At 26.9% G+C, this 144179-nt stretch overlaps 19 protein-coding genes across 32 annotated transcripts in view; 14 read left to right on the forward strand and 5 right to left on the reverse strand.

The window, feature by feature from the left end:
* Positions 1-18931: 18931 nt before the first annotated feature.
* On the reverse strand, positions 18932-26085 carry Np (serine protease notopleural). Its single transcript, XM_089178961.1, is given in 11 exon segments — positions 18932-19512; positions 19597-19751; positions 19903-20174; positions 20250-20350; positions 20680-20756; positions 21347-21496; positions 21617-21682; positions 21685-21771; positions 23001-24321; positions 24685-25010; positions 26052-26085. Coding segments are annotated over 11 exon segments (2754 nt in total). The 3' UTR covers positions 18932-19347.
* Positions 26086-39667: 13582 nt separating this feature from the next.
* On the forward strand, positions 39668-44040 carry NPF (neuropeptide F). Of its 4 annotated transcripts, none has more exons than XM_089178741.1 (3): positions 39668-39774; positions 42677-42911; positions 43177-44040. In XM_089178741.1, exons 2-3 carry the CDS (start codon positions 42739-42741, stop codon positions 43421-43423), a joined length of 420 nt encoding a protein of 139 aa, XP_089034867.1. In that variant the 5' UTR covers positions 39668-39774; positions 42677-42738; the 3' UTR covers positions 43424-44040. The 4 variants fall into 4 exon arrangements, with proteins under 4 accessions (XP_089034867.1, XP_089034868.1, XP_015180569.1 ...); XM_089178742.1 differs by lacking the exon at positions 39668-39774 and adding an exon at positions 39788-39949; XM_015325083.2 differs by lacking the exon at positions 39668-39774 and adding an exon at positions 39789-40110.
* Positions 44005-53553, reverse strand: LOC107068554 (uncharacterized). Its single transcript, XM_089178740.1, has 3 exons — positions 53409-53553; positions 52705-52953; positions 44005-47878 (listed from the first exon to the last, which is right to left on the reverse strand). The coding sequence occupies exons 2-3, from the start codon at positions 52816-52818 to the stop codon at positions 44687-44689; spliced, it is 3306 nt and encodes a 1101-aa protein (XP_089034866.1). The 5' UTR covers positions 52819-52953; positions 53409-53553; the 3' UTR covers positions 44005-44686.
* LOC149030488 (uncharacterized) lies at positions 48336-52695 on the reverse strand (the record flags this gene model as incomplete). Its single annotated transcript, XM_089178793.1, has 1 exon — positions 48336-52695. A coding segment is annotated over one exon (3861 nt), but the record flags the coding sequence as incomplete, so codon positions are not given.
* A 2095-nt stretch (positions 53554-55648) lies between the features above and the next one.
* On the reverse strand, positions 55649-57519 carry LOC107068555 (peritrophin-48). The gene is made up of 2 exons (XM_015325074.2): positions 57513-57519; positions 55649-56955 (listed from the first exon to the last, which is right to left on the reverse strand). Exons 1-2 carry the CDS (start codon positions 57517-57519, stop codon positions 55649-55651), a joined length of 1314 nt encoding a protein of 437 aa, XP_015180560.2.
* A 2173-nt stretch (positions 57520-59692) lies between these two features.
* On the forward strand, positions 59693-76972 carry LOC107068633 (F-box/LRR-repeat protein fbxl-1). Of its 5 annotated transcripts, none has more exons than XM_089178864.1 (9): positions 59693-59955; positions 68238-68447; positions 69150-69217; positions 69315-69360; positions 69723-70184; positions 70401-70592; positions 70698-70799; positions 70902-71117; positions 72155-76972. In XM_089178864.1, exons 1-9 carry the CDS (start codon positions 59926-59928, stop codon positions 72260-72262), a joined length of 1434 nt encoding a protein of 477 aa, XP_089034990.1. In that variant the 5' UTR covers positions 59693-59925; the 3' UTR covers positions 72263-76972. The 5 variants fall into 5 exon arrangements, with proteins under 5 accessions (XP_089034990.1, XP_089034991.1, XP_015180752.1 ...); XM_015325266.2 differs by having other exon boundaries at positions 59696-59955; positions 69315-69444; XM_015325267.2 differs by lacking the exon at positions 59693-59955 and adding an exon at positions 67967-67996 and having other exon boundaries at positions 69315-69444.
* Positions 76973-77208: 236 nt separating this feature from the next.
* Positions 77209-83265, forward strand: l(2)37Cb (DEAH-box helicase 16 lethal (2) 37Cb). The gene is made up of 13 exons (XM_015325203.2): positions 77209-79578; positions 79655-79823; positions 79922-80163; positions 80229-80431; positions 80516-80811; positions 80885-81189; positions 81313-81470; positions 81550-81712; positions 81881-81991; positions 82069-82504; positions 82592-82697; positions 82778-82954; positions 83046-83265. Exons 1-13 carry the CDS (start codon positions 79416-79418, stop codon positions 83175-83177), a joined length of 2661 nt encoding a protein of 886 aa, XP_015180689.1. The 5' UTR covers positions 77209-79415; the 3' UTR covers positions 83178-83265.
* A 145-nt stretch (positions 83266-83410) lies between these two features.
* Positions 83411-92565, forward strand: LOC107068558 (uncharacterized). The gene is made up of 16 exons (XM_089178962.1): positions 83411-84349; positions 84772-85182; positions 85413-85617; positions 85695-85850; positions 85929-85975; positions 86944-87007; positions 87282-87646; positions 88175-88552; positions 88763-88877; positions 89533-89688; positions 89776-89824; positions 90759-90993; positions 91416-91757; positions 91927-92131; positions 92264-92419; positions 92512-92565. The coding sequence occupies exons 1-16, from the start codon at positions 83988-83990 to the stop codon at positions 92563-92565; spliced, it is 3300 nt and encodes a 1099-aa protein (XP_089035088.1). The 5' UTR covers positions 83411-83987.
* LOC149030489 (odorant receptor 94a-like) lies at positions 92469-95076 on the forward strand. Of its 2 annotated transcripts, XM_089178867.1 has the most exons (5): positions 92469-93812; positions 93888-94229; positions 94322-94526; positions 94721-94876; positions 94958-95076. In XM_089178867.1, exons 1-5 carry the CDS (start codon positions 93448-93450, stop codon positions 95012-95014), a joined length of 1125 nt encoding a protein of 374 aa, XP_089034993.1. In that variant the 5' UTR covers positions 92469-93447; the 3' UTR covers positions 95015-95076. The 2 variants fall into 2 exon arrangements, with proteins under 2 accessions (XP_089034993.1, XP_089034992.1); XM_089178866.1 differs by having other exon boundaries at positions 92469-94229.
* A 928-nt stretch (positions 95077-96004) lies between these two features.
* LOC107068557 (odorant receptor 94a) lies at positions 96005-98794 on the forward strand. The gene is made up of 5 exons (XM_089178868.1): positions 96005-96369; positions 96445-96786; positions 96879-97083; positions 97341-97496; positions 97580-98794. Exons 1-5 carry the CDS (start codon positions 96005-96007, stop codon positions 97634-97636), a joined length of 1125 nt encoding a protein of 374 aa, XP_089034994.1. The 3' UTR covers positions 97637-98794.
* LOC107068559 (uncharacterized) lies at positions 98791-100290 on the forward strand. Its single transcript, XM_089178963.1, has 3 exons — positions 98791-99155; positions 99510-99873; positions 99917-100290. Exons 1-3 carry the CDS (start codon positions 98791-98793, stop codon positions 100181-100183), a joined length of 996 nt encoding a protein of 331 aa, XP_089035089.1. The 3' UTR covers positions 100184-100290.
* A 5-nt stretch (positions 100291-100295) lies between these two features.
* On the forward strand, positions 100296-104274 carry LOC107068604 (odorant receptor Or1). The gene is made up of 6 exons (XM_089178869.1): positions 100296-100495; positions 100605-101895; positions 102796-103137; positions 103588-103792; positions 103897-104052; positions 104142-104274. Exons 2-6 carry the CDS (start codon positions 101534-101536, stop codon positions 104190-104192), a joined length of 1116 nt encoding a protein of 371 aa, XP_089034995.1. The 5' UTR covers positions 100296-100495; positions 100605-101533; the 3' UTR covers positions 104193-104274.
* Positions 104275-105492: 1218 nt separating this feature from the next.
* Positions 105493-119944, forward strand: Tm2 (tropomyosin 2). Its single transcript, XM_015325206.2, has 7 exons — positions 105493-105652; positions 111810-112112; positions 113277-113410; positions 114462-114650; positions 115422-115497; positions 115593-115725; positions 119317-119944. Exons 2-7 carry the CDS (start codon positions 111873-111875, stop codon positions 119397-119399), a joined length of 855 nt encoding a protein of 284 aa, XP_015180692.1. The 5' UTR covers positions 105493-105652; positions 111810-111872; the 3' UTR covers positions 119400-119944.
* Positions 119945-123926: 3982 nt separating this feature from the next.
* On the reverse strand, positions 123927-127556 carry ear (ENL/AF9-related super elongation complex transcription factor). The gene is made up of 4 exons (XM_015325237.2): positions 127177-127556; positions 126933-127076; positions 126564-126829; positions 123927-126466 (listed from the first exon to the last, which is right to left on the reverse strand). The coding sequence occupies exons 2-4, from the start codon at positions 127069-127071 to the stop codon at positions 124553-124555; spliced, it is 2319 nt and encodes a 772-aa protein (XP_015180723.1). The 5' UTR covers positions 127072-127076; positions 127177-127556; the 3' UTR covers positions 123927-124552.
* Positions 127557-127889: 333 nt separating this feature from the next.
* On the forward strand, positions 127890-129155 carry Blos1 (biogenesis of lysosome-related organelles complex 1 subunit 1). 3 transcript variants are annotated; one of them, XM_015325240.2, is made up of 5 exons: positions 127890-128045; positions 128206-128299; positions 128504-128576; positions 128639-128856; positions 128971-129155. In XM_015325240.2, exons 2-5 carry the CDS (start codon positions 128239-128241, stop codon positions 129003-129005), a joined length of 387 nt encoding a protein of 128 aa, XP_015180726.1. In that variant the 5' UTR covers positions 127890-128045; positions 128206-128238; the 3' UTR covers positions 129006-129155. The 3 variants fall into 3 exon arrangements, with proteins under 3 accessions (XP_015180726.1, XP_089034998.1, XP_015180727.1); XM_089178872.1 differs by having other exon boundaries at positions 127902-128045; positions 128213-128299; XM_015325241.2 differs by having other exon boundaries at positions 127913-128066.
* On the forward strand, positions 129023-133206 carry LOC107068611 (ribonucleoside-diphosphate reductase large subunit). 3 transcript variants are annotated; one of them, XM_089178870.1, is made up of 13 exons: positions 129023-129161; positions 129280-129370; positions 129463-129641; positions 129739-129827; positions 129962-130139; positions 130268-130631; positions 130715-131019; positions 131097-131259; positions 131335-131729; positions 131805-131992; positions 132088-132396; positions 132503-132691; positions 132771-133206. In XM_089178870.1, exons 3-13 carry the CDS (start codon positions 129605-129607, stop codon positions 133011-133013), a joined length of 2460 nt encoding a protein of 819 aa, XP_089034996.1. In that variant the 5' UTR covers positions 129023-129161; positions 129280-129370; positions 129463-129604; the 3' UTR covers positions 133014-133206. The 3 variants fall into 3 exon arrangements, with proteins under 3 accessions (XP_089034996.1, XP_089034997.1, XP_015180722.1); XM_089178871.1 differs by having other exon boundaries at positions 129480-129641; XM_015325236.2 differs by lacking the exons at positions 129023-129161; positions 129280-129370 and having other exon boundaries at positions 129400-129641.
* Positions 133207-133334: 128 nt separating this feature from the next.
* Spx (Spliceosomal protein on the X) lies at positions 133335-135062 on the forward strand. Its single transcript, XM_015325239.2, has 5 exons — positions 133335-133453; positions 133540-133615; positions 133694-133777; positions 133856-134130; positions 134216-135062. Exons 2-5 carry the CDS (start codon positions 133582-133584, stop codon positions 135059-135061), a joined length of 1239 nt encoding a protein of 412 aa, XP_015180725.1. The 5' UTR covers positions 133335-133453; positions 133540-133581; the 3' UTR covers position 135062.
* Positions 135063-135709: 647 nt separating this feature from the next.
* Positions 135710-136976, forward strand: LOC107068615 (uncharacterized). The gene is made up of 2 exons (XM_015325242.2): positions 135710-135934; positions 136405-136976. Exons 1-2 carry the CDS (start codon positions 135710-135712, stop codon positions 136759-136761), a joined length of 582 nt encoding a protein of 193 aa, XP_015180728.1. The 3' UTR covers positions 136762-136976.
* A 5437-nt stretch (positions 136977-142413) lies between these two features.
* The window catches only part of LOC107068560 (uncharacterized), a 10223-nt gene continuing 8457 nt past the window's right edge, over positions 142414-144179 (forward strand). The window contains exons 1-2 of one of the 2 annotated variants that reach the window (XR_016178679.1): positions 142414-143863; positions 144158-144179. The exon at positions 144158-144179 is cut by the window's right edge and continues 123 nt beyond it. Coding sequence is in view for 1 of the 2 variants with exons in the window: in XM_089178779.1 (XP_089034905.1) it covers positions 143779-143863; positions 144158-144179 (107 nt within the window). In the remaining variant the exon portion in view is untranslated. The remainder of the gene's footprint in view (positions 143864-144157) is intronic. The other variant, XM_089178779.1, reaches the window with a different exon arrangement.

Here is a 144179-nt window from a genome sequence, read left to right on the forward strand (position 1 = left end):
GGTAATATAGGATAGTATAAAATAATTATTTGCATAAATAAAATGAAAATTTGTATCATTATATAATTCTCTTTGTAGCATCGCACATTTGTGATCATTATTTTTAATGTATTTTCTTTATTTATAGGTTTCATGGAACAACTCATAATGTTGTTGTTCTCTCTTTTAATTATTATACTTTATTTTATGTAGATTGAAAATTATGTATATAAATGTATATAGATTGTATTTCTATAAATTGAAGTTATTTTAGGGTGTGTTAGTTTTAAGTAACATTGATGATTCTATTGAATTTCTTTTCAGATTACACTCCTTGTTTATCTTATTCTGTATTTTTTAGTATTGAAATTTTTCTCTGGTATCTTCGATAATAATTTTATGGATTTTTCGGATGGTACTCTTATGGAGGGGCCTAAGAGTTAGGTTCATTCCTTTGAATTATATTCGGATGTGAGCATCTTTAGGATGCACATCCCTCGTGGGTCTTCAGAAGCGGTTACCTCCTCGTGGTTAGACCTGGGCAATGGATATTACTTTCCATGTAATGTTTAACATATTTTTATATGTTTTACATTCCATAGCAAGTAAAATCCAGCTAAAGACCACTTTTTACTTACATTGCAAAGGGTACCATTTACGAATAAACAAATTTACTTCAGGGATGCGACCCTGCCAACGCGAGCCATGATTCTATCTTACTCCCCAGGATAGAATCATGTCTCTTTGATTTTGTATTACATTGTTTTCTTGTATTATAAAAACAAGCAAAATAAAATAACATTCTCTTAAGATGAATGTCCTAAATATTATAAAAATAGAAAAATAAGTATATCCATTGAAGTCTTAAATCTGAAACAGAAATGTTTATAAATTAAACATTTGATTAAAAAACATATTTGAAATCTTTTGTAAATCTGTGCTAATATTCAATGTTATTTTTAGTGTTTAAATGTGTGCCTTCAGAAATGCATTTATACATATATTATAAAAAGCAGGAGAAGAATCAAAAAGATGTGTTGTTAAATCCAACGAAGATCACCTGTAACAAGAAGAAAACTATATTAATCATACAATCAAGTGATACAGAATAGCCTAACATATAAATCGTCCAATTCGCAGATGCACTTCTCAATTAAATTCATTATTTGTTTCATTCAAATCTCTACTTAAAGTTGCAATAAAATTGAATTTAAACGCGTGATTTTACATTTAAAAAAAAAATAAAAGAAATTAAAATGTAAAAGTACAAATATTAGGTTACTAGAGAAAATAATATGGATTACTTATTATAATTAATACTTTTAAACTGCATTATATAGAAAAGAAAAAATTACAAATTTAATAAAATACGAACAAGTGAAAAATTTTAAAGACAAAAAAAAGTGAGATTACTTTAACATTCTAAAGATGATAATTAGGATTCAAAATGTAATAAAAAGGGAATTTAAATATTTTGACTAGAACTAACTAAACACATATGCATCTTTTTGACGATATAGACACGACTTTGGTGTCCCAAGGAGATGGAATGGTCCATCATCTCCAATTACAACTAGAAATTAATGACGAGCAAAAAATTAAAACAATAAAATATAAAATATGACTAGAGAGCCATTCTCTAAGGTTCGAACTTGCTGTTGAACCTTTGAAAATAACTGAATAGCCTGTAGTTGCCCTCTTGAGCCACAATTAAGTGGGGGCCTCTTCGGCATTAAGCCTCTTCTTTCTTCATTCCCTGAAAACTGCATTTGGACATTTCCTGCGTGCTAGCAAGATAAGATTTTTCAAACTACTTTTGCAAATAAACTTGTACTTTGTTATGATTCTAGTTCTCAATTATTAAAAAATGAATTTATATTTCCCGTATACTTTTCTAATTCGTGGACCATCAATGAACTAAAAGTTCATTGACTATAAACGAGAACATTTAATCGAATGTCCAAGCAGATAATATTTTCCCTCGATGACCTAATAACACTCCGCACTTTTAACGTCGAATAATAAAATCGAATTGAAATAAATAGTGCAATAAATGCAATGCATTTTTTTGTAATACTTTGTTATATTTAATTATATCAAATATTTCCAGCTGTAAGACGAAATCGCGATAGTGCGTAGTGCTAATCCTGAAATACTTAAAACTAAGTATCAAATGCATCAAAGAATTTGCGAATTTGATTCGACTCTATCTCATTCGAGATAGAATCGAAGTAGAAATGAATCTTTCAAATGGTTGCAAATACCTTTGAATCATGATACATAATAAAGATCACAGAATAGTTACAAAATAAATTAACAAATCAAACATAACATAGAATAAGATGATAAAATTTTGTAACAATTCTGTATAAACCAGGAGGCGGAATTTCCACTCCGGAGTGGAAGGAAGAAGTCTAATGCCTTTCCTGGATCCTACCTACTTAAAATTAAAGTTTTCACATTCATTCAAAGAAGTATGCTACCTGCCTGCCTATTATCCATATTTTTACCCCTTTTAAGAAAAAACATTCATACCCACCCACTCACTCCACGGTTCTCACACATACCACCAGGGTGCAAAAGCCTAAACTAGAGAGCATGCCCCGGGGCACCTCCGACACCCTAGCTCAACCACGTTTTCTAAACTTATATGCTAATGGGTATACGTACGTTTTGCTGTAATCGACTGCAAAGGCTAATGATTATTGCATAAATAACTAAAGTAAAAATACAAGTATACACTAGTATATATGCATACTAGTAATATACAAGTATATCAAAGTTTCCACAAATAAATGCAGTAACTCTACTATGCAAACGATTATCAAAAAAATTAGAAATATTTAATATAAATATAAGAATGAAGATAGATATGTAGAAGTAATACTTTAAGTATTTAATGATGTATTAAATGAATAAAAAATAACGCGAAACGATGTACAATACACACTACCTAATACGCACACACAGGTGTAAAGTACATCGTGCAATCACTAGCACAATAACAGCCGCCAAGAGGGGAAAAAACTAAAACTAAACCCACGCTAACTGTTTCTCACCCATACGTGTAACACCTGGGCACACGCATAGATGAGAACGCAGAAAGTATGGGGGGAGAAACGGGAGATTAGTATATTAGAAGCTGAAAATCCTGATCTAAAAAACATAATTAACATATATAAAAACATCAAAACATTTCAATAAAAATTCATCTAAACGGACTAGGACTCTACAAATGATTTGATAAATAATGAATTTTAATATTTTTTAATATATTTAGTTATTATATTTCAAAACCTCGGACGACTTCTTTCATTAAGTTGGCTGTTCTAATGAAAGAACTGGGCTTTGAGCCGCCACTTAACTGCCAAAGTCTATCCGTCGCGAATAAGTTTGTCTTCTTGCTCATTTATTTAAAATATCGAAGTATCGATTATTTATTAAATATCAATAGATTATTCTCGATTAGATAAACTATGTACGAAGCAATGCATGTAAGACATTTATTACATGCTTTCCAGGACGAAAACGAGTAAATTAATGCTCAATTTCATCACTACTGACCACGAACAAAACACGTAATAAAAAAGAGAGTGCATTTATTAATTGCATTATTAATTAAATGAATTTAACCGATGAGACAAGAAAACCTATCCTGAACTAATAATAAAACATACAATAAAATATACAATTTTCATGAGTAACTCCTACAAAGGAATTACTCATGTGCTCGTCAATAATTTATTCAAATAATTACAACCAGTAACTCGTGCCGATTTGGACCTTTCATCCTCGGCATGATTGAGCACTGGAGGGACTTTAAATAAAAACTCACGGTTTAAGAAGTTCTGCGATGGCTCCAAAACACTCCTACTTCGCAGCAAGTATTATAATCTGACTATGGAAGACGTTACTTGATTTGCCATTGAAGAAGATCCATCGAAGATCCACCAAAAATCCATCGAAGATCCATCGAAGAATTCATCCAACATCTTTGAAAGGAAGAGAAACCCTGGGTATATCTGTAAAATAAAATAGAACAAAACGATAAGTTGTCTAGAATATTATCCAAAATCATATAAAATAAAATCGAATAAAATGTAAATAAAAATAGATACTTACAATGCATTCCAATGGGATGCAGCTCTATTGCACCATGGCGATGCACCTCGCGTGAATCTAAAAACGCGGTATAAACAAAAATAAGAAACTATAGATGAGTTTCTTATCGCGAATCCGAAATTTTATTATACGACGAACAACACTGACTCTAATTCGCGTCTGATTTTACCTTATTACTCGCCCGATCACTGATGCTAAACTGCACTAATTCAAAGACTGCATTGCTCGCAGTCAAATGCAAGAACAAAAATTTCACTCCCGGTCACTTCACATGGGCCATTCGTGCACGATTGCAATCTGAAACTGAAATAAAAAACAATACTTTTAATATCATTACTATTACAGAAAATCATTAAAATTTTTAAGGAATTATTTAATAAAAAGAATATACTCACTTTAAATCTTTATTGATGAATGCACAATGGGTCTTCTATCCTTAGGATGACGATGACAATGCAGAAACAATGACTATACAACTGCATTACATGAAATTAATTCAATTAACACTAGATTTATAGATTGAGCAAATTTGATTCATTTCAAACTTTTTTTCTACATATATATATAAAATAGAAATATTAATATTTTTTAAATATATGTTAATTTTTAATGCTGTAATGAAATATACATAAATATTAATTCCTTTCCTCTACCTACTTTTTCATTTAAACAATGTTTGTAATTTTTTAAAAAATAGTGAATAAATCTAGTGTTAAACGAATTTCTAAATTAAATTAAAGAATAAAATGTGAATACCATTCCAACGGTGATCTGAAACACAAATAAAAATAAAAGTATATAAATCATTGTTATATAAAAATTAACATAATTATTGAAAAAATGTTTAATACAAAAATTGACTTACGTTTTTTTCTTCATTGATGAATGCACGATAGGTTTCCTACCCTTAGGATGACGATGAGCACACGTTTAAACTGAATAAAAGAAACTTGCGAGTATCTTAACCGAGCAAACGAAACTTTAACATGCGACGATCAACACTGAATTTACTTGTCGACTTTTTTATATTTTATTTTAACACGATGCAACACACGAGAACCTCATTGCCTACGCGCTCGATTGCAATGATTTTCTGAAACATAACAAGAAAAAGAACAATTAATATCATTATTGTAATAAAAATCAATTGAAATTATCATATAAATGTTTGATAGTAAAATATACTTACTTTTAGTCTTCGTTGATGACTGCAGGATGGGTATCCTACCCTTAGGATGACGATGTATAAAATAAAATTAAATAAAAAGTCTGAAAAGCTGAAACATACTAAAGACTATATTACAATATTTCCTGTAAATCATTTCTGAAGGCAGGGCACACATTAAAACCATTGAATATTTTTGATAAAATATTCAATGGCAAATAGAAAAAAATAATTTCATAATCAATAAGAATTGACATAATTAAAAGTAAAAGTTATTAAATATTTATGAAATTTATCAAAATATGCAACTATTTGCTTGCTAAATTACATACCAAGTATGTAATGCCAATAAAAATATTAATTAGAAATCTTTAAAGTTGTCTAAATAAAACAATAATTATATCAGCAAACTCAATAAAGAGTAAGATAAAATATAAACCAGTTTTTAAACCATTATGCAATGAAAAACTTTTTAAACTATTAAAATCAAAATGATAACGTTAGAAATAAAATTATTAAATAATTTAATACGCTTCATTTTCGTTGATGTTGTCTCGTTGAAGGATAGAAGACGAATATGAGCTACGTTACTACGTAACCTTGGTAGAGGAGATCTCGGTAGTGTCGAACGTTCGGCTATTATACCTATGTTATCGGCTGTCTACGTTTTGTCGTCGACTCGAGAAATTCCTGGAAAAATAAATACACATTTATAATAGCTTATATGCCGAGTGTATTGTTTTCTTATTCTTCCTCTCTCTCTCTCTCTCTTTCTCTCTCTCACTCTTTCTCTCTCTCACTCTTTCTCTCTCACTCTTCCTGTAGTATTTCTATATGCTTATATGCTTATATTTAAAAACAATAATGCTCACCTTGCCGTATATGGAGAAGATAAAAAAACTTGCCACAAGGTAAAAAATGTTAGTTAATTCGTGTTATAACTCCCCCATGCTCAGAAAGCTAGAAAAAAGTAAAATATGAAAAAACTCACGTATAAAAATTATGTATTTAATATGCATTTGATATATAACATTCGTTATATATCGTTTAATATATAACAGGAAGGTGTACATTAAAATATTAATTGAAACAATTACCTGAAATTAACGGGATAACAAAATCCGCTGCACCAAGTATACAGATCGCAGATTAAAAAATTCGAAAGATTCGCCATATTGCAGTGCATAAAGCAGGCGCATAAGACTGGCGCGAAAATCCTGCATGCGCGAAAATGATGCGCAGTAGATTTTCTTTCCACCTATAATAAAAACAAATTTCGAATGATTAAAAATACGATATAGAAGCATAAAAATTGTCAAAATATACTCAAAAAATCAAAATTGATCCTTATATCCTTTATATATTATAATAGAAAGGTGTAAACCTTACAAAATATCTATTAATTACCTGATCTTAACGGGACGATGACACTCCGATGTGTTCTCCACGAAAGACGCCATGAAACTGAAGAATTCGGACGAAAGCTTGGCCGTGATTGGCTAATTCATTTTTTTGAACAAGAAAAGGGTCATCACGGCTTCTTACACGGACAGAATCTGACCTTCCTCATGACCACGCTGGTCAAACTACATATGATAATTTATTTATTAAATAAATTAAAAATCATTTCTATTTTTCTAATAAATGTACACAATACTTATAAATATTCTAAAAATAATGAATAGAATAAAGACAATGTAGACATTAAGAGATCTTTGTCGTTTTGCATAAAAGAATACAATCGTATAGAAGAGAATTGTCGATAGAAAAATGTCTAATATGAAATGTAGCATATGAAAGAATAAATTCCCAAAATCTGTATCGATAAAGAATCCTTACAATTTAAATACTTTCAGAGATGCATAATTGTTTTAAAAATATTTACAATAACGTTTATACACGATTCACACAATGATTATTCCACATGATTTTCTATGCTATAAGATACTACATGCTCTTTATTCTATTCATTATTTTTAGAATAATTACAATTAAACGTGTACATTTAATTAACGTGTTAATTAACAAATTAACGTGTACATAAAAGAAACATAAATTTATAACATATCAAAATTATTTTCTATTTAATGTACGTTTAAACATATGAAATGTTTAAACCAATGTATATGCATAGAAACAATCTGAAATGTAATTAGAGTATATTAGAATGATTAAATAATTGTTAAATAAATAATATAAGTGCATACTGTTATTTAATAACTTATTACATATGATCTATGTACCTTTCTCTTCAAGATTCATCTTTTAACTGAGGCATTATCCTCTGTGAAAATGCTTTTATTCATTGTTGTTATGTTATTTTATAAATGTTACCCATTTATGCAACACAAAAATCATTCCAATTAAACAGAGATTCACATTATAACTCTCTAATTTTTACATTCTTATCACTTTTATGTAATTACTATTTTTATTAAATACACATGTAACTTGTAATCATTATAAAAATAATGAATAGAGTAAAAAAAATGCAAAATGTAAACATTATCTCATGGCATTCGAGAAAGCAATTATGTAGAAGAGAAACATTGTCAAAGAAATTTGTAAAACAATTGACAATCTATCACTTGCCATCCGTATAAAAATAAATCCCTATCATGAAGGCGAATTTTTACGGTATCTATAGAGGTTTTAAAAACTTTTGTACTGTTGGCAATCGAACGATTGTCAATTGTTTTACAAATTTCTTTGACAAAGTTTCTCTTCTATACGATTATTTTCTCTATTGCAATGAGATAATGTTTTTATTATGCATTCTTTTTTTATTCTATTCATTATTTTTATATTTACAAGTTAAAGTGTGTAAAGTATCAGTGAGAAAATTGTAAAATTAAGAGAGTTATAATCTAAATTTCTCTTTATTTTGAATGTTTTTGTGTTGCATAAATGGGCAACATTTGAAAAATAACCTAAACAACATTAAAAAAAAGTATTTCTTAGAAGAAAATGTCTCTGTCAAAAGGTGAGTCTCGAGAAAGAAGGTACATTGATCATATGTAATGAGTTTTTAGATAAAAATATGCACTTATATTAATTATTTAACAATTATTTTATCATTCTAAAACACTCTACTTTTATTACAGGACAATGTAAAACTAGATGTCATAATTGCATAAGAGCCCTAAAATAATTACAATAGAAAGCAAAAAATGATACAGTTGCATAGTTTTAATTTATAATAATCTTTATATTTGGGATATTATATTCATTTCCAACATCCATAACATTCAAACAGTCATATAGACAACATTGAATAAAAGCATTTTCATAGAGGTTAATTTCTCAGTCAAAAGGTGAATTTGGAAGAGAAAGGTATATAGATCATATGTAATGAGTTTTTCAATAAAAATAGACACTCTCATTCTTTAATTAACAATTATTTTATTATTCTAATATACTCTAACTACATTTCAGATTGTTTCTATGCATATACATTGGTTTAAACATTTCATAGGATTTAAGGTACATTAAATAGAAAATAATTTTGATATGTTATAAATAAATGTTTCTTTTTTCGATTACAAATTAAATTGTTACTTGTTACTTATGACTATTCTAAAAATAATAAATAACATAAAGAGAAAGTAGACTAAAGATAGTATGTTATCTCATAGAAATCATGTAGAATGATCTTCGTGTGAATCGTGTATAAACGTTATTGTAAATTTATTTAAAACAATTATGCATCTCTGAAAGTATTTCAATTGTGAGGATTCTTTATCGATACAGATTTTGGGAATTTATTCTTTCATATGCTACATTTCATATTAGACATTTTTCTATCGACAATTCTCTTCTATACGATTGTATTCTTTTATGCAAAACGACAAAGATCTCTTAATGTCTACATTGTCTTTATTCTATTCATTATTTTTAGAATATTTATAAGTATTGTGTACATTTATTAGAAAAATAGAAATGATTTTTAATTTATTTAATAAATAAATTATCATATGTAGTTTGACCAGCGTGGTCATGAGGAAGGTCAGATTCTGTCCGTGTAAGAAGCCGTGATGACCCTTTTCTTGTTCAAAAAAATGAATTAGCCAATCACGGCCAAGCTTTCGTCCGAATTCTTCAGTTTCATGGCGTCTTTCGTGGAGAACACATCGGAGTGTCATCGTCCCGTTAAGATCAGGTAATTAATAGATATTTTGTAAGGTTTACACCTTTCTATTATAATATATAAAGGATATAAGGATCAATTTTGATTTTTTGAGTATATTTTGACAATTTTTATGCTTCTATATCGTATTTTTAATCATTCGAAATTTGTTTTTATTATAGGTGGAAAGAAAATCTACTGCGCATCATTTTCGCGCATGCAGGATTTTCGCGCCAGTCTTATGCGCCTGCTTTATGCACTGCAATATGGCGAATCTTTTCGAATTTTTTAATCTGCGATCTGTATACTTGGTGCAGCGGATTTTGTTATCCCGTTAATTTCAGGTAATTGTTTCAATTAATATTTTAATGTACACCTTCCTGTTATATATTAAACGATATATAACGAATGTTATATATCAAATGCATATTAAATACATAATTTTTATACGTGAGTTTTTTCATATTTTACTTTTTTCTAGCTTTCTGAGCATGGGGGAGTTATAACACGAATTAACTAACATTTTTTACCTTGTGGCAAGTTTTTTTATCTTCTCCATATACGGCAAGGTGAGCATTATTGTTTTTAAATATAAGCATATAAGCATATAGAAATACTACAGGAAGAGTGAGAGAGAAAGAGTGAGAGAGAGAAAGAGTGAGAGAGAGAAAGAGAGAGAGAGAGAGAGGAAGAATAAGAAAACAATACACTCGGCATATAAGCTATTATAAATGTGTATTTATTTTTCCAGGAATTTCTCGAGTCGACGACAAAACGTAAACAGCCGATAACATAGGTATAATAGCCGAGCGTTCGACACTCCCGAGATCTCCTCTACCAAGGTTATGTAGTAACGTACCTCGTATTCGTCTTCTATTCTTCAACAAGACAACATCAACGAAAATAAAGCGTATTAAATTATTTAATAATTTTATTTCTAACGTTATCGTTTTGATTTTAATACTTTTTCATTGCATAGAATGGTATAAAAACTGGTTTATTTTTTATGTTGCTCTTTATTAAGTTTGCTGATACAATTATTGTTTTATTTAGACAACTTTAAAGATTTCTAATTAATATTTTTATTAACATTACATACTTGGTATGTAATTTAGCAAGCAAATAGTTGCATATTTTGATAAATTTCATAAATATTTAATAACTTTTACTTTTAATAATTTCAATTCTCATAGATTATTTCACTTTCTTTTTATAATGAACATTGATTTTTTTTTTTTATGATAACACATCTTTTAACGTGTCCTGCTTTGAGAAATAATTTTCAAGAAATATTTTGTACTATAATCTTTAGTATGTTTCAGGTTTTATATTTTTATTTTTTTTAATTCATCGTCATCCTAAGGGTAGGATACCCATCGTGCATTCATCATAGAAGATTAAAAGTAATTATATTTTTTAATAAACATTTCTTTAATAATTTTAATAATTTTTTTTTATTAAGACAATGATATTAATTGTACTTTTTCTTTTTCTGTTCCAGAATATAGTAGAGTCAGCGTTGATCGTCGTATATTAAAGTTTCATTTTTTCGGTAAAGGAACTCGCCACAGTTTCTTTTTTTCATTTTAAACATTTAATTCATCGTCATCCTAAGGGTAGGAGACCCATCGTGTATTCAACGATATAGATTCAAAGTGAGTATACTTTTATATTGAATAATTACAAAAAAATTTCAATGGTTTTCATTGATTGTAATGATATTAACAGTATTGTTTTTTATTTTTGTTTCAGATTGCAATCGTGCGCGAAGCAATACGGGAGTTTTTGAACGTTTTATGACAACACATCTTTTAATGTATCTTGCCTTCAGAAATGATTTACAGGAAATGTTGCATTATATTTTTTAGTATGTTTCAGCTTTTCAGATTTTTTATTTAATTTTATTTTTTACGTCGTCATCCTAAGGGTAGGATACCCATCCTGCAATCTTCAATGAAGACTACAAGTGAGTATATTTTCCTATCAAACATTTCTATGATAAATTTAATGGTTTCTTCATAAAGATGATGATATTAATTGTTATTTTTCTTTTTCTGTTCCAGAATATAGTAGAGTCAGTGTTGATCGTCGTATATTAAAGTTTCGTTTTTTCGGTAAAGAAACTTGACAGTTTGCAAAGCAATGGTAATGGTGGTATCATCAAACTGCGACCAAGGCAGTCTTTGAATTAGTTGTAGAATCAGTGATAGGGCGAGTAATAAGTTAAAATCAAACGCGAATTAGAGTCAGTGTTGTTCGTCGTATAATAAAATTTCGGTTTCGCGATAAGAAACTCATCTATAGTTTCTTATTTTCGTTTATACCGCGTTTTTAGATTCACGCGAGGTGCATCGCCATGGTGCAATAGAGCTGCATCCCATTGGAATGCATTGTAAGTATCTATTTTTATTTACATTTTATTCGATTTTATTTTATATGATTTTGGATAATATTCCAGATAACTTATTGTTTTGTTTTATTTTATTTTACAGATATAACCATGGATTCTCTTCCTTTCAAAGATGTTGGATGAATTCTTCGATGGATCTTCGATGGATTTTTGGTGGATCTTCTTCAATGGCAAATCGAGTATCGTCTTCTATCGTCTGACTACAATACTTGCTGCGAAGTAGGAGTGTTTTGGAGCCATCGCAGAACTTCTTAAACCGTGAGTTTTTATTTAAAGTCCCTCCAGTGCTCAATCATGCCGAGGATGAAAGGTCCTAATCGGCACGAGTTACTGGTTGTAATTATTTGAATAAATTATTGACGAGCACATGAGTAATTGCTTTTTAGGAGTTACTCATGAAAATTGTATATTTTATTGTATGTTTTATTATTAGTTTAGGATAGGTTTTCTTGTCTCATCGGTTAAATTCATTTAATTAATAATGCAATTAATAAATGCACTCTCTTTTTTATTACGTGTTTTGTTCGTGGTCAATAGTGATGAAATTGAGCATTAATTTACTCGTTTTCGTCCAGAAAAGTATGTAATAAATGTCTTACATGCATTGCTTCGTACATAGTTTATCTAATCGAGAATAATCTATTGATATTTAATAAATAATCGATACTTCGATATTTTAAATAAATGAGCAAGAAGACAAACTTATTCGCGACGGATAGACTTTGGCAGTTAAGTGGCGGCTCAAAGCCCAGTTCTTTCATTAGAACAGCCATTTAATGAAAAAGTCGTCCGAGGTTTGCAAAAAATATTCATCATTATCGTAGAGTCTTTTAATACATCCTTACCTCGAAACTATAATTGTTTCATATGGGGTAACTTTTTTTTTCATTCGCTTGTTTAAGTCATTATTCACCAAATGACTTGTAGAGTCCTTAGCCCGTTTAGATGAATTTTTATTAAAATCTTTTGATATATTTATATATGTGTTAATCATATTTTTTAGATCAGGATTTTCAGCTTCTAATATACTAATCTCCCGTTTCTCCCCCCATACTTTCTGCGTTCTCATCTATGCGTGTGCCCAGGCGTTACACGTATGGGTGAGAAACAGTTAGCGTGGGTTTAGTTGTAGTTTTTTCCCCTATTGGCGGCTGTTATTGTGCTAGTGATTGCACGATGTACTTTACACCTGTGTGTGCGTATTAGGTAGTGTGTATTGTACATCGTTTCGCGTTATTTTTTATTCATTTAATACATCATTAAATACTTAAAGTATTACTTCTACATATCTATCTTCATTCTTATATTTATATTAAATATTTCTAATTTTTTTGATAATCGTTTGCATAGTAGAGTTACTGCATTTATTTGTGGAAACTTTGATATACTTGTATATTACTAGTATGCATACATATATACTAGTGTATACTTGTATTTTTGCTTTAGTTATTTATGCAATAATCATTAGCCTTTGCAGTCGATTACAGCAAAACGTACGTATACCCATTAGCATATAAGTTTAGAAAACGTGGTTGAGCTAGGGTGTCGGAGGTGCCCCGGGGCATACTCTCTAGTTTAGGCTTTTGCACCCTGGTGGTATGTGTGAGAACCGTGGAGTGAGTGGGTGGGTATGAATGTTTTTTCTTAAAAGGGGTAAAAATATGGATAATAGGCAGGCAGGTAGCATACTTCTTTGAATGAATGTGAAAACTTTAATTTTAAGTAGGTATGATCCAGGAAAGGTATTAGACTTCTTACTTCCACTCCGGAGTGGAAATTCCGCCTCCTGGTTTATACAGAATTGTTACAAAATTTGATCATCTCATTCTATATTATGTTTGATTTGTTAATTTATTTTGTAACTATTCTGTGATCTTTATTATGTATCATGATTCAAAGGTATTTGCAACCATTTGCAAGATTCATTTCTACTTCGATTTTATCTCGAACGAGATAGAGTCGAATCAAATTCGCAAATTCTTTGATGCATTTGATACTTAGTTTTAAGTATTTCAGGATTAGCACTACGCACTATCGCGATTTCGTCTTACAGCTGGAAATATTTGATATAATTAAATATAACAAAGTATTACAAAAAAATGCATTGCATTTATTGCACTATTTATTTCAATTCGATTTTATTATTCGACGTTAAAAGTGCGAAGTGTTATTAGGTCATCGAGGGAAAATATTATCTGCTTGGACATTCGATTAAATGTTCTCGTTTATAGTCAATGAACTTTTAGTTCATTGATGGTCCACGAATTAGAAAAGTATACGGGAAATATAAATTCATTTTTTAATAATTGAGAACTAGAATCATAACAAAGTACAAGTTTATTTGCAAAATTAGTTTGAAAAATCTTATCTTGCTAGCACGCAGGAAATGTCCAAATGCAGTTTTCAGGGAATGAAGAAAGAAGAGGCTTAATGCCGAAGAGGCCCCCACTTAATTGTGGCTCAAGAGGGCAACTACAGGCTATTGAGTTATTTTCAAAGGTTCAACAGCAAGTTCGAACCTTAGAGAATGGCTCTCTAGTCATATTTTATATTTTATTGTTTTAATTTTTTGCTCGTCATTAATTTCTAGTTGTAATTGGAGATGATGGACCATTCCATCTCTTTGGGACACCAAATTTGTGTCCCAAAATCGTTAAAAAGATGCAGAAGTTTTTAGTTAATTAGAATCAAAAACATTAAAACTCCCTTATTATTAAATTTTGAAGCCTAAATAACTTTCAATAAATATTAAAGTAATTTCTCTTTTCTTGTTTTGTCTTTAAATTTTTTCACTGTTTTTTGTCGTATTTTATTAAACTTGTAATATCTTTTCTATAGAATAATACACTTTAAAAGTATTTTATAATAATTAATAGATATTTGTTTTTAGTAACTTGATATCTGTACTTTTCCTTTTTTTTATATATATTTTTTTATGTAAATTTAAAGTTACGCGTTTAAATTTACAATTATTGCATCGGTTAATAGAGATTTGAATGAAACAAATAATGAATTCAATTGAAAAATGCATCTATAAATTGGACGATTCATATGTTAGGCTATTCTGTATCACTTGATTTTATGATTAATATAGTTTTCTTCTTGTTACAGGTGATCATCGTTGGATTTAACAACAAATCTTTGAGATTTTCTTCTATCTCATTGTTTTAAATGACTACTTGTTAATATATATATAATGGCATTTCTGAAGGCACTTATTTATATACTTAATCAAAAATATAATTATCTAAATTCTATAACAAATATAAATTTAAATATTTTTAGATATGTGTACCAAAGAAAAAAATAGAATATTAAGAGTTTCATCAAGAATTTTGGTTTCTTATGGGGTGTAAGTAGAAGTATTAATTATTTATTTAAAAAATGTGTTGTCTTTACTTTTTTTTTAAATGTGAAATGTGTTTGTTTGAATTGACTGCGTGCAATGCAGTTCATTTTGAATTAGTTGTAGAATCAGTGATCGGGCGAGTATTAAATTAAAGTCAAACGCGAATTAGAATCAGTGTTGTTCGTCGTATGATAAAATTTCGGTTTCGCGATAAGAAACTCATCTATAGTTTCTTATTTTCGTTTATACCGCGTTTGTAGATTCACGCGAGGTGCATCGCCATGATGCAATAGAGCTGCATCCCATTGAAATGCATTGTAAGTATCCATTTTTATTTATATTTTATTCGATTTTATTTTATATGATTATGGATTATATTGCAGATATAACTTATCGTTTTCTTTTATTTTATATTATAGATATGACGACGAATGTTCATCCTTTTAAAAGATATGGAATGAATTCTTCGATGGATCTTCTGCAATAACAAATCGAGGAACTTTCCTATCAACATACTGCAATACTTGCCACGGAATATTCGTGTTTGGGAGTCATCGCAGAGCTTCTAATGCAAACTGTTCATATTTCATATATGCATTATTTTAATTCTAAAATGCCGCATATATGTGATGTAACAGTATGTAACAAGTGAGTACAAAAATGTATATTCACTGCGGTGTTCAATCATTATGAGGATTATAAGTTCTAATCGGCACAAGCTACTAGTATTAATTATTTAAATTAATTATTGTTGGGTATGTTCTATTCTACTTTTACTTTATATTCTATTATACTTGACTATACTCTATTATAATCGACTATACTCGACTATTCTCTATTATACTAGACTATACTCTATTATATACGACTATACTCGACTATACTCGACTATACTTGACTATGCTCTAATATACTCGGTAATAAAAGAAAAGCTAAAACGAGATACAACTTGACGCATTCATTTTATAATCAATATTCATGAGTCAACATCGTTTTCTCTACGAGTTATGGTCGAAAATCTCTTCTTGATCTTTTTTAATAAATAAGTTTTCACGGTTTAGTAGACATTTACATTCTGTTATTGGTCAAAACAACATCTCCAATTATAATCGTAAAAAAAGAAAACTGTCTCTAATACAAAAATATAAATTCTCATTCGAGAAGTTATTTTATTAGATTTGACAATAAATGAACGATTCATAATGGCAACAAGAGTGTTACGTATTTTCTCGTTAATACTTCATTTCGTTATAGGATAAAATGTTGGGCGTGTATACGACAGTTCAATTAGCAGTATGCTCACGTATTATGAGGAAAAATATAGAGAAAATACTATGACATGGAATAATAAGAAAACGATATAAAAGAGTAAATGTAATTTATTTACAAAATTATGAAAACAAACAAAAGGTTAAAATTAAAATTTATATCATTATGTACATTGTTTTATAAAAAAAATCCATAGGAATATTTCGAGCAACTCAATATTATATCTCGTAAAATAAAAAGGTTAAAAAAATAAACAAAATAGATAATCAACGCGTAGGTGGTAACACCATCAACAACAACAACAACAACATACCGGTTCTTCATTAAGTCCATGACTTCGGAAGTATATTTCTTTTTTATTTTTATTTTTATTTATTTTTTTTATCTCTCTTTCATAAAATACTATAACGAATAAAATACAAACTTCTCATTCACACGCATACACGCAATACGTAGGTAGTTTTACAACAGAACTTACTATTGCTGTGGGCGCTATTTCTATTGACAATTAAAATCATTTACCGTAAAGTTGTGCAAACAAAGCTGGCAACACCCACATTAAGAATTAAAAATGAAATATGAAGAAGTTAGGAACGGGGATTTATAAAGTCGAGGATATTCGATTAGGAGTAGCTTTGGAAAATAAAGGAAATAGAAATATGAACGAGGAAGAGGAAAATAAATTAGGGAAAGATAATAAACGTACTACGGAATGTATTTGCTTGCTTTCACTTTTTTTTTTAATCTTTTTTTTTCTTTCCTTATCCGTCTCGTCGTTTTTTAATAATTCGTATTCTGAATATAAACAAAAAGAACATATATAACGGAAAGGGGAAATATCTCGCAATAAAGTAAAATAACGTGAAAAAAGAAAGAAAGAGAGAGAGAGAGAGAGAGAGAGAGAGAGAGAGAGAGAAAGAAAAGGGAGAACGATAGAAATAAAATATAAAAAGTAAATAATAAAAAAATATCGCGAGGATGAGTCGCGCGATGTCGAACGAATTGAATATTTACAGAAATGACGACAGTTCGACTTTCTCGCGTTTAAATTGACACATCGATGTTAATAAATTATTTATTTATAACGCTCGCGTCTGTCACTTTTATATAAATTAAATTAAATAACGTTTTGATGATAAATCGCGGACGCACAAGAAATACAAATCGTTGATGCCCAGACATTTTTACTTTTTTATTCTCGTCGTCGTATTCAATATATCAAAACGCTTGTCTCGTTGCTACGATACGAGCCAATTATTTTCGCGTAAGTCGATAATTTTTCTATGATTAATATATTATAATATTTATATTATATAGTATATATGTATGTACAGGACAGATCTATTATTATTATTATTTTTATTATATTTATAACAACGAATTTATATTAAAACAAGTAAATAAAAAATAATTTCGGAGAGAAAGAGAGAAATAGAGAGAGATATATATATATAAAGATTGAGAGAGCAATAGTTATTGGTTCATCTCGTGCATATGTATGTATGCATATTCGAGTAACATTTGCTATGAAATTTAATCTCATATTTTTTGGAGTACAATAAATGCTCCAATAATATTTCCGTTATACTAATAATATCTTTTTGAAAAATATTCTATTTTATGTATTGATTGAAAAAAATGTTATTATAATGAAATAATATAATAGAGGTTTTAATGTATACTAAAGAATTACTGATAAAATTTGTTTAGTATAAACTTCGTCCATTTATGAATTACTTCATTCGCAATGAATCGTGATACGTGATTTATCGTTAATTTCTAAATAAACAATAATATTCTTATATGCCATAGTAGTAAAATAAATAACGATGAATTTGATTTAACGTTCGGACATATCATCCCCCGTGAGAATACAAATTTAATTATTAGCAGAGGAAACGTGTCTTTTTCATGTCATACGTTGGCGTTCATATAGAATATTTAATTGTATTCGTATAAAAAAATGATCGTAGGTCGCGCGTGAGTATACGACTATTTTTTATTCTTTTTTCTTTTTCTTTTGGAAATAATAAAATAAAAACAAGTAGAATCGCGTAATAAGGGAAGGAAAAAACGTGTTTACGAAGTTTTGACACGAGTAATATAAAAATATTCTATTCGAGAAGAATTATTGCATATAAATCGAGTTTAATGAAGCGCGTAACAATCAGTTCTACGTATGCAAATAAAACCATTATCGGGAGAATAACTTTTCCTCGGATATTTTAAGTATTATAAAATATGCTCGAGTGAATATCATTGCTCATCAATATCCAGATACGTTGCTAAATCATAGATTGATATCGAAGTTTAGATATGAAAAATCATTTTCGATTTATTATTTCGCTGTCACATAGCACTTTTCCATTCGATATTGCATTTAGCCCGAAGCGTGTTCGAGTTTATCACTATGTTAAATTTTTTTCCTTTTGTTTTTCAATCAAAGAAAAATAACAAATTTAAAAAAAATATATAAAGAATATCATCTAATTTTTCATCCATTTGTATTGCTGCAATTAAAAAAAAAAAAATAAGAAACAGGATAATTAGGCTCTTATCCTTTGGTCGATATTCGAATAAAGGTCGCGTTTTTGGGGAAAAACGGAGACGTCGAGATTCACTTTCGATTAGATGACGTGACACCACATATCGTAGAAATCATAACTTTCGTTGTAAAATAACACCGCTGTTGGTAGTACAGATAGTTCACTTATCAAACGTTCTTTAGCAATTTCGAAACATAAACGTCAGGTGGCATCCATACACGTTTCTCTTGATTATTTTCACTTTGCCGGGAAATTTGAAATCCTAGCTATACGAATTTTTCTTCTCCTCCTTTTTTTAGTTCTCCTGCGAGATCAATGTTCGTCCAGTTTGCACAGGTCATTCGTAGATTTTTCGCGTTCGCACTTTTTTCATTGATCGAATTAAAATTGTAAGATTTGATTGATCCATTCGCGGAATTCGGAAATACGCGTGTAGACACCAGGTTGATTTGGTACAGCACAACCTATTCCCCAACTTATAATTCCTGCTAATATCCATCTTTTATCCCGTGCCCTTTGAATTACCATCGGACCACCGCTATCACCCTAAAAACATATCAATTTGATATGTCATTTAATTAATTCCTTATAATATTTATTACTTAGTTGTATAGATCGTTCATATCTTACCTCACATGAATCAAAACCACCGTTTCTCCATCCAGCACAAATGAAGATATGTGGTATGTGTTCGATATAACCGGCATTTCTATACATAGATTCGCAAATTGTATTATTTATAACTGGTACAGCAACTTCTTGTAAGATCGATGGTAATGGCCCTTCTATAAATTTATCGTTTAAAATATACATTATACTAATATATACATTTACGTAATAATATACATTAGACATCAAAGTGAATATACAATTTATTAAAGTTTTCTCTTTTTTCTTTTTTTTATTGACAAGACAGAAAAAATAAATTTTTCATACCGTCGTAAAGTCTTCCCCATCCGGTAACATAAGCCGTACGACCAACGTAAGTTTCATCATCATCCGGTAGACAAATTGGCAAAATATTTGGCTTGAATGTCGAAAGTGGCTCGTAGAATCTCAAAAGTGCGAGATCGTATTCGAAAGTTCTTGGATCGAATTGTGGATGACTCGCAATGATTTGTACTCGTCTTTCTTGGAACCCATAGGGTTCTTCCTCGTTAGCTAGATCGTGTTCACCTATCCTCAATAATAAATCCGCTGGAGATACGCTGAAATTAAATCGAACAGATAAAAGACTAACTAGGAGTACTTATTAGTTAGATGAAAAAACGGTACGCACTCACTTTTCAACGCAGTGTGCTGCAGTAATAGCCCAATTCTCGTTTAACAAAGCAGCCCCACACTTGTGTAAATAAGTTGATGTCTTCCATTGACGTAACGAGATCTGTAAAACAAGCAATCTTTGAAATTCACGCTTTTCTAGATAACGATAGGGGTGTCTGTTGATTAAATTAGATTGTATGATGCGTTTGTCGTGATAGAAATGAACAAACAACGTCGAGATAAACATTTCCGAGAAATGAGATGAGCTGAAAGCTTTTCTATCTTCTAGTCGATCAACATTATCTTCTTTTATCGTCTATCTTATTTTTGTCTTTTTGTTTTCTCTTTCAAAATTAAACATAATGACAAAAAATTGTGAAATAAAGATGAGAACTTTGTATCTTTTTCTGTTTTGGTTTTATTTTTTAATTTTTTTTTCAATCCACCCACCTGCCAGGGCCATTTGCCAAACGTACTTCGATTGCCACCCACGATCCTCGACTCGGGAAATATTCTTCTTCCGCAAACTGCAAGCAGAAGTATCGTTGAGTTTATGGTTGTGAAGAAATTTGTCGTCGTCGTAATCGTCGTAGTCGTTGTCGTTGTCGTTGTCGTTGTCGTCGTTGTCGTTTGTACGAAAGCCATGTTGGAGAACAAGAACGTGCTTGAATTCATTCGACTGGATGAACCGGTAGAAGTCACGTGCTTCCTTTTATTTTTTCTCTCAACTCACTCTACGTTCTTTAAATGTGAACGAAACGTTTCATTGGCTACATAAGTATATATATATATTCCCCCTCCTTCATTCCTCTATATAAACATTTTCAATTTATATACTCAACGGATCGTTTCTCGTGAAAAAAATCTCTTCCCTGCTGAGAGCTCTCGTGTTTCTCGAGAAAATAAAGAAAAGTTTATAGGAAGTAAATAAGAGAGTAAGAAACAATCGGTGCATCCACTCGTGATATTCTTCTTAGTTATCTCTAATATTTTTTCACTTTTATCTAATTTTATAGCTTTGGTAGAAAGACTTTTAATTAATAATAATAAAATATCTTGCTCAATAACCATTGTTTATATCCGATAATAACATAATAACCGAAATAAACATAATAACCTTGTTTATAATCCGACATATTCAGAGTTTCTATCGTTATCGGTGTTTCCGTATCAACAGAAATAGTTGCCAGATTTGACAAAGTTGTTAGAACCGTTGACGTCTCCGTAACTTGTACCGTTGTTGTTGTAGTTTCGGTTGTTGATCTCACTAAATCATTTATAAAAAATTATTATTACTAAATTATCGGATATATTATATAATAAAGTATTCAATTGCAGTTAGAAAGAAGAATTTCTACATAAATAACGAAGATAATTTTGTTATTACCAGGTGTGGTAGATAATGTAGTGGACGATAAAGATTCCAATTTAATCGTAGTACTTTCCGGATTTCCGAGGATGTTTCAGCAGTCGTCGGTGGTGATTGGATCATTACCCAACCATCCGGCGTAGTTATTGGTGTCCATTCGTTCTCCGTTATTTCTGAAATAAAAGATTTCTCAATGTTAGAATAAAAAAAATCTATTAAAGTAAAAATATAGAATAGTAAATCCGCGGAAAGAAATAGATTCTATTGAGCTAACAATGACTTAGATTGGCTCTCAGACGGTTGGATAGGAATCGTGGAAGAAGAGACAGGATGGAAAGGAAAAGAGAGAAGAGAAATTACGGTGGATGGTTTAAACCGTTACGACGTCCCAGTCCGATGTACAGAGTTTTATCTTCTCTTACGATGCTGCTGGATGTACTAAAGAAGAGAGGAGCAGAGATAGATGAAGAGAAATGTCTCTTTAACCCATTTGCTAGATCGACCCTGTTCTTTCTTGATCTTGATCTTGATCTAGCTCAGTAAACTGGCCTTGAACCAGTCCAAATACAATAGCCAACCAGAAATAAAATTAATAATTTAAGGTTTGCAAATTCAACATAACGATTATAAACTTAATTACTTGTTCGTGATAAGAATAATACAATGTGTATCGTGTTCCTTGAGAAGAATATCTCATGAATCTCATAAGTCCGTATCCTTCGCGCGTTTCTTCTTCTAAAAATAGAATGATGTCTTAATCATTCTACTCAAGAAGTTTCACATCAATGCAAATGATACGTTACGTGATCGAAACTTGTAGATTTTTTTTTTGACGATTAATTCCGTACGAAAATTCAAATTCTATTATTTTCAAATCTTCTATGCTATACTTTAGATTGATAATATACTTGAAGTTATAAGAATAATTAAAAATACTTTGGAATATGGTGTTTCAATTAACAAACAATGAAGAATCACAATAGATCGTAAGTTTCCATTATACGAACGATTAAGAGAACATTATGAAAAGGAAGGAAACATGAGTGAGAATATGATAGATATCCCAAGCAATCAATCAAATTTTCTCGGATATCCACTATCCTGAATGCTGATTAATGCGAAAGGTATAATATAACGCCTCGTCGTGAATTTCTCTGGGAGAATAATTTTCTATTGACGACAAGAGAGTTTTAGTTACACAATAAGTGTACGTTCAGATAGGACGCATACGGAAATGTAAAATGTAATTTCATTACATAAGCCGATTTTCTACATTGGGTTTGTAATAATACTATCTAGATGTTATTAATATAACAATTTAAATTAGATAATTATTGTTATGCATCATGTGTATGTATAATTAATAATTTTTCATATATTCAGAATAATAATTTCAACCTACCGTCGTGTGTCTTGGTTGTCGATAAAACATCGGTCGCTTTAGTAGGTATCTCGTCGGAATGAGAAGACCACGTGACCAAACCAGATGATGGGGTAGTTTGTGGAACTTTTTCAAAAGTCTGGTTGATAGAAGATACCTTGTTGTTTGTTGTAGTAGTACTCTGAGTAGATACACTCGAAGAAGAGGAACTAATGAAGCTATCGACAGAGACGGAACTAGGTGTTGTGATCCTAATAGGCTTTGTCGTAGCCTTGGTTGGACTTTCAGTAGGTTTTGGCTTGCTAATATCCAAAGTTGAATTACTGGCTGAACTTTGATAAGTAGTCTTTTCTGTGGTAAAGAGTGTTTCTGATTTATCAGTAGTTATTATTGTATTGATTTTAGTAGGTTTCGTATTGATCACTGTTGTTACAACTGGCCTAGAAACCGTTGGTTTCGGTTTAATCGTGATCTTCTGATAAATCGGTTTCTCAGTTGTGATTGTAATCGGTTTTCGAGTTGTGAAATCTGTAGTTTCCGTCGCTGAAGTTACAAGCGTTTCTTCGGTTGAAGATAAAAGATTATTTTCAATTGTCGTGAACGTTGGTCTCACTTTATTAGATGTCGAATAAGTTGATGCTGTTGTTGTTGTCGTTGTCGTTGTCGTTGTACCATGACTGGAACCGATCGAAGAATTTGCTGGAATAGTCGTTGGTTTTTTAGTAGGTAGAGTTGGTTTTTTGGTAGACAAGGTAGGCCTTTTCGTGCTTGTGGTGAGGGGCCTTTTTGTGCTACCGGTAGATGGTCTTTTGGTAGATTGTTGAGTCACTGGCTTGACCGATGTTGTATTTCTTGGTGGAAATCTCGTAAAAGGTACTGTCTTTTGCGTTGTTGTAATAATAGTTTTCGACGTGGTAGTTTGTATCGGTCGTTGAGTACTCGTCGTTTGAGTACTCGTATGTAAAGGTTTTTTCGTCGTTGGTTTTGACGTACCAACGATTGGTCTTTTCGTTGCGACTGAAGTCGATATTTTGTAAGGAACTGTTGGCTTTTGAGTCGTGATACCGACTGATAATTTACTAGGAATTGTCGAAGTTGTAGACACATTTGACGAATACTTCGTATTTTCTGTTGAAATCTCAGTGACATTTTTAATTGGTGCACTTGTAGTGAATTTTTCGTACGAACCATTTTGAACTGTTTGGAAAGTCGATAAACGAATCGATTGAGTCGTCGTTTCTACAGTTTGTATAGTCGGTTTCTTCGTAACAATCTTTGTACTACTTATCTGTGGATCCGATGTACTTTTTGTATTTTGCGTAGCTTGAGTGATAGCAGTAGCCTGCGAAACAATGGAGATCGATTTAATTAAAGATTTTTAAATCTATCAGATCGTATATTATATTTATTTTTTCATTCGTATATTATATTTATTTTTATTCAGGAAATCCAAGATCTTTATAATTAGTCTCATTAGATTTTACCTTCCTTTTTAAACAACTTCCTCATTTTGATAATACAAAACCTGACAATTATAGTCTAGTTTTATGTCTTACCTTGAATAGTTTTAAAAGTGTAATTATCTTTTTTGCAAGTAGTAAATATAACTGAAATGTCTATTTATGATTTCAAATTCGAATCTGGTGAGTAAAAAGAATAGAATAAACTTTGTAAAATCATAGAAACGAAAAATGTACGAACTTACCACAGTGGTGAATGTACCAGATGGTTTGCTTTGATCATTAGGCTTTGGCCTTGGAAAATATGGGGGTATGTCATTGCTCTCGATGGGACTGTGAGTAGTGATGAACGGCCTTGACGCTGCTGGCGGTCCATCGTCGATGCTGTTGTCTTGAGGTCCAACGTCCGGCTCTTCGTCAATCTTGCAACAACTACCGAAATAGAAACGATCGATGCATGTACCAAGATGCGTGCCATTCGCCTTTGCACAAGTGAACGCAAACATGCAAATTCCGGTCTCGCCTGATCTACGCGACACGCATGGCAAATGTCGTATGTTTCTTCCAGTACCTAGAAGTAGAAAAAGAAATTAAAATAAAAATACGCAAACAAATTAGTCGATAATTAGAATAATCGTAAAGAAGCACATTGGTTAAAAATAAATTCACGCAAGTTTAGATGATCTTTTACAAATTGTAAATACTTTTTTTCAAACCACTTTTACGTGTAGAATAATTTTTATTTTGCAAGAGTTAAATTCATTTTTCAATCCAGAAGACTAGTTATATTATCTTTTCTTTTGGATTATTAGAAATATCTGTTGCACTATTTTTATTGTATTTCTTCTTCTAATTGTAGTGGAATTTCTTGCTCGATTATTAACCGATTATACATGGTAGTTTCCTGTTATTCATCATCTCTATTAAGATTATAATATGGAGCATCAATGGAATGCATTTAGAATCATCAATGGTAAAATTATGAACGACGGCAAGCATAAGATAGATGTTATACACGAATGAACTGTATTTCATGTTTAGAATATATAACGCGTTATGGGGGAACATGCACAGTTATAGGAGACACTTCAATGCAAAAAGAGAAAAGAAGGAAAAAGAAAAATCAATACGGAAGCATTTACAACCCAGATATCTAATCTTCATTCTAAAACGTGTTTTTAGTTGCACATTTGCTTTTTTATCCTTTATCCGCAGTTTAAATAAGACTATTAGTATGCGATCTTGACATACATTGATAACATTATAATTAACGTATTAGGGCAAGGTCAAGTGTATTAAATATTTCACTCGTTTAATTATCTATTTACGTCATTAAAGTATGCAGTAGAATTTTGGTAATGAAATTTTTTATTCGTAAATTGTTATTTTTGAATGTTTCGAAAAATTGAATTAAAAAATAAGAAAATACTTAATACAATTTTAACGACTGACGATAAAGGAAGCTCCATCTTTGAACGATCGATCGAATAAAACTTGTGAATGAAAAATCTTATTTTCTTCCCTCCGGGAGGAAAGCGTCAACTTTTCTCCCGCTGTGCTAAACGAAGTTGCCGCTTTCCGCCTACGTCGAGCAGAAAAAATGTATACTCACCATGGGCAGTAAACAAGAAAGCCTCAAAGCACATGTTTTTTGACCTCGACTTCGCCTCGGACAACAATTACATGTGCTCTGAGACATTTCTTACTTTACCGCCCTAGGTATGTAATATACTATTATAAAACAACAAAAAAATGATGATAAAGAATATATGTATCGTTGGTAGATAATCGAGCTTGACGAGTATTTCGTTTTATTATCGATCGATTCTTCACATCAACCAAGTTTCCATTCAATATGTTACATTCTAGCCTAACTTATAGATAGCAGACAATGTTATTTCGATGAAAGAGAAATAGGCTGTTATCGATGGACATTCGTTAGACGAGCATTAAATAATTATTATATCTGGGAACTCAATTATGTAATCATAGAAAATATAGCTAAATGTAGATGTTGAGATAAAAGATATTTGAGAATACGTACTAAAATAGGACAACCTTATCATCAAATTATACTCTTTGAACTATTTATTCCTTCGAGTGGTCGAATAATAAGAATAGAAAAAAAAAAAAAAGACAGAGAGTATATTTTTCATTGGAGATGTCAATAAATGTAAGCTTATCAATTATTTTTATCAGGTGAATTCATGGGTTTGACATTTTATTTTTTTTTAAATGTATTTTATCGAATAATAGAAAAAGATTGATGCCAATGATCGAAATTCTTTAAGCTTAAGAATATTGTAAATATTTTCATCGTAACGATTTTTTTTTGTTGTTTTTCTTTTTTTTTGGATATTAACGAACGATCGTAAGTAAATACTATACGTGAAATTAGAACGACACGAGTGAAAATAAAAAATTCATGGCGTTGTTGGTGCGTTACGTAGAACGACGATGACGACGACGAAGTAGCATGGATTATTATCGAAATAAGGAAGGAATGAATTGATGTCAGGCGAATGGAAGCATCTGGGTACCGTTAAATTTCGATGTATGAGCTAGTTACCCGAGTCACAAGTGGGTCATAGTCATAGCCCAATGTAACAACTCGTTTCCTTCCAAGGCACCTCGTAATCTTGGTCCCTCTCTCTTTTTCTCTCTTTCCCTCTTTCTTTTTATTTTCCTTTTTCTTTTTTCTTTTTCTCTTTTTATCCTTCTCATCTTACAAAGCCAAAGAAACCACTGAGCGCATTCCAAGGCATCTTCGAGGTATCCCAGACGATTAAATCGACATATCTCTGTAGGTTAACTTCTCCGAGAATAGATACCGTACATATTTACGTGAAAAATAATGTCAAATGTTTATCCCCCCCCCTCCCTCTCCCCCCCCCCCCAAAAATTATATATTTCGAATCTTTATTATATTTTTTATATATTTTTTAAAATAAAACATAATCGCGTAAACAATGTTGCTTGTCAAAAGAAATCTTCTGGTTTTTTTTTTTTCTTTTTTTGTAAGAACAATGATAATATCTTGAAAGGTGAGATTGAGATTAGATGAAATCTAATGATCGATATTAATCTTTTCATAAATATATTTTATTGTTGTTACATAATTTAATGAAAAATTAAATATTTATATAGGATAATTAATGATTGATTTAAATCTAATTCGTACGTTTTCGTTTACCAATGTCTGATTCATTCAACGAACAAAATTCTCAGACAATGATTTATCGTAATTCGAGGTGATGAAAAACGTGTACATCAAATTCATCGTTTTAAGAATAAATGAACTTTGAACAAGTTAATTTATCTAATTGAGATAATCTAAACGAGAAACAATACTTTTACATTAGGGTTTTTATGTATATCTCTTTCCTTTTGTCTTTCTTTCATTTTGATAAAGAATGTTCAGTGACGTACTACATTTATTTCTGTCAATGATAATTACACATTCAATGTTTGATTAGTCGATTCAAAAAAGTTGTTTTTTATTTTTTGTAATTTATATATATATATATATATATATATATATATATATATATATATATATATATATTTCAGCTTATTTAATTGATTTTATTTATTAAATATTATAATATCTTAGAAGTATATGGATTACACATAATGAGAAATTAGAAATTGATTATTTACTAAATGGTAACTAATCTTTTCGATAAATGTTCATACAAGATGAGGGATTTTCTTATTTTTTTTTTTTTTCTAAAAAGAAAGATATTGTATTTCTCATGAGTACTTTGTTTGCGAGCTTACGTCAATCTCTGCAGGATACTTCTAGAATTATTGCATTCTCAAGTATAGATTTTTTTGCCGAACAAGTAATAATGAAAACACGTCATTACTTTCCTTTTTTTTCCCTTCTTTGTAAAGAAATTATTTATCGGTAATATCTATCGATATGATGTTATCTTTTGAAACTATTAAGCAATGTGACGTGACATATTCGAAGATGCTAGAAATTGTGGATAAGAAATCTTTAGAAAATATATTTTTCGAATTATAATCTTTTATTAATTCTGTTGACCTAGATTTTTAATCTTCGTTAAGAGAACATTGTAAAATGATGCGTCGGTGGCCACGTGCATAACAAAATATATGGATATCAAACGTCAATGATATTACGTTACTCAATATAATTAAGCACGGAAAAGCATGAAAAAAGATTCACATTGATTTTTGTCGACTTTGGAAATATTTTAATAATCGTTTAATGTCGCTATATAAACGATCGAGAACGTGGATTGTAAAAGATTGATCAAATTTATTGTTATAATATTTTTCGAGATAAAATTGATTTCCACGATATATTTTGATAAGATTTTAATGATATTTTTGAATAATTAATTATTTTTTGACTGACGCACATTTTTTCAAGGAATTTAATGTTTAAAAATATAAGTTTTAATATCTACAACATTTCTTCAACAGTCATTTTGGAATTCGTGATTTTTATCGAACTTTTATTCTACGAGATATCGTACAAATTCCAAGATAATCTTTCAACAAAATGATTAAAAAAAAAACAAAAGTATAGATCAATTTCTAATAATGGCTCGCATTTTTTTTTATATACAATATGTTTTTATTTCCCGAAATTAATATATATATATATATATATATATATATATATATATATATATAGATATATATTTTTTTTTATTTGTATTTTGCAAGGAATACAACATAAAATAATATTCAAGAAGATTATTATCTTATTCGTTTAAATTTCGTTCATTCAATTTTAAGATAATTTTTTGAACAATAAAAAATATAAATCAATCGTGATTCAGTGGAATTAAATGAGATTAAAATTGATCCTTCTTTCTTAAAAAATTTTCAAAATTATCTAAAAGACAAAGAGTACATGTGTACGGGAAATAACCGAGTTCCTAGAGCGTTACACTTTTCTTTACTTTCTTTTACAACTCTTTCTTTCTTTCTTTCTTTCTTTCTTTCTTTCTCTCTCTCTCTCTCTCTCTCTCTCTCTCTCTTTCTCTCTGTTTCTCTTGATTTAACGTACATGCGACAAGAAAAATAGTGTTGTAAAATAATTAGCATTACGGTATGTTTGCTTTGAGGTCAGTTGGTCATTTAATTAGTTTGTTGGTTAGTCGATCGGTTCCTTCCTTTAGCCTTTACCAAATAAATCCTACTCGATTGTCCTTCCTCAAATAATAAGAATGACGACAAAACGAGAAGAGAAAGAGAAAGAGAAAGAGAAAGAGAAAGAGAAAGAGAAAAAAAGGAGGAGGAGGAGGATTTGTGTTAGCGGAAATGTCGTTTCGATGAGTCAGAAGTACGGAAGAAAGTTTTAGCTAGGTCTTTAACATACCTATCACCTTCGACCATACTTATACCACTTACTATACTACACTACTATGCGTATCCGTTTGGCGGAATTTCAGGCGTGACCGTACTAAGCTAGTATGCCACACGTATATATATATATATATAATACATACATATATACATGTCATACATATATGTATTATACAACATAACACGATCCCAACAGATTCACTACAAAACTACTTGTGTATTTGTATACATATATACATGTGTGTAATACGTATATATCACCCACGCGATCGAGAGTTCGCGTTTGAAAGGATTTCACTCGATGCATGTTGTCTTGTACCATCATAGGAAAGTGTCTTCTCTCTTTTTTATCGTCTTTACGAGCACCACTATAGTGGCCAAGACGCATTGCTATATAACTTTCCTCGATCGTTCATTTATTATCCTACTGTCGTCATGGATATATACCCATTCGTTATATTATTTTTATTTTTATTAAATATACAATCTTTTTATCCTTTAAATTTCTAATATCTTTCCTTTATATTGTTCTTTTTTTTAAAGTGGATATTGCAATTAGATATCGTCCAAATTGATTTTATTGTCGATAATAAACTTTCGATCTTGGAATTGTTCTTTTATGTATTTTTTTTTTTTTGTTTTTTATAGAAACGTAAGTTCTTTTTAGAGAATGAGAATCATGTGCATCTCTTAAATGAAATCTAAACTTCACAAATAGTTAGATACGTTCGGTTATACTAGTCTAAAATCATTTCATTGAAATCGCAAATATTATATGCTTGTATATGTATATACAAAGTGTAAAATTTGAAACCGATATTCTCTGAGAATCGGTAGTTATACAAATAGAATCAAGTAATGTTTACAGTGAAATAGTTTCATTCCAAACTAACGTTATACAATTTCAAAATTTGAATTGTGAAATCAATATTTCTAACGGAGGACTAACTTCTATTTCTTATACGATTGTACAAATAATCATCTCGTTGAAATTTGTTAGATATAATTATTTCTGCTTTGGTACAAATAAAATCTTTGTTAAAATAAATTCATTCGCAAGTAAGATAAATATTTTTAAAACCTACAAAAATGTATCTTCGATCAAACCAATTTTATAAAGGAACGATTTGTGTAAAATACTTAACGGTAGAATAAACAAACAAAAATTTATAATAGTTGGAATTCTTTATCGAATTTTTTAAGATAAATCATTTTGATAACAAGATAAATGTTATATTCTAAAGATAAACATGTGTCATTGATTAGAGTGATATAAAATAATAAATTTTTGTTGAATTTCAACAATAATTAAGTTAAGTAAGTTATTCCTAACAAGGAAATGACTTTTTGATGAATATTTATTGATATGTACATATATCGAGAGAAAGAAAAAGAAAGGAAAACAAGAATCATAGATGAAAACAGTAGACAAAATTAGTGCAAGTCGTGCACTCTGATGACCGAGACTGACCTACTTATTTACATAGAACACTGACCAGTCCGCCCACGTTCCTTTCAAATACGAATCCAAGGTAGGTTCAATGTCGTCTCCGTGATGTGAACAGACAGTGAAATACACACGTGTTTCTATACACGCACTTAAAACACTCACGTACACACACATACAGACAAACATTGACACTCACACTATAAGAAAGGTGATGGGCAAAGTATTCATGTTCGTGGTATGGCCATATTGAAGGTATTTGCTTAGCGGTCCGTTAGTCAGCTGACGCGTTCGAGGAAAATCCAAGGTATATCTTTCCTTTACCCATTACCGTTCATTGATAATTTTGAGGTCACTTTTATGACATGTATCTTATTAGTGTGACGAAACACTATAAAATATTACTACGAATTTCTTTGAATATACATTAGTTGACTATCTTATCAAATGATTGAAAGTTAACTTTAATTTGTGTCCTAATTTTTGTTTTTGTTTTTTAACTATTTTAATAGAATATAAAGTAGATTAGAATAATAATGAAGTACTTACTACTTGGTAAAAATTGTGGTACGTAAATGGGATTGGCTATCGTGACGTGTATCAAAACGCTACAAAGCGAAATGATGATCCAACTTAATCTGCGATGACTCCACATCTGAAATTGGAAATGAGATATGCATATAGATTTGTTTTTGTTTTTTTAAACATCTATTTCTTGATTGTAGAAATATTGTTTCTTTTTATTTGGTTAAAATTTATCTTTGATAATATTTTTATCGATAACAATGATAAATAATTAGAAAATTTTGAGTAATTAATAATCATAGCTATGAGAAATAAAAATTATAAGTCATAATAAGCTGAATAAAATGTATATGTACGAAAGTTAATAAGATGCAAATTTCCTCGACCGTGACATAGAACAACGTCAATCACTTCTAGTGATATTATATTCCTGAGAATATTCCCAGGAGATTATCCACGCGATCTGTCATTCGTTCGTAATCATGGCAACGTAATCTCATGCGAATGTACATACACATGCATATTTTTTATTTTTATTTCTTTTTTTCAAATATATCGTGCGACATCCTGCTAAGAGTAGTCACTCAAGTTTCTTGACTTTCGCTCGTCGTGTCTATCAAGAATACTTCTATCTTTTTTTCTTTCCTTCAAAAAATTTCTAATAATTTGTTCTGAAGAACAAAAAAATGAGAAAAAAATATTCCAAAAAATGACACAAGTTTTAATTTTATTTTCGAATTAAAACGTACATCTATCATGAACGCTCCCCACTCGTTTGTCAGTCTTGAAAATGAAAGAACATCGATCTCAATTTCATTAATATTTAAAATACGTAACTTATACAGAGAGTTATGTTACATATGTATATATATGTATGTATTTGGGAAGTATATAAAGAAGGAATCGACCATAAACGAAGGCAGATCGATCTCCAACAAAAGTTGATCCATCCAAGTAGAAAAAAAGATCGAGCACCTAACAGATAGAATAGATCATCAAAAGATCAATGATTCTTTTTTTCTTTCTTTCTTTCTTTTTCATCTTCTGCTTATATTTTTTCGTTTTTCTTTTTTTTTTTTTTTTTTTTTAAACGAGATACATATCATAATTAGCGAGAGTATTTTTTAATGGAGAACTTTTGCACGATGATGGCAAAGACTTGTATAAGGTTGTTGTAAGTTGAATGACCGGTACGAGAAAGACATTCGTTTGGCGTGATCATTCAGCAGGTCGATGGTACGTTGAACCGACAACGACGATGACGACGATGATGATACCGAAGGAGGAAGAAGGAGGTCGATCAAGACAACTGTTTTGTTTCCGGCCATTTTTCATCAAACTATTTTCAATTTCAACTAACAAAGAATTTATAATGTAGAATCACATGGACAAACAATTTAAAAAAGGAACCAACACTTTCTATCAACAGTTTAACATCTAAATGAACCTATTATCAAGAATAACAAAAAGTCTTTTCTTATTTTCAATTATTAATTTTATCCAATTTCACATGAACAAAATTAAAAAAGAAAACATCACGTCTATTGTCTTAATTAACTCGGAGTTGAAGAAAAATTGAAGATTTTTAAATGTCAAAAGTCTCGATAGTTTGCATGATATTTGTTAAATCCAAAAATTAATTGGAAGAGGTGGGGGAAAATGTATACCATCCATTGTCAGATATTAGATAGATCAATCATGTTTTAGATCAAGTGATTCTCAGTGAACACTCTTGTCGATGGTCAGGTAAATTAAAATGCATCCTTCCTACTACTACGAATGTATGTATATTGAGGGCCGAGATACTGTTATTTCAGGGTCGACTTAGATCGATCGGGTGTTCTTCTAACGCTAAGCGTGAGTCTAGAGTATGCTAGAGGCATACATACACATATATATATATACTATATTCATCGTTCGAATACGTTGACCCACATGTAGGAAAACACGGATAGTATAACGGCTTTAATGAGATGTTTGAAAGTGATAGCATTGTCCAAATCAAAGAAGAATTATTTGAAAAAGTTCTAATTACGAACTATCATAAAATATTTCAAGACACGATCAACAAGTGTCCAGTTTTGGAGTCCAGTTTTCTATGAAAATTTGAATGAGAGACTATACCGAAAGATAGATAAAAGGAAGTGCAATGGATATAATTAAATCAACGTTTAAAACTTGCTCTTGTTTACGAAGAGGAAATGATAAAAACCGTTACAGTTATCCTAAGGCATTAATTCGGCTGGATGAAGCAACGAATACCGGAGCCAAGCCTTACGGCTTGTCGATGGTCAGGTTACAAGATTCCTCTTCTTTTCTCATACCATCTCGACAGTCTTTCAACAGTTATCTTTCTGGAAAATAAAATCCCCATTTTAACTTGCAATTAGATGACAATCTCTTTGATAAATTAACCTAAGTTTTATTCTTTTTCTTCTTCTATTTTTTATTTATTTATTTATTTATTTTTTTTTTTTTTTTTGACTATTAAAGCCGAAGTTCACGTATTTGGACAAAAAAAAAAAAAAAAGAAGAAAAAAGAACGTTCGTTCGTGAATAACAGCTCGAGCAAGAGTTAACGGTATACGCCACTTTCATTTGTACGCACACGTATCTAATGCGAACGCAAGACATGTGGGTTGCTGGCACTGTGAAAGAACAGTTCTTTCGATGAAAATCAGAGCCTTTTTTTCTCTCTATTTCTCTATTAAATTCAAGCCAAAACATGTAGGACCGTTAAATTTCAATTAACCTTTATCGTAAATTACTAACATAGGAGTATGATCGAAGATACGTGGAATCAATGATGAAATTTAAACGAAATGCATCTATGGTTGTTTACGTAAGTGTATTATATGCACGTGTGTTTCTCTGATTTATAGGCACATACAAACATACATAGATAGATATTATAGGTGTATAGGTTGTTGTTAGCAATAAATTGAAAAAGGTCGTAAATAAAGAGAAAAGGATTTTTACGGTTTAAATCTTTCATGAAGGAATCACATCGAAGAGGAGAAGAGAAAATTGATACCTAACTTAATGAAGGAAACAACAACCAGCATTCTCTCCTCTGTTCGACTCGTGAAAGTCGAATTCGACTTCGAAAGGGGCAAGCAAGAGTATGGTACCGCTATTCGTGAACGACATACGGTTTACCTGGTCGTCGTGCTAACACTGCTGGTGTGCGGTGTGCGTAACATCGAGGACGTATCGAAAGTCGGTTCATTTCGAAAATTCAACAGAACGTTTATAACTCAAACGTTGTTCGTGTTTAATTGACGTTAAATGGTTATTCTTTCGACTGTATTGTTTCAAACGAATATTTATAAATGAAATACGTTTTTTAGAGGAGACAACAACAAAATAATAATGAAATATCAAATTACCAGCAACAAGAGCGATCAGCCAAGAAATCTTAATTGATTGTTAAATAACAAATTGGAGCGGTTTTTGTTGTTGTTTTTATTGTTATTCGTTTCCCAATCACTCGCAGCTATCATTTGAAATTCATCGATTTGAAACGACAAATAAATAAAAATATTTATATTCTAACTGTTTTGAAATTTCTTGAGAAATAATAAGTACACGCGTGTAATAGAATTTAATGAAATTAATTTTGGTTAAATGACACAGACATTAAATTCAGATACACTTTAATTTAATTGTCATTAGATATCAATTTCAAAATCATTTATCAATCTTTCAACGAGATATTTTTCATATGTTGTTGTACTCTTTTTAAATAGTACAAATCTTAGAGTTGGATACAGAATCTTACCTCGATCGTTATCAGCCGACGAATTAGACTATCGCGGATGATACTGGGATTTTCCGTCAGACTTGGGTCATCCTACCCGAACGAGTAAGCAGCCAAGAGAGAGAGAAAGAGAAATATTGCAGTCCTTTATCTTTGAAGAATCTTCTTGGATCTTCCTAGTTGATTCACCAAGAACTATCTTACTTAAATCGCGCGTTTTTCTGTGACTACACGTGACTTGTTGGCATACGTCAACAATCAAATTCAATATGCAAAGCACTAATATGATAATCCGTCAAAAAAATTCAAAAAAATAAAGTAAACACCTTTATGCTCAGGTTGACCCAAAGTGAGAAAAAAAGAGAGAGAGAGAGAAATTTATTATATACATATGTATATGAATATATGCATATAGAGAGAATTTCGCGTTAGTTGAAGACGAACCCTGGGACGATGCGTTCTCGCGAGTATTTCTTCGTTTACACCGGTCACTCTTCTCTCTTGCCGGTGTATCATCAAACTGGTTTGGTCTCTCTGTCTTTCTCTCTCTCTACTCTCGCAAGTTGTGGATCAGCGAGCACACCTGGGTTCGTCGGTGCTGTCTCGATCTTGCTCTTGACTCAACTCCGCGTGCACGAATCCGATTCACAAGGCACCATTCCTTCTCCTGTGCAGGCGCCTCCCTACCTTTTTACCTTCCTTTCTACTCTTCTTCTTTATTTCTTTTTCTTTCTTTTTCTCTTTCTCTTTCTCTTTCTCTTTCTCTTTCTCTTTCTCTTTCTCTTTCTTTACCTTAGCTCTCATCCGACACGACACTGTAAATATACAAAAGGCCTGACTAAAGTGTGGGGCAATTCTCTTTGGTAGACCATAGCAGGTTCCTCGCTTTTCACGCTGATTGGGACTCTACCACCGACTCCGTGGCAAGGTGGTGGCAATGACCGTTCTCCTCCATTCTTTCCTCTCCCTTCTACTTTACCTTACCTTCTCTTCAACCTTCTATCTCTTTCTCTGTCTCTTCTTTTTTATTTCTTTTTCTTTTTTCTTCTATCGTTTCACCACTCTCCTACCAACTACTTCCATTTCTTTTGGTTCTTTTTTCCTATCTCTTTCTCTCTCTTTCTCTCTCTTTCTCACACACATTTTCCCCTCTTTCTTTCTTACTATCCTTCTTAAGACATATCGTTCTCATTAGAAGTCCCTAAGAACTCACGTTACTTTTCTATCTCTTTCCTTAACGACATCCTTCTCTCTCTTCTCTCTCTCTCTCTCTCTCTCTCTCTCTCTTTCTCTCTCAATTCATGTACACATTTTGTAGAATTGTGTTCTTTCAATTATCTACTTTTCACCCAAAGCTAGTAAAATGTCAACTTAACTATACAATCAAATCTTGACCATTGAAGAACAGATGAATACATCAAATATTTATTTAAATACAACCCTGACATGAGATAACCATCTATTATCTGTGACTTACCATAAGAAATGAACTTTGTTTATACCAGTAAACTGGTATTACTCCCTCTAGCATCTCCCATTCATAGATCTGTCAAACAACTATATCTGTAGTTCTATATTATTAGCAAATAATATAGCAGGATATCCTCTTTGCTGGAAATTACCATAAAAATCATATACTAAAAAGTTTCAACATTATCTTATCCATGATGCAGTTGTACAATTTATAAAATCAATTTTAGGCAATGAACTTTTTTACTAGGTCATTTTTTCATTATTTCTACAACAGAAGCATGATAAAATATTCAATTAGAAATACTCAATAAGCTAATTGTCAAGATACCTAGTATTCGTTAGACTTTCATTAATACTAACTTTATGGAACATATCATTGTGACTTATTTAGAATTTCATAAGGAAAATTACAGAAATCATTTACATTGTTTTTTTCTCTTTTATCACATATTCTGAGTATTCGAACGACCTATTAAAACAAGAAACACAGCCATAAGGTTCCTAATCATTGTATTAATAAATAGTCATCTCATATAGGAAATGTTAAAGTTAACTGTTCCTAGTAATAATATGGGGATAGTAAGGGAGGGATAAAACAAACAAAAAAAACATAAAAAAGAATAATACTTATTTAGCAGAAAGCTATAAAATCAGCTGCGTAATGCTATAAATCAGCATCAGTGATAAGAACCGATAAGGAGAGGTAAAATAAAAGAAAAGCTAAAAAGCTCAAAGGGATATATCGAGAAGGCTTAACCGAGAGAACCCCCATGCGAAAACTCTTATCATCCAGTGCCTCTCAAATGGAGTGGAAATCGGTAGTTAGATAAAATGAATAGCTAACCAACCCCGTTTAGTTGAACTTGACAATATTTTGTTGAACTTCAGATCGTTCTCCATCTTTTTCTATATCTTTACTTTCTTCAATATAAATGATAGATAATTTCTAACGACCGATATTAACATTTGAGAAACACTGTGTATTATCAATCCTCGTTGGTTTTTAAGCGAACAGTTATGAAACATATGTCTGCCAAAAAAAAAAAATTTTTACCTAGGATACATTTTATGGCCAATACGAATTATTTTATCTGCTATAGGTCAACTTCTATGACGGTTCTTTTTTTTTTTTATTGATATTAGAATTAATTAAATACCGCACCAATGTGTATCAATAATAATCATATGCAATAGGGGGAAAAAGATGACAACATCGTAGCATCGATAGGGAAAATAGTTCTTTACACAAGAAACAAAAAATGATTTTCAACTGAAATAATAAAAAATTGGAAAGAAGAAAAATAAAACAATATATTTAGGGTTTACTGTTGTTATTACAGTTGCACTGACAAATATAAATGAGCATATATATATATTTATATAATATTTTAACACACACAACAGACTATTTTAATAAAACAATGAAGGAATAAATAATAAAATATAATTATAAAGAAACTAATTGATTATCCACACACGTAAAAGATTAATCACACAAACTCATATAATACCGAAATCAATAAAAATGTGAAGTTCTCATATCGAGGCGAGTTTTTCACATTATTAATAATAATTCTTTCGATAGGTCCCTTTTGTTACATTAATGACAATATCGAAAATTTTCTATTTAACGTTGTCATTGAAATATTCATCAGGAGGATCCTCTTCCTCCTTTTTTTCCTCTAATGCAACCTACGCGTTAAGGATTAGAGATTTCTTGCTAACAACTGAATTGCTGCTTTTCTCTTCTATTTTCGACTGGGTTGCAACTTTATCCCAGTCTCGTTATCTCTATTCAAAAGTTTAGCCGTATAAGCTTGAAAAAAAAGAAGAAGAAAAAAAGCTCATTCCTTTTGGCAATCATAAAATCGACGATTTAAATTCTCGATGACTTCATTTAGAATTTTATGACAGAATGCAAGTTATCAAATATTTTCTTTGATCTATGTTGATACAAAAAAAAAAAAAACATCGAACGTTTCCGATCGAGTTTAAGTAAGAAAAGAACAAAAAATTAACTTCTCAAATACGACATTTATAACTGGATATTAATCAAGAAGAAAAAGAAAGAAGAGTAAAGAAAATGAAATTGAAAAAGAACAAAAATAAGGGGGGGCTTAGTTCATTTCGTCGCGAAAGTTTTATCTCTTATAAACGATAATCCGGATTTTCATATTTAATCGCAATTATTAAATGAAATGTACTTTTTAAGCTCATTCTCAGTTATATTAAATCGTTATATAATCGTTTGTTTTTATTTTATTTAATGAAATCCTTCATAAATTATTTTATACAAAAATATATATATATATATAAGATTTGACAAAGAAAATGTTGCACTTTAGATGAGATAAAAATAAATGATATGAATTGTTAGAGTTGAAAACTCATTAATTTATTACTTTATTATTAATCCAAAATAGTTATGCATAATACGTATTAACGTAAGTAGTTATTTTCATTTAGATACACTGAAAGAAGTTGAAGAATGGGTGGGATGATGAATGAGATAAATTCTTACGAATGTAAAAAGTATGCACAAGTATAAAAACGTAGTAGATAGTTACATTCATTTAGAGATACTAAAAAAGAAGAAAGAAAAGGTGAGGGATGAGGGATAAGAGTTGAGGTTGGAGCTTGGGGAGAGATCGAGGAAGAAAGATATCCATATATGGTTGAACAACGACGGTGAAAGGGGGTGTTCTATTCCGTTGTTGGTGGGGCTGGAGTTCGAGGATTGGCTGCGCGAAAGGCGACCTGCAATCGAGGGGATGCGTCGAAAGGGTGCGTTCACAAGTATATATACTCGTGCCGGTGGCATTAGCGGGCGATCTGAACTTCTGAAAGGTTTAACCGTACCTACAGGAATATATTTTAAGTGATAATATACGAGAATATATACAAATTTTTCAAGTATAACCAACAACAAAATTTAAATATATATATATTTATATATATGGTAGATAATTATTAAAAGAAAATATTAATCAACAACAAAAACAAATTAACAAGTGTTCTTTCTTTGGGGGAAAAAAAAAATAAATAAAAGAATATATTAGAATTCAAATTCGAGGATTTTTTCGTATCAGATTAACAAGTTTGTTCGATAATTTTCGATCGGTGAGTAAAGTGATTCTCGAGATCGTTGAAATTTGTGCGACCATTGTATTTTTTTTTTTTTCTTTTTCTTCTTCTTCTTGTTTTTTTTTTTTTTTTTTATGTTTTTTTTTTGGACAGGGAATGGTGGCCAGGTGTTTCTATATATCCTTTTATTTTTTTGTTTGTTTTCCTTTTTTTATTTCTTTTGCATTGTTTTTTATTTCTTTTTTTCTTCATCGACTTGTGCGACGAGAAAAATATAACAGTGAGAGTTTGTTAATTCGTGTAAACAAAATTAAAAAAAAGAAACAAATTCGTGAACTGGATATCAAAATATATAAAGGTGGTTTCTTATTTAAAAAAAAAATAAAAAATAAAAAAATTGGTCGAGCTTTAAACTAACGAAAGTGATGATATTTTTTTTTTATTCTCATTTAATGCAATTTTTAAAATTATTCAAAAGAATCATCAAAATTTATTCATTTTTATTCGCTTAAAAGTTTCGGTTTCTTCGGATTTTTTTGGTCTGTTTTCTCTCTCTCTCTCTCTCTCTCTTTCTTTCTCTTTCGATTCATCAGTCGAAATAATGAATTATCTATCGAGCTTTTAATTAGTCATTTATCTTTTCAATCTAGTAAACTTTAATGAAGTGAATAAACTCGTAAGATTTAGTTAATTCTTCGGCTTGAAGTGAAAATTCTTAATGAATGTTTTAATTGAAATTAACGAGAACTTGTCACTTGTCAAAGTACCACTTAAATTCTCTTGCAATTGGCGCGAACAAAATTTCCATTAATTTTATTTAAAACTATACGTAAGAGAGAGAGAGAGAGAGAGAGAGAGAGAGAGAGAGAGAGAGAGAAAGAGAAAGATAGAAAGAAATAAAAGAATAAATAAAATGAATAAATGAATATATGGGAATAGCTGGTAAACGTTAAATGAAATTTCAACGTGAATGTGTCACCCTGTCATTTCACATTTCGCTTGCACACAAGCAATTTATTTAAATATTACCTTTTTCACCTTCTCCCTTCCCCCCTTATTCATTTTTTTTTAAATATTTTTTTTTGTTTATTTTTTTTGTTTCACCCAACGAAATATTCTTCTCGCCTATATCAATGTGACAGTTTGAATCATTGAAATTCCTTCTTTTTTTTTGTGTGTGTTACGCGGCTGATATTTTAACGAAACGAAAAATTGAAAAAAAAAAGGGCAAAAAGTGAAAGAACAAAAAATTAAATAATTAACATATCTATTTTTATAAACAATCAAAAGATAAAACAAAAGTGTAACGTTTTGAGCTTATCGATTTAAAACTCGAATCTTGTTATCCTCATTCCATTTAATTAAACGGTCAAAAGAATCAACATCAATGGGACGGGAAAATGTTCATGGGGGAATAAATTTGTCGAATGAATTTACGTGTTGATGAAATTTAAAACAAAAAATAAAAAGAAAAGAAAAGAAAGATTGAACTCTCTGACGAATGAAACCGTAAAAAAAATCGATTTATGATTTTTAAAAATATATACATTGTTTTATTATTTGTAATATTGTTCATTAGAAAGAGAAAGAGATAGACAAAGAATAGAAAACCATTTTTTTATACTGAAATTATCATTCAACAATATTTTATTTTGTTGAATTTCTTTTTTTTTCTTTTTTCTTCTTTTTATTTCTTTTTTCTTCCAACCTTTCATCCGCTATATAAGTTCTTGCAATTTCATGAAAAAACGATCGATCTATGAAGTGGACCTGAGCTGGGTAACCACAAACGTGCAATATTGTCCCGTTAAGAGGTTGTAAAAATGCTATAATTAATTCGTTCAGTCGCTTGACCTGTATTATACGAAAGTTTCAATCTTCACATTGAACCTTTTCTTTATAATCATCCTATCTTTAAGTCTTACTTCTTTTTTTATTTCTCATGCTATATATATATATATATATAAATGATTTTAATATTTTTAATTAATTATCTTAAATAATATAAAAATTTAAATAAAAATACTTACTGCAAGGAATCGGGTTAGTTTTTATTTTATTTTATTTTATTTTATTTTATTTTATTTTATTTTATTTTATTTTATTTTATTTTATTTTATTTTATTTTATTATATTTTATTTTATTTTATTTTATTTTATTTTATTTTATTTTATTGTTGTATTTTTTTTATTGTTATTATTTCATTTTCAAACAGATTTGTTATTATCAATATCGAAGGGAAAATGAATACCTAGAACTATCGACAAAGTTATTTGTCGGACTAGAGAAACGTGGTGGTAGAAGCAACAGGTAACTTTGAAATCGAGTTTCCATCCACATGGTTCTTACATACTATTGTATAATATATTGAATTTCACTAGCTTTTACCGTCTATTGATTTTAACCAATCGATTTGTGAAATTTCTCGTTGAACATTTTTCCATGTTCCATATTCACGCGTAAAGATTTTATCGGAAGAAGTTGATTATTTATATTGAAATATTTTAAATCACACATTGCAAATACACACATACAATATATATAAAAAACAAAAATTGAAAATATAAATGATAAATAATGAATTGAATTTGATTTTTACAGTAGTCAAACTTTCATCTTTCGTCTACGTCTACTTAAAAAAAAAAAAATAAAAAGAATCTAAGATGAAATCTTTCAATCTTGTAATACTTGTTACCATTTTTGGTATAACCATAATCCAATGCGAATCAGAACCAATGTCTTTACCGATGAAACCTAGAGTTTTTACAAGTCCGGAAGAATTGCGAAAATATGTAGATCTCGTGAAAGATCATTATTTGTATAATGGAAAGGCAAGGTAATATCCGTCGATGATTTAATCATATTTTTCCTCGTCAGTACACTTTAATACAGAATTTTGATAAAAATATTATATTATAAGAAAAATAATAATTGGTTTTAATTAACAACTAATTCTTAATATATTATGGTAAAATATAAATGATATTTTTGATTAAAATTAATAAAACAACGTGAGAGTTGATAAAGGATAAAAATGTAAATGAAAAAAAAAATGGTTTAATCTTCATTATATATATATATGTATATATATTTTTATACAGGTATGGAAAAAGGGGAGGAATAAATACATTACCCGAATATTATTTAGGATATCCATGGAATAATTTGAGATTTCTACCCGATATTCACCATAATTATCAACAACTAAAGGAAGATAAAAGCAAACCAATTACGGGACAAGTTATTCGTAACTTTCAGGATTCTGATTTGAGTAAAGAAATATTTTTAAATAATCCAGCAGTAAACTATAGTGACATGATTGATAAATATTACGACGATACTGAGTAAACGCACAGGATTGTATGAATTTTCGATGTTGGAAACGTTCTAAGTTTAACTATTTCTTTGAAGGCGTCGTATTTTATTTCACAACTAGTCAAAGTAATGACAGTTTTATCAAACTAATGACAGGCAAAACTAATCCACTTTTACACCTCGCACTTAGATGCTTCTATGATGGAAAATATAATTGATTTAACATTTATTTTCATTCTGTAAGAATTTTTTTAATATCATCGTAATTTAGCATAAAATTAAACTCATTTATATCAAAGTTACGACAATTTGGAAATAAAAAAGAATAAAACGAGATTAATTGATTAACAATTTAAATTAATAAAGTGCATATGCAAGATTTAATTATCAATAAAATAACAATTGATTTTTGGTATTAAAGATACTGTTTGAGATGGTATTAAAAAAATAAATAAATAAGGAATGATCTAGGATTATGTGGATTGTATAATATTATTAAATACGCTTTATTAAAAAGATCTTCAAAGTTCTGTGTTCTTAAATAGGAAGTTAAATTTGAAATTAAAGAAGATTATAATTCGTTGCTGTGAATATGTATGGAAATATAAGATTAATGAAAAGTTAAATAAATCTTTATTTAATCAATACAATAAGATTATTGGAAAAACAGTCAATTTTTCCTAAATATAATAAATGAATGTTTAAAAGCATTATTTGAAACAAAATTTAATATATCACTTATACAATTTTAAATAATGATATAGGCTGAAATAATTTTTAAAAAAATATACTTAAATAATAAAAGTAATAGAATTAATTCTCAATATATGCAACACAATGTAATTATAAATTCAATTAATATATTATAAATTTAAATCTCTATTACAACAGGTACTTCGTATTTCGCTTCAAAGAATAATAATTATAAGTATTCGATAGTAATATAAAATAGAATCGTTCGAAAAATTTCTGAATTATTGATTGATCGTTTTATTGTTCTCAATAAAGAAATAAGAAAATAAGAGAAAAAATACGACCGAGGATCTCTGATATCGTAATACATATTAAATATTCAATCTTTTTTTCTTTTTTTTTTTTTTACAAATTGACTTATGCATTCACACAGTTAACATTTTCCGGATAATCACATATATTCAATTTTGGATTGAAATGTAATCCTGGCGGGCATTTAAAGCAAACTATTTTACCATGAATACATTTACAAAACTGTGAACAATTAGATTCGTGGGCCAAATATTCTACTTCACCGAAGTTACGACAATCTCTTGTAACAGGTTATACAACCACATCTTTAAAAATATCTGCTAAATCTTGACCTATGTCAACTTCATCTTGAGGTTTGCTTTCACATTTAGCATTTTCTGGCAAATCACAGATATTCAAACGTGGGTTGAAATGTAAAGTTGGTGGACATTGATGAAGTATTTTTTGTCCTCTGTTGCACTTATAGAAGAGAGAGCAATTTGTTTCGTGAGGAATGTGAACCAATTTGTTATAATCATCAGCTGGACATTCGGTTGGTGCGCGAACAGAATCCGACGAAATTTGTGCTACATCCTCTGTTAATTCTTGATCTATATAAACTTCCTCTTGAGGTTTGCTTTCACATTTAGCATTTTCTGGCAAATCACAGATATTCAAATGTGGGTTGAAATGTAAAGTTGGTGGACATTGATGAAGTATTTTTTGTCCTCTGTTGCACTTATAGAAGAGAGAGCAATTTGTTTCATGAGGAATGTGCACCAATTTCTCATGATCATCTGGTGGACATTCTTTTGGTGCCCGAACAGAATCCGATGAAATTTGTGCTGTATCATCTGATAATTCTTGATTAACTTCCACTTCATTACCTGATTTGATCGTACAATTAGCAAATTGTGGTAGATCACATACTTGTAATACTGGATTAAAGTGTAAGGTAGGTGGGCATTGATGAAGAACTTTTCTACCTTCGTCACACTTGTAAAATAGTGTACAGTTTGTTTCGTGCGGCAAATGTACTACCTCGCCAGAGTCATGTGCTGGACAATGATCTGGAATACCTGGTTTTGTAGGACGAGGACGTTTTGTCGTTGATTGAACAAGTGATTCACCTGATGAATGTTCTTCTATTTCTTGTGGTTCATCTACATCTTTATTTGGTTTGCTTGTACAGTTGGCAAATTGTGGCAAATCGCATACTTGTTTTACTGGATTGAAATGTAAGGTAGGTGGGCATTGATGAAGAACTTTCCTACCTTCATCACACTTGTAAAATAGTGTACAGTTTGTTTCGTGTGGCAAATGTACTACCTCGCCAGAGTCATGTGCTGGACAATGATCTGGAATACCTGGTCTATTAGTACTAGGGCGTCTTGTTGTTGTTGTAACTTGCGATGTTGGAGGTTTAGTTTCTATTTCTTCTTGTCCGTCTACTTCATCGTTTGGTTTGCTCTTACAGTTGGCAAATTGTGGCCAATCGCATACTTGTTTTATTGGATTGAAATGTAAAGTTGGTGGGCATTGATGAAGAACTTTTCTACCTTCGTCACACTTGTAAAATAGTGTACAGTTTGTTTCGTGTGGCAAATGTACTACCTCGCCAGAGTCATGTGCTGGACAATGATCTGGAATACCTGGTCTATTAGTACTAGGGCGTCTTGTTGTTGTTGTAACTTGCGATGTTGGAGGTTTAGTTTCTATTTCTTCTTGTCCGTCTACTTCATCGTTTGGTTTGCTCTTACAGTTGGCAAATTGTGGTAAATCGCATACTTGTTTTACTGGATTGAAATGTAAGGTAGGTGGGCATTGATGAAGAACTTTTCTACCTTCGTCACACTTGTAAAATAGTGTACAGTTTGTTTCATGTGGCAAATGTACTACCTCGCCAATGTCATGTGCTGGACAATGACCTGAAATAGCTGGTCTATTAGTACTAGGGCGTCTTGTTGTTGTTTTTACTTGCGACGTTGGAGGTTTAGTTTCTATTACTTCTTGTCCGTCTACTCCATTATCTGACTTTTTGGTGCAGTTTACATTTTGTGGGAGATCACACACTTGCAATTTTGAGTTGAAATGTAGTCCTGGCGGGCATGGAAGAACAACTTTTCTACCTTCATCGCACTTGTAAAAAAGCGAACAATTTGTCTCGTGTGGCAAATGTATTACCTTACCGTTGTCATGTTCAGGACAATGATCTGGAATTTCACCTGGTTTTGTTGTACTAGGGCTTTCTGTTGTTACCGGAACATGTGGTTCTAGAGATGTAGTTTCCTTTTCTTGACTTCCGTCTCCATTGCCTGGCTTATTTGTGCAGTTTACATTTTGTGGTAAATCACATGCTTGCCATTTTGGATTAAAGTGTAGGCCTGGCGGACATGGAAGAACAACTTTTCTACCTTCGTCACACTTGTAAAACAGCGAGCAATTTGTCTCGTGTGGTAAATGTACTACTTCGTCAGTGTTATGTTCAGGACAATGATCTGGAATTCCACCTGGTTTCTTAGTACTAGGGGGACTTGTTGTTTTAACTTGCGATGTTGTTAATTTATTTTCTATTTCTTCTTGTCCGTCTACTTCATCGTTTGGTTTGCTTGTACAGTTAGCAAATTGTGGCAAATCGCATACTTGTTTTACTGGATTAAAATGTAAGGTAGGTGGGCATTGATGAAGAACTTTTCTACCTTCGTCACACTTGTAAAATAGTGTACAGTTTGTTTCGTGTGGCAAATGTACTACCTCGCCAGAGTCATGTGCTGGACAATGATCTGGAATACCTGGTTTCGTAGGACGTTTTGTCGACGATTGAGCAAGTGATTCACCTGATGAATGTTCTTCTATTTCTTGTGGTTCATCTACATCTTTATTTGGTTTGCTTGTGCAGTTGGCAAATTGTGGTAAATCGCATACTTGTTTTACTGGATTGAAATGTAAAGTAGGTGGGCATTGATGAAGAACTTTATTTCCTTCAACACATTTGTAAAACAATGTACAATTTGTTTCGTGTGGCAAATGTACTACCTCGCCAGAGTCATGTGCTGGACAATGATCTGGAATACGTGGTTTCGTAGGACGTTTTGTCGATGATTGAGCAAGTGTTTCACCTGATAAATTTTCTTCTATGTCTTGTTCTTCGTTTAGTTCTTTATTTGGTTTGCTTGTGCAGTTGGCAAATTGTGGTAAATCGCATACTTGTTTTACTGGATTGAAATGTAAAGTAGGTGGGCATTGATGAAGAACTTTATTTCCTTCAACACATTTGTAAAACAATGTACAATTTGTTTCGTGCGGCAAATGTACCACCTCGCCAGAGTCATGTGCTGGACAATGATCTGGGACTCCTCTAGGATTTATTGAGGCTGCGTTAAATAATTTATCAACTGCTTGCGATAAAGAATCATGTGTTTTTGAAGATATAGGAGCTATATCAATGTTTCTGGTCTCTTCATTTTTATTCTTGCAATTTGCATTTTCTTGTTTTACGCATACCTGTAAATCCCAGCAATTGTTTTTTATAAAGACTATTTCTTAGTGATTTTATTCAATATAAAAATAAGCATATCCAATGAAATGATATTTATTGAACTTATAAAAAAATTTATTAATAGTTAAATTGTTTTTTTTTATATATATATACGTTTTACTATTTGTTTTTATAGACTATGTAAAAAATTTATTTTAAATTCGAGCCTTTCTCGAGACTAAAGTATTAAGAAAAAAATTGATATTTAATTGGTTATTTTATAAACTCTAGTTATATTCTTTTGATACAAAATATTATGGCTAATTAATATTTTAATTAAGGAAACATATTTTAAATTGTTTTATAGTTTGACTTATAGATGAAATATTATCTCATAATTATACTGAATTAAATCGCAATAGCAGTTTTACAATGACAATGTTTAATCGTTTGACAAAATCACAAGGTTTGAATGAAAATATATATAATAATGATTATTTATTAGAATGTTATTTCAGACTAAATACAGAACATAAAATATTGTGTTAATAATAGCGTTATTGGAACAAATAAATGTAATGTAGTGTGTTAGTATTAGTTATAATATTTCGAAAACTGCGCTAAGGATAGATACACAACGTAGATTTATATATTATAATAAGCCGATGAGTTAAATAACAATAGATATGATAATAATGTTAGTATATTAAATCTAATTAGATATTAGTAACATGTGCTGAATTTCATTTTACTTTTGTCCTTCATGTATGTTGTTGCTCAATAAGAAATGAAAACTTTTAATCAATTTATTTAAAAAAAAAAAAAGAAAAATAATAAATTGACATAGAATTTGAGTATTCCTTAGTTTATAACATTCAAGTCAATAATTAAATAATGATAATGAAAAGGATCATGTTGCTAGGGATGAAAATAAATTGAAATTGTTAAATCTTGAATAATTTGAAAAACCATGTGTCAATTTTTATAGTTTGGCTCGAAATAATTTTTCGAAACAGGCTTTGGTTAATTTTGGTTGACAATTGGCTTCACTGGGATCGGTGCAAATATTTGCTGTTCGCTTCCAATATTTGCCGGATGGACAATATTGCAAAATCAATTCATTATTTATGCACTTATAGTATGCATCACATTGACATTCATGAGGGCTGTAAGAACCTTCTTCGCATACTCGTGGATGATAATTTGGACATTTTGCTGATGATGGATCTGTACAAATATTTTGTATTCTGTTCCAATGTAATCCACCTGTACAAGTCTTCTTTACGAATTGATTATTTTCGCATCTGTAATATACTTCACATATATTATCGTCCGGTTTGTAAGTACCTTCGTCGCAAATTTTCGGATGATAATTTGGACAATTTGCTGATGATGGATCGGTACAAATATTTTGTATTCTGTTCCAATGTAATCCACCTGTACAAGTCTTCTTTACGAATTGATTATTTTCGCATCTGTAATATACTTCACATATATTATCGTCCGGTTTGTAAGTACCTTCTTCACAAATTTTTGGATGATAATTTGGACATTTTGCTGAATCTGGATCGGTACAAATATTCTGTATTCTGTTCCAATGTAATCCACCTGTACAAGCCTTCGTAACGAATTGATTATTTTCGCATTTGTAATATATTTCGCATATCTTATCGTCCGGTTTGTAAGTACCTTCTTCACAAATTTTTGGATGATAGTTTGGACAATTTGCTTTGTCGGGTGTTGTGCAATAATTATGTGTACGATCCCAATGTAATCCGCTTGAACATCTTAGTTTGACATATGTATTATTTTGACATTCGTAATATATATCGCATTCCGTTTCGTCAGCCTTGTGAGCACCTTCGTCGCAAATTTTTGGATGATAGTTGGGACATTTTGCTCTATCAGGTAATGCACACAATTTATTATATCTATCCCAGTGTAATCCATTTTCACATTCCTTTAATACCAATTGATTATTTATGCACTTGTAATATAAGTTGCATTTACAATTATGAGGTTTTGTAGAACCTTCGTCGCAAATTTTCGGATGATAATTTGGACAATGTGCTAGGTCTGGAAGTGTGCAATTATAATGTGTCCTATCCCAATGTAATCCATCTACACATTTTCTCTGAACGTATTGATTATTTTGGCACTCGTAGTATATGTCGCATTGACAATCATGAGGTTTGAAAGAACCTTCGACACAATTGCGAGGTGCGTTAGGACAATTTGCTGATGCTGGATCGGTGCAAATGTTACTTACTCTATTCCAATGAAATCCAGCTGGACAAGTTTTCTGAACGAATTGATTATTTTCACATTTGTAATATATCTCGCATATTTTATCGTCAGGTTTGTAAGAACCTTCGTCGCAAATTTTCGGATGATAATTTGGACATTTTGCTGAATCTCGATCGGAGCAAATGTTACTTACTCTATTCCAATGTAATCCAGCTGGACAAGTTTTCTGAACGAATTGATTATTTTCACATTTGTAATATATCTCGCATATTTTATCGTCAGGTTTGTAAGAACCTTCCTCGCAAATTTTCGGATGATAATTTGGACAGTTTGCTTGCTCGGGTGAGGTGCAGTTATTATGCGTCCTATCCCAATGTAATCCATTTTGACATACCTTTCTAACGTATCGGTAATTTATGCACTTATAGTAAATGTTACATTCACATTCATGAGGTAAGAAAGAGCCTTCCTTACAGTCCCATGGACAATTAGCACTTTCAGGTGTTGAACACGTGTCTCTTACTCGATCCCAATGGAGTCCACCGGGACAGTACTTAAGTTCCCATCGGTTATCTTTGCATTCGTAATATACCTCGCACTTGTCATCGTCTGGTTTGTGCTTACCCTCGTCACATATTTTGATACATTTAGCATCCTCTGGAGTAGTACAAATTTGACGATCCTTGCTCCAATGCAATCCATCGGGACATTGTTGTAAATTCCATCTATTATCACTACACTTGTAATATTGTGAGCATTCTTTTTCGTGGGGTTTGTAAGAACCTTCCTCACATATTTTGATACATTTGGCATCCTCCGGCGTTGTACAAATTTGACGATCCTTGCTCCAATGCAATCCATCGGGACATTGTCGTAGACTCCATCCATTATTCCTGCACTTGTAATATAAATTACAATCTGATTCATGTGGCCTAAATGAATCTTCCTCACATATTTTGATACATTTGGCATCCTCCGGCGTTGTACAAATTTGACGATCCTTGCTCCAATGCAATCCATCGGGACATTGTTGTAAATTCCATCTATTATCACTACACTTGTAATATTGTGAGCATTCTTTTTCGTGGGGTTTGTAAGAACCTTCCTCACATATTTTGATACATTTGGCATCCTCCGGCGTTGTACAAATTTGACGATCCTTGCTCCAATGCAATCCATCGGGACATTGTCGTAGACTCCATCCATTATTCCTGCACTTGTAATATAAATTACAATCTGATTCATGTGGCCTAAATGAATCTTCCTCACATATTTTGATACATTTAGCATCCTCCGGTGTTGTACAAATTTGTTGATCTTTGCTCCAGTGCAATCCATCGGGACATTGTTGTAAATTCCATCTATTATCACTACACTTGTAATATTGTGAGCATTCTTTTTCGTGGGGTTTGTAAGAACCTTCCTCACATATTTTGATACATTTGGCATCCTCTGGCGTTGTACAAATTTGACGATCCTTGCTCCAATGCAGTCCATCGGGACATTGTTGTAAATTCCATCTATTATCACTACACTTGTAATATTGTGAGCATTCTTTTTCATGGGGTTTGTAAGAACCTTCGTCACATATTTTGATACATTTGGCATCCTCTGGCGTTGTACAAATTTGACGATCCTTGCTCCAATGCAGTCCATCGGGACATTGTTGTAAATTCCATCTATTATCACTACACTTGTAATATTGTGAGCATTCTTTTTCATGGGGTTTGTAAGAACCTTCGTCACATATTTTGATACATTTGGCATCCTCCGGCGTTGTACAAATTTGTTGATCTTTGCTCCAATGCAATCCATTGGGACATTGTTGTAAATTCCATGAATTATTAGTACACTTGTAATATTGTGAGCATTCCGTTGCATGGGGCTTGTAAGAACCTTCGTCACATATTTTGATACATTTGGCATCCTCCGGCGTTGTACAAATTTGACGATCCTTGCTCCAATGCAATCCATCGGGACATTCCCTTAAAATATATTGACCATTTATGCACTTATAATATAAGTTACATTCACATGGATGTGGCTTGGTTGAACCTTCCGTACACTCTTTTGGTTTTTCGTGTGGACAATTGGCTTCCTCTGGAGTCGTGCATTTTCTTTGTTGTTGACCCCAATACAATCCTTTCTCACATGATTTCAAAACTTTATTTCCAGAAACGCATTGATAATATTGGACACAACTACACTCATGGATATAAAATTCTCCATCGATACAACTTACGTCAAATGGTAACTCTAAATATGTCACCGAGATTCCTTTTGCCGTGCATTCCGTTTCATCTGGTTTGTAACAGTCTTCCAATTCTTGATTCCAATGGAAATTATTTTCACATTGATCAAGTATTTCATTACCATTGATAATTTTGTAATATAAATTATATTCGCACTGATGTGGTTTATATTTGATTACATTTGATGAGTTAATTAATGACGATGGTATGTTACGCGGCGTTGTTAGTAATGTTACTAGCGGTGTTAATTTAGTATCTGCTTTGTTGGTTAGTTGCTTAGCTGCTGGCGTTATTAGTTTTTTACCCGATATTGAGGGCGTTAAACAACCTGCATCAGCTGGATAATCACAAACCTGTTTAAATGGATTAAAATGTAGCCGATCGCCTTTATTGTTTTCATAAGGACAATCTTTCAATATTTTTTCCCCTAAAAAAGCAAACGTAAAATTTGCTACAATCTGATTCATGAGCTAGAAGAACCGTTGTATCGAAAGGATCATCGGCAGGACATTCCGTTGGTATTGTTCTTTGATGTTGATGGGTTGCTCCTAGGTCTGCTGCAGCCAGGATGGTTGCAGCTATTGCGACCAACCATAAGCCTTCTAAACAAACAAAATTAATATCAAATACATTTCGATCGTAAATCATTGATGATGTTATCAAACTATTTTTCAATACACCGTACGCGTATATGATGATTGTAAAGAAATAATAATAAGTATGGTAAGGAAGTACTGTACTTTTTAACGTAAACGTTTTAAATATAATTCAAAATAAACTTTAAATAATTGTAATGACAAAAAATATCTTATTAAATGACATTTCATATGCAAATGATAATATAACATATTATTTTCTATTCGTTAAAAGATATTAGTACACACCGATATTGGACATACTTTACAAAGGTGCATCTATAATCGTTGAAATCTTATAAATTATAACGAATAATTTAATTGTTTTAATTAATAGAAAATTAGGTATCATTAATTAATAATAATTTGTAAAAAAGAATTAAAAAAAAAAAAAGAGATAAAGAAATGATAGGTAGACTCACCTTTCATCGTGAAACGAATTGATAGGTGTACTTTTAGAAGTTGTCACCTATGTCACTACCTCGCGCTCGAAAATTTGATAACTAATAATAGTGATTAGGAAGGAAGCTCTTTTATAGTCATACCAAAGCTTATCAATTGATCAACTCGTTCGTTATCATTGATGCCTTTAAAAAAATAATCTTGTAAAATGGATGACAGAAACATTTTATTATATCATTTATTTCTTAGAACGAATGAGAATACAAGTGTAACATTGCATTTTGTACAAATACAATTAAACGTTATCAATTATCTTTTGAAGAGCCTTTCATCATAGTTAACTAACTGATTTCTATTATTTTAATGGAATCTACCGTTGTTTCTGTCTTATTTTCAAACATTATCGAACAATTCTTAATCGTGAAAAATAAATTCTTTTTTTAATTTTTTTTTATTTAATAACAAACTTGTGCTGCATGTATGTTGTGTGTGTGTGTGTGTGTTATATTTAAAGATAACAATTAATTATTAAAAAATATATGATATAATATTTGTGATGATACGTATGAAGTATATATAAATGATACCAAATCGATAGAACTTTCTACAACAATATTAATAACATAACTAATATATTATATCATTTATAATAATCTAATAAACGTAATATCGAATGTTGTTAATTTCCTGTTGTAGTAAAAGCTCTATTTTTTATTTCTTTCTATTTTTTCTTTTTCATTTCATTTAATTTCCTGATTAATCATCAATGATCTTGAAATTTTTAATATATATATATATATATATATATATATATATAGATTAGGTATAAAATAAAAAGTTACCACTGAGTATTATGAAACATAGAATTTAAATTGATCTTATTTATATTATTCTAGAATATTTTCTTCTTAATGGTCTCACATTATTTGATGATATAATAATATAAATAATAATAGAGATATTTTATTTAATATTATGATCATAATTATTATCAAATTATTATCAAAGTATTTCAATAATTAATTACATTTAAAATGAAATGTTATTTTTCTTATCGTTGTAATAATACTTTAACAAATTTTAATAATTTTTTCAATTATAGCAAATTCAACTAATAGCAATACTTGTTTTTTTAATTTTTAAAATTAATTAATTTTTTTTTATATATAATTTATAACAGCAGATGATAATGGTATATTAATTGTTGATAATGCAGCTAACTGTAGAATGAATGTAAGGTTGGTAAATTATTTTTATCATAAAATTTCAGTTATCATGAAAGAAAATACATTTCGATAACGCACGTATTATTCTCGAAGTAAAATTAATCGTCAAAGTAAATAATTAAAAATAATACCTACGTATAATAAAAATGTTTTCTGTAAATTTTGTAAAAATGGACTGAAAAGTTCTGAGCCAATGCATAGAGAAATGCAAATTTAGGTCATGATTATTGAAAGATTGCATCAAGATTTGTTCATACTTGTATTGAACGAATGAAACTAATATTTATATATAATAAAAATTTACAGTGTCTACTACATATAGAAGGGTTGAAAAATAGTTAATCTATCATGTGAAGGGCTGTAATAATAATAGGTGTTTTCTGTACATTACTCTCGTATTTATTTAATTCATTTAGTATAATTGGAGCTTGTAAATTATATTCATCGAATTAGTATATTTTAATATATATTAATTTAAAAAAAAATTTTTTTTATAATAAAAAGACCGTATTTATTAATGATTTTATCTAGCAAAATTCTAATAAACGTAACGGTGTAGGATTTTAAGTGACACTGATTGCATTATATAAGTAATTATAGTCAGCTATTGTATTAATATAAAATAAATAATTTCATATGTCATAAAAGAATTATCATGGGTAATATTAAAAAAAAAAAAAAAAAGAAAAAAGAAAGGAAATAATCAAGGATTATATATGGGTTGTATTATAAATACGATTTTTTATGATTTTTATTTTAATACAAAAAATTCAAACTGTAATTGCAAATTCTTGTTTATTTAAATTGCAAATATAGAATAAGTTTAAAATTAAATAAATGTTTATTTAATCGACATTCATCAGATGTTAATTTGTCTTTTTATTTTTTTTTTTATTTTTTTATTTCTCAGAAGAAGTGTCTCGAATAATGGCAGCTTAAAAATGTTTTCGATTGAGAATTGATTATTGTTGCATTTGAAATGTCAATCTTTCATTTCTTATCAATGGGTCATAATAAGATTATATTATCATGAATTAAAAATTGAACAAATTGTTTGAACAATTTGCTTCGTCGGATGATAAACAAATTGAGTGTTTTTGATTCCATTGCATTCCAGTTGGACATATTTTATGATCCCATTGATTATTTTTGCATTTGTAATATCTGTTACACGTTTTATTATGTGGTTTGTAAGAACCTTCTTTACACAAACCAGAATCATCATCGTGGCATTTTGCTTCATCGGGTAACGTGCAAATTGTATGTCGTTGATTCCAATGCATTCCATTTGCACATTGTTTTTGATCCCATTGATTATTTTTACATTTGTAATATCTGTCGCATTTGTCGTCACTGGGTTTGTATGAACCTTCCTCACATTTGGGATAGTTTGGACAATTTGCTACGTCGGGTGATGTACAAATTGTGTGTTCTCGATTCCAATGCATTCCAGTTGGACATTGTTTATTAATCCATTGATTACTTTGACATTTGTAATAACTGTCGCATAGATCTTCACGGGGTCTGTAAGAACCATCTCTACACCAGTCATTTTGACATTTAGCTTCGTCGGGTGCTGTACAAATTGTATGTTCACGATTCCAATGCATTCCATTTGGACATTGTTTTTGATCCCATTGATTATTTTTACATTTGTAATAACTGTTGCATTCCTTGTCATTGTGTTTGTATGAACCTTCATCACATACCTTAGGATGATAATTTGGACATTTGGCTTTTTCTGGTAATGTACAAATATAGTTCGTTCTATCCCAATGTAATCCATTTTTGCATTCCTTCAAGACCAATTGTTTATTTATGCACTTATAATATATGTTGCATTTACTCTCGTGAGGTTTAAAAGAACCTTCCTCGCAGATTGGAGGAGGAAGTGGTACAGTAGCACAACCCGCGTCTTCTGGATCGGTACAAATATTACTTTCTCGATTCCAGTGGTATCCATCTTTACAACTCTTCAAAACGTATTGACTATTTTCACACTTGTAATATCTGTCGCATTCTTTACTATTGGGTTTGTAAGTACCTTCCTTGCAAACTTTAAGATAATTATTTGGACAATCTGCTTTGTCAGGCGTTGTACAAACTTTCTTCGTTCTATCCCAATGTAATCCACTTTCACATTCCTTCAAGACCAATTGTTTATTTATGCACTTATAATATATGTTGCATTTACTCTCGTGAGGTTCTTTAGTATTTTCTTCACACACATAACGAGAATAATTATTTGAATATTTATTTGGTAATTTAGTCAACTTGGCTGCTTCATCTACACCTATTACTGCTAAGATGATTGCAAATATTGCAATCCAACTGTAACTTCCTAAAAATTAATGAAATAATACATTTGTATCACTAACGATAACGATCACTAATGATAATGACAAAATTTAACAAATAAATTCTTAAATCTATTCAATAGATCTTAACGGAGTTTCTATTATCGCTCAACAATTTAATTAGAATTGTTTTCTTATCAAATTCTATTTCACAATACACCGTACACGTGATTATACACGATTATCAAGGAAATAAATTGATTGAGTAATAAAATTGATATTTTTGAGATAGTCATACTATGTTTCATTTTAAAATTTGTTTTTAATGTTTTTACTATCCAATTTTTCTTTTTTCTTTTTTTTTTTTTTTTTTTTTTAATAAAGATAATACGCGACATTATTAAACGATTATAAAAACGTTTGAAGTATTCTATAATTTGTAAAATCTTGAACGTTAATTGAATTGAATTGATAATAATAATAATAATAATAATTGAGTAGAGATTTTTTTATGCACAATTATAATATTATTTAATTCGTATAAAAAATAATATAAAATAAAATATATTGACGATAAATGTCTAACGATATTTTAATTTACCTTTCATCGCGAAACGAATTTACCTGTGTACCTCTAAACAGTATATCTATATCTTATTACTTCACACTTCAAAATTTTAATAGAACTAACAGAAGAGTTTTTGAAGAACCCTCTTTTATAGTCGTGCACAATTTTATCATTTAATCAACTCGTCAGTTATCGTAAGTATCTCAATAAGAAAGAAATATATTTGTTAGTCTTGTCCTCAAATCATTTTTTATCTTATTAATTTGTACGTACAATTTTTTGGCAATCATATTTTTTTTCATACAAAAAAAAAATATCATGTCGTATTATCATTGATTTAGATATTAATATTACATTAGTAATAAAGCCACGTAACCACGTCGTAACCAACATAGCCAAAAAGATAACAACTTGTTATTTATTTCCGAAATAATCACAAGTAATTTTATAGAAGTGACATATCATTCGACAATTATAGTACATTAATCAATTACGTTTTTAAAATATTTTACATGATACGCGTAGGAAGAAAGAAAATTATTTCTCGTATCATTAATAATACATTTTAAAAATTATTAAAACTCATATAACGTTACACGTTTACAATTTATTGTCTTTGTAATAAATTTTTATTTAAAAATATATATATATACATTTGTAATTTGTTATAGCTGATGATAAATTGTAAATGATAATATAGTAAACTGTAGAATTAATATAAGACCGGTCAGAAATTCTTATCTCGAGATTTAAATCATCTTAGGAAATGCATGTTGATTATGTAAGAAATACCTATAATATGATTATAATTTTAATATATATATATATATATATAAAAAGCATTATTTGAAAATTTTTATTTAATAATTAATAACTCGATAAACATTAATATTTTTGTTCAAATTAAATTTATTTTTAGAATGAATTATTTTCAATGTTACATTGATCATAATCAATCTACTTGATAACATAAATTCACAGGAAGCTAAGATATAATCTTTTCATCGGTGATAAAACCAAAAAATGCAATAAACAGATGTTCTATAGAGCATTGATGATTTTACTTTTTATACAAGTATGAATCATTCTCTTATGGCTTACGATTTGAAAAAGGATAATAATTAACTTTTATTTTGAAATAATAATGCATTATTTGATTTATTTCGATGCAATAAATATATTCTATTTTAAGATTAAAATAATATTAATTCGTAGAGCTTATTAGAGCCCCTAAGAAAAACATGTGTACAGATCACACAAGTTAGAAGTGAAACCTTTAATAAATCAAGTTTGAATAGTATGGAACGAGTGCATAGTTATCAGGAATAGAATAATTTATTATATAATATTATTATATTATTATTTTGTACTTTTTTTCTAATTATTTATTTAATAATTAGAAAAATTCGCGCCTATAAGGATGCAACCCTCCAGACACACTTTAAAAATGTTGCTTGCGCGCGCCATCTGCTGAGACGGAATTTTTTTTCAGCCCAAACTGTTCATACACGTATGTATTAAGGGTTGCCTATCTTTCGGGCAGAAAAAAATTCCGTCCCAACAGATGGCGCTCGCAAGCAACATTTTCAAGTGTGTCTCGATGGTTGCATACGTACAGGCGTAATACTTTTATAAATAATGATACAAATTTAATTTTTATTTTGTAATTAGTTAATGCATATTTTTAGAATAATAGTCTCACTCTCTCACAGACTCAATCTTATACGTTTATCTCTTTTTCTCTTCTTACTTAGTATCGTGGCCGCTGCATCGATACAGTGTTTCATTTTTTCAAATCACCCCCATTCTAAAAAAGTTTTCACTTCATAAATAATAAAAAAATAAATAACATTATTTCAAATATATTTAAAAACAATTATTACCATTCGAAAATTGGTAATAATGAAAACTGCAATACCGATATCTATTCGATACAAGTTTTCATAGTCAGGGGTTAGATGGCAGTAGTTCCTTATGAGGGGTAATGTAAAAATAACGATCCAATAGGAAGCGTGTAAACAATGGTTAAAGTTGTTAGGATTGGTGGTACTGTCGCCAAGTCGAGTAACGTTAACGAATCAGAGGGTTCGGTTTAGCGGTACGATGAGAAAATATTGTGGGTATAACTCGGCCGTGTAAAGTTAAATCCCTTCCCCCGATATCAGAGAGTCCCCTTTGCAACACGTCTCGGATCCCGCTAACCTCCCCTCCTCACACACACATAAGCATTGGTAGTAAAGAGAAAAAGGTGCGCGAGCATCGTTCGGGTTCCAGAGGACTCAGCCATTTCTCTCGTTAAGAAGAGCGTAGCAACGCGCAAGAGAAAGAGAGAGTGGTGTCTCTCTCGTTTGAAAAAAAGGTGTTTAAATTGTTTTTTTTTTTAATTTAAACGTTGCAAGGTGCGGGTATACCCGAAAATTTGTGCAAAATAACGCGACGCAAAAGGATGATACACTCCGGGCGTACAAGGCTCGAGGTAAGTCGACAATTTGGAACTGTCGTCTTCGTCTTCGTCTTCGTCGTCTTCGTCGTCGTTGTCATAATATAATAGTTGTGTTAGAATATAGTTATAATAATTCCCATAGTATATTTTTGAACGTTAAAACGGCGCGTCTCGAAGTTGTGTGTGGTGATGATGATAACAACACGACGGGGGGTAGGAGGGTTAGTCGTCGTCGTAGTCGGTCGTCGTGTGCGTGTGCAATGTTGTCATTGCCGTTGCGAACAGCTGATTCGCTCCGCTGGCCTTCGTTGAGCACAACAACAGTCTCTGTCTCTCTGTTTGCTGTCATATCCTTAACAAAGTATATCCTGTCTCTCTTTTTTACCTCGAATCATATGTTGATTATGTTGTTGTTGTTGTTGTTTTTGTGTGTTTGTTGTGTGGTGTTGCTACGACCATAAAGAAAGAGACAACCTAATAAATATATATACGATATGATACGGGACGAGACAGAGACGTGACGCGACGTGACGAGACGAGGGGGACGAAGGAGAACAAAAAAAATACACAAGAAAAATACTACGAGAAAAAAAAAAAGAGAGAGAGAGAGGAATGTGTTTTTTTTTTTTCTTTTAATCGAAAGATAAACAAACCGATCCACAAAATTTCAACCCCCGAATGATAAAAAGAAAATGAATTCGATAAAAATCATTCGATAACACGAATGTATACAAAAGGTAGATAGGAAAGGTCTTCTTCATGCTTATACCATGTTTCATTTGATATATCATGTCGTATTGTCCATATGATCATCTTTAGGTAAAAAAAACAACACCATCACTACCACCCACCAATGTTTGTTTGTTTGTTTGTTTGTTTTTTTTTCTTTTTTTTTTTAAATAAAAGAAAATGCAAAATAGGTTTCTTTTGGGGATAATACTCTTGGTAGAATCTCACTTTCGGCTAAAACGTGTTTGGTGCTTACGTTCTTTCTTGCATGCACATCGACCGAACCGATCGGCCAAGTCCATCCTTTGTTCTCTCTCATTCTATCTCTTTCTCGCACACTCGTTTCCTACCACTGCTGTTTGTCTCTCTTACTCCTTTTATATGCACAATATATAATATATATATATATATATATATATATATATATATATATATATATATATATATATATATATATATATAAATGCATTGACGTCTATACATACACATATATATACATACATATCTAATAGTTGAATATACACACGTTTATTTGATTTTATACATTGTACCTACATATTTCTCTTTCTTTCTTTATTTTAATCTATTTATCTGTCTATCTATCTTTATCTCAATCTCCATCTCTATCTTTATCATCGTTACTAGTCGAGTTGCATCAACGATCACGTTAACTCCTTCTATACGAATAGTAGTCGCATTACAAAGTTGCATTTAGTTTTAGTTTGGTTTGGTTTGGTTTAGTTTAGTTTAATAGTGTCCTTGTGTCGTCATCATCGTAGTTTTGTCGTCATGGTCGTCGTTGTCGTCATCGTAGTCGTGTCGATGTGTCCGCGTTTTTAACATTTTCTTCGTCCCTTTGTTCAACCCCACTCCCCACCACTTCTCACTCCTTCCTTACCTCTCGTCAATTCACCCGTTTACCACCCCCCTTTCTTTGTTCTTCTTCTTCTTATTCTTATTTTTATTCTTATTATTATTCTTCACGTCGAACAGACGAGACCTATGCACACACACATACATACATACATACATACATACATACATCATTCACAGAAAAATTTCATCACCTTTGTGCACTTTAACACTACTATTACTATTATTATTATTATTATTATTATTATTATTATATATATTTACGTGCACGTTTTTTGAAATCTCTGTGTGTACATCTGTGTATGTTTTTTCAACTTATCTCTCCTTGTTTATTTTGTCCAAACTACGTTTGGAACGTTGTACAGTTAGAATCCCATAATATTTGGAATTTAAATGGGAACGATCAAATAATAAAATTAATTCATACATTTTTAAAAACACGTGTTGAAACTAGTTTGCATAATGCACATTGAGTATATATATATATGTTATATCAAAGTAGGGTAAAATGTAGGATCACAAAATTATCATCTATTCTCATTTTTATTTTATATATCACGAATCGGATGTAATTATTTATTTATCATTAATTTCACGTATACTGATTATTGTTTTTTTTTTTTCTATTTTTTTTATATTATTATTAATTAATAATAATGATATATGAATATTTAAAAGAGAAAAAAACACACACACACACATAATATGAATTTAAAATTTATAAAAAAAAAAAGTAATCTAATAATAATAATTTAAAATTATATGGATAATATAATATAATTATTTATCATAATTATTGATTTATCATTAATTTCACGTATACTGAATATTGTTTTCTTTTTCTTTCTTTTTTTTTTTTTTATATTATTATCGATTAATTATATATGAATATTTAAAAGAAAAAGCACACACACACACACACACATAACATAGATTTTAAATTTATAAAGAAAGTAATCTAAGAATAATAATAATAATAATATAAAATTATATGGAAGATAATATATTAATCCTCTGAGTGCTGAATACTTGTATCTAAAATATTTTGTAGGAACGGAATAATTTATAATATACATATATATATATATATATATATATATATATATATATATAAAGTTTTTCTTTCTGTGTGAATGTAATTTAATTAAATTAATTTAAACATTACATTATTTTACATTTAATATTAACAAATACTTATATGCGTCTAACAACCACGCTTGTAATTTTTACCAAACGCATATATGCGTCCATAGCACTCTAAGGGTTAATAATAATACATTATTAACCATCATTATCGTTCCTTTTCGAATTTATTTTACTTCTGTTATGTTTCGATTTTTATTTATTGTTTTTGTTTCCATGCACATTTATCTAACTCTAACTAAGGACAGTTTTATATTAGATTAACGTTAATAAATTTAATCAATTAAAGGGAAAAGAAAGAAAAAACTCTTGGAAAAAAGAGGAATTGATTAATAATTAAAAATGAGATGAACGAGAGTAGCAATCGATTTAGGGTTTTGCAATTTTTATTCGAGCAATCCACTTTTTTTTCCTATTTTACCAATCTCCATCCATCTCCCTCTCCTCATCACAATTTCCTTTCTTCCTCGTAAATTTCCTATTTGCATTTATTTTCTTTTTTTTTCTTTTTCTTTTTCTTTCTTTTCTTTTTTTGTTTGTTTGTTTGTTGCTCTATTTTTTTTGTTTCATATTAAAATCATTCGCATATTCATAAAATCATTCATTTGCATTGAATGAACGAACGTTCATAATAAATAACTATTAATCCGTAAGAAGGATAATTGTGTATAAGAAGATTATTTCTATCTTCTTTATTGAAAGTTTTCTCAGTAAAATAATATTCATTATTTATAATCATAACAATTTTTAATGATAACAATTTTAATAATGTAGTATTACTATTAACCAATCACGTATCATTTGTGTACGCTTAAAAAATATATTTTTTATTATCGTAAAATACGTTTATAATTAGAATTTCATTGATATGATGGATGATTTAAATTTAATTTTTATTGTTTTTTTATTAATAATAAATAAAATAATAAAATATATATATATATATATAAATAAATAAATTATTAATTAATATATAATATAATTTTAATATTAAATTAATACGCTCGATATTTTTTATTTCTTAATTCGAGCTATTCTTAAAATTGTAAAATAATATTTGTAAAATGAGAATCTCATTAATCTAAGTTCAAATAAATTGATTATTAATGATATAATAATTGTTTGAAAAAAAAAAGAGAGAGAGAGAGAGAGAGAGAGAACTAAAAAAAAAAAATAAAAATACAGATAAAAAATAAGGGATAAATGAGTGGTTGATAGAAAACACGCGAAATACAACAACAAAATTGTGTGCTGTGCGCAAGTTTTATTTGAACGTGTTGATCAAGATTTGTGTTATTATCATCGCTATTATTATCGTAGATCGTTATTTATAATTTTATCTTTCTTTCTCTTTATTTCCTATACGTATTATTCTCTTCTATCTTCGTATTTTATTTTATTTTCTTTTTTTTCTTTTTTTTTTTGAATTTCCAAAAAGTTTGCGAAAAAAAACCGAATAAAAAAAGAATCAATCAAGATATGTTAAATATATACGTATTTCGATTATTTATTATTATTATTATTATTATTCCATGAATTATAATATAGATAAAAAAAGAAATGACAAATGATCAGCTTTAATAATAATCATTTATCAACGATCACAAAATAATAAAACATTAATGTAATTATTCATTGAAGTCGTTTTTCAACTAAGTTAGATTACAACTTATGATTATCTATTTTAATGAAGTCCAATGATGTGCTTATTTGAAATGATACTAAGTTTTATTATGATACGTATGTGTATTATCAAACGAAAGGCATGTTTCAGACTAGTTTCATCATACATACTACATTTTCGTGATATTATTATTTATTTTATTAATTTCATATATAATTGAATATTATTGTTCTCTGTTTTTTGTTATTTCTAATCAATTTACGAACTTACTTTAAAAGACAGATTTAATATATTTATATAATAGATAATAATAGTAAATGTAAAAATAATATATGAAAAAAAAAAAAAATATATATATATATATAATTAATAATATAACAATTTAAAAAATAGAAAACTAGCATGAGTAGGTTTAATAAAAGCAAAATTAATATATATTTATACAATAAATAGTAATAGTAAATACAAAAATAATTTAAGACAAAATAATAATATATATTTATAATAATATATCAATTTAAAAAATTAAAAAAGTAGCATTAGTAGATTTAATAAAAGCAAGAGATTAAAATATTTATATAATAGATAGTAATAGTAATATAAACATAATATTGGTTAAAATATATATATAATTAATAATATAACAATTTAAAAAATAGAAAACTAGCATGAGTAGGTTTAATAAAAGCAAAATTAATATATATTTATACAATAAATAGTAATAGTAAATACAAAAATAATTTAAGACAAAATAATAATATATATTTATATAATATTTATATATTTATAATAATATATATTTAAATTGTGATATATTATTAATAATATATCAATTTAAAAAATTAAAAAAGTAACATTAGTAGGTTTAATAAAAGCAAGAGATTAAAATATTTATATAATAGATAGTAATAGTAATATAAAAATAATGTAAGTTAAAATATATATATATATATATAATTAATAATATATCAATTTAAAAATATAAAAAAAATAGCATAAATAGGTTTATTCAAAAAAGAAGAAAATGAAGAAGAAATAAAAGTAATAGGAGGAGAAACAGTTTGAATCAAATAATCAAATGAATGAATGAGGGTGGGGGGGAGTATATGTTCAAAGAAATACAACCCTTAATAAAGTGTGTCTCCTTTCTTCTGTAGCTTCCTTTTTTTCTCTTTCATTCCTTATTTTTCTTTTTTTTTTCTGTTAAATATTAAGAAAAGTAAAAAAGATCCTTTTCCATCGTTCTTTTTCCAATTTAAAACGAATCCAAGCTTAACGAGTTTTTTTTTTCTCGTAGAGTTTTGACTCTGTGTTACAAGATGAGTAGGATAACAACGTAATGAGAGAAGCTTTGAGGATTAAAAAAATTCGATTCGAGAGATAAAATCTGTGAGTCAGCATTGAAAAGGTCATTTTAAAATTACTACCAACCTTTATTGTTCAAGTGCATTGTCTTTGGCGGCCTTATTTTTCTCCTTTTTTTTCTTTTTTTTGTTGTTTCTTTTTATAAAAAAATATATCCTTCAAATTCTTTATATTTTCATTTCCTACATTCGTACGTACATACGTTTGCTTCCTTTTAAAATATGGTATATTTTATATTACTATATATTATATACCCCCATATACTATATAATGTATTTATATAATTATTATTTATTTTATTAATTTTTTATATATGTGAATGTTATATTGTTCTTTTATTTTTTGTTTTATTTTTTTAATTCTTATCAATTTGCGAACTTTAAAAAGGCAGATTTAATATATTTATTTAATGGATAGTAATAGTAAATATAAATATATATTTATATTATATATTTATATGTATAATATATTTTATATTACTATATATTATATACTATATATACTATATAATGTATTTATATAATTATTATTTATTTTATTAATTTTTTATATAAGTAAATGTTATATTGTTCTTTTATTTTTTGTTTTATTTTTTTTTTTAATTCTTATCAATTTGCGAACTTTAAAAAGGCAGATTTAATATATTTATTTAATAGATAATAATAGTAAACATAAATATATATATATATAATAAGAATATATATAAAAAGATTAGGATAAGTAAATGCATTGATAATTAATGTACAAGTAATCACATGTTAGTTGCACACAAATTTAAACAATTATTAGCGATATATATATATATATATATTTTTTTTTTTTTTTTTTTTTTTTTTTACTATATTTAGCTTAGTTTCTAAGTCCGATATAAAATTAAATATGTAATCTCATTTAGTCACTTACAAATTTAAAAGTCCGAAGGATATTACTTGACAATGTTCAAATATCATCATTTATGAATAATTTATAAATACGACTGATAAATTATTGCATTCGTAGTGTCTATCAGAAATATTACTTTTGTTGCGAATAACTTTTCAATAATTCAACTTTGTTCTCCTTTATCTCCTTTTTTTTTCTTTCTTTCTTTTTTTTGTTAAGGAAAAAAGAATCTTGCAATTTTATTTTCTTCTACTCCTGCAGTATAGGCAACCCTTTAACCACGTTTTATCTTTTCATCTCGTTAACGTGTAATATCATTTGACTATTGTTTTGTCATATTATTCTTCTTAATTATTCTTTTCTTTTTATATTTTAATTGAACGATACATCATCGATATAATTCTTCTTATTTTTTTTTTTCTTTTTTTTTTTTAATAAATAATATTTAAAACATGTCGAAATAAAAAGAAATATTTATTTTTAAAGATGAACTGAACTGAGTCTCGTTAAAATACACGTTATCTGAAAATAATATTTTCTTTTGCTTGGTTGATTTGTCGAACATAATATTTACCTTATCACGACTATTATACTCACATACACATACACACACAATATATATATATATGAATCGTGCAAGTTTGTTTATGCGTAATATTTTTTTCTTTCTTCACTGGCGATTAAATGGCGCGTGATTTAAAAAAATAATTCTCTCTCTTTTAAAAGAGAAGGGTTGTGACGTTCGAACTTTAACAACGAATACGTGAAATGTATTTTCTCTTGTTTTATTTTTATTTGTTTTTTTTTCTTTTCTTTTTTTTTTTTTTAAATTACGCATAATAAATATGCAAATTAGAAATATAGAAACGTACCTGAACGATAATGCAAATGACTAGACACACATAACGTTCCTTTCTTTGTTTTTTTTTTTAAACCAATCATAAACTTGTTTAATAATTTAAAAGAAAGAGATACTATTTATTAATCAGAAAAAGCAATTTTCTTTGTTTCCATTTTTTGTTCCTTTTTGTTTTTTTTGTTTTTTTGTTTTTTTTACCTGTTAATCGAGTGGGACGTATAAATACGTCAAACGTATTTTACACACTTTATATATAAAAAAATATATACTTCATAGTCTTTTCATTTATTATTATTATTATTATTATTATATTATAATAATTATTATATAATTAAATAATATTATATTAATATATAATAATAATATTAATATTATAATATAATATTTATATTATATATAATATTAATTATTATATTAATTATATAATAATAATTGTAATATAATTATTTATAGCAATAAATAATAAATAAATAAATATATAAAGAAATAATAAATAATAATAATAATAATAATAAAGCTGTTTAATTAAAAAGAGAATTTCTCGGTTAACAGGTTAATAAATAAATAAAATAATAATTCGAACGCGCATGATCGTCAAGGTAATAATTTATTTAAATAATATTTAAATAAATTCTAATCGATATTTTATTGTCAATAAAAAAAAAATAAGAAAAAGACGAAGAAGAAGAAACTAAATTTAAATTTGATAAAGTTGACCCAAATAAAAAAAATAAAAAAATAAAAAAATAAAAAAAAATGTTATCGTAAATCATGACGTAATGGGGAACATATCTATATCTATATATATATATATTTTTTATTTAATTTTTTTTTGTTTAGAAAAAAGTAAGTCGAGTGGGAGTAGGAGGAGGGGGTCAAATTGTGCAAGGACTTCAATCGGTCACCGAAACTGGAACCGGAAGTCAATGGTGGAGACAACAGCAACCATCCTATCATTATCACCATTATCATCATCAGAGTGGTTATTACACATCGCAATCGCATCCTCACAACAACTCTGTCACTACCATGAAGCAATCCTATATGCAGGTTGGTCTTTCATTTTAAACAAAATCGTATCCTCCTATGCTTTTATTCGTTCATGTGCTTTTTACGTTTTCATCGTTTAATGTCCTTTCATTTTGGGCTTTGTTTTATTCTTTTTTTTTTATTTTTTTATTTTTTTTTATTTTTTTTAATATCAAATTTCTACGGGACGCATATTATTTGTCAACGGTGGGGTGAGGTGGGTTGCCAGTTAACTCTCGTCTACTCTATGAGTGATAATATTTTTTGTATTTTTCAATTATTTTTAATATATATAATTAATATTTTATTATATAATATATTATATAACAATTAATATTATATAATATATTATATAACAATTAATATTATATAATATATTATATAACAATTAATATTATATAATAAAAAATATATATATAAATTATGGAATATATAATATTAATTATTATATCTATAATATAATATACTCTTAACTATATTATATTATATGTACTATATATAATATAATATAATAATACAATATATATTATATATTTGTAATATATATATATATATATGTGTGTGTGTGTGTGTCTATGTATCTTCTCTCTCTCTCTCTCTCTCTCTCTCTCTCTCTCTCTCTCTCTCTCTCTTTCTTTCTTTATCTTTTTGTAATAAAATTATTTTTATAGGAAAAATAAAAATATGAATTTAGTATAGTTCAAAATAATATTTTTCTTTTAGCTAACGTGGATTTTACACGACGACGAGGCGCAGATTAACAAAAAACTGCCAAAGGAATTGTTATTAAGGTAACATTCATAATATTATATAATTAGATATAAATGATGACTTGTATTTACATTGATTAATATCGAGATTGTGATCGATCTGCACGCGTAATTTCAGAATCCTCTCGTATCTCGACGTTATATCTTTATGCCGATGTGCCCAAGTAAGTAAAGCATGGAACATATTGGCCCTCGATGGTTCCAATTGGCAAAGGATCGACCTTTTTAATTTTCAACGAGACGTAGGGGTACTTAAAAAAATAATATTAATATATATATATATATATATATTTTTTTTTTCTTTCTTAAGAACAAACGTAATAAAACAATTCACATATTTTGTATGTTACCAAAAAAAAAAAAAAAAAGAAAAATAACAACATCGTCGCGTACATTTCGAATTTTTATATTTAAATTTGTCGTTTCGTTTATTTTTTGTTTTTATTTTTTTTTTATTTTTTTTTATTTTTTTTTTTTTTATTTTGTTCATTTAATTCTTGCTTTCTTTTTTTCTTCTTCTTTTTAGGAATCAGTAGTAAACAACCTTTCGGAACGTTGCGGTGGATTTTTGCGACAATTGTCACTGAGAGGATGTAAAAGTGTCGGCAACGATTCAATGTGTAAATTAGCCCATGATTGTCCCAACATTGAGGAACTTAATCTGAGTCAATGTAAGAAAATCTCGGATGTAACTTGTGCGGCCCTCAGTAAACATTGTAAAAAACTGCAACGATTAAATTTGGATTCATGTCCGGAAATAACGGATCTTTCGTTGAAAGATCTATCGGATGGTTGTCGTAATTTAACGCACATCAATTTATCATGGTGCGAATTACTTACCGACAATGGAATCGAAGCATTGGCAAGGGGTTGTAAATTATTACGTAGCTTTCTAAGTAGGGGTTGTCGTCAATTGACAGACAAAGGTGTCAAATGTTTAGCCGAATACTGTCGACATCTTGAAGCCATTAGTCTACACGAATGCAGGGTATTATAATAATTTTTATTTTAATTATAATTATTATTAACATTTACTTTGATACTATCAATATTCTCATCTCTGAATAATATTGATGTTTGAGTAAAAAGAAATGAAAAATGAACGATGAGTTTTTACATTTGATTTTATTATTATTATTATTTTTATTGTTATGTTGTTATTTGAATTTAATCATCAATTAATATGGACAATTTTTCTTTGCAGAACATAACAGACAACGCGGTAAGAGAACTAAGTGAAAAGTGTCCAAAATTACATTATGTTTGTATATCGAATTGTCCTAATTTAACGGATGCATCTCTCATAACTTTGGCTCAACACTGTCCACTTCTTAGTATTCTCGAATGCGTTTCTTGTACTCATTTTACAGACGCAGGTTTTCAAGCTCTTGCGAGAGTAAGTTTCTATAATCCATCATGTAATTTTTTTTTTGTTTTTTTGTTTTGTTTTGTTTTTGTTTTCAATGATCTATCGATTTGTCTTAATTGTATAATTTTGTAGAATTGCAGATTACTCGAAAAGATGGACCTCGAAGAGTGCCTTTTAATAACAGATGCCACCCTTATACACCTGGCTATGGGTTGTCCAAGATTAGAGGAGCTGGTACGTTGAAGATAAAATTTGAAGAAAAGAAAAACAAATGCTGTAACAAAATCCGTCATAACTTGTCCTATACTAATTTGTTCATTTGAAAAAATAATGTAGAGCCTGTCCCATTGCGAGCTGATCACTGACGAAGGGATTCGGCAGCTTGCTCTTTCACCATGTGCTGCGGAACACTTAGCGGTATTAGAACTGGATAATTGTCCTCTGATAACGGACGCCAGTCTCGATCATCTTTTACAGGCCTGCCACAATCTAGAACGAATTGAACTTTACGACTGCCAACTGATCACTAGAGTTGGCATACGTAGATTAAGAGTATGATATTCTTATATTTAGTTTTTCTTTTTTTTATTTCTTATAATGTATATTTTAATCCTTTGCGAATATGAAACATCAAAATGCGTTGTTCAGTCTATCTCTGCAATTCTATTAATATTTGCAAAAACAACAAGATAAAAGTTATCCTGTAGAACAGTGGTTTTTAATCTTTTCAAAGTCACGAAACATTTTTGATTAGAAAGAACATTTCTGCGGAAAACCAAAAAGCATTAAGTAAGATGATTAAGATCATAAAACCAACAAAAAAAAATGTGTGTGTAAACTTTTATTAATGTTGAAAATTTATATAGATTATACATTATACATAACATAATATAATATAACATATTTTGAACATTTAATTATAGATATTATAAAGATAATAGATAATTCTAAAAAAAAAAAAAAGAAAACAATAATTTAAAAACATTATATACTAATATAACTAATAAAAACTTAATTAGGTATAATATACATTGGAACTTTCATCAAATTTCGCTGAAAATCGGTTAAGAACCACTGCTTATAGAAAGAAAATATTGTTTAAAAATATGATTTTTTTTTAGTCAGAAGTCATTATAATTGATTGCTTTATCTAACAGAATTAATTTATTATTAGATAAAGAAAGAAAAACCACTTTGATATCTTTTAATAGTTGCAAGATTACTAATCGTTTATTCGAATATGTTTCGGAAAGGGTAAAATATATTTAAAAATATTGGGTTGGCAAGAAAGTAATTTCGGTTTTTTTTTTTTTAGTGTTAAATAAAATTCAATTGTTTATTTTTACGTTTATTTAAAATTACACAGAATTTGTTTCTATAGCAATCTAAAAGTGTCATCAACTACCAAATCTCAAAAGAACAAGATTCTAACATTAACAAAAGAATAACGAAACAAACATTGGTGCAAGCCGAATTAATTACTTTCTTGTCAGCCCAATAAATAATTCATTTAATCGTTAGATAAAACTGATAATAATAAACAAACCAAAACAAGAAACAAATAAACATATATATTTCTATTATTTCAGACACACTTGCCGAATATCAAAGTACACGCATACTTTGCACCAGTTACGCCACCTCCTAATTCGGGAGCACCCCGACAACGATATTGTCGATGCTGCGTCATTCTGTGATTTATCATTAAAATGATACTGAAGTAAATCGTCCTTATGATCTAACTATTGAAGAAGACGTCGTTTCAAATGACGTTGACTTTTCTCGGTGGTCGTTGTTAACGTTTAACAACAGCGATTATGGGACCCTTTATTGTGGTTACCGGAGAACAATGATGGAATCCTGGTTGCCTATCTTTGACAATGAGTGTGAAACTCATTGTCTATTTATAAATGACTATTTCAAACGTTTTCAATTAATTCGAGCTCCACACACGCAACGAGAGAAATAGAAAGATAAAAAGAAAGAAAGAAAGAAAGCAAGAAAGAAAGAAAGAAAGCAAGAAGGAAGGAAAGAAAGGTAGAAAAACAGAGAGAGAAAGAGAGAGAGAGAGAAGAGAAAGAGTACAGTACGTCGCCATTACCATCGTCGTCACCATAAAAAGTCACTGCTGCAAACTGCAAACTGCAAACTGCAATTTAACTACTACTAAACTTATTAAACCGCGTCATGCTGCTGTTACTCCTAATCCTTCTTATTGTTAGATTATTTCGCGTTATATTATTGTTTTAAATAATAATGACATATATATATATATATATATATATATGTATGTATATATATGTCATGTAACATTTTCTTATCGCATTGTCTCACGTTGAAAGGACAGTCCGAAAAGGAAAGAAATCTTTGGGTTTCGTTGATATTACGAATTGTAGATATATAAACGTTCTATTATTATATTCCTTAAAAAAAAAAAGAAAAAAAAAAAAGATTTCATTCGTAAAGAGTTAGTCCAATCTTTCACGCCATTTAGGAATAATGATTTATTTTTATTATTATTATATTTGATTTTAATTTATAATTTATGTTTTATCAGTTTTTACATTTCGAACCTTACGCAACAACGTTTCTTATTACTTTTTTTTGTTTTTTTGTTTTTTTTTTTTTATTAAATTGAGAACAAACAGTTAAAAACAAACTTGTAGAATCGGTTAAAAAAAAAAGAAAAAAGAAAAAAAGAAAGAAAGAAAGAAAACAAACAAAAATAATTAATGTATAGACTTTTTAATCTTAAATAATCTTGTTAGCCCATCCGATTTATGGGAACGTACGTCCTGTAGCAGTTTCTTGACGAACACTGCCTGTAATGCTATTAATATTTAAAAAAAGAAAAAAAAACTAATAAAAAAAAAAGAAAAGAAGAAGATAAGAAGCAAAGAAAAAAAGAAAAAGAAGACAAAAGTTATGTGATAGGAAGAGAACACTTAATCGACTTATAATTATTATTAAATAAAGTGTATTGCGTAGTAGACATTTTGTTCTCTTAAACGTAGAAATGAAAAAGAAAAAGAAGAAGAAGAAATAAAAAGAAAATCATAAAGAGAACAATATAACCGTCTGTGTCTTTTGATGGAATAGGTTTTTTTTTTTCAATCGGTCCATCCATAAAACTTTGACGGTACCTACGGGTTTCTTTCCTTTTAGGAGAACGCATGTCACTAATTCGAATCGACTCTGCGCACAATTATCTTTGAACAAAAAGAAAAAAAGAAAAAAAAGGAAATAACAACAACAACAACAAAAATAGAAAAAAAAACATAATCGTTTTAAGCGAAATCGTTTAATTGTTTGAAGAATACCGAGGAGTATCGTTTATCAAACTTGTACAACCTACCAGCGTTAACGGTAGCGAATGTTAAGATGCATTTTATATTGATTTACGGGCTGACGATATAATACATACATACATACATACACACACATTTGTCGATAATTATGATAATACATCAACAACAACAACAAAATATATAAATCAAAAAATGTAATTTTTTAATTTATGCATTAGACAATACAAATATTATTAGATTGTCCCATAAGTTTCTTAACTTTTGTTTTCGTTTTTTTTATATACACTTTATAATATTATTTTATTAATTAATATTACATTGTATTAAGAAAAAGTGGTTTTAATGGGACAACATGGATCGTATATTAATTGAAATTAAAAATAATATAATATAAAATAAAAGAATTATTATATTATTAATAATTAATATATAAAAGTTAATAATTAAATAATTAAAATTAATATTAAAGTAAAAGAAGAAGAAAAAAAGATAGAAACTTTTGGTAAAAATTAACAATTGAAATATAATATAAAATTTTTTTTTTTTTTTTAATTTTTTTTCATTCTTACAATTGATTTTATCATAATTATCGACATATACAAAATACACTTGTTAGGTATATAATATTATACCACTCGCGAATCGTAATTTTGAATCACAAGCGTACTAATTATATTTCTCCTCGATGGTCCAGGCATCTTTGTTGTCCCTTTTTTTTGTAATTTATTTTTTCTTTATTATTATTATTATTATTATTATTATTATTATTATTATTATTATTATTCTTTGTTTTTTTTTTCATTCTAGTTTTTAAATTGTGTCTAAGATTTTTTTGTTTCTTCTTCTTCTTTTTATTCTTCTTCTTATTCTTCTTCGTATTCTTATTCTTCTTCTTTTTTTTTTGTCTTCTTAATCCTATTCAATTAACTCGTCATGGACTAGGAGAGCACAGACTGAAAAAAAAAAAAAACTTTTAATTAAAAGTAAAAAATAAACGTAATAAAATAATCGTAAAATTAAAAACGAAAGGAAAAATAAAAAAAAAATCGAGCAAAATAATGCAATAAATTTAAAAAAAAAAATAAATAAAATAAGTAAAATAAAATCAAATAAACCACACGAAATAAAAAAGAAAAAAAAAAATAAGAAAATAATACGTACGAATTGAAGCGTTTATTAAATTGCGTTTTGTTGTTTAAAAAAAAAAAAAAAAAAAAAAAAAAAAATAGTACGTTTTAAAAACACTTCTGTGTGCGTGTGTATCAGCGGTAATCAGACGACGCTGGTATCATAATCTTTTTCATTTGTAAGCTTACAATTAGATTTACAGTACTATAATAGTACGATTATATTATTAATATTATTATTATTATTACTATTATTATTAATTAATATTTAAGTAAGATATTGTGCAGATTTATCCTATATCGAATTATCGAAATCCAAAACGATTAAGTTTGTTGTACAGTTTTTCAATTCTTTATTTTTTTTTCTTTTTTCTTTTTTTTTTTTAATCATCATTTTTCTCACGTCCTCGATAATATCCTTTATCACACATACACATACACAAAATTTTACAAAAGATAAAAATTAATTATATATGTGCATATTTAATATGCCTAAATTTATCACTTCCACTCGTCCCTTAATTGACTGTCTAAAAAAAAGAAAAAAAAGAAAAAACATTTCAAATCCCCATAAAACGTTGATAAGATTTAAATATTGTCTGCTCTTATATATATATATATATACAAAAAAAAAAAAAAAAAGTTCTCATGACGGAACACTTTTGAGCACGTTTTATGAACACATGTTCATTAGATTGATATCAATGTTTTTATAATTAACTTCTTCAATTGATTTGGTGTTTAATTTGATGTTTAGTTCGACGTTTTCTTTTTCATCAAACAATTATTGCAAAAGACTAAGACAAATTTTTTAGAATTCTTTTCTTTTTTTTTTTTTTATATATTTATGCCCCTCTCCCTTTTCTCATTCTGTAGTGGCATTTTTTTCTTTTTCTTTTTTTTTTGTAATAAAATAATTACGCTCGATTCTTATTTATAACACGACAAGAACAAAATATTTTCGTTGTAAGAAAAATAAAGTGTAATTGAAAGAATATATAATAAATGTAATATATATATATATTAGTAATATTTTTCGGGCTGTTGCAATTTTCGTGTCGTGTTGTAAAAAGATTCGTGCGTAAAAATTCAAGTGAAGTTCCCTAACCATTCGTGCAATATTATTCTTCTTATTATTATTATTCTTTTATTATTATTATTGTTGTTGTTATTATTGTAATAATAATTGTTAATATCCTATTCATATATTATTAATAATTAATTATTATTATTATTAATGTTATCATTCGAGCAATTTGATTATAATCAGAATTTTGTTTTATAATATGCAACATTTTTTTTTTTTTTTTTTTTTTTTTTTAATTTTAAAAGAAGAAGAACAACAACAACAAAATGACAAATAGAAAATGATGGCGTAAGTGTCGTCGTTTGATTGTGGCGTACTCGAAAAAATCGTATTACAATAAATGTCATCGTGTGTGTGTGTTTATCGTTGCGTAAAATCGCTCGCGTATCGATCGTTTTAAAAAATAATTCCTCGAAATATAATATAAAAAAAGGATTATTATTGTAAGGAATCATCGTAACGCAATATATATTTAAACAAAAAAAAAAACAAAACAAAAACAAAAAAGTAAATATAGCGTGTATAATAATAAATGACAAAACTAAACGAATGAAAATGATTAGAGTATTACAATAGGGGTGAAAGGGTAGAGGGAGGGAGGGGGGAGGGGAAAGAATAAAAAGGGACAACAACAACACAACAACTAAAAAAATCGGTAATATAAGAAATGATTAAAATAAAAATTAAAAATTAAGCAAAAAGAAAGAAAACGAAACAAAGGCAAGGAAAAAAAAAAGACAAAAGAAAAGAATAAAACATAAAAATTAAACGACAAATATTATACATATATGCATATAAATAAACATATAAATATATGTATGAGATATGTTTTGTACGCTGCATGTCATCTTTAGTAAACCAAAAAAAAAAAACAGAAAAAAAAAATACAAACAAAACAAAAACTAATGTGATCATTGTGTAATTAATAATATCTCGTAATTAAAAGAGAGGGTTCGATTAAAAAAAAAAAAAAAAAAAAAAACACGAATTTTAAATTAAACGACGTAATGGAGGTTGAAAAAGTTTCGAGTTTAACGTGTAGGAAAAACAAAAAAGAATTGGGTTTTGTTCTCGTATCAGGGACAAACTTGCCCTTATTTTTCAACGTAGTTTGAAAAGTTTTAAAAATATGAGAGAAAGAGAGAGAGAGAGAAACATTCTTGAAATTTTGTCAACCTCATCCTCGTATTTTGAATGCCGATCTTAAACATAGGCATTGATATAATAATAATAATAATAATAGTAATAATAATAATAATAATACTACTACTAATAATAATAATAATAATAACGTTTTTCTTTATATATATATATATATATATATTTGGAAACGTTATTATTAATATTTAACAGACGTAAACGAAGCTTAAGGTTTTTAATATCTCGCATTTTTTGTGATCTCTATCTCTCTTAGAGTTATTTCCTAAAATAATTATAATAATACAAATGATGATGACGATGATGATAATGTAATAATATTTGCATTGAAATCTAGGAAATGGTGTTCTAGAACGAAGTACAAATGTATTCTACGAGACCGACGACGTGATTATTTTCAATTCGATTTAAAAGAAAATTATCGAATTAGAATGAATACGTCGACGTAAATGAAATAATATTATGATTTAAATAAAATGAACAAAAAGCGAGATAATAAAAACTTAAATGTCTGTCGATAATTCGAATCGATCCGTGCGTGTAACTGATAATCGATATAAAATAAATCTTTAAAAAGGAATCAATTAAAAGGAAAAAGAAAATAACACACAACACGCAGAAAATACGCCTGAAACTCCAATTAAAAATAATAATAATAATAATAATAATGATTTACAAAAAAAAAAAAATAAAAAGTGAAAATTTAAAACAACAGAAAATATAAAAAGGATGGTTTTATCAAACCGTCGAAATATCCTAATTATCGCAAAACATCACCATCGTTCAATCATGTTTTAAACGATATTAAATTAAATTACAATGAAATGAAAAGATTAAAATTACGGGGGTGGAGGGGGGAGGGGGGGGGGTGGATAAATGCATAATGAATTAGAGAAGTCGAGTGATCGAACAAGTAAGTGTTTGGCTGTGCAGTAGTATAGGAAAGAAAGATAGAAAAATGAATTACGAAAGAGTGCAAGAGATAAACAATGAGTGAGACTATTATAGAAATATGCGAAATGAAAATTAGAAAAAAAAAAATAAGTGGAGAGAGAGAGAGAGAGAGAGAGAGAGAGAGCGAAAGAAAGAAGCAAAAGAAAAAAAAAAAAAAAAAGAAAGAAAAGGGGTGCGAAAGTAAAGAGAATAAGATTCAAATGTTATTTGAAGATCAGTGAAAGTATTCCTATATCTGTTTGTCCAATCGTCATTCTTATTCTCAGGAACGCATTTTTATGTCCTTTAAAAAAGGACTTTGCCGTCACACTATACAGGATCATCGTGTCTGTCGAGAATGTTCATGAAGGAATATATTTAAAAAAAAAAAAAAAAAGAAAAAAAAAGAAGTAATGAATAAAATAAAGCAATGAAACGGGAAAAGATTAATTTCGTGAAACTGAATGGTCTACACGTGTCGGCCTACACGTGCCTCCCGAAAAATTCCCGATTTACAAAATGTCGATAAAACAAATAAATAAATAAATAAATAAAAATATTAATAAAAAAAGAAGAAAACAAAAAGTCGACTTTATCGAGAGGACGTCGTTCAAACAGATCCGCGTACGAATACTGTAGCTGATGACTATATTGATACTTTGCTGCTTTTATGAGCTGCAGTCTACCATGTATATATTTTCATTAATGTATGTATAATAAAATATATTCGAGATAATATACGCTTCGAAAAAAAATATATATTTAACTATCAACCATCCGTAAACGTATTAATTCATATCATCTATAAGTTCCTTTCGATAATATTTCATTTTCAATTTTCATTTCAAATATTAATTTCTATTTCAAATTGACGTGACAAGTAGAAATTTAAAAATATCGAACGAGACATTCGACAGCCGCGAAAATTATATCGATTAATATTTATCATTTTATCCGCCAGATGTCACTACAGATGTAGCGCGTGTGACATAGTGATAGATAGTGGAGTTAAACGATTTACGAAAACATAACCTATGAAACGTTAAAGTGAAATATTGAATAATTATTGTTAATTCTAATTTATTTGTTCATAGTTAGACAAATTAAATTAATTATATAATATTAATCATTTGTTCAGTAATAATAATGTTTCTAAATTTATATATAAATATTTAGAATTTGTTATTACTTTCATAAGATTAAATAGTTTGAATATAATCTATTTAAAAAATTTATCATGAGCAAATACAGAAGAGAAGATTCCTCAAGTGAGGATAGTAATAGTGAAGAAGAAAGACGTAAGAAAGATATCAAAGAGAGAGATGAATTTGCTAATCGTCTCAAAGCTAAGGATGACAGTAAAACACGCAAAGTTGCTATGCCTGCTGGTTCTGGAGCAGGTAAGATTATATCCTTTCAATTTTTTAAAGTATTTACTTCTTTTTAACATTAACATTAAATATATTTGTTTTCTAGCCGAGGCAGCAAAAAGACTTAAACTTATGGAAACTGATGCAAGAGAAAAGCTTGTTCCAAAACTAAGAGTTGAATCTCGAAGAAAATATTTGGAGAAACGTAAAGAGGATAAAGTGGCAGAATTAGAAGCAGACATTATTGATGATGAATATCTCTTCGAAGAAGAAATGTAATTTATTAATTATACTTAATCCGATAGAGAGAGAGAGAGAGAGCATATTATTATTATTAAGTTAAATTATATTTACAAAATATTTTTTGATGTAGTTTGACAGAACGTGAAAAACGTGAGAGGGAACATAAGAAACAATTATTGCAATTAGCAAAGGAACATGAAAAGGCAAGGGAACTGGAAAGAGTACAAAGGTATCATATGCCATTGGAAAAGAAGAAATTGGAAGCAGAAGAAACCCAACATGATCCAGAACCACCACAATCTGAACAAAGCAAATGGGAGTCAGATCAAATGTCATCTGCAGTATTTAGATTTGGAGCCAAAGATAGAAAAGGTATAATAATAATTATTACAATTAATTATATATCTTTATGTTTTATTAACATATTGTAATTACAGCTCAACAAGATTATGATCTTATATTGGAGGATGAAATAGAATTTATTCAAGGGTTGCATGTACCTGGAAATGAAAAAAGTTTTAAACGTGAACCAAGTCCTTCTCCACAGGCTACAATTTTACAAACGATACAAGAAACTAAAAAGAGTTTGCCAATATATCCTTTCAGGAATGATCTTATTCAAGCTATTAAAGAACATCAGGTATTACATTGATTAATATTTGAAACAAAATACTTATATACGTATTATAATATATAAATAACTCTCAATATATCTTTAATTTAGATTCTAATAATAGAAGGTGAAACAGGTTCAGGAAAAACTACACAAATTCCACAATACTTGTATGCAGCAGGTTTTGCAGAGGATGATAAAATAATTGGTTGTAGTGAGCCTCGCAGAGTAGCAGCAATGTCTGTAGCTGCTAGAGTGGCTCATGAAATGGCTGTCAAACTTGGTAACGAAGTTGGTTATGCAATTCGTTTTGAAGATTGTACATCACATCGTACGCGTATAAAATATATGACTGATGGTACATTGCATAGAGAATTCCTTAGTCAACCTGATTTAGCGTCATATAGGTAATATTTGAAAATAGTTTTCAAATAATATTTTTAAATGTCTATATATTACAAAAATATATTTTATTTACAGTGTAATGATAATCGACGAAGCTCATGAACGTACATTACATACGGATATTTTATTTGGTTTGGTTAAGGATATTACAAGATTTCGTTCAGATTTGAAATTGTTGATTTCTTCTGCAACATTGGATGCAACTAAATTCAGTGAATTCTTTGACAATGCACCGATCTTTCGTATACCTGGTCGTCGTTTTCCTGTAGATATATATTATACAAAAGCACCTGAAGCAGATTACATCGATGCATGTGTAGTCTCTATTCTTCAAATTCATGCAACGCAACCACCAGGAGATGTACTGGTATTTCTAACTGGTAAATATATCCTTCCAATGTTGATCATTGGAATTATATGACTAAAAACAAACACTAATTAAAATATTCATGAAATTGAACTGTTGTAAATCAACTAGTAATTTTTAAAAAAATGTTGATTAGGCCAAGACGAGATTGAGACTTGTCAAGAAATGTTACAAGAAAGAGTTAGAAGGCTAGGAAGTAAATTGGCTGAACTGTTGATATTACCTGTCTATGCCAATTTACCAAGTGATATGCAAGCTAAAATATTTCAACCTACTCCAGCTGGCGCTAGAAAGGTATTTTATTTTATTTTATTTTTTATTATCTTCGTGTTATTTTTATAATTTACTTTACGCATTATTTTTTTATTAACAGGTGGTTTTGGCTACTAACATAGCAGAGACGTCTTTAACCATTGACAATATCGTTTACGTGATAGATCCTGGATTTGCAAAACAAAACAATTTCAATGCACGAACAGGAATGGAAAGTTTAATGGTTGTTCCGATTAGTAAAGCTTCTGCGATGCAGCGTGCAGGTACATTGCAATTGTGTTGTAATTATATGCAATAATCTCGTAGAGTAAAAGAAATTAAATGAAAATAAAATCTTTACTCTAATGAAGTGTTATACAACTTTTAAATGTTATTTAATTTATCGTATTTATTGGCAATTTTTAAATTGATTTTTTATGAAATATATGCAGGTCGTGCTGGAAGAGTAGCACCTGGTAAATGTTTTAGGCTTTATACAGCATGGGCATATCAAAACGAATTGGAAGATAATACTGTACCTGAAATACAAAGGATAAATCTTGGTTTGTATTCAATCTATAATTTTATATAAAATTACTCTCTTTCATCATTATTAATAATAATAATAATAACTTTTTAGGTAATGCAGTACTCACGTTAAAAGCTTTAGGTATCAATGATTTAGTTCACTTTGATTTTCTTGATCCACCACCCCATGAAACATTAGTATTAGCTTTAGAACAACTGTATGCTTTGGGTGCGTTAAATCATCGTGGCGAATTAACTAAACTTGGTCGAAGAATGGCAGAATTTCCTCTTGATCCGATGATGGCTAAAATGTTATTGGCCAGTGAACGATATCGTTGCTCAGAAGAAGTAGCTACAATAGCTGCTATGCTTTCCGTTAACGGAGCTATTTTCTACAGACCTAAGGATAAAATTATACACGCTGATACTGCGAGAAAAAATTTTCACGTACCTGGTGGCGATCATCTTACTTTACTCAATGTTTATAATCAATGGCAACAAAGTGATTTTAGTACACATTGGTGTTACGAAAATTTTATACAGCATAGGTACGAACTTTTAATTGATAAATTTTTCTTTCTAATTTGAATTTGTTCTTTTACATCGTTCTGACAATAGATTTTTTATTTGATTAGATCGATGAAACGAGCTAGAGACGTTAGGGAACAATTAATTGGTTTAATGCAACGAGTTGAAATGGAACTTGTTTCGGGCATTACGGAAACAATTAATATTCGAAAAGTATGTAACCATTTTAAATTATTAATGTATAGATTATTTTGATATTATTTTATTACATTTATTTTTCAAATATATTTTAGGCGATCACTGCGGGTTATTTTTATCACGTTGCACGTTTGTCAAAAGGTGGCCATTACAAAACAGCGAAACACAATCAAACGGTATCCATTCATCCAAATAGTTCACTATTCCAAGAACTTCCACGATGGTTACTTTATCACGAATTAGTATTTACGACGAAAGAATTCATGCGTCAGGTATTTTATGAAAACTACTTTTTAATTGATCGTATTTATTGACATTTTTATATTAATTTTGTATTAAATATATATATATATATATATATAGGTAACAGAAATAGAAAGCAAATGGTTATTGGAAGTTGCACCGCATTATTATAAACCCAAAGAATTAGAAGATTCGACCAATAAAAAAATGCCGAAAGTTGTTGGCAGAACTCGACCAGATGGTACTAATTAAATGAATAGATTTAATTAATAGGTAAAATACTTTTTGTACAAATGAAACGTTTATATATGTCAAAATATAAAATAACAATCCATCACGATCCAACAATATTTTACTACGCCTATTAAAATCGTAGTAATAATAAATGTAATCTACCTCTCCTTAGTATATATACTAGAAACATATTATTTTAAAAAGAGAATATAAATAGGAAGTACTAGAATAGAAAAATGGATTAAACGATAATGAAACCGATTCGTAAGAACTTTATCAATTTTTAAATATATTTTTCATTATTTATACAATAATATTGTAATTATATACGTGATACTCCTTCTAGTAGGCAAAGAAATTGAATGAAAATAAAATCTTTATTCTAATGCAATGTTATAAAAATTTACTGATGGTATAGCTAGAGAAAGAGAAAGAGAAAAAAAAAGAAAGAAAGACAGGATAATTACTGACTGTATATTGTGATATAAATCATACAGTACATAGAACAAGACGATGATAACTACAGCCTGCATTTATTATATGAATAAAGAAACCCTTCTTGTGGTGTTAACAAAGAAAATCAAAGACATATATACGTATGCATGAATAAAATATAATAATAGGAAGAAGATAGAATTCACATATATTATCGACAAATAATTTGCATAGACTTTTATTTACTATTTCTATAGTATTTTGATTTTCTATCATCAATGCCGAAGATGAATCATTTTTGGAATATAAATTTCATTTTAATATTGCAATCTTATCGTGATATTTATAAGGCAAATATTTAATTTATAAAAATAATTAACATTAATTAGAAGAATGCATACTCTTCCATTATCGTTTGCCCTTTTAACTTGCGTTGGTTTTTGGCGACCAATTAATTGGTCAGCGAATTCTTTTAAATATTGGATATATAACATATATACGATTTTTATGGTATCCATGCTTTATGCATTCACATTTTGTGGACTTATGGATGCTTTGATTGATCATCATTTGGATAATTTACTTGAAAAATTTTCATTATTTATATCCGTCATCGGTGTGTGTATCAAAGTGACGAACGTTTTAATTAATCGACAAAATATTATTTCTGTTACTAATATGCTTTTAAATGAGCAATGCATTCCTCGCGATTCGGAGGAGTTGGCAATCAAACAAAAATTTGATCAAAATGCCAGGTGAGTATTAATGATAAGTAAATATTGTACGTTGCAATCAGACGCCAGTAGTAAAGTTGTTGTATGGTCAGACATCTATTACAATCACATTTTATAATATCCACCTATTTTAGAAAATTTACAAATTATTAATTATTGCAAATAATTGTGTGTAGTTTTGAAAGATATATTAATTTAAAATATATATATGTGGTGATTGCAGTTATATTATTAATTAAATAAAAGATATTTCGTAATACATGTGACCCATTTCAGGAGTCACAAACCGAAAATAATTATTGGATTATAATTTTAAAACAAAATCTAATAGAACACATTTTTATATAAACTTTTTTCTTTTTTTCATTATTCTTGTATCCCTTATTTTAAAATAGGTCCCACGTATTACGAAACATTTTGTATATTAGTACATAAAAAAATAAATGTAAATTATGTTACTTTAGAGTAATTACAATTTATTGCGAAATTTTGAACGAGACAACCGTGTTCTTTGCAACGGTAGCACAATTTGGTAAATTCTTAGAAACTCGTACTTTACCACTTGCCAATTGGACACCATACGATCATACCTCGAGTACTATGTTTTGGATAACTTTATTACACCAAACCTTTGGTCTGATGGTGTGTGCTAATTCAAGTGTTGCTCATGAGACTATAATATCTGGACTGATGATACAAATTTGTGCACAATTGGAAATACTTTGTCATCGGGCTAGAATATTACCAATGTTGCTAGAAAAAGAACAGAAAAATTGTACCTCTGAAAAGGATTTAAAGAGAATCGAAAATCGAGTTATCGGTGAATTGATCGAATATCATCTTTACGTTTATAAGTAACAAAATAATAATATAATATAATATAATAATTATTAATATTTAATATTAATATAATATAATATAATAATTATAATGTGTTTTCACATTCAAATATTTATAATTTTGTTAGATTTATTAAAGTTCTCATTTGTTCATTAAATTTTTAATGTAATGTTTTTTAAATTTATTAATGTATATATCATATTAATTTGTAGAACATTATTATATAAAAAATATTTGATTTTAGGTTCGCTCAAAAAATCAACGACGTATTCACTTTGATGATATTCATGCAATTTACTTTAAGCTCAACCGTACTGTGCATGAGCGTTTACAAATTATCAACGAAGGATTTAATAAGTTTTGATTTTCTTTGGACATTTTGTTATCTCGCTTGTATGCTCATTCAATTATTTCTTTATTGTTGGTATGGTAATGAAGTTACATTGAGGGTAAATATTTTATTTAAATAAAATAATCTGATTTAATTAGAATTTTTCTAATGAAATTTTATATTTCTATTTTTTAGAGTAAAAAAATTGGAGATGCATTTTACGGAATGAATTGGATATCATTAAAAACAAGAGTAATTAAAAGTTTAACCATAATAATGGCAAGAACAACGAGAAGCATTGAAATGAATAGTTTACATATAGTTAAACTTTCAGCTAAATCATTTATGACTGTAAGTATGTAAATAAGAACAATATTATTAAGACTATTTTAATAATTGAATATTATTAATTTAATTATTTCATTTCAGATAATTAAAGTTTCATATTCTGCTTATAATGTTTTACAGACCTCGTCGTAATACAAAATTATTATATTTATAAATACAAATATTATTTGACAATGTAGTTTCATATTTAATATCTTAAATCATTGTCTAAAGTATTTTTTAATTTATTAAATTTTTCTACAATTTGTTTATTACTAAATTTAATGATTTCATTTCAGATAATTAAAGTTTCATATTCTGCTTATAATGTTTTACAGACCTCGTCGTAATACAAAATTATTATATTTATAAATACAAATATTATTTGACAATGTAGTTTCATATTTAATATCTTAAATCATTGTCAAAAGTATTTTTTAATTTATTAAATTTTTCTACAATTTGTTTATTACTAAATTTAATGATTTCATTTCAGATAATTAAAGTTTCATATTCTGCTTATAATGTTTTACAGACCTCGTCGTAATACAAAATTATTATATTTATAAATACAAATATTATTTGACAATGTAGTTTCATATTTAATATCTTAAATCGTTGTCTAAAGTATTGTTTAAATTTTTCAGAAAATCCATCAGAATAATTAAATAATAAAAATTAAAAAAAAATAAAATATGAAAAATAATACAAACGTTTATGTCAAAGAAAAAACTCGTTAGATTTAACAAACCAGAACTCGTCCAATGCGTATCAACTGACTATAGTTATTATACTTACGTTTTGTAGAAAGAATTATTTTTATTATTAATAAAGTAATAATGAAAGAGAAAGAAAGAAAAAAAAGAAAAAAACTTATCGAGAATAATATCTAGGAAGTTTTTTTTTTAATTACATACGGAAAAGAATATACATAAGAACTTCTCTTGATAAAATATTTAACGTTAATTAGTCTTAGTATATCCGAGAAGAAATAAAAAGAAGAAGAAGAAGAAGAAGAAAAAAAAAGCAATCATTTATAAAATATATAACAATAGAAAAATAACTTTAAAACGTATTGGCAGAACGTAAAGGTTATTAAAATTTACTGACTGTATAGACAGGGTGATATAATTATCGACGTGATATGTCGTAATAAAAGTGAAAGATGTTTTAATGAACAGGTGTGGAGTGAGGGAAGAGAAAAAGAAGAAAAAAAATTATGAATAATTAGCGAACCACTTTATACTCGATGAAAGGAGAATAATTTGAAGAAGAAAAAAATAGAAAAGAATATCTCTTACATTATTAACTTACACGATTGAAACAATTATTTTCCTTTATAAATGTTTTGCGACATTACTATTATTTTCTTTTCTTTTCTTTTCTTTTTTCTTCTTCAGGAAAAAAAAGTACAAATACTCATTGTAATAGAAAGAACGTAATAATAAATCGTAGAAAATGCACGTATTGCCAGTATCATTTGCTTTACTGACATACGTCGGTTATTGGCGACCAAAAAATTGGTCAACAAATTCAATCAAATCTTATTTATATAATATTTACACTTTATTTATGATATTTGTAATATGTTCTTTCGCAATTTGTAGTATCGTAGATGCTTACGTTGATCAAAATGTAAACACGTTCATTGAAAAGTTTACTCTTACAATATCAGTGGTAGCAGTGTGCATTAAAATTATTAATCTTACGTTAAGAAGAAATAGTATTATTTCATTGTTCGATATGCTATTGAAAGATTTTTGTCTACCAAGAAATTTGGAGGAACAAAATGTACAAGAAAAATTTGACGAGGACGCTAGGTGAATTATTTTCTTTTCTTTTTAAGTAGTAGTTACTTTAATATGGTCAGACCAGTTTTAAATTGCAAACAATGCATCGATCATTTTGATAAACAAATTGTTCGACAATAAATTATTTTTATTTATGATTTTCTTTATTTTTATTTCTAAAAGTATAGTTTTTAACTGTAAACATATAAAACTAAACATAATTTTTTAATAATAATAAAACATAGCTTTTTTATTTGTATTTTTTTTTTTAACAATTTTTTTTATAACACATTTATATGTACATTTATATGTTTTATATAATACATATTAGCTATATAAAACTAAACATACTTTTTTAATAATAATAAAACATAGCTTTTTTATTTGTATTTTTCTTTTTTTTTTTAAACAATTTTTTGTATAATACAATTCGTTTATAAAATCGTAAATTTTAAAATATATCTTAAGTATACTTACTTTATACTAATTTTCCGAATTATTATTATTATTATTAATTATATTAATATAATTTATTTATTTTTAATTTGTTTCTATTAGGAGGATCACAATTTATGTTGAATTTTTAAACGAAGCAACAGTTATATTTGCTATCATAGATGGTGTAAAGGAACACGTACTCCCATTTGCAAATTGGACACCATACGATCACTCTTCAGAAATAATGTTTTGGTTATTCTTGATATATCAATCAATTGCACTTTTGGTAATTGCAAATTCAAGTGTTGCACACGAAACAATAATCTCCGGATTGATGATACAAATTTGTGCACAATTTGAGATATTCAGTCATCGAATTAAAACATTGCCAATGTTATTGGAAATGGCAAAGAAAAATTGCAATTATATCGTACAATGGAAAAAAAAGAAGAATAGGATAATTCGTGAATTAATCGATTATCATCTTTACATATACAGGTTGTTAACAGAATTTTATTAATATTATAATATATAAAATATAAAATAACAATAATACACACACACACACACACACACAAAACATTAGAATAAGAAACAAATTTATGTTCATTTTTTTAGCTTTGCTACTAAAGTTAACAGCGTATTTACGACGATGATCATGTTGCAATTTTCAATAAGCTCGATTGTACTTTGTTTGACCGTTTACAGGATGTCCAAGGCAGAAATTGCAAGCATTGAATTTATTTGGGGAGTTTCTTACCTTGGTTCTATGTTCATGCAAATTTTTCTTTATTGTTGGTTCGGCAATGAAGTTATATTAAAGGTCAATTAATAAATCTAATTATTTTTTTTATTTTATTTTATGTTATAAACGTAATAATTAAATATAATATTATGTTACCTTTCAATTTTTTATTTAATAGAGTATGCAAAGTGAAAATTGATAATTGTTGTTTTATAGTCAATTAAATCAGGACTTCTCAAAGAATTATATTATAGCATATTATATATTCTATATATGCTATTATATTACATATTTAAATAAATATTACTTTTTATAATATATTATATTTTATATTTTATATTATATAGATAATTTTATAATATTATGTTTAATATTTTATATTATGTATAATTGTATAATGTAAAAAAATTTGGCTTTTATATTATATATAATAATATGATAATTAATAAATAATAATAATAAATATATATATAATAAAAATAAAAAATATAAAAATAAATATAATATATATATATAAATTACATATTATATTATAGCTATAAATACTATTATATTATATATGTTACATATGCTAATTTATGACTGTAAAAAAAAAATGATAGTACAGAATTTTTACCCTTTCAAAGTTGAGAAAAAAACAAATTGGCAAGTGGAAAAATTTGAGAAACCCTGATATACTAATTGATATACAAAATATTAAAATAAAATTGAATTCTTTATATTATATTTTTAGAGTATGCAAATTGGAGATATGTTTTATGAAATGGATTGGACGTCATTGGAAAATGACATAGTTAAAATTATTCCTATAATAATGTTACGTTCTACAAAACCCATTGAAATGAGAAGCGGTTATATCATAGTATTGTCTGCTCAATCATTTACAAGCGTAAGTTAATGTCTTGTTTGAAATATATATTCATTATTAATATAATATTATTTTGATATTTGTTTAATATCATTAAACAAATTACAGATACTAAATACATCGTACTCGGCATTTAACGTTTTGCAAAAATCATCATAATGATTGAAATTATTGAATTTGTGCAAACAATTATAGTCAAAATAGAAGTGTAGATATTTTTTGTGTATTCAATAGTATATACATATATATATAGGAAACGAGATATATTAAGTGTTTAAAATTTTTAAAATAATAATAATAATAATAATAATAAGTCAACTTACTTAGAGTAGTATTTTGTCGATTAAATTATTTCCAATCTTGTTTCTTTTTAATCATTTCAAATATCGTTTGTTTTATTTTTATATTTAAAATAAAAAATACTTCAATCTTGTTTCACAATACAATTTGAATATTTGAAATTACTGTTATGACCGTAGAAATTCATTTCAGTAAGAACAAATTTTCCTATCGTAGTTTCGTTTACTTCAATTTAACAACGTAGAAGAATAATAAATAATAATAAATCACAGATGATTGTAGCAAAGAGTCATCGTAATTTTTTGTTCAGATGGATTATTTAGTCTATGTAATTTTGGAAGCTGACATTAGGATAATGATAGATTTCGTTTCGAGAAAAGTAGAATCATACATCGATCGTACGATTCATACGAAAGGGGGTTTGGTAAAGAAAAGTATGAATAAAATAAAGTCAAATCACATTTCAGTTGGTGAACAAATTTCTTAGCGTACGCGTATCTAACAATAAAATACAAACAATATTTCATTCTATGAAGAAGAAATAATATTTGTTTTATAAATTGTTAAAAAATTTTTTGTTTCATAAGTTTTTCATTTAAATACGATGTTAACAAGATTATAATCACAACAATAAAAATTGATAAAGTTTTGTCATTTCATTAAAAAAATGATCTTACAATCAACTCTGATGATTTTAAGTATTTGTGGATGTTGGAAACCATTGTCTTGGTCAATCTTGTATCAGAAAAATCTTTTATACAATTTCTACGCTATTTGTGTTATCTTTTTAGTAACAACATTATCATTATCACAAATCATTGGTATCGTTTTAAACATTTCAAGCGATCTTTCTGAAGACATTTACGTATCTTTGACCATTGCAATATCTTGTTTGAAAATGTTAACGTTTAAAATTAATTACAACGATGTTGTCGAATTAATAAACGCATTAAACGAAAAAGAACCATACGTGCCATCAGACGAGGAAGAAATTGAGATACAATTGAAATTCGACAAATTGGCACGGTTTGTTATTTATTAATTATTACATACGAATTTTTTCGTTTGAGACTTTGTTTTCGAGAAAATCGACTTTAAATTTTTGCAAAATACGCGTGCACTTGATCACGTCTCATTATAACACACCTACGAACTTTTCGGTAATACCCTACGTATCACCAGTTACAGATCACCCTGTATATGTTTTGTATATTATATATATATATATATTATTTTTTATTTTATTTTTATCAATTATTAAATATTATCATATTTTTATTTATTCGTTCGAAGTTATAAATTTTTATTCATTATTTAATCAAAACAATATAATATAATTATAACCACTGTAACATTAAACAACTTTAGTAACTCATATCATTATATTTATATTATTTATTTTATTTATTTATATAAATTATATTATAATTTTGTTTATATTGTTTTAGATATAATACAAATGGTTATACATCCTTGATAGGATTTTCAGTTAGCAGTTTCGTATTTATGTCATTAATCAATGATCTCAGAAACGGACAATTAACTTTTCAAGAAGTTTGGTTACCATTTGATAATACAACACCCATCAGGTATTATTTAATATACACTCAACAAATCTTAGGTATGACATTAGCCGGATTTTTAAACGTCGCATTGGATTCATTGATATGCGGAATTTTTATACATATTTGTTGTCAAATTAAGATTTTGGAAAATCGTTTAACGAAAATAACTGACAAAAGGAAAACACTTTTAATATTATGCATTCGCCATCACGAATACATATACAAGTTAGTTCATTATTACCAAAAATTATATATTATATAAATAAAAAAACAAAAATGGAATTTTATTAATATTCATGTTTACATTAACGAATTATTCTTTCTAATTTGTTTTTAAAAGGAAAAATAAAATATTCGATAGGTTTGATTAATTTTTTTTTATCAAAATTTACAGATTTGCTGATAACGTAAATCAAATCTTTGGATTGATCATTTTCTTTCAATTTTTTGGCAGCACATTGACCGTATGTTTTACTTTGTATCAATTAACTAAAATATCACCGGCTTCTGTGGAATATGCCAAAATGTCACTTTACATGTATTGCATGTTGATACAAATATTTCTTTACTGTTGGTATGGAAATTTAATCACTTTAAAGGTAAACAGTGAACAAATTTATTATAATTATTATTATTATTATTATTATTATTATTATTAACAAAAAAACATATATTTTATTAAATAATAATATATACACATATGTATATAAAATAATATTGAATATTATTAGAGTCAAGAAATAATCGATAAGATTTTTGGCATTGATTGGACAATACTTAACAATAGCACGAAGACATCATTATTAATTATGATGAGTCGTACAATTAAACCAATTTCAATGGTGGTTATCAAAGTTTTTTCATTAAATCTCGATTCGTTTATCAGTGTTAGTATTTAACATTATTTAAATAATATATATATATAATAATCATGTGATAACAATTTGATATATATATTTAATTTACATTGATTTTTTAGATAATTAAAACGGCCTATTCAGCTTACAATCTTTTGCAACAAACACAAGGATAATAATAATAATAATAATAATAATAATAATAATAATAATAATAATAATAATAACAATTAAAAGAAAAATAGCAAACAAAGTGACATAGAAACGAATGTAGACAAAAACAAAATGTACAAAATATTAATTATCAGTAAATAATTATTAATTACGAATAATATATGAATATATGTATGTTAAAACTTAGAAGAAAAATACTCTAAACAAAAATGAGAACGTATTATTTACCTTGCAAGATTATATATCGTTCGTATGAATTTCCAAAATGAAAAAAGAAATTCAAAGACATTTATTTTATTGTCTACTAGAAAAAAAAAACGAAACAAAAAATTGTACCATTCACAAATAGCTACCTTAGCAAAGTATTTCTTTCGTGGATATGTTGTTGATATCAAATACTGCATAGGAATAATAAATAATCGATATATTGATAGGAACAGTGCAAAAGTCGTCGTTTCATTCAGCACAAGATTATTTACATAATAAAATATCATTTTAGGAATAGTCGGTGTATCTTTTCACAGTTGATATTAGAGTAATGACATAGGTTTGATTTTCTAAAGTATAGAATTACATTGAACCGTATCATTTACGAAAAGGGAGGAAGGGATGTAAGAAACAAAATATATCGATAAGTTAGAAAAGTTTTCTGTTAGTATTTCTTTCAGTATATATGGGAATTTAAAGAGTTATACTTTCTTAAAAAAAAATAAAAAAATAAAAACAAAAAACAAATAAATAAAATAAAATATAATTCTCAATTGTTATCAATACAAATTTGGATTGTGAAATGATCGAAAGATTTATGTAACGTCAGTGAACAAGTTAATTGAAAAATGATAAAAAAAGTTATATAACAAAATATAAATATAATTTAAATCAAAATGGCTGTAGTCAAATCAACGTTTATTATTCTTGGAATTTGTGGATGCTGGAGACCGATATCTTGGTCATTGTCATTTTATAAACGTCATATTTATAATTTGTATACAATATTTATAGCTTTTTTAGTAACAACTTTATCAATAACTCAAATCGTTGGTATCATTTTAAACGCTAAAGAAAGTGACGATATTTCTGACGACGTTTACGTATTCCTGGCACATTTTGTATCCTGTTTTAAGATGTTAACACTTGTGATTAATCGTAATAATATTGTTAACTTAATTGTTACATTGGAAAAAGAACCGCATAGAATTATGGACAACGTTGAGAACAATCTACAAATCAAATTTGACAAATTGTCGCGGTTTGTGTATTATTCATTATTAAATATTATTAGTATTAGATATCATATTAATGAAAAATCATTTTTCTTTTTCAGGTTCAACACTCTTAGTTACGCATTTTTGATTTCATTATCTGTGAGCAACTTTTTATTTTCCTCATTGGTTTCAGACTTTAAAGAAAGACAATTAACATTTCGAGTATGGTTGCCATTTGATGCTTACATGACACCACTTGTATATTATTTAACATACGTTCATCAAATGTTATCGTTAACATTAGGAGCAATCATTCATGTTGCTCTAGATACTTTGATCTGCAATCTTTTGATAGACATTTGCTGTCAAATTAAATTATTGGAAAATCGTTTGACCAAAATTACGAACGAACGAAAACATATTTTAAAACTTTGCATTCGTCATCATGAATCTATATACAAGTAAATTCAATATAATAATTATTTTGTACAAAGTTTCACACGTAAACTAATAAAAAAGATTAAATGATTTGTGAATTCTTTTATTTTTAAAGGTATGCTGCAACAGTAAATAAAACGTTTAAATTTGCAATCTTCATACAATTTTTGGCAAGTACATTGACAGTCTGTTTTACATTGTTCCAATTAACAAAAGTGTCAACATTTTCATTGGAATTTATCAAAATAACAGTTTTTATATCTGGAATGTTTATACAAGTTTATCTCTATTGTTCTTATGGACATTTAGTCACTCTAAAGGTGTGCTGATTAAAATATAATTATCATTTGAATCATTATCAATCATATTAATTGTAACGAAACATTACTATCATTATGCAGTGATAAATACCTTTAAAACTTTAAAAATAAATAGAAATATAATTATAATAGTAAACATTTATTGAAATAACGTTAATGTTTAAAACATAAAGTAATCTTATGTGTCATGGCAGAGCCAAGAAATTGTAAATCAAATTTTTGATACAAATTTGGTTGGATTAAACGACGACATTAAGAAATGTCTTTTGATTATGATGAGTCGTACTACAAGGCCAATTGTTTTTATTGTTATGAATCTTTTCCCTCTGAATCTTGAATCTTTCGTAAACGTCAGTATTCTCATATTTAATTACAAAATGTTATAATAATTCGAATTGTTTATAGTAATCTTCTAATTTTGTTTTTTTTAGATACTGAAGACTGCATACTCAGCGTACAATTTTTTGGCACAGACACAAGAAGACTAAAAATACAAAGAAAAAAGAAATTGATTATGGTAATTAGTATTATTATAGTTAGACACTTATAATATAAATAATTTTAAAATTATAACATGAAAGATTTAAACAATAGGCAGACACTAGAATAAAATTAATTTATCTGCAAGATATAATTCAAATCGTCGAGTTTCTCGTTCTTATATTTTATTTAAGATAACAATACAATTATTTAATAAACAAATTTGAATTATTTTAATCGACACTTTTAAAATGTTGTTTTTTCTTTTTTTTTTTGTAATGCACATGAACGAGATTGAAAAAGAATCCAGAATTGCTAGACAATTTACTTTTACTGACTATAAACTTAGAAATAAATAATTGAAATAAAACTGAGTATTATTGAAGAGATAATAGAAAATAAATAGCGATTTTCGTTATTAAAAACTGTAATTTATGACAAATGAGTACCTTTGAAAAAGAAGTATTGATGGATATTATAAAAATTTCATTTGTCGCATTTTCTTATTCTTCCTGTAACTTTACTGTTTCTCTCTACTCGTAGAACTAAGGAATAATTAATAATCGATAATAATGGATGGAACATCGAAGAGTCGTCGTAGTTTTCTACGAGAAAAAAGAAAATGATTGAACATAATAAAATAGCATTTTAAAATAATCCCATTTCTTTTCATACTTGATATTATAATAATAGTATACTATGATTACATAGTATAGAATTACGTATTGTGTGTCACTAAAAAAGGGGGAGACTACAAAATGTCAATAAAGTGGATAACTATTACTTTATATATTTTCCTTCAGTGTATGTAATAAATCGAAACGTTATAGTTCGTTTAAAAAAAAAGAGAAAAAAAGAGAAAGATACAACTGTTTCATGTTATCGTTAAATAGTTGAAAAGTAAAATGATCCAAGGGCTCACAATCAAAGAAATCAAATACTAAATTGAATTATACTTTGAAATAGAAAAATTTCGATAAAATTAATCAAATTTCAAAATGACTATAATAGCATCTACGTTGATTGTTTTAAGTATTTGTGGATGCTGGAGACCACCATCCTGGTCAATATCATTTTCAAAACGTCTCGCATATAATTTGTATACAATATTTGTAGCTTTTTTGGTATCATCCTTATCATTGTCGCAAGGAATTGGTGTTATCCTAAACGAAGATGCTTCAAATGATTCTTCCGACGACATTTATGTATTTCTCGCTGAAGCCGTATCATGTTTTAAAATGTTAAGTCTTTTGATTAATCGTAATAACATTGTTAACTTAGTTAGTTCTTTAACACAAGAACCATACAAACCATTTAACGATGTGGAAACCAGAATTCAAACGAAATTCGACGAATTGTCTCGGTTTGTGTATTATTCATTATTAAATATTATTATTAATAGATATTATAGTAATGACAAATCATTTTTCTTTTTCAGATTCAACACTAATAGTTATGCATTTTTGATTTCATTATCTGTGAGCAACTTTTTATTTTCCTCATTGGTTTCAGACTTTAAAGAAAGACAATTAACATTTCGAGTATGGTTGCCATTTGATGCTTACATGACACCACTTGTATATTATTTAACATACGTTCATCAATTGTTATCGTTAACATTAGGAGCAATCATTCACGTTGCTCTAGATACTTTGATCTGCAATTTTTTGATAGACATTTGTTGTCAAATTAAATTATTGGAAAATCGTTTGACCAAAATTACGAACGAACGAAAACATATTTTAAAACTTTGCATTCGTCATCATGATTCTATATACAAGTAAATTCAATATAATAATTATTTTGTACAAAGTTTCACACGTAAACTAATAAAAAAGATTAAATGATTTGTGAATTCTTTTATTTTTAAAGGTATGCTGCAACAGTAAATAAAACGTTTAAATTTGCAATCTTCATACAATTTTTGGCAAGTACATTGACAGTCTGTTTTACATTGTTCCAATTAACAAAAGTGTCAACATTTTCATTGGAATTTATCAAAATAACAGTTTTTATATCTGGAATGTTAATACAAGTTTATCTTTACTGTTCCTACGGACATTTAGTCACTCTTAAGGTCTGCTAATTAAAATATAATAATCATTTCTATCATTATCAATCACATTATAATTATAATAAACATTAACATTTATATGCAATGATAAAAACATTAAAAATGAATAGAACAAGCTTGTATTAATCAAAAGTTTCTAATGATTTCATATTGTACACCATTTTATTCTTATAAACAAAAATCATCTCATAATTATAATTATTTATTGAAATAATGTTTATGTAAAAAAAAACATAAAATAATCTTGTTATTTTTGGTAGAGTCAAGAAATTGTAAATCAAATTTTTGATACAAATTTGGTTGGATTAAACGACGACATTAAGAAATGTCTTTTGATTATGATGAATCGTACTACAAGGCCAATTGTTTTTATTGTTATGAATCTTTTTCCCCTGAATCTTGAATCTTTCGTAAGCGTAAGTATTCTCATGATAAATTACACAATGTTATAATAATTCGAATTGTTTATAGTAATCTTCTAATTTTGTTTTTTTTTTAGATACTGAAGACTGCATACTCAGCTTACAATTTTTTGGCACAGACACAAGAAGACTAAAAATACAAAGAAAGAAAGAAATTGATTATGGTAATTAGTATTATTATAGTTAGACACTTATAATTATTTAATAATTATAACAAGAAAGAAAAACAAAAAGACAGACACATGAATAAAATACTTTATCTACAAGATTTTTATATACACACACACATATATATATATATAATTATAACCATGGAATTTCTCCTATTTTTATATATTAAGGTAACAAAAGTCCCAAGCCCTAAATAAAGGGCAGGGTTCGAGGATGAGGCTAGCAACCTACCCTCTGTATTAAATTAATTACTTCCACAACTAACTAAATAGTTTGTTTAGGTTTTTTAATTAGGATTAACTGGACGAAGTCCTAAGAAGAAGAAGAAAGTAACAAAACTATAATTTAAATAATTGCAATGGAAATATTGAAAAAACGTTTGATTTTGTAACTCACACGAACGAGATTTAAACAAAAATTCGATCATCTTGAGAATTGCAACTACCATTTACTGACTGTAAAATTAGAGATAAATAATTGAAATAAAACTGAGTATTATTGAAGAGATAATAGAAAATAAATAGAAATTTTCGTTATTGAAAACTGTAATTTATGACAAATGAGTACCTTTGAAAAAGAAGTATTGATGGATATTATAAAAATTTCATTTGTCGCATTTTCTTATTCTTCCTGTAACTTTACTGTTTCTCTCTACTCGTAGAACTAAGGAATAATTAATAATCGATAATAATGGATGGAACATCGAAGGAGTCGTCGTAGTTTTCTACGAGAAAAAAGAAAATGATTGAACATAATAAAATAGCATTTTAAAATAATCCCATTTCTTTTCATACTTGATATTATAATAATAGTATACTATGATTACATAGTATAGAATTACGTATTGTGTGTCACTAAAAAAGGGGGAGAATACAAAATGTCAATAAAATAGATAACTGTTTCTTTATGTATTTTCCTTCAGTATATGTATTAAATCAGAACGTTATAGTTCGTTTAAAAGAAACAAACAAACAAACAAAGGATACAATTGTTTCGTGTTATTGTTAAATAGTTGAAAAGTAAAATGATCCAAGGGTTCACAATCAAAGAAATCAAATACTAAATTAAATTATACTTTGAAATAGAAAAATTTCGATAAAATTAATCAAATTTCAAAATGATTATCCTAAAATCTACGTTGACTGTTTTAAGTTTTTGTGGATGCTGGCTACCACCATCCTGGTCAATTTCATTTTCCAAACGTCTCGTATATCATTTGTATACAATATTTGTTGCTTTAATAATATCAACCTTAGCTTTTTCACAAGCAATAGGAATTATCTTAAACGAAGATGTTTCTATTGATTCTTCCGACGACATTTATATATTTCTTGCTGAAGGAATATCTTGTTTTAAAATGTTAAGTCTTGTGATTAATCGTAATAATATTATTAACTTAATTAGTTCTTTGAAACAAGAACCATACAAACCATTTAACGATGTGGAAACTAGGATTCAAATCAAATTCGATAATTGGTCGAGGTTTGTAATACAAATTTTATTATTTTTTATATTATTTATTTATTCAATATTTTAATATATATAATTTAATTGTTATTAATTATATTATTACATTTTATGGGATTAAAAGGAGAAAAGTATTCTTAGGTTGATTGTTTGAAAAATTTTCGATTTAACATTGCAACAATTTTTCTTTCCAATTTGTTATCGTGGATGTTTGAAACTTTTCATAGAATAATTTTCTTATTATATAAAATAATATAATTAAGTTTAACATTGTATGAAAAAACATCGTGTTATTTTTATTTTTATTTTTATTTTATTTGATGGTTTAATATATTTAAATATTTCTTGATTTTGTTTGTTTGTTTTTAGATTGAACACACAGTGTTATTCGTTTTTACTCACGTTATCCGTCTCTTATTTCTTATCTACTTCATTATTGACTAATTTGAAAAATAAACAATTAACTTTTCGAGTATGGTTGCCGTTTGATAATAACATGAATAATTTAATATTTTATTTAATTAACGTGCATCAAGCAATAGCACTTATATTAGGTGCCATGCTTCACGTTGCTTTGGATTGTTTAATATTTGGTTTCCTTATACACGTTTGTTGTCAAATTCAAATTTTGGAAAATCGTTTGATGATGATCAGTAATGATAATAAATCTTTTTTAAGATTATGCATTCGTCATTACGACTGTATATGCAAGTTAGTTTATTATTATGATTTTAGAATAATTATTTTTATAAATGTGAATTGTGAAAAGTTTTGAGTTTAACACTGAAACAATATTTTTGATTAATATTATTTTTGTTAAAATAAATTACAGATTTGCCTATAACGTGAATAATATGTTCGAGTTGATGGTATTTATACAATTTTTTATTACAACATCGACAGTATGTTTTACGTTGTATCAATTAACGAAAGTATCACCAATGTCATTGGATTTTTTTAAAATAATACTTTACATGTGTTGCATATTAATGCAAATATATCTTTACTGTTGGTATGGAAATCTTGTTGCCACAAAGGTTTGATAAAATATTATTAATTGTTTATCAAATACTTACATAACTAATATCATATTTTCCTTATATATATATATATATTAACATAGAACAAAATTACATTTCACTAAAATGAAATAATAATAATAATAATAATAATAATAATAATAATAATTTATTTTGCAGAGTGAAGAAATTGCGAAGAAAATATTCGAAATAAATTGGACAACGTTAAACGAAGATATAAAAACATGTTTGTTGTTTATGACGAAACGTACGATGAAACCAATCGTTTTAGTTGTTATGAAGATTCTTCCCATCAATCTCGTTTCTTTCGTCAGTGTTAGTATAATAACAATATTTTTCTTTTTTTTTACTATAATACTTCATAAGAACTTCATAATCGATATTCCTCCATACTTTTTTTGAATCATTGTATTTGATTTTTCAGATACTTAAAACTTCGTACTCGGCATATAACTTCATGCAACAGACGGATGTACAATAAAATCAGGAAAAAAGAATAAACAACAAAATAATAAGGAAGAAATCATAAATGAAATATCATAGAAAGGGTAAAAAAGAAAGAAAAAAAAAAAAAAAGAAATACGAAAGGGAAGATAAAGATAAAACATACATCACTGTTGTGTTATCATCCTGCTGTTTATCTGCGTTGTATGCTTTGCACACGTGCATATGCATACCACTGTTTGTATAAATAATTCGTTCACGTTATTAATATTTAATAGTATTAGAAAATATAGGGAACAACGAAGAAAGGAAAGAAGAAAAAAAAGAAACAAGAAATAAAATATTATTTTACTTGCAATGAAAATAGTCTCGATTCATCCTATATTTCCTTGCTTTTTTCTTCTTCTTCTTCTTCTTCTTCTTTTTCTTTTTCTTTTTCTTTTTTTTTTTATTCTTTTTTCCTAAAAGATAGGAGGAAATATTATTTCTTGGTAATATACAACAATTTGTCTCCTATATCATTTGACAAATCATCGATAATGAAAATCACTGTGTTTTGAAAGAAAAATACCTGTAAGATAAATGATAGTTTTACTATCTAAGCTAACTATTAACTTAAAATGGGGGGGGGGGAAATGGGGGAATAAGAAATAATTCATCGAATATGATATCTTTTTTTTCTTCTTCTTCTTCTTTAGTATTGTTGTAACACTATAGTTTTAAGTGACAGTACAAACCTTAGTATGATCATGTGACAAAATTCTTGAAGATCTTGAAATGTGTATTTACAATTTTATTGACATTTCAAAATAATTTCTAATAACTTTCTTTATTATCTTATTCAAATATTGTTTTGTTTTTTTTTTTTTTTATTTTCTTTTTTTATTGTATTTAGAAGAATTTATAATAATGCGTATTTTAACATTGGCATTTAAAATTTTAATATTTTGTGGTATATGGAAACCAATAGCATGGGAAAAAAGTACAAGTAAAAATATCATTTACGGTATTTATACATTTCTCGTGATATTTTTTGTTTATTCATTTTTATGTTCACAAATGATTGACATGATGAACGTTGATAATATGAATGATTTTACCGAAAGTTCTCATATGTTATTGACGATGGTTATCGGTTTTTGTAAAGCAGTTAATGTATTGATGGCACGTGATAAAATTGTTAAATTGATTGACATATTAACCGATGGTACATGCATATCTTTAGATATGGAAGAATTCAAAATTCAAAAGCAATATGATAGAACTATTCAGTGAGTTTAATATATATCTGTTTTATTTTTTTATTTTATTTAAATATTAACTTATGTTCATATATATATATATATATATATATATATACACACAAATGTATATAATTAAAATATATTTAATAATTATAATAATCTTAAATGATAGTAATAATATAGTATGTTAATTTTAAATATATTATAAATTATATATTATAAAATAAATATAATAAAAATAAATAAAAATAATAATAATATATTTAAATATTATTATTATAATATATTTAATAATTATAATAGTTTTAAATATTAATATATTAAATATATTATATTGTATATAAATAATTTTAAATATATTATAAATTAAATATATATTATTATTAAAATATATTTAATAATTATATATATAATAGTTTTTAATATTAATATATTAAATATATTTTTGTATATAAATAATTTTAAATATATTATTAAATTAAATGTATATATATATAGTATATATGATATGTATACTATATGATATATATAGTATGTTAATTTTAAATATATTATAATTTAAATATAATCACATATATATATATATATAATAACAAAAAGGGTTAATATTATAATAATAATAATAATAATAATTATAATTATTATATATAAATTATAAAAAAAATATAAAATTAATATAATATAAAAATAATATAAAAAAAAAAAATATATAATTAAATATAATAATAATAATTATTATTATTATTATTATATTTTGTTATAATATTTTAATTAAATATAATAATTAACACAATTTAAAATAAAATTAGATAAAAATGATGAATCAATGAAAGGAAAAAAACACGAACCAAGTGAATGGTTAAATCGTTTTTATAAATATTTCTTCTTCTTCTTCTTAATATTTGTTTTGTTTTGTTATTGTTTCAGGACTAATACTCTTTATTATGCTATCATGATTGAAACATCAGTATTATCGAGCATATTAAATTCTTTATTAACCGATTTGCAATCAAAAACATTGCCATTCAGATCTTGGATACCTTATGATTATTGTTCATCAATAATCGTATTTTATTTCACTTATTTTTATCAAATGATATCTCTGACTGCTTGTTCATTATTTCACGTAGCAATAGATGGATTATTTTGTGGATTTTTATTACAAATTTGTTGTCAAATAGATATATTGAAGTATCGTTTGAAACATTTAAATGGTGACGGTTTCGATGATCTTCGTAATTGCATTCGACATCATTATCAAATTTATCAGTAAGTTGTTTTACATTTTGTTTATGTTTGTTTTTATTTATTTCGATTATTATAATTAAAAAAAAAAAACAAAAAAAACAAAAAACGAAAAAAACAAACAAATCGAAAGATATTAATTCTATGATAATTTTAATATTTTTCTTTTTTGATTCTTACAAATTTTGTAATAAGTTTTTTTTTAATTTTATTATTATATTTTTATTATTATTATTATTTTATTGTAATATTATATTTCTATAATTTCAGTTTATTTTATAATTATTTTTGTATTATTATTATTTTATTTTATTTTATTTTATTTTATTATTATATATTATTATTTGTTCATTATTTAAAATTAGAAAAAGCAACCTGTCTTCTCGTATTTTTTAATATAATAATAATAATAATAATAATAATAATTGTAACTTCTCTTCTTTCTCTTATTTTTCTTTTTCTTTTTGTTTTTAGAATCGCAAATAAAGTGAATGATACATTTGCTCTAACAATATTCGCTCAATTCTTCATCAGTTCAATAGTACTTTGTTTGAGTATGTTTGAACTACTTAAAAATGATCTACTAAGTATAGAATTTTTTGCACTGGTATTATATTTGTCAACGTTGTTGGTACAAATCTATATTTTCTGTTGGTATGGAAATCAAGTTAAATTGAAGGTTTGTTCATTCATTTAAAGTAATGCTAAACAAAAAAAAAAAAAAAGAAAAAAAATCAAACAAAATAAACAACAATCTAACATCGTTTTATTCTTCATTTTCAGAGTAGTCACGTTGCTATTGCATTTGCTGAATCTGATTGGACGTCATTTAATAATCATTCAAAGAAACTTATTTTAATAGTTATGCAACGTGCTGCTAAACCAATAGAATTTGTTAGCGCGTACTTTATTACCGTTAATTTGGATACATTTATGAACGTAAGTAGTATGATTCATATCTTAGATTTATTTTTAATCAATCATTTATTTTTCAACTTCAATCATATTTTTTTTAATAATTATTACAGTTATTAAAAACTTCATATTCGACTTACAATGTTCTACAAAAAACGCAATAAACCATAGGAAATAATTTGTTTTAATATTACAACTATTACTTACATGTGTGTATACATGAATATATATATATATATATATATATATATATATATATATATATATATATATAGGATTGGGGAAAAAGTTTCTTCGTATTTTCCTGATAAATTATTTTATTTAACTTATATTATAAATATAATATTATATATTATATAAAAATATATATAATATATAATATATAAAATATATATAATATGTTATATATAAAATATAATATATATAATATATATTATATTATATATTATATATTATAAATTAATTATATTATTATAAATATAATTATACATTTATAATAATATAGAAAATATTATAATAAACTCACTCTATTTCTTTTTCTATTTCTCTATCTATAATATATATATATAATATGTATTATTATACATATATAAATTATAAATATTAATAATAAATTAAAATAATATATATTGCTAGAGTATATACTTGCAATTGTATATATTATATAAGATTCACTCAAAAAAAAAAAAAAAAAAAAAAAAGATAACATTTTAATAGAAATTAATTTATTAAAACGTCATTTCATTTATAACAATTGCAAAATGTTAATGTAAATTGATCTTTATAATTATTCACAATGTCTCTTTTTATATCTTTTCTTTTTATAGTTACTAAAAATTACTTAACTAAAATTTACATTCAACTAAAACAGATACCAATGAAGTTGAATGAATAAGTTAAAGGATCATAAATTTGTCAAATAGGCTTTAACCACTACATTCAATTGATTATTTTAACGAAACAATATAAAGAACTTTGAGTAAAGTAAAAAAAAAAAGAAAGAAAAAAAGAAAAAAAGAAAAAAAAGAATAAGAAAAATAAAATGAAGAAACGAATAGAATTTTCAAATATTTATACGATCTTTGAAGAATCTTGAAATTTGGCCAATTTTATGCGATCATCTAGTAATAATGTCTCACTAACGTTATACAATGATCATGAAGAAGTATATCTAGTTAAATTGACAAAAAAAAATTACCTAATAATAATAATAATAATAATAATAATAAATTTAGCTTGAAAACGTAGAAGAATATTTTTGTTTGAATACAAAATCTTAATATCTAAAGTTAAAATAAAAATAATATCTAATAGTTGAAACTATAATACGATATAAATACTATTTGATATTCTTGTAGAAAAGGTGAGAGGAGATATAAGTATAATAATATGTGTTCATCGTGAACGTAGTTAGAAGAAGCAGAAAATAAACTTTTGGGGGCCCCACCCCCGTTGAAACTTAAGGTTTCTTGACGGGCCATTTTTGGGGCTCCCCCCCACCAATCAGAACCAACGTAGATATTCTCTACGTATCCTTCCTTCCGTTAGTAATTTTCGTTTAAGCTTGCTGCTTTCCCGATTCTCTCAGACGCTCAACTCGTGCCGTTCAGCTCGCTCGAGTTAGGTAAGTTTACTGTTAATAAGTTTGTCAACAATTTAACGAAGAACAAATGTCGTCATCTCGTTGAAGAAGATAATATTCATCTTATTCTCTTATTCTTCTACTTCTACTTCTACTTCCATTTCTTCTTCTTCTTCTTCTACTTCTACTTCTACTTCTACTTCTACTTCTTCGTTTTTCTTCTTCGTCAAAGTGTATTCCTTCTGTTATCTTACTTTTCATTACTTTTAAATATATATATCAATGACTTTTTGTTAGTTTTCATTATTTTGTACAAACGATGAATGTGAGTGTTGTTAAAAAAAAAAAAAAACAAAAAAATAAAGGAAAGGAAAGGATGTACCGTAAAAAAAAAATGGTATCTAATTTCATTACTATTATCAAACTATAATAGATAAAAGACAAATGATCAATCTCGTGAATTCGTGACGATGCCAACTGCACTATTTCTACTATAAGATAAAATATATATATATATATATATATATTTTATTTTTTTCAATATTAACAGATACATTAATATATAATATAATAAGAATGATTACTAAGTTTAAAGCTTGCAGGTGCTTTTGTGATTTATTTGATTTTCTTTTCGAAGAACATTTTGATGCTTTAACAAGAACGCTATTCTATTATACAGGATATGCTTGTAAGTAGAATTAACTAAGCTTGTTTTGCAAATATATATATACATCCTTTTTTTTTTTTTTTTTTTTTGTATGCTTCCTATACTAATTTTTATACAGAGAAAGAAAGATTTAACAATTTGATTATATAAAATATAAAAACAATAAAAATTAATAAAACAATAAATATGGGAATCTTAATGAATTGAATCTTGCAAATTGAATCTTGCAAAATGAATCTTACAAATTGAATTTTGTAAATTGAATCTTGCAAATTGAATCTTGCAAATTGAATCTTGCAAATTGAATCTTGCAAATTGAATCTTGCAAAATGAATCTTACAAATTGAATTTTGTAAATTGAATCTTGCAAATTGAATCTTGCAAATTGAATCTTGTAAATTAAATTTTGTAACTTGAATTTTGTTAATTGAATCTTGCAAATTGAATCTTACAAATTGAATCTTGCAAATTGAATCTTGCAAATTGAATCTTAATGAATGAATAAATGAATGAACGAACGAAAGGAGTAAAAAAAAAAAAAAAAAAAGAAAAGAAATGATTAAACTATTTGAAAGAATTATTATAAAAATGATAATAATAGTATATTTGAAAAATTGATCATCAAATTTTCGTGATTCACTTTATGCGACGAAAATAAATCGGTTGCTAACATTCGATGGTTCCGCTTGTATGCTATTTTCAACCTACCGATGGGAAACACATCTTTTTCTATCTTTCTTCCTTTCATTCATTCTTCAAATTATTATCCAGAGGAAAAATTAGATGTTAGAACAAATTTTGTAAAAGAATGTTATCCACACATTCTTTCTTGGCATGTTAAAACATTTAATCTATTTTATTCCTTTCATACGATTTTATCATTATTTTTGATAATTTTTGCATGAAATACTTCAAACACAAAATTCTTTTTCTTTTTTTTTTCATCATTATTATCATCTCACAGTATAATATTTGCTTTAGGAGGAGAAAAATTATGGATCTTTTACGTGAAATTCGTTTAACATCACTGCTGCCAATTATTGCTAAATTAAAAAAAAAATAATAATAGATAAATTCAGAAAGAAAAGAAAAAAAATACAAAATCAAAAAAAGCTAATGCTGCTGTACTAACGAACGAGAAATTATTTGCTTTTTGGACGTGTAACATAGAGTGAAAATAATGTCGTAAGTAGTATATCTAATATCTATAATTAACTATATATATATATATATATACTAAACACATAATATAAATATTATTATATAATATATAATAATATATATTAAAAATAATAGTATTTAGTATAATAGAGTATAATAAATTATACTATTATTACTTATAATTTATACTATATTATTACTTATAAAATAATAGTATAATAGTATATATAACGTATAATAAATAATATATAATATAAATATTATTATATAATATATAATAATATATATTAAAAATAATAGTATATAGTATAATAGAGTATAATAAATTATACTATTATTACTTATAAATTATACTATATTATTATTTATAAAATAATAGTATAATAGTATATATATATAAAATAACTATGTATATAGTAACTGTAAAAACTAATATATATAATAACTATTAAAATAATAGTATATATATATATATATATGTTATTAATTAGAAGATTTGCTTTAATTTAACAATTTGTGATTACATTTTATTATTTATTTATTTGTTTGTTTAAGTAATAATTTTTTACACGTATGCACATTATCCAATATTGAACATCTAACAATAATAATATTAATAATAATAATAATAATAATACTAATAATATTATTAATGATATAAATTATTGAATAAAATTTACAAAATACACACATAACACATATAACAAATGTACTACAACAAATGTAGAAAAAAAGGATGCTTAGAAAATGCACTCATGAAAAGATTTTCTAATTCCAGATTGTCTTAGGAATATATTTATAAATAAACGCGAATGTGGCAAAACGACGTCCGTGAGAATTTCGATGTTCTCGTTGAAATCTTATTCTATATTTTCTATCTCTCACTCTATTTCTATTTCTTTTTCTATTTCTCCATCTATCTATCTATCTATCTATCTATCTATCTATCTATCTATCTTTTTCTTTATTTCGTGTTAAAAATGTTTTTAAGAATGATTAAAAATGACACACGTAACATGAATTTCGCAAGTGTCATTTTGACGTATTAGATCCAGGTGTATGTATATGTGTGCTCATTTAAATATATTTTCAAAATGATTATATTTAATACATTTCTAATATTAATATGATTATTAATAAGAGAAGAATATTTTATAAGTAATAAGAAGACTGCATTTTATTTTATTTTATTTTTTTTTCTAATATTAACACATCGTATTATTTATCATTTTTTTCTTTATAAATCATTAATAATGTTCATTTTATTTTTTCATAATAAATTAATGTATAATTTATTTCAATTATTGTACAGCAAAATTTCATAACTTTTTTATTTTTTTTATATTTTTTTAATGATCTATATAATAATCGTTTGTATTTTTTGATCACTCTTTGATCGTCTTTACACATTCGTTTGTGACAACAATTTGTTACAAGTGTTTATTTACATTATTACGTAATTTACATTGATTTTTATTTAAAAATATTAATTTATATTGTCTGTTAATACATAGGATTATTAGAATTATAAAAGATATTAATAATAATAATAATTGTTTTAAGTATAACCTTTATACGATATTTCTGATTATCCAAATTACAGATAAAATATAGATTATTATAATTAATATAATAAATATAGATAAATTAAAAAACAAACAAATAATAAGATAATAGAATAATAGGTGAACACAAATATTCGCATAAAAAAAACCAAGCGACAAAAAAAAAATAAAAAAAAATAAAAAATAGAACAACAAATGAAAATTCGTAAAAGATTTATTTTAAATGTTACACCACTACAACTTTGTTATTATTAATAAATTAAAAAAAAAAAAACTATAATATAAATAATATAATTTAATCTATATTAATTATAAATTACAATTATGTTAGTATTAATAAACTAAAAAAAGAAAACCAAGCTACAAAAAAAAAATAAAATAAAACAATAAATCAAAATTCGTAAAAAACATTCATTTTAAATGTTACACCACCACAACTTTGTTATTATTAATAAATTAAAAAAAAAAAACTATAATATAAATAATATAATTTAATCTATATTAATTATAAATTACAATTATGTTAGTATTAATAAACTAAAAAAAGAAAACCAAGCTACAAAAAAAAAAAAAATAAAACAATAAATCAAAATTCGTAAAAAACATTCATTTTAAATGTTACACCACAATTTTGTTATTATTAATAATTAGAAAAAAAAAAGAAACTCTCTCTATATGATTATAAATAATATAATTTAATCTATATATATATTAATTATAAATTAAAATATATAATTTGAAACAAGAAAAAAAAAAACTAGAAAATAAATAATACACGATTAAATTTGTTTTAATTGTAAATTAAAATAATTGAAAAAAAACAAAAACAAAAAAAACAAAAAAAACACACGTAAAAATAATAGAAATGCAGATGAACCAGATACAACAGAATTATTATCCACATTTTTAATTATTCAAATTAAAATTAACCAAAATAATTCGATCAATAATATTACGGGGAAGGAATGGTGGGTTGGTAGAAGGGGGAAAAAACAAAAAACAAAAAACAAAACAAAAATCATTTATTCACAAAAGAAATGATATTATATCTATCAGCCCCCAAAATGTAAATCCAACGATATTCGCAGGATTCTTGTTAAAAGCTTGGTATAAAATGCTATTAATAAGCGTCAGTTAGATCGAATGTCGGTCGTCTGTGGGCAGCCAAGTAAAGCTCGTTCTTCTGGCTTCTTACATTATGCTAGTTTTGCTTGCTTGCTGCTTGCTTGCTCTCTTGCTTTCTTGCTTTCTTGCTTTCTTGCTTGCTTGCTTGCTTGCCTTCTTCTTTCTCGTCGTGCCATCGACGTCGTTTCACTTATATTTATAGAATCCGGCTGTAGATGCTATTTCCGTGGACACCCTGATGTGCTATTTTCCGTGCACGTTAGGCGTACACACATACACACACACACACAATCATATGCATATAATATATATATATATATATATATATATATATATATATATATATATTTTTATTAATATTAATTATACAATATATATTATATAATTATTATAATATATTATAATTATTATAATTATATTATATATAATATTTATAATATTATATAATATATATTATAATTAATTTTATTAATTATTAAATTATAATTTATTTTATTAATATATATACACATTAATAATTATATTAATTATAATATAATTAATATTTATTTATTGTATTATAATATTAATTAAATAAATTATAATATATATATATATATATATATATATATATATATATATATATATATATATATATTATATAATTATATTATATAATTATATAATTATTATAATATTATTATATAATTATATAATATTATAATATATTATAATATATAATTATAATTATACAATATATATATATATATATATATATTATAATTAATTTTATTAATTATTAAATTATAATTTATTTTATTAATATATATATACACATTAATAATTATATTAATTAAATAAGTTATAATTATATGTATATATAGTTAATGTGTATATTAAATTACACATCTTACAATATATTGGATTGTTCGAAAAGTATAATTTCGTTTTTCATTTATAAAAATGAAGACACAATTTTTGTTTCGAGGCTTAAAAATCTACGCCTTTCAAGTAGTCATAAATAATTGAATTTGATAAATTTAACCTGTAATCTCTCGATCTCATATATTGCTATTTGCCAATTTGCATCAACTAAATGTCATTATTATTGTGTCAGTAAATAAAACGAAATTACTTTCTGAAACAACCTAATACAATGGATTTACTTTTGAAAGTTTTTGGAGAAAGGAAGGAAAGAAATGAACAAAACAAAATGTTAACATTTGTTTTTCAATTTAAAAATTTGGATAATTTTGCAATTATTTAATTGACAATTAAGTAATTGTGAATTTTTCAAAGAAAATGATTGGTGAAATCGGCAATTACTTAATTGTCAATCTAATATTAATTAATTTTTATTAAAATTATTATTACAGTATATTTTGTTGAGTAATTTGTTTATATAACTTGACAATTATTTATTATTAATATCATATAAATAATTTGTTAATATGTCACATTTATCTACTTTTACGTAAGAATATTACATACAACTACTATTACACTATATTTCCATTGAATAAATTATTTGTTGATTAGTTTTATTTGTATTTAATTAAAAATATTACAAATTATTTAAAAAAAAAAAAAACCATAATCTCATTCATACATTTTAAATATACATTCCTAATTGTCATAGAAAATAAAATAATAAACTTATATTACAAAATTTTTTTTTTTTTTTATCTTTTTACATTGACAGAAGATTCGATCGTTTCGTGAGAAAAATTATCGGAAGTAGAGGAAAGAAAAAAAGGTCGCAATCATGGACGCGATCAAGAAGAAGATGCAAGCTATGAAGCTTGAAAAGGACAATGCTATGGACAAGGCTGATACCTGTGAAGGTCAAGCTAAAGAAGCTAATTTGCGTGCAGACAAGGTCCTCGAGGAGGTTGCAGATCTTACGAAAAAACTCGCCCAAGTTGAGAGTGATTTACAAATGAACAAACAAAATCTCGAACAGGCTAACAAGGATCTCGAGGAACGTGAAAAATCACTTACCAATGTAAGTTATATAACATATGACATATATATATATATATATATATATATATATATATATATATATATATATATATATATATATATATTATATTTATGATATTTATTAATTTGTCAATGAACAAATATTAAAATGTTATATGCATATATTAGTATAAATCAAAAGTTTGTACGTTTATTGTATTATAAGTTATATTTTAAATTGCATAATGATAGAAATGAAATGCAATAATTATTAAATTATTATATATTAAATAATATATTATATTAATTATATATATATATATATAAAATTATTTTATAAATTATTTTATATATTATTTTATATATTATTTTATATTATATTATTTTATTACTATTTTATATTATATAACTATATTTTATATTATTAATTATATTATTATAATATAATTATTGTAGTAGTAATATAATTTATATAATTTAATTTTTATTATATTAACTATTAAATTAATATTTTATATATTATATATTTATATATATAATATATATAAAATTATTATTAAATATAATTAGTAATACTAAATATTATTATATATATATATATATATATATATATATATATATATATATATATATATATATATTTAGTATTATTAATTATATTATATATATATATATTAATATTTAGTATTACTAATTATATTTAATAATAATTTTATATATATTATATATTAATATTAATAATTATTATATATTCATTATTAAATTAATATAATTTATAATTAATTGATAAAAACATAATGATGAATTATATTATAAATGTATAAATTAGAAATATCAATTTCGAAACATACGAATTTTTTGATTCAACCACTGATATTAAATATTTATAATAAAAAAAAAAGAATTATAAGTAAAAAAAGATTTTCTATTTATCTATCTATCTATCTATATACATATATATATATAGATAGATAGATCTTTGAAAGATCAAGTTTGATCGATCAACAAATCGAATTTCGAACAATTCATGTCCTTGATCTAATTCATTTTGGATTCGATCCAACCGATATCTTTACACTAAACGTAAACAAAACAGTAGTTGTAGTTTTAGTTTAAAAAAAGCATCGAGTTAAAACTATTTTTTTTTCCTTTTTTTGTTTTTTTTTCTATGTCATGGTTTACTACATACTATTGCATTGTTCAGGCCGAGTCCGAGGTCGCTGCTCTTAATAGAAAAGTCCAATTGATTGAAGAGGATTTAGAACGATCTGAAGAACGTCTAAACACTGCAACTGCCAAACTTGCTGAGGCATCTCAAGCTGCTGATGAATCTAGCCGGTATTATGATGTTATTTATCATTTTTATTTTACATATTTATATTAATCATTTAATTATTATTTCATTTCATTTCATTTCATTTCATTTTATTTTATTTTATTTTATTTTATTTTATTTTATTTTATTTTAGTTTATTTTATTAAATTAAATTAAATTAAATTTTATTTTATTTTATTTTACTTTATTTTATTCTATTTTACTTTATTTTATTTTATTCTATTTTATTCTATTTTACTTTATTTTATTTTATTCTATTTTATTCTATTTTATTTTATTTTACTTTATTTTATTTTATTCTATTTTATTTTATTCTATTTTACTTTGTTTTATTTTATTCTATTTTACTTTATTTTATTTTATTCTATTTTATTTTATTTTATTTTATTTTATATTATTTTATTTTTGTATTTGTATTCATTTGATAATATATTAATTTAGAACATTTTAAATTAGAATTTATATATATATATATATATATATATAAAAATATTATAGAGAGAGAATATATAAATTAGAATAATTAGAACAATTTTATAATCAATTGATTGACACCTTGTGTTTTCACATTACTTGGATTAATTTAATATTTCATAAATATATTTAATAAAATATTAAATATTAAACGCGATTAATATTAAAAAATATAATACATTTCAATATATTATATTTTTTTAATATATAATTACATATTTATTCTAATATATTTGATCCAATACACGTATAAAAATTTAATCAAAACCACATATGAAATCACAAAATTTCTTTTAAATTTGTCTACGTCAAAACTATCAAAGAAAATTAATTTAAATTTAATTGAACAATACTGTAATATATCTATAAGTTTATTATAACTAATAGATAATATATTATATAATGGAATTTATTATATTCAATCACGTGAAAATATTTGCTCGAGTAAAATTGAGTGAGAGAGGAATATGGGTGAGGGGGGTCACTAAATGAAAATGTATATATGTATATAATAAACGTATGATAATATTAATTATATAATTTATCATTTATTATTTATGATTATACAATTTGTTACAGTATGTGCAAAGTATTGGAGAACCGTTCCCAACAGGATGAGGAAAGGATGGATCAGCTGACGAATCAACTTAAAGAAGCTCGTCTATTAGCTGAGGATGCTGATGGAAAATCAGATGAAGTATCACGCAAGTTGGCCTTCGTTGAAGACGAGTTAGAAGTTGCTGAAGATCGTGTCAAATCTGGCGAAGCGTAAGCTCACATTTATATTTATTATTTTAATGTTATTATTTAACACTGAACTATCAACAAATTAGACTCATTTCATTTTATTTCATGATGCAAAGTAAAAAATAAAAACATGTGTGCATATCACACAAGTTAGAAGTGAAACCTTCAAATAAATAAGTTTCGAGGATAATTTATTATACAATATTACTATAATATTATTTGTACTTTTAATTTGTAATTATTTATTTAATTATTAATTTAATTATAAAAATGCGCGCCTGTTCTTATGCAACCCACCAGACACACTTTGAAATTGTTGCTTGCGAGCGCCATCTACTGGGACGGAATTTTTTTGCAATCAAAACTGTTTATACACGTATGTATGACGGGTTGCTTATCTTTCGGGGCAGAAAAAAATTTCGTCCCAACAGGTGGCGCTCGCAAGCAAGCAACATTTTCAAAGTGTTTTTGAAGGGTTGCATTCATACAGGCGCACATTTTTATAATAATCACAAAGAAAACACTTTAAAAAATATTTGCAAATCAAATGATACAAAACTAAACTTTCATATTGTAATCAATTTATGGATATTTTTACAATAATATTTAGTATTTTATATAAAATAAAAATAAAAAATCATGTGTACAACAGATCACACGTGTTAAAATCACTTCCTATTCTAAAGAAGTTTTCACTTCAATAATGTGTTTTAGAATATTAATTTTTATTTTTTTTTATCTTTGATGATAAAAATACAAATTTTACTTTCAACATTTGTGAAAATATTACAGAAAGATCATGGAATTGGAAGAAGAATTGAAAGTAGTCGGAAACAGTTTGAAATCATTGGAGGTATCTGAAGAAAAGGTAAATTGTTTCAAATCAATCAACCAATCAACCAACCCACCCAAATCCTTAACAAAACTTTGAATTATATTTTTTTTTATTGTCATTTCAATTAGGCTAATCAACGAGTCGAAGAATTCAAACGCCAATTGAAAACGTTGACTGTTAAACTAAAGGAAGCTGAAGCACGAGCAGAATTTGCTGAGAAGACGGTTAAGAAACTCCAGAAGGAAGTTGACAGGCTTGAGGGTAAGTTAAACGTACTCGGTATTATTATTATTATTATTATGATTATTATTATTATTTATAATAAACAATTTATTTTTTTTTTTTTTGAGCAAGGAAGGTTGGGGGGGAGGGAGGGAGGGAGGGAGGGGAGAGGATTGGAAGAAGAAGAAGGGATTTTTCTCATTGCGTTTTTTTTTCTCATACGTGTGAAAAAGAAAAACGTTTTTGGCAACGTTTTAGAAATTTGTCGAGATACTCGTTACTTTAACATTTTCATTCTTCTTTCCTCATCCCCCCGTCCCCCTTAGGAGAGTTAATGTGACATAATTTGGCAAATTGACAATACAACTGTGTGCTTGAAGAATTAACAAATAAATAAAATGAAATTAAAGTATGTCTCGTTGTTGACTTGTTGCCAAATAATGTATAACATATTTGTAATTTACAATTATAATTCGTAATATTAATTATTATATTATCTAAATGTAACTTTTATTAATTCTTTTTTTTTTTAATTTTTTTTTGTTAGTATAGAAAAATTATGTTACGTTAATATAATTATAAATTAATTTCGGATTATTTTACATATATATATATATATATATATATATATATATATATATATATATATCTAGTAATATAAATAATTATAATTTATAGTTAAAAAATATTATATAATTATATATAAATTATAATTATATATTAAATTATGAAAATTAAATATAAATTAATGTGAGATTATTTAACTATAAAAAAAAAAACAAACAAAAACACAATTATTTATAGTAGTAGTAGTAGTATTAATTATTATATTATCAAATGATCACTTTCATTTATTTTCTCTTTTTTATTTTATTATAGAAAAATTTCTTTACGTTGCCAATATAAATTAACGTTGAATTATTTTATTATAAAGATAAATAGTTAATAATTATTATGTTACAAATAATTTTAATTATTTTCCACTTTTCAGCATTGCTTTGTGACATTGTTCTGACAAATAATATTTTTCATAATACGAACGCTTTCTTTTCATATAATAATACGATTTATAAAATAATAATAATAATAATAATAATAATCCTCAAATTGATTGACTATACTTAATTAAAAAAAAAAAAGAAAACGTAACCAAAAACAGTGAAACAATAAATAATGAAAAATAAATAATGCTTAATATATTTGTTTACTTTTTAACAGGATAATTAATAAGGAAGAAAGTATAAAAAAAAGAAATCATTTTAAACAAAATATTGTCATAGGTGCATCTTTGAATATGCAAATTGATTTGTTTCATTGCAGACGTTTTATATCACGAGAAGGACAAACGCAAAACTGTTTGCGAAGAATTGGACAAGACGTTCGCTGAGCTTTCTGGCTACTAAAAAAAAAACAAAAAAACAAAAAAAAAAGAAAGAAAAAAAAATACCCAAAATATCCTCCTCACACTTTTATCTATCTAAATTTTTAATACTCATTACTAATTTCCCCCCCCCCCTTTATACTTTGCTCTCAATGTACTTCTTCTTTTTTCTTTGTTTTTTTTCTTCAATTATATTTTTGCAATATTTGTTGCTTTTTTTTTTCTTTCTCTACATTTTATTTTATTCTATTCTATTCTTTGTTTTTTTACTATTCTAAAATTATAGACAGGATTTGTATTTTGATTTTGTTGAAAATAATTGTCAACGATTCAAAATCCATTTGCTTTGCAACGATTATGCAACAAACAAAAAATATATACGTGTCCTTTCTCGTTATTTTTTTATTTTTTTTTAATTTTTCTCTTTACAAAGGGTGAATTATTTTTCTCTAATCGTTTTTGTCCGATTTTGGATTGTTTTGCTTGGATTTTATGCGCTTTTATAATCCAATTGGATGAAAAAACAAAAAAACAAAAAAAAAAACCAAAAAAAAAACAAACAAAAAAAAAGTAACTCGTCCATTTTATTTTAATTTTGTTTTTCTTTTCCTTTTTTGTCTTTGACTTTGTCTTTGATTCCTTTCTTTTTAATTTACTATAAGCATATATATTAAAATATTTTAATTAATACGCGCTCTCACGCATAAAAATACATACACAAAATTGACAGCTTGATAAAACAAATAAAATAAAATTAAAAAAATAATACAAAAAAATAATAAAAAGCTTAACAACTTTACCTGTGGGTGGATCATCGTACTTCAGGTACTTTTACCACCAGCTCTATTGCTAGGTTATGTTTAATAATTTCTATGTTTGTTTTTTTGTAAATGTTTTTATTGTTCTTATTCTTATGTATCACTAATATAATTTTAATTTGATTTTTATACGGAATAAATATATATATATATTATACATATATAATATGTATTACAATATATATACAATATATATACATACATTATAATATATATATATATACAACATATATACATAAATACAATATATAATACAATATATATATATATATATATATTTATTTATTTATTTATTTATTTATTTATTATATTATATTAAAAAAATAAATATGTATTTATATAATAAATATTATATATATAAATTTATATTCTATAAATATATAAATATATTATATATATATATATATATATATATATATATATATATATATATATATAAATAAATAAAAAATAATATATAAATATATTATATATATATAAAATTATAAAAAAAAATTATATATTATATAATATATTTAATATTATATATAAATATATATTTATATAATATAAAATATAATAAATATAATATATATTTTATATATACCATTTATAATTATTATATATTTTATATTATATATAGTATACATATATATTATTTATTATATTATATATAATATATATATTTATACCGTATATAGGTAAAAATGCATGCTAAATAAAATAAAATAATATAATAATATTCTTTCTAATCCTAATAATAACTATAAATACTAATACCAATTAAATCTCATTCAATCCATGCTTTAGCGCAAGCTCAACTTTGTTTTCTTTTTACCATACGTATATATATATACTTGTATATTTTTTATCAACAATTTATTTATCTTCGCAAACGAGAACAAGAAAGAAAGGAAGGAACGAACCATTTTTCTATATTTTTTACGAACAACGACTTACTCTTGTAGCAGTAGATAATTAGATAATTAATTATACATTTATTTAGATATAAAATAAAAAATATCTGTATCTAAAAATGATACAAAAACAATTCTAACAGATTTGGGTAAAATTAAAAAAAAAAAAATAGAAAAAAAAAGAAATATCAAACAAATCAAAATGTTTCATGCGAATTTAACGAAAGAAAAGAAAAGAAAAGAAAAGAAGAAAAAAACCCAAGAACAAGTTTTTTTTCATTAATCATTGATTATTATTTATATTAAATTAATTAATTTATCATTATTTTATCCAAGTCTGATGAAAAATGTAGATAAATAATATTTTATCGTATTTAAAAATATCGTATTGTAGTTTACTACACGTCACGCGATCATGGGATATTTTGTTAGAATTATTTTGTATTTGTTTTTTTTTCTTTTTTTTTCGATACAACAAATTTTCTAATACTAATTTATAATTATATTCATTCATTTATTTATTTATTATTTTCAGATGAACTTGGTATCAACAAGGACAGATACAAATCACTCGCCGACGAAATGGACTCTACGTTTGCCGAATTGGCAGGATATTAGAAAGATTTTCATCTCTTTATAATTATTATTCTATTTCTGCTAATTCTTTCTCGATTCTATCCTCTAATTCCTTTCCCCCTCTCTCTCTCTCTCTCTTTCTCACACACTATCTCTCTCTCTCTCTCTCTGTCACTATCTCTCTCTTTTTTTCTCTCTTTCTCTATCTCTCTCTCTCTCTCTCTCTCATTATGTCTCACTCATTCGTTCAGCTCACTACCCCTCTAACTCGTCTTTTGAAAAATCAATCGAATTTTTCTCACGAAAAAAAAAACACACACACACACAATTACAAAAAAGAAATTTAAATTAAAAAAAAAGGGCTGAAAAAATCTCATCGCGATTGAGCTTAAAGGGTCAAATATTAACGATCATCATAGCGTCTATATTAATTTCTTGACGTTATCGTGTCTCTCACACGGACGGCTAATTAAATTTTATTCTGTTATAATAAAAAAAAAAAAAAAAAGCAAGCAATTATTAAGAAAGAGTATCATGTAATAAACAAACTGTAATACGATCAATGTCAATAAACTACCGTAATAAGATATGGTAGAAATTTACGTACTTAAGAAAATAATAATAATAATAATAATGATAATGATAATAATAATAATAATAATAATAATAATAATAATAATGATAATGATAATGATAATGATAATGATAATGATAATGATAATGATAATGATAATAATAATAATATAATAATAATAATAATGATAATGATAATGATATTGATAATGATATTGATAATGATAATAATAATAATATAATAATAATAATAACGATAACTTAATAAAATTCGCGAATATAAAATAAATGAATATTTTAACGACACATGGAGGTCGTAAAATTTGCATTTTGAGAAAGTCCTGATTTAAATGATGATAAAAAGAACAAAATATAAAATCAGAGTATTGTTAATGTAAAAAATATATAACGGTAAGTATAACTTTATTTAATACACTAATTGTGTGTGAGTAATATTTTATTTATTAAATATAATGTGTATAAATATATATAATATTATATTATTTATATATATTATTATATATTATATATATATATATTATTTATTAATATTTTATATTATATATAAAATTTATTTATATATAATTATATTTATTATTATTTATATTTATATATAAATTATATTTTATATTTTATTATTAATTATATTTATATTTAATTATGTTTCTTTTTATTATTAATTATATATAAATATTTATATTATATATATAATATTATTTAACACACTAGTTGTGTGTGTGTAATATTTTATTTAATAAATATAATATATATATATATATATATATATATTATTTATTAAATAAAGTATATATTATATTTGAAAGAAAGAAAATGAGAGGATTTGAACGTTGATAGGTAATTGTTTATAAGACATTTGAATAGATTTTATTTTCTATTATATTTGAAGAGTAAATAATATACACAGAATGAGACATGTTTCATCGAATGGCATATAGTATTTTAAACTGCAATGCTGCCTTGTACTGTATCTTTGAAAAGTTCTCTTAAAAAACTACTATTTACAATATTATGCGTATTTAGTTTCGTTCTATGTTATAACAAATTATAATGCATTCGATGAGAGCATTGTTTACATATGTATGTTTCTTGCGTTTGTGTATATATATTTATTAGAAATTATAATCACGTGTGTACTTCTTACACATGAAGAAACAGATAAAATCGTATAATTAAATAATATTCTAATTTTTAATTATAAACAAGAAGAAAGAAAAAAAAAGAAAAAAGAAATTACACATATGCATAAGGTATGTATATATCACACATATACTTTGATTAAATAAATTAAATTTATATTAATGCAATTTTATCAAACATATATATATATATATATATATATATATATATATATATATATTAATTAATAGATCTAAAATTGATGAAAAGTTCATAATTAACAAAAACGAAGAAGAATCAATTATTTTTTATTATCAAGAGAGATTTCATTTTAAAATATATATTATATAAGATATCGTCTCGCGAAATCTTGTTGTGAATACCATAATTAAATAGAACATTATCCTTCTTCATACATATATACACACACATATATATATATGTATATTTCTCATTTAAAGAAGAAAAGATAATAATAATTACAATAATAATCGAAGATCATTAATAGAGATAAAATTTAACAGAATTAAACTAATGTTAAAATAAGAACAAACAAAAAGATACTGAAAAATTATATATATATATATATATATATCATTATCCGATAGTTTCAATATATTAATTTGAATCTTTTGAAATTTACAGATGACGTTTATAATATAAATGCTTCGTCTGGCGTGTTATTTTTTAAGAAAATTTTCATTCAAATATAAATACATATTTCATAGGCTTAACTGTATTATCGTGATCTTATTAATTTTTTTTTTATTCTTTTCTTTCTGTTTTTTTTTTTTTTTTTTTTTTTTTTTTTTTTTTTTTAAATCAAATACCACACATCTTTTTGCAGCACTACAAAAGGAATTGATATATTTTTCTATGTATAATATATAATGTATAATATAATAATATAATCTCTATTATTTGTCTTATGAAATGACACACTGTAAAACTATACACGGCATATCTTAATTTATGCATTATTCGTTTATATACAATTTCTTTTATTTTATATTATTATTATTATTATTATTATTATTATTTATTATTATTATTATTATTATTATTTATTATTATTATTATTATTATTATTATTATTCTAAATAATATCAAAACGTTAGTTTTATTTTCATCTTATTTTTCTTTTCTTCTCTATTTGGTTTTATTAATTGCACGCAACATCATGACTTCTTTCAAAATGATATTTGAAAAGTGCGTTTAATTTATTTTTTATATATATATATATAATTACAATGTTTCTTTCTTCGTTTTCATTTTGTATAATATGAGAATTAGCATGATTCATCTGATTTTTTTTTATTTAAATATTACTAAATATTTATTGAAAATGTGTTCTCTTCTTTTGTTTCAAATGTGTTATTATAGAAATTTACTAAGTGAATAATAAGATATTACACACAAATATTAAAATAGTAATATCAAGATCTTGAATACGAATAGTTCGTAATGAAATGAAAAAAAACAAAAAAAAAACAAAAAAAAACAAAAAAAAGAGAAATATTTACGAGAAAATATCATATTAATTCGTCAAATGTAAGTATAAGCATTATATTGCAAAAATATTCTTTTTATTCATTTCTCTGCATGGAAATTATAATTGTTTTCAATTAATTGAGTAAAATCAATTTTAACAAATTTCATTGAGAGTTCATTATTGTAGCACCACCTTTAAAGACAAATAGAATTATTAACATTGTATAATAATAAAGACAAATTATTCTAAATTATTCGTTTTGCAATATCACTCTTATACAACATTATTATTATTATTATTATTAATACTAAATATGAATAAATAAATATATATATATATATATACGTGATTATCTTAAAAACGATTCTAAGCAACTTTTCAGGGGAATAATAATTCGGAAAGAAGAAATTTACGTAGGAAATTTTTCTTCTAAAACTAATTTTAAAATTAAATCACCAATCAAATATTTATATTATACGTTTCACTTTTGTTTTTTATTTTTTTACTTCTTTTATTTTATTTTATTTTTTTTATTTTTTATACACGATGAAGTTGTACTTGTTGTTTTGAATTATTACAATAAATGCATATATAATTTCAATAATGTTCTATACAAAATCCCCTGAAAAGTATTTTATGCATAATTATAAATATATCTTCAGCAAATGATGATAAATGAGATAGGAGATAAAATTCATTACATTTCAATTCTAATAAACAACTAATGATGATAAAATTAATGTCTGTTAAAAAAAAAAAAAAATTATGCTTCCTACATTTGTTGATACCATGCCATTTTGTTTTCTATATGGAAGAAAAAAAAAAAAAAAGAGAAAGATTACTATTAAAATATGATAGAACTAAAATATCAAATTCTCCTATCAACATTTTGTTAAATATTATACATCGTGTATTTTCGTAAATACGCAATATCTATATATATATTTACAGTCTCCACCTTTATAATTATTATAAATAAAATCTCTCAAGAATTATTTATCGATCAGTACATAAACGCATGATAATAATACAAAGTATCCTGTAAACGATGATACAAGCTGGCAGAAGATGATTCTACAGAAATTCGAGAATGTAGATCACCCCCTCCTCACTTGTGCCACCAATTACAAGACACTCTATATATAAAATAATAATTCTTTTACATATTTTCATGTATAATCATTCCTTATTCACTTATACCATCAATTACATAACACTCTGTAAACATATATATATATATATATATATATATATATATATATATATATATATATAAAATAACGCGTTTGAACGGGTTTCAATTATTAAATAATTATTTATAATTATTCTCTTTTAGATTAGAAAAAAATATGAATACTAACTAAATGTTGCGTTTAAGTTTTTAATATTATTCTTCTGTTCTTTTGTTTTTATTTTTATTTCTCTTTTTCATATTATTCGTATAAATAACTAATAAAACAATCTTACGTGATGATCATCGAAGGTTTTGTAAAATCTATTTAGATTTAAAAAAAAAATCGTCATGAAAGATAATACGATTTTATCACTTTCATTTAATTACCATTAAAATTAGTAAATGAAAAATATTTAATAGATATATATTCCTATATATATATCTATATATACATAGTTCAATGCACATAACTTTCTTTATACTACCTACGTATATATATATATTTATACGAATGATTTCATTTGGCTGAATTAAACCATATTGTATATAATGTTTTAAATATATTGCAATTAAAACAATGCAATGTATATAATTCTAATATAAAAATGATTTCTTCTTTTAAAATGATTAGAAGTAAGGAAGTTTTTTTTTTACTAGAATATTATATGATAAACATTTTATCACATAGCGAAATAATTAATAAATCGATAATGATTTAAAATATGACTTTAGCATACAGCAATATATTATATATAATTTAACGAAAAAAAAAGAAAAAAAAACAACAATAACAAGTGTCATGTTTTATATTACAGATAGTCATGAAGCAGAAAAAAACTTTTGAAGACGGTGTACTGTTCTGCGATCGAGAGCACACAAATCAAAATCAAATGTCTTCTTAGTAATTTCGTATTGACCTGTCTCTTCAATAACACGAACAACTCTTTGCAATTCATCATTATCTTGTATCGTCATTATCTTGTGTTGCAGATCCTTCAACTGCGACACATAATCTTCGGAAAATACGGGAGCTTCACCAGAGTCGGATTCTACCAAAGTACAATTGGTAGAATCTGGTGCCACTTGTTCCCCATCAGTTTCTCCTTCTTTTTTATTCATTTGCTCAACCATGTTACGTTCATTCTTTTCTTTTACAATATCTCGAATAGAATCGCCATCCACCACGACTGGTGACTGACTAGAGGATACCAATTCCAGCAATGGTGAAGTCGAATGACTCCTGTCCTTTTCCCTTTTAGAATTATGATCGTCATCACCTTTACTCTCACTTCTTCGTTTCCTCTTTTTACTTTCCCTTTCCTCTCCTCTACTACTTTTGGGTCTATCCCTTTTATTACGATCACTTTTATCTTTCTTTACTTCATTTACAGGTGGCGGCGAAGGTGGTCTTGTTGTTCCTTGATCCGTTGAAACAGTCGAGGGAGCTGTATCCTCAAATTCCTTTCTTGCATTCAAATTTATGGTTTTACTTTCAGCGAAGGATTCTTCATCTACGGACGGTGCTGAATCGCTACTATCTCTTTCCGGCATATATGCAAAAAGCATGGAAAGAGGATTAGACGACGCTGGCACATTATTTTGCTTTTCTGCAGATGATTTGGATTTATCTCGTTTTTCCTTTTTCTCTCTTTCTCGACTGCTATCTCTCTTTTCTTTTTTATCTTTCTTCTTGTGCTTATGCTTCGTCCTATCTTTATCACTTTTATTTTCCTTAACCTTCTCCGACTTTTCACTTTTTTCCAATTTGTCGACTTTTGGTAATTTATCGTCTTTAATTTTATCGCCTTCTTTAACGGGTTTGGGAGATTTTCTACCATCCTTTATTGACTTATAATCCTGAGATTTTTCTTTCTCTTTATCAGACTTTTCTAATTTCTTATCATTTATCTTCTGTGCTTCCTTAACACTAGAACGTTCACCTTCCTTGTATTTTTCTTTTTTCTCTTTATAATTGTCGTCCTTATATTTCTTCTTTTCCTTCTTTTTATCAGTCTTGTTTATATCCAAGGAACTTTTAGAATTATCTTTAGCCTTATCCTTATCCTTGTCCTTGTCCTTATCTTTATCTTTATCCTTATCTCTCTCTTTTTCTTTCTCCTTTTCTTTCTCTTTCTCTTTTTCTTTTTCTTTCTCTTTCTCTTTCTCTTTCTCTTTATCCTTCTCTCTTTCTTTTTCTTGAACAGACTTTTTTAAATCTTTCTCTTTAGACTTCGGTGGTGATGACCTTTTAACAGAAGGTGAAGAACTACGAGGCCTTTTTACCAAAGAAGGAGAAAATCGTTTATTCGTTGGACTCGAATAACCTTTGCTTCCAGGACTAGATGGTCTTTTTAATTTTTCCTTACTTCTACTTTTTTCCTTTGAAGGATCCTTAACCTTTTTATCCTTCTTTTCTTCTGTTTTATCTTTCTTCGTATCCTTATGAGGACTGTCTTTACTTTTAGTTACTTTATCTACTTTATCAGCCTTTTCAGATACACTTACAGGTTTGACAGTATTACTTTTATCAGATTGGATTACCTTTTTATTTTCAGGAGATATTTTCGCCGTCTTTATAGGAGGTCCAAATAATTCAGCGAACGAGTTAGACGTCTTGGATTCTATTGGGCGATGCTTCTTTTGCTCACCAATAGATAACTTTGGTTTACCAACCATAACGGGAGTTTTTATCTCACCTCTGTCTGATGTACTCTCAGTATTGGATATTGTACACTGTGAATATAAAATTGAAATAACATGTTAGATATATGTATTAGATTTTTATAAAAATTCTTTATTAAGTAAAATAAAATTGTTTGATGATACTAACACCGCCTCCTTTTAAAAGTTTTCTTTTAAATTCTTCCGATGGATTATTTATTATTTCAATATGACGTATAACTTTATTAATAATCCTTCCTCTAGGTTGTAAATTAAGTTTGTAAAGAATTTGAAATCTTTTTGGTTCATCCTTATTTTTTAAATAAACATGAATTGGGATCATAAATCCTGCATACCCTGATTCTTTGACCACATAAGGTGGTTCCTTTACTACTCTTTTAGGTTTTGGAAATGTTTCATGTAGTTGAAACACAACTGAAAATAAATAAATAACAATGTATTAAAGTAAAAAAAGTCGAAAATATTTCATGTGACTTGATTAAACGTTAATCTTCGTATTGAACAAAAAAAATATTACCTTTCTCAATATAGTGATGTATTTCTGTGTTGTCAACTCCTCGTACAAAAACTTCCCAGTCATGTGTAAAACCTTCTGGCGAGATACGCTCACGTAATATTGATACATGTCCACATTCCAGTGTAAGTCGAATTGCCATTCTCTCTTAGAGAAAATAGTAAATATATATTTTCAAATAAAAATAATAATAATAAAAATGTAGATGTTAATTTAAATTTCACACACAATCACAAAATCTCATTACATTTTTATATATCATCAATAACGTGACTGAAACTGCTTGAAGAATATTCGTTATTGAATATTATATATTATTCAATGAACGTGTGTAATGATAGGAATCATTGCGCGTTAATTTATATCAAACGCATACGTAATAACAATACTTCTTTGATAATTTTCATAAGCACTAAATGTTGAAGCATTGTGCGGTTAAAAATAATTATCTCTGATAAAATATTGATCGTCACATAAGACGATCATAATAATTCACTTTTCAACTTTAACGTATCATTTGTTTAATTTATCTGCATTCGCAATAATCTTATTATTCTTTTTATTTAAGCTTTTATTTCAATCTGACTATCAACAGGTCAACTAAGCACCATCGAAAACTGGACGCCATCATCGTTATCTTGAAAAAGGAAAATTAAAGAAATTTAAATCAGCGCTATCTATGATACGAAGAAAATTCTCAACTAAACCAATCAGATTATACAAATTTTCAAGTTAAGAGAAAAAAATGTAACTACTTTCACTGCAAATATTTAATTACTTTTAAATTGAAAAATCGATTACGAAAAATAATTTCGATAATTCGATAATTCGATAATTAATATCGCAACAACAACCCGAACTCAACCTCAATCTTGGAATTTCGTGTGTTCGATTACCGTTGTTTACAAACAACTCGATCGACTAATAGTACCTAACTACTCTTACCAATAATCAAACTAAACATGAATAACAATCAATAAAACAGTGTTGCCATTGCGGTAATAATTTTGATTTTTGCATAACCTTATATCAATACTTTTGTTTTTATACGAAAAAATACAATATTAGATTAATGTTTTCTGCAATCAATGGTTAGCAATATACATATTGATACTTGTAAGTAACATTATTTTACATGTAAGTAGTAACTTTTAATAATACAAATGAACAGTATCTCGATTATAACCTCTTTAATTATTTATTTAATAATTTAAGTAGAAATAATATTGCATAAATTAAATCATTAAAGCACTCGTGTGTATTTTTGTATGTGTAGAATATAGAACACTGTTAAGAAAAGAAATCAAACATGTTATCATCGATTGTCAAGGAGCACCAAAGTAAACAAGCAGCAAGAAAGGAAAGGCAAGGTACTATAATGTTTTTTAATGTTATTTAAACATGTTTGCTACAATTACAGTGCAGATTTTATTTTGTGTATTGATTACTGTAACAAATGTGTTACATTGGATTTTCTATAAAAATTGATATATCAAATTGATAGCACAAACATGTTTATACATTAATATTATATGATGTAAAGAATCCTATTTAAAATTAGAATTTTTTAACAGAACAGAAACGTAAGGAGGCTGTTCAAGCTGCTAACAATTTAACTCAAGCACTTGTAGATCATTTAAATGTTGGGTAAGTGTTACACATCTTAATTTGTAAACATAAATTCTACATATTGTTTAATGTATATTTAGGGTAGCACAGGCATATTTGAATCAAAAAAAGCTTGATGCTGAAGCTAAACAATTACAACACAGTGCAACCAATTTTGCCAAACAGACACAATCCTGGTTGAATTTAGTGGAATCATTTTCAAGTGCCTTGAAAGAAATTGGTGATGTCGAAAATTGGGCTCGAAGCATAGAAGGTGATATGAGAACGATTGCCACTGCCTTGGAATATTCTTACAAAGGTATGAATATTTAACAAATTATTTATATATAAAAATATATTTACATATATATATATATATATATATATATATATATATTTTTATTAAATCAATTGTATTATTTTTCTTTTTTAGCTACACAAGAAACTCAAGCTGCAGGATCATCTTAAAAGCACAGATTTATGTGCTTTGATTCTTTAGATTTATAAACGAGATAGATTCTTTTATTTTATCCATTCCACATAGATGAAAAATTAGAAATTATTTGTATAATTATTATTCATGTAAATAAAATGATTTATTTTTGTTCCTAAAAAGAATTTACAGTAAGTATACCTTAAATGTAAATTCAATTTTATATTTGTGTGTATTATATAATTTATAAAATATATATGAGATATTAATAAATTATTAATCTATAATTAATTTATATTATATTTATAGTCCAGTATCAGATTACTTCAATCTAGGCCAATCAGGTTAAAGTGTTAGAAACGCGCCCTAATTTTGTCCAGAAGTTGAAAATGATGCATAAGTGAGTAATATTCATGCAAACAAATTTAATGAATGTGCAAATAATGCTTTAATATATTTTAACGCTGATTTTATGAACTAACATTATTAAAGGTTGATATACATGGTAGGTTAATAAAAACTGATACAATAAGTGACATTTGAATATACTTCATATCATTTCATTTCCGTTACGCGCCAAAACAGAACATTTTATGCACAGATAAAAAAAACTTTATTAAAAACATTATAAAAAATGATTGGATCAAAGAAGTTGCACGTAATTAATCGAGGTAATTATAAATAATGAAAAAAAAAATAATTATAAATTGTTAAAAGATAAATGATTTTTCATAATTATACATTTAAATATATCTTTGTTTAATAAAGGTGGCCGGGTGGAAGATGTACATTTTGATGAAATAACAACTAGAATTAAAAAATTATGTTATGAATTGGATATGGAATATGTTGATCCTGTAAGTATAAATTAAAAATATAGTTTCAATTATTTCTTTATCAAGACCTTTAAAAATAATAATTTATACTGTTACTTTTTTGGTAATACATTTTTATAATAAGTACATTAAGTAATTTTAATTATTATTTCTAGTGTGCAATTACTATTCAAGCTTTAAATGGTATATATCCTGGTATAACTACTGCAGAATTAGATAATCTTACAGCAGAGATAGCAGCAAGTATGGGTACTCAGCATCCTGATTATGCAGTGTTAGCTGCTAGAATTGCAGTATCTAATCTTCACAAAGAAACTAATAGTGTCTTTAATGGTATGTATAATAATCATTTACCAAAATTATATTTTTATATATATATGTATGTATGTATGTATGTATGCATGTATGTAATCTTTCATTATTGAAATAATTGTATTAAATATAAATTATTCATTTCACAGAAGTAATATCTGATTTGTACAATACGAAGAACATGCACAGTGGTAAAAACATATCTTTCATTTCTGAAAGATATTTCAACATTATCCAAAAAAATGCAACTAAATTAAATAATGCTATTGTTCACGAAAGAGATTATCATTATGATTATGTTGGTTTCAAGACCCTTGAGCAAAATTATTTGCTCAGAATTGAAAATAAAATTGTCGAGAGGCCGCAGCACATGTTAATGCGAGTAGCTGTTGGAATTTATGAAGAAGATATTGATAGAGTTATTGAAACATATAATTTATTATCCGAACGTTACTTTATACATGGTTCTCCAACTCTTTTTACTGCGTGTACCATAAAACAACAAATGTCAAAGTACGTTTATATAAATTATGTTATATATTAGTCGATAAAATTATTATAATATTTCTTTTTCTTTTTTTCTTTTTTTTTTGTAGTTCTTTTCTATTGACAATGTCTTCTGACAGTATAGAAGGAATTTGTGATACTTTAACGAGATGCGCATTAGCCAGTAAATCTGGTGGTGGAATTGGATTAAATGTCCATTGTATCAGAGCAAGAGGCACACGAATAATTGGTACATTTGGAGTATCCAATGGTTTAGTTCCTATGTTAAGGGTTTATAATAATACAGCAGAATATGTTTATCAAGATGGAAGTAAAAGACCAGGATCGTTTACCATTTATCTAGAACCATGGCATGCAGATATATTTGGATTTTTAAATTTGAAGAGAAATACTGGTAATTTAATTTTATTTGACTTATCAATTTTATATTACAATATTGATATATTAATATCGATTATTATTTTTGTTTAGGAAAGGAAGAAAATCGAGCAAAAAATATGTCCTATGGTTTATGGATACCAGATCTTTTTATGAAACGTGTTCTCGATGACGACGTTTGGTCTTTAATGTGCCCTTGCAAATCTCCCGGATTAGCTGACGTTTGGGGAGACGATTTTGAAAAATTATATATCAAGTAAATTTGTATTTTACAATGTGTAACAAAATATTTCATTGTAATCTATATTTTAAATCGTGAATTATTGTTAAGGTACGAAAAGGAAGGAAATTACAATCAACAAATTAAAGCAAGAGAATTATGGTCTGCCATACTTGCATCACAAGAAGAAACTGGTAACCCATATATGCTTTATAAGGATCACTGCAATAGCAAGACAAATCAACAAAATGTAGGAACTATTAAATCCAGTAATGCATGTGCCGAAATTATAGCTTATTCAAGTTCAGATGAAATTGCTAATTGCAATTCAGCTTCTATTGCTGTTAACATGTTCGTGGATCCTAAAGAAAGAAAATTTGATTTTGAAAAGCTTAAAATGATAACTAAAATTGTCACACGTAATTTAGATACGATTATTGATGTTAATCAATATCCACAATCACTTCCAGAAACAAAAACATCGAATCTCAGGCATCGGCCTATAGGTAAATTGTATTATTTACAAATGGTATAAAATTATAATTAAATATATTTACTAATATATTTTATTTTTATTACAGGTATTGGTGTACAAGGATTAGCCGATGCATTTATTTTGATGCGTTATCCATTTGAAAGCGAAGAAGCTCAAAAACTTAACATACAAATTTTTGAAACTCTCTATTATGGAGCTTTAGAAGCCAGTTGTGAATTAGCAAAAGAAAAAGGAGTCTATGAAACGTATTTAGGAAGTCCTGTTAGTAAAGGCGTAAGTTATCAATCTCATACAATTTTGTCAATACCCCCCCTTGTCATTTTATTTTAAATATCTATTGAATTGTTAACATTTTTGTGGATATACAGATTTTACAATATGATATGTGGAATGTAACACCGACAGATTTATGGGATTGGAATACATTAAAAAAAGATATTTCTAAATTTGGTATAAGAAATTCATTGTTAATTGCATTAATGCCAACATCATCTACTTCACGGATTCTAGGAAATAATGAATCTATAGAACCATATAAAAGCAATATTTATACAAGACATGTTTCATCTAAAGATTTTCAAATAATTAATCCTCATTTATTGAGAGAGCTTACTAAATTACAACTTTGGAATGAACAAATGAAAAATGACATTATAGCCAATAATGGTTCGATTCAGGTAAATTATCCTTTTTTTCATTTACATTCTACTTTTTTTATTATCTATTCTTTTGTTTTGTTTTTTTCATTATATCTTATAATAATATAATAATAATATTTTACAGAATATTGATAACATACCAATGGATACAAAATTACTTTATAAAACTATATGGGAAATTCCACAAAAAACACTTCTTAAAATGGCAGCTGAACGTGGACCTTTTATCGATCAATCACAATCAATATCTGTTTATATGGCTAAACCGACAACTGATAAACTTACTTCAATGCATTTCTATGGTTGGAAAATGGTAAGTGTATCTTAATCTTAATAATTAAAACCTTACTTAAAAGTTTATTTTTACTGAACGCTATATTTAATATTTCTAGGGTTTAAAAACTGGTATGTACTGTTTACGAACACAATCAGATACAAATAAATTTAACAGTAATAAAAAAGAACAAAATCAATGCACAAATAATAAAGAAATAAATAAAGAAACGCAAACCGACAAAAATACCAATGAGAATGATAATAAGGATGATAATGATGATGAGGATGATAATGAAATGGATTCAAAATTGATGTGTTCCATTAAAAATGGAGATGCTTGTTTTTCGTGTGGATCATAATTATTTTTATAAAAAAAAATATATATATTTTTAATTATCACAATCCAAATAATATATAAAAGAATAAGATTTATTATGTATGTATTTTGAAAATGATAAGTGATACAGTATTGATTGAACTTTATTTTTCTACCTAAAAAAAATATATATATATATATAAATACTTTAATAAAATATTTTATTATATTGTAAACCTTATATTATATCAGACACCATAGAAAATATTGATAATATTGCATAAAAAATATATTTTTAACTATTGTAATATTTGTTAGAACAATTTTAAATTTTTATCATCGGTTTAAAATCGTCCAATCACAGTGATTCTCGTATGCGCATGATCAGTAAAGCCCGTTCTTAACAAACTAACCTCATCTGCACCGGCTTCGTGTTGTTTGCATTTGTCTCTAGTATAGTTTTATTTTATAAATAATATAAGTGTATGCAATTTAATAATATAATTTTGTGTATTTGTAATGCCTAAAAAGTGAAATAAGATAAAATTATTATTATTATATTTTTACAGTAATCAAGTATTTTTGAGTAATATAAATACCTAACCTACATTATGGCAGCTGGTCCAATAGCAGAAAGAAATCAAGGTAATTTATAATTAATTTTAATAAAAAATTAGTTTATATTATTGTATGATTTCTAATTTATATTTCATGTATTTTTAGATGCAACAATATATGTGGGAGGATTAGATGATAAAGTGACAGAATCTTTGATGTGGGAATTATTTGTTCAGTCTGGCCCAGTGGGTAAGTTTAAATATAATAATTCTACTTATATTAAATGTTTGTTCTTATTTAATAATTATAAAATATAATGTATTTCAGTGAATGTACATATGCCAAAGGATAGGGTTACACAAATGCATCAAGGTTATGGATTTGTCGAATTTATGGGTGAAGAAGATGCAGACTATGCTATTAAAATAATGAACATGATAAAGCTGTATGGTAAACCGATCAGAGTCAATAAAGCAAGCGCTCATCAAAAGAATCTTGATGTTGGTGCAAACATCTTTATTGGTAATCTTGATCCTGAGGTAGACGAGAAGTTATTATATGATACATTCAGTGCATTCGGTGTTATACTTCAAACTCCAAAAGTATGTATAATTAAATAATAATGTAACATGATGTTCGTTTGTGTAAATTAAAACAGAAATTTGATCTCATTCTGTTTTATTTCAGATAATGAGAGATCCAGAAACCGGTAATTCGAAAGGATTTGCATTTATTAATTTTGCTTCATTTGATGCATCTGATGCAAGTATAGAAGCAATGAATGGTCAGTACCTTTGTAACAGACCTATTTCTGTATCATATGCATTTAAACGTGACGCGAAAGGTGAAAGACATGGAAGTGCTGCGGAAAGACTTTTGGCAGCACAAAATCCGTTAAGTCAAGCTGACAGACCACATCAATTATTCGCCGATGCTCCACCTTTGGCACCACCACCTATGCCAAATTCAAACGCTGTTCCTCATCCAGCGGCTCATCATCCTCAACATCATGTGATGCATCACGGAATGGTGGTTCCTCCACCACCACCACCAGCTACGCCAGGTCCACCGATGGGACATCCACCACCACCACCAGTGCCACCACCACCATCAAGTGGTTTTCCACCTTCAAGCATACCACCTCCGCCATTACCACCAATGTCAATGGCTGCTCATCCACCTTTACCACCTGGAATGCCACCACCACTGCCACCTATGCCTGTACCAACCTCTCAAGCTCAGCAAGCGCAAAACAGAATGATGGCACCACCACCACCACACTGGCCTGGTGGAGCACCACCACAAGGACAATTCCCACCCCCACCACCTCCGACATCAAGTGGGGGACCACCACCACAATTTGGACAATTTCAACCAAATCCACCTCGACCTCCACCAGGCTGGAGACATCCACCACCACCTCCTGTATCTCAAGGTGGTCCTCCACCACCACCCCCACCACAATTTAGACCACCTTTCCCACCACGAGGTCCACCACCTCCACCACCACCTCATGATACCACTCAATATTAATTTTTATGTTTTCAGTTGAACCTATTTCAACATTCATCTTATATTATGGGAGAACATTACTTAGGGATATCCTTCATATATATTTTTATATAGTAAAAAACGATAATTAAAGAAAATTATTTTACACAATAACAAGAATAGAATAAATTCTTGAAAATATATAAAACAGTTATATTCGTAATGTGAAAAAACTAGTGTGACTGATCGTTCCGATAAAGTTGCGATAAGAGCATTTTAATGTAGACTCTGGTATAATATCGACCGCTTTTACTATACGAAAATAAGGATATACCATATACACGTTTTATCGATTCGTTTCAAGTTCTGTTCAAGCAAGTCGATGAAAACATTCGGCAGATCATCGGCTTACCGTACGTCGACTGCTAAACAAGTTGTACAGTGTGTTAAATTAGTCGAAAAAAATCTATTTTAATTTAATTCCATTTTTTTGTTTTTCTTTTCTTCATCGATAAAATCGTGACCGTTGTTGCGTTTGATAAACGAACAAATATTTTTCAAATTATAATAGCGTTTGAATCGAACGATAAAATTTATTTCAACAGAGTGAAAAATGAATATCATTTGTATAAATTTAAATTTAACTATGAAATATGATAAGATAGCGAGTACTATTATTTTAATAGTATAATGGCTCGTTTTTATTATCAATGCAATTTTGATTTGAAAAACGATAGTGGATACGATAATGCTGAATTAAAACCATTCATTTGTCCACCAGACAAATATTGTCCTTATTGTTGTTGCAATTGGCAGTGTTGTCTCGTAGTACAGAAACGTCCACCACGACACATTTGGGAGACTTGGTACTTTTGGTTGGGCGTTGCATTATTGGCTGTTTTTATTCTAATTTCGGTGAGTGCCGATTGATTAGAAAAATGAATATTATAAATCAAGTTTATTTTCTTCATAATTGTTTTTATAATATTCATTTTTTTCTTCTTATTATTTATATCACATCTTTATAAACATAAAAAATACCAATTATATAGTATAAACATAATACCAGTACATTTATAAAGTATTATACATTTTTTTTTTTCTAAATTTTAAGTTAGAAATTGATTGTTCAAATATTCCATCAAAATTAATTAAATTAAGAATAAATGTTAGCAAGAAAAATTCGATCATAGTTTCGTATAAACTTTAGCACGTTCTTATTTAGCAAAAGAAAATGATTGAATTAAGGTTCCAAATAAAAATAATAATAATAATAATATTAATAATAGCCATTAACAGTAACGTGGTAGCCGAACCCGTTGCCTCGTCGTTCAAAAAAAAAAAAAAAAAAAACCTATCCTATGTCTGATTCATTTTAAAACTAGGTGTGCAGCTACGTAGTCAGTAATTATAGGCATAACATTCAAGGTGTGCCGTTCCGACATAATGCACGTATTAATGATAACGGACGAAACCAACAAGCAAATCGTAATAGGCCAACACAGAATGAGGTGTCTATAAGTATAATCCCAACATCTGGATTGTTACCAGGTCATAAAAAAATGGTCATGATTTCCACGCAAAGTAATATAGCTCATTTGAGTAAGTTTTATACTATTTATGTAAGAAAAAACACGTCAAACATATATACATTATCGACACTTTTATTCGGTATCGTTTTAATTATTCATCTAATCAATTCTAATGCACACGGAAAATTATCTATGCGAATTATTGTTTAACTATAGATTTCAATCAAGGTCAATTATTTTTCTTTTTCTTATTTTTATTAATTCATCGTTATAGTTAATATCGAGATTTTTTATTAATTGGTAATTGCTACTACGGTGTGGATTAAGTTAAAAGAAAAAAAATAATTGCATAAAATTTCGTTTAAATTAATGATAAAGTAAAAGTGTAATAGTACGCACATATACATATATATTTAAATATTTTACATATTATAATTTCTTTTTTCTTTTAGTTATTATTATAATAATTGGTTATATGTTGCAGCTCCGATCGTAGCGTAATAAAAAAAAAAATAAAATAAAAAGAAACTATAATAATTTGAATATTATCGAAGGGAAAGAGTTTGAAAAAGAAAGTTTTTACGGTTGTATATATTGAATATTATGAATACACGGTTACTATGACACCTTGGTCAGCACGTTTATCGATGAGGAGTGTATAAAGGTAGACATTTTATTGCTCTGACCAAGGAATGTGTATACTTATCGTAAGTGCATTATTTTGTACGATCTCTGAAATAATGTGGTAGTCCCAACGATTTTAATGTTCGATGATTATGAGGAAAGATCTCTTCTTGAGAAATTGAACGAACTCTGTTCAATTTAATGGAAGATATACGTTTATACTCTCTTTTTAATTTTTTTCTTTATTTTTTTTTTTTTTTTTTTTATAATTATTTCGAACTTGGAACATTGACTTTCAAGTTATTTAAAGTATTATGTATTCAAAAAGAAAAAGAAAAAGAGGGAGAGAGAGAGAGATAAATGTTATCGATACGAGATCGATTTTTCAATATCGTGATCGTAAAGATCAAAAGAAAAAAAAAAGAGGAAAAAAATACACACACACACAACACACACGTATACCAACAAGAAATAGATCAATAAAAGAAACAATATTAATGAAAGTCATCGTTTATTTACCGTTATCTGATTGGAATATCAAATTGTTGAGATATACGTGAATGTTACATTTATCTAGGATATAATAAGAATAAGATAGTGTTTAATTATAACAATTTAATTATTAACCTGTTAATCGGGAAATTTCCTTTTTAATTATGTAACTTTTTTTATTATTTTATTTTTATTATTTTTTATATATTTATTTATTTATTTATAATATATTATTTATTATTATAATTGCTTAAAATAAATGAAAAGATATTATGAAATATATATATATATATATATATATATAATTTTACACAATATATATTTAATATATTATTATTACATATATATAAAATATTTTTATTTATATATGTATAAAGTACAAAGGTTTGTATTGTTAGCTTTAAAGCAATACGTTTGACGTATTTATACGTCCCACCCGGTTAACAGGTTAATAATGATTTATTTTACAAAATAATATCGATCGTAAAAATGTCTACAAATATTAATCAAATAAATAGATGTCATATGCTCAAGAGAGAAATCTCTCTCTCTTTCTCTTTCTCTTTCTCTTTCTCTCTTTCTATGAAGAAGAAGAAGAAAAGGGAAATTATAAGAATTAGATATAAGATAAATAAAATTCGAAAAGAGAGTATGATATCGTGTTGAAAAGAACAGATACTGGATTTGTTAAACGGCAAAGGAAGAAAATTCCATCGTCCCAAGAAGAGGATGAAGAAGAGGATGAAGAAGAGGATGAAGAAGCTTACCTGCGCTCTCACATCAGTTGTTACATGCTACTTTGAAACTCGTTCTCTTACGGTAGAAGATCGGATGGGCGTTACTCCCATTAACAATTAAGAAGACACGCTACCTTTGTGGTTCATATAGTCCTATCTCTCCTCTCTCTCTCTCTCTCTCTCTCTCTCTGTCTCTCTTTCTTTTTTCTTTTCTTCAATTTTCTTGATCTTTATACTTTCTCTTTAATTCTCTTTATCCTTCTTCTTCTTCTTCTTCTTCTTCTTCTTCTTCTTCTTCTTCTTCTCTTTCTTTTTTATTATTTTGTAAATCTTTCTATTTCTATCTCTCTCTCTCTGTATTTTTCTTTCGTTTACTTCTGTATATTTCTGTATTTCTATATCATTCTTTCTCTTTTTCGTTTTGTAAATCTATTTATTTCTATCTCTGTCTTTCTTTTTCTTTACTTCTGTAAGTTTCTGTATTTCTATCTCTCTTTCTATTTCTTTTTATTTTTGTAAATCTTTCTATTTCTATCTGTCTTTTTCTTTCGTTTACTTCTGTAAATGTCTGTATTTCTATTCCTTTGACTTTCTCTTACTATCTCTTTTTATTTTTGTAAATCTTTCTATTTCTATCTCTATTTTCTTCTTTCTTGACTATTGTTAATTTTTATAATTCTAACTCTCTCTCTCTCTCTCTCTCTCTTTACTTTTGTAAATCTTTCTATTCCTATCTCTCTGTCTTTCTCTTTCTCTACTTCTGTAAATTTCTGTATTTCTATTTCTCTGACTTTCTCTCTCTCTCTCTCTTTACTTTTGTAAATCTTTTTATTTCTATTTCTCTGTCTTCTTTATCTTTATTTACCTCTGTAAATTTCTGTATTTCTATATCTCAATCTAAATTTTAATCTCTTATTCACTTTTTTTTAATCTCTCTTTTAAATCTTTTTATCTTTATTACACCCTTTTCTTTCTATCCCTCTCTTTCTCTCTCTCTCTCTTTCTTTTATTCCTTTTCAATCATCTTTATTTTCTTTCCCTATTTTTATTTTTTTATTTTTTTTTTTAAATCTTTATACTTTACATTTACACACTTACACACTTACCTTACATACTCTTTTTATTTAAAGAAGAAGAAGAAGAAAAACGAACAAGAAAAAAGATCACAGCAGCTAATTAAAAAGGACAATCAAGTGGCAAGGTATATACATTTATTTTCCCTTTTTCCTTTCCCTTCTCCCTTCTCCCTTATCTCTCTCTCTCTCTCTCTCTCTATCTCTCTTTCTATCTTTCTTTCTTTCTTCTACTTTTCTTAGATTTCTTATCCCTATTGCAAGACCTCTTAAGTTGTTTGAGATCCTTACTCATGATAAAAGTTAAATCGCAGCAATCTTCGAGAGAGAAAACCATTGAAATAGTCTACTACTATACTACTATTTATATTTCTACTTTTACTTCTATTACTATTATTATTATTATTACTATTTTACTACTACTACTACTATTACTAGATACAATTATTTATATATTGAAAGGTATTCGAATAAATTTTAATTTCATTTTGATTCACTCAACCCCCATATTGGAAATTGTGAATAGATAAATAATAATGTCGTATATTACACGTAATTATTTGTTGTATATCAATGTTGAAAAAAAAAACAAAAAAAAAAACAAGGGAATCTTATTAGAAGACATTTTTCAAAGAAGAATAGTTTTAAATGAACATTTATTCGATTCTCGTATTTTATTGATTTCTTTCATACATTCGTTTATTCGTTCTTACATTAAATTCAATGTTAACATCAGATTTACGGATATTTTGTTTATTATTATTTTTTTTTAATGATTTACAAAGATTATTTGAATGAAGGATTAATTAGAAAGTAGGAATAATTATTTCAATATATTTCATTACGTAATTAAAAACTAATATATATATATTTTTAAAAAGTAATATTTAAGTTTTATATATATATATATGTATGAACAAAAATTTGAAATGACTTATTTAGTAAATCTAGTGTTAAAGAATATTATTAAATGTTTAAACAAAATTGTTATCTTTTGAATATAATTAAATATATTATTATTTGTTTGATTAAACATAAAAATAATATAATAACATAATAATAATTTCTTATAATTTTGTTATTTATATATAAAAAATATATATAATATAATACATATAATTTATATATACAAAATATATATATAAAATAAAAAATTATATTATATATATATATATATATATATATATTAATTATTATTATATTTATATATTATATTTATATATTATTATTATTAATTATTATTATGATATATATATATACAATAATTAATATATAATAAATATATAAATATTAATTTTCAAAAATGGATTAAACGATTCGTACGATAATATTGATATTGTTATTTACAAACTAATAATTTACAGAATAGAAAGAAAGAAAGGCAATAAAAAAAAAAAAACAAGTAGAAGTAAAAGAAGAAGAAGAAGATGAAAAAGAAGATAAAAGCATTGTACCAAATATAATATATTTTGTATTAGTATAGTTGTCGTTGTTGTTGTGTTGTGTTGGATCGTTTGAAAAATTTTTGGAATGATTTCAAAGGAATTATAAGATAAAACGCGTTCACGTTGAAAACATTCGAAGAAAAGTGTATTACTATATTCGAGGGGTTGTAACGAATACAAGAAGAAGAAGAAGAGGAGAAGAAGGTTGGGGAGGTGGAAGAGGAGGAGGAGGAGGAGGAGGAGGAGGAGGAGGAGAAAAAGGCGCCTGTCGTCCGTGCAAAGATGTTGTTCTTTCAATAAATCGGTTGACTTTATTTAAGAGTTTCTCGTAGTCTTTTTAGTCTTCTTCGTAAGTCGTCTTTCCGACGACGACGATGACGACGACGACGACGACGACGACGATGACGACGACTACTACGAAAAAAGAAGGCGCCTCGACGAAAGATCGTGCGAGTGTATAATAAATTCAATAAATTAAGTCACTCTCTCGAAAGATAGAACGAATAAACGAATGAAAGAAAGAGAGAGAAAGATAGATAGGGGTTCGGGGGATTGGGGGAGGGTTGGGAGAGGGTTGATGGGGGGTGGGATCGATAAAATGGAAAACATTCAAAGTAAAGTCTTTTTCAAAATGGAAAAAGAATCATTTTCAGGGCTACCTAAAATATATATAAAAAGAAGAAAAAAAGAAAATTTGTTAAACTCCTTTTTTTATTGCAATTTTATAGTCAATTAGAAAGAGATTCAACATTTGTTTAAATTATTTCTTTTGTCAGATTATTACGAGTAATTGAAAAATTGTGAATATAGTTATATGGGACACCCTGTATATTATATATTTATATATTGTCTATAAAACGATATTTATTTACGACAATTAAATTATAATAGTAAATGTTTATATATTTAATAATTAAATATCAAAGAACATATACCTCTTGTTAAATACAAAATTTTTAATTGAAATATCAATTATAATTATATAATAATAATAATAATATATAATTATATAAATAATATATTATAATTATATATATATATGTTATATTTTTCTATACTAAATATTGATAAATATGAAAGAAAAACGAATTAATTATATTAATAATTAATTATATAATAATTTTATCCAATTGAAATTGAATCGTTGGTATTATAATATCATCATAATATATATATATATATATTTTATCTATAAAACAATATTTATTTTATTAATTTATATTATTAATTATTAATAATATAAATATTATATTAATAAATTATAATAATAAATATTAATGTATTAATTAACTTACAAACTAAAGATACACCTTTTGTCAAATACAAAATTTTAAATTAATATATCAATTATAATTGTTATATTTTTTCTACTATACCAAATATTGCAAAAAACAAAAATAGAAAAGAACAATATAATAATTATATTAATAATTTATTATATTATAATAATTTTATCCAATTGAAATATCAATTATAATTGTTATATTTTTTCTACTATACCAAATATTGCAAAAAACAAAAATAGAAAAGAAAAATGAAATAATATATATTAATAATTTACTATAATATAATAATATATTATCCAATTGCAATATCAATTATAATCGTTGTACTTTTCTATACTGAATATTGAAAAAAAAACAAAAAACAAAAAAAAAACAAAACAAAACAAAAACATGAAAGAAAAAATTCATTAATAATTATATATAAATAATTAATAATTCAATTGAAATGTCATCCCTTATATTATATCATATCATAATACAATTTGAGAAATGTAACAAAATAATTATTATTACTAATATTTTTGTGTATAATAACATAATATATTACTGCATTAGAATATGTATTTATGTGTGTGTGTGTGTGTGTATGTGTGAAGAAAAATAAAATACCATGAGAAAAATGAGAAGAGAAAAAAGAAATTAAAAAAAAAAAAAAAAAAAAAAAGAGAAAAAATAAGAAAGGTGATGGCACACGACACGGAATCATTGAGGTGTCATCGTCGTCGTATTTGTCGTCGGATTTCTTTTAAGAAGAAAGAAAAGGACACAAATATATTCTTTTTATTTCTGCCTACCCTCCTCCTCCTCCTCCTCCGCCCCCCCCCTCACCTCACCTCACCTCACCTCACCTCTTTTTTTCTTCTTTTCGTATGTTTTATATTTCTTTTTATTATATATGTATATATATATTCTACTGTTCTCTTCGTTGACGTCTTCCTCATCTTTCTTCAGGGTTTTCTGATCTTCTAGTGGGAGGCACTAAAATTAGAAAAGATCGTGCGATGAAACCCATTTCTTCTCTCCCCCCCTCCTACTCCTCCTCGTCCACCCCCCGTCCCTTCACCCCCTTCAATGTTCGAAAAGACTTCTCTTTTGAACACTTTCAAATAGTTCTTCTTACAGATAACACGTTTTTGCGCGGTTTATATCTCATTCACCAGCCGATTATTCGGTTTTTTTAATCCATAATATAATTAAATAACAATAAGAAAATTTGTCTATTGAAAAATAATATTAGAAGATAAAAAAAAAAGAAAAAATGTACAATGTATGTAGAAAATCACAAAACTAAATTGAAAGTAATTCGAAGTGATTGTTAAATGTATCGATAATTTTTTTGTGTTTTTTTTATTTTTTTTTTATTTTTTTTTATAAATCATCTTCGTAATGAATCATCGAATGCTTAAAATCAAAATAACAAGATTTCTTCGTCATACGTAAAATTTCGATAACGTTTAATTAATCGATGAAAGAGTTCAATGACATTTTATTTTTATTTTTGTTTTGTTTTGTTTTGTTTCGTTTTGTTTCAAGGTGAATTCGATCAAAAATCAGCTTTTAAATATTCAAAATGTTTCTTACGTCGATTAATAGTGGCAAATTTTTAATCGTTATTGTTATAATTATTAATATTTATATTATTACAAGTGTCGAGGGTAAGTGTATTTTCATATTTACAAGAATATATTATGTAAACAATATTTGTGTGTGTATATGATATATATATATATATATATATATATATATATGTGTATGAATGTGTATTTATGTAGGGGTAAGTGTTCTATAAATATATTAGATTAATGTTTATACTCTTGTAACAGAAATATTTATATATATATTTATTGTTATTATATTTTGTAATGATATACGTGTTATATGGTGATAAGAGAACAAATGTAATTGAATTTGTTATAATAAATGTGTTAAGTTGTTGTAATTTTCATCAGGTAGAAAATGTGTGTGCACAAG

Source organism: Polistes dominula, unplaced genomic scaffold (assembly GCF_049000335.1).
Source record: "Polistes dominula isolate Pdom_NZ unplaced genomic scaffold, Pdom_raw_medaka contig_18, whole genome shotgun sequence".
Classification (NCBI taxonomy): Eukaryota; Metazoa; Arthropoda; class Insecta; order Hymenoptera; family Vespidae; genus Polistes; species Polistes dominula.

Excerpts from the sequence above, each read along its gene's own strand:
- NPF (XM_089178741.1), top strand. The coding sequence starts at position 42,739 with ATGAAATCTTTCAATCTTGTAATACTTGTTACCATTTTTGGTATAACC. Across the intron at positions 42,912-43,176 it reads TTGTATAATGGAAAGGCAAG|GTATGGAAAAAGGGGAGGAA; the intron begins GTAATATCCGTC and ends ATTTTTATACAG.
- LOC107068554 (XM_089178740.1), bottom strand. The coding sequence starts at position 52,818 with ATGAATCAGATTGTAGCAAATTTTACGTTTGCTTTTTTAGGGGAAAAA. Across the intron at positions 47,879-52,704 it reads ATTTTAATCCATTTAAACAG|GTATGCGTAAAACAAGAAAA; the intron begins GTTTGTGATTAT and ends TGGGATTTACAG.
- LOC107068633 (XM_015325266.2), top strand. The coding sequence starts at position 59,926 with ATGATACACTCCGGGCGTACAAGGCTCGAG. Across the intron at positions 69,445-69,722 it reads ATTTTCAACGAGACGTAGGG|GAATCAGTAGTAAACAACCT; the intron begins GTACTTAAAAAA and ends TCTTCTTTTTAG. Across the intron at positions 70,593-70,697 it reads GTTTTCAAGCTCTTGCGAGA|AATTGCAGATTACTCGAAAA; the intron begins GTAAGTTTCTAT and ends ATAATTTTGTAG.
- LOC107068558 (XM_089178962.1), top strand. The coding sequence starts at position 83,988 with ATGCATACTCTTCCATTATCGTTTGCCCTTTTAACTTGCGTTGGTTTT. Across the intron at positions 88,553-88,762 it reads TATCATCTTTACATATACAG|GATGTCCAAGGCAGAAATTG; the intron begins GTTGTTAACAGA and ends GACCGTTTACAG. Across the intron at positions 92,420-92,511 it reads ATCTCGATTCGTTTATCAGT|ATAATTAAAACGGCCTATTC; the intron begins GTTAGTATTTAA and ends TTGATTTTTTAG.
- LOC149030489 (XM_089178866.1), top strand. The coding sequence starts at position 93,448 with ATGGCTGTAGTCAAATCAACGTTTATTATTCTTGGAATTTGTGGATGC. Across the intron at positions 94,230-94,321 it reads CATCATGAATCTATATACAA|GTATGCTGCAACAGTAAATA; the intron begins GTAAATTCAATA and ends TTATTTTTAAAG. Across the intron at positions 94,877-94,957 it reads ATCTTGAATCTTTCGTAAAC|ATACTGAAGACTGCATACTC; the intron begins GTCAGTATTCTC and ends TGTTTTTTTTAG.
- LOC107068557 (XM_089178868.1), top strand. The coding sequence starts at position 96,005 with ATGACTATAATAGCATCTACGTTGATTGTTTTAAGTATTTGTGGATGC. Across the intron at positions 96,370-96,444 it reads AAATTCGACGAATTGTCTCG|ATTCAACACTAATAGTTATG; the intron begins GTTTGTGTATTA and ends TTTCTTTTTCAG. Across the intron at positions 97,497-97,579 it reads ATCTTGAATCTTTCGTAAGC|ATACTGAAGACTGCATACTC; the intron begins GTAAGTATTCTC and ends TTTTTTTTTTAG.
- LOC107068559 (XM_089178963.1), top strand. The coding sequence starts at position 98,791 with ATGATTATCCTAAAATCTACGTTGACTGTTTTAAGTTTTTGTGGATGC. Across the intron at positions 99,156-99,509 it reads AAATTCGATAATTGGTCGAG|ATTGAACACACAGTGTTATT; the intron begins GTTTGTAATACA and ends GTTTGTTTTTAG. Across the intron at positions 99,874-99,916 it reads TAGTTTATTATTATGATTTT|TTTAACACTGAAACAATATT; the intron begins AGAATAATTATT and ends AAAAGTTTTGAG.
- LOC107068604 (XM_089178869.1), top strand. The coding sequence starts at position 101,534 with ATGCGTATTTTAACATTGGCATTTAAAATTTTAATATTTTGTGGTATA. Across the intron at positions 103,138-103,587 it reads CATCATTATCAAATTTATCA|AATCGCAAATAAAGTGAATG; the intron begins GTAAGTTGTTTT and ends TTTTGTTTTTAG. Across the intron at positions 103,793-103,896 it reads GAAATCAAGTTAAATTGAAG|AGTAGTCACGTTGCTATTGC; the intron begins GTTTGTTCATTC and ends CTTCATTTTCAG.
- Tm2 (XM_015325206.2), top strand. The coding sequence starts at position 111,873 with ATGGACGCGATCAAGAAGAAGATGCAAGCTATGAAGCTTGAAAAGGAC. Across the intron at positions 113,411-114,461 it reads GCTGCTGATGAATCTAGCCG|TATGTGCAAAGTATTGGAGA; the intron begins GTATTATGATGT and ends AATTTGTTACAG. Across the intron at positions 115,726-119,316 it reads GGAAGTTGACAGGCTTGAGG|ATGAACTTGGTATCAACAAG; the intron begins GTAAGTTAAACG and ends TATTATTTTCAG.
- ear (XM_015325237.2), bottom strand. The coding sequence starts at position 127,071 with ATGGCAATTCGACTTACACTGGAATGTGGACATGTATCAATATTACGT. Across the intron at positions 126,830-126,932 it reads ACATCACTATATTGAGAAAG|TTGTGTTTCAACTACATGAA; the intron begins GTAATATTTTTT and ends ATTTATTTTCAG. Across the intron at positions 126,467-126,563 it reads AACTTTTAAAAGGAGGCGGT|TGTACAATATCCAATACTGA; the intron begins GTTAGTATCATC and ends TTATATTCACAG.
- Blos1 (XM_015325240.2), top strand. The coding sequence starts at position 128,239 with ATGTTATCATCGATTGTCAAGGAGCACCAAAGTAAACAAGCAGCAAGA. Across the intron at positions 128,577-128,638 it reads GTAGATCATTTAAATGTTGG|GGTAGCACAGGCATATTTGA; the intron begins GTAAGTGTTACA and ends ATGTATATTTAG. Across the intron at positions 128,857-128,970 it reads CTTGGAATATTCTTACAAAG|CTACACAAGAAACTCAAGCT; the intron begins GTATGAATATTT and ends TTTCTTTTTTAG.
- LOC107068611 (XM_089178870.1), top strand. The coding sequence starts at position 129,605 with ATGATTGGATCAAAGAAGTTGCACGTAATTAATCGAG. Across the intron at positions 131,020-131,096 it reads AAATTTGAAGAGAAATACTG|GAAAGGAAGAAAATCGAGCA; the intron begins GTAATTTAATTT and ends ATTTTTGTTTAG. Across the intron at positions 131,260-131,334 it reads TTTGAAAAATTATATATCAA|GTACGAAAAGGAAGGAAATT; the intron begins GTAAATTTGTAT and ends ATTATTGTTAAG.
- Spx (XM_015325239.2), top strand. The coding sequence starts at position 133,582 with ATGGCAGCTGGTCCAATAGCAGAAAGAAATCAAG. Across the intron at positions 133,778-133,855 it reads TGTTCAGTCTGGCCCAGTGG|TGAATGTACATATGCCAAAG; the intron begins GTAAGTTTAAAT and ends AATGTATTTCAG. Across the intron at positions 134,131-134,215 it reads TTATACTTCAAACTCCAAAA|ATAATGAGAGATCCAGAAAC; the intron begins GTATGTATAATT and ends GTTTTATTTCAG.
- LOC107068615 (XM_015325242.2), top strand. The coding sequence starts at position 135,710 with ATGGCTCGTTTTTATTATCAATGCAATTTTGATTTGAAAAACGATAGT. Across the intron at positions 135,935-136,404 it reads CTGTTTTTATTCTAATTTCG|GTGTGCAGCTACGTAGTCAG; the intron begins GTGAGTGCCGAT and ends TTTTAAAACTAG.